At 32.2% G+C, this 144,179-nt stretch overlaps 1 protein-coding gene, 7 long non-coding RNA genes and 1 pseudogene across 11 annotated transcripts in view; 3 read left to right on the forward strand and 6 right to left on the reverse strand.

The window, feature by feature from the left end:
* LOC136273380 (uncharacterized) overlaps positions 1-4,334 on the reverse strand; it is a 4,775-nt gene extending 441 nt beyond the window's left edge. Inside the window, exons 1-3 of the long non-coding RNA XR_010711574.1 lie at positions 4,259-4,334; positions 1,177-1,479; positions 468-596 (exon numbers count right to left, since the gene is read on the reverse strand). This is a non-coding gene — a long non-coding RNA (uncharacterized lncRNA). The remainder of the gene's footprint in view (positions 1-467; positions 597-1,176; positions 1,480-4,258) is intronic.
* An 11,815-nt stretch (positions 4,335-16,149) lies between these two features.
* On the reverse strand, positions 16,150-20,669 carry LOC105319257 (uncharacterized). The gene is made up of 3 exons (XR_010711579.1): positions 20,127-20,669; positions 16,481-16,654; positions 16,150-16,401 (listed from the first exon to the last, which is right to left on the reverse strand). It is a non-coding gene; the product is annotated as an uncharacterized lncRNA (long non-coding RNA).
* Positions 20,670-27,651: 6,982 nt separating this feature from the next.
* On the reverse strand, positions 27,652-31,663 carry LOC117687213 (uncharacterized). The gene is made up of 3 exons (XR_010711583.1): positions 31,341-31,663; positions 30,114-30,287; positions 27,652-29,282 (listed from the first exon to the last, which is right to left on the reverse strand). It is a non-coding gene; the product is annotated as an uncharacterized lncRNA (long non-coding RNA).
* A 4,227-nt stretch (positions 31,664-35,890) lies between these two features.
* LOC136275704 (uncharacterized) lies at positions 35,891-37,916 on the forward strand (annotated as a pseudogene).
* Positions 37,917-52,413: 14,497 nt separating this feature from the next.
* Positions 52,414-88,711, reverse strand: LOC105343453 (beta-1,4-N-acetylgalactosaminyltransferase bre-4). 4 transcript variants are annotated; one of them, XM_034464979.2, is made up of 7 exons: positions 88,574-88,711; positions 79,389-79,538; positions 76,363-76,595; positions 55,722-55,906; positions 55,337-55,459; positions 54,337-54,432; positions 52,414-52,702 (listed from the first exon to the last, which is right to left on the reverse strand). In XM_034464979.2, the coding sequence occupies exons 2-7, from the start codon at positions 79,519-79,521 to the stop codon at positions 52,582-52,584; spliced, it is 891 nt and encodes a 296-aa protein (XP_034320870.2). In that variant the 5' UTR covers positions 79,522-79,538; positions 88,574-88,711; the 3' UTR covers positions 52,414-52,581. The 4 variants fall into 4 exon arrangements, with proteins under 4 accessions (XP_034320870.2, XP_034320869.2, XP_034320872.2 ...); XM_034464978.2 differs by lacking the exon at positions 88,574-88,711 and adding an exon at positions 80,129-80,334; XM_034464981.2 differs by lacking the exons at positions 55,337-55,459; positions 88,574-88,711 and adding an exon at positions 80,129-80,336.
* On the forward strand, positions 69,438-71,893 carry LOC136276296 (uncharacterized). Its single transcript, XR_010714782.1, has 2 exons — positions 69,438-69,597; positions 70,000-71,893. It is a non-coding gene; the product is annotated as an uncharacterized lncRNA (long non-coding RNA).
* A 28,448-nt stretch (positions 88,712-117,159) lies between the features above and the next one.
* LOC136276300 (uncharacterized) lies at positions 117,160-134,856 on the reverse strand. The gene is made up of 3 exons (XR_010714791.1): positions 133,850-134,856; positions 119,111-119,204; positions 117,160-117,732 (listed from the first exon to the last, which is right to left on the reverse strand). It is a non-coding gene; the product is annotated as an uncharacterized lncRNA (long non-coding RNA).
* Positions 134,857-135,806: 950 nt separating this feature from the next.
* Positions 135,807-137,523, forward strand: LOC136276307 (uncharacterized). Its single transcript, XR_010714799.1, has 2 exons — positions 135,807-136,094; positions 136,771-137,523. It is a non-coding gene; the product is annotated as an uncharacterized lncRNA (long non-coding RNA).
* A 4,897-nt stretch (positions 137,524-142,420) lies between these two features.
* LOC109620024 (uncharacterized) overlaps positions 142,421-144,179 on the reverse strand; it is a 1,885-nt gene continuing 126 nt past the window's right edge. The window contains exon 2 of the long non-coding RNA XR_002200710.3: positions 142,421-143,651. This is a non-coding gene — a long non-coding RNA (uncharacterized lncRNA). The remainder of the gene's footprint in view (positions 143,652-144,179) is intronic.

Here is a 144,179-nt window from a genome sequence, read left to right on the forward strand (position 1 = left end):
CTTCATAGTCGTTACATGTTATAAAGTATATCTTCTTTTGAAGGAACTCTTTGTTTAAAGATATAGGAACAAGTTCAAATTTCAATGCTAAAATATTAAAGGTTTACTCTTCATCAAATAATAGTGTATGACCATAAGAATAGTAAGTAAAGTTTACAGGTACATCTGATGGTTAATCTGTTCACCATCCAACCACCTTAAAGAGGAGACAAACATGTCAGCATCAATGAAAACCAAGATGAGAAATATCTGATTAACTGAATCACTTCCACATTTTTAGTAACCCAAACTATGAACAAAAAATAAAATAAAAGAAATATATGCATGTACATTTTGAAGGGGAGACAAACATATCAGCACAATTAATACCTAGATGAGAAATATCTGATTAACTGAATCACTTACAAATTTTTAAGTAGCATAAACTATGAAAAAACAATTAAAATATAAAAAATATATGCATGTACATGTTGAAATATTCATCGATCCTGATATCGTAAACTTGGCTGGAGGAAGATCGCACAAACCCCAAACTTTTATTCTGACGTCCGCCTGCGCATGCGACGCTTGGAAGGGCCCGGTAAAAGCAGTGCCACCTATGCAATACATGTTGAAATATATTGTTATATATGATACTCAGTCTAGAGTAAACAGGCAAGACAAATAATATAATTACATATACTTTATGAATATCAACAAAAAGAAAGCTTTTTCATTGGTAATTTTTTTTTAAAAACATTTAACTAATATTAAAACTCTTTGCAGTGGAATCATTTTGATCGGTGTGAAGCTTATTTTTCGGGTCTTTTTATGTGTGTATAAAGAATGAGTATTGTTCTTTTGGGACCCATACTCATGACACAACGAACACATACGATAAATTATGATTTAAATTTCTACAAAAACGTAAGTACTTCGTAACAATTACATTGTCAAACAAAATCGATCGGAAAAAGTTGGTTCATAAAAGAGTTACAATTTCTAGAAGTCTCACTTAACACAGTGAAAAAGTATTTTATTCGTAAAGCAGTATCGTACCTGTATAAATGACCAATCAAATAAATGTGAAGGTTTATTGCCCTGGCAAGTGATTGTATAGAGCCAATCAGATCTCTCGTTATGTAGAATAATCATATTGAGGTATAATAACTATTTTTTATTAAAGTAGTATTTTACCTGTATAAATGACCAATCCTTTGTCTGACTGATTATTTTCGATGGGGACAAATATTTTTACATGGAACTCGTTGTAAATGTAGACCACGCCCCCATATACATTGTCGCTGTCGTCATCACGTTGTGCAGAACCGGAAGCTGGAAAAATGTACTCACTTCCGTTTTCGTGAACTTTGACCTGCACGTCGACTTTTGCCGGGATATGCCCAAGAGGGTGTGTTATTATAACGGGACTGGTCCCCTGGGCTTGAATGGGAATCCATGAACTGATGTACAGGGAATTAACTTCAGTAGCGAGAACAACTATGAAATCAATCATATGTTAGATTAACCATTAAAAGCATTTGATTTATTTTAGTCATGAAGTCATAAACAGAATTGAATATCTGGTTATGATTAAAAAATTATCTGATGATTTTAAAACCACTTGGTCCGAGTTTTTGTTTATTACAATTTCATTTTTATGGTCATACAGTCACAGAAAGTTATGGGAATTATGAAGTCTCACCAATTTTTAACAGCAGAATCGGGCTTCTTTAAAAAAAACTAATAATGATAATAATAATGATAAAAAACATTTAAAGACTATAAAGATAACTTCTCATGGAAATTAAAAAAACAAACAAACCAACAACAACACTGTAAATCATTGCATTGTTAAAGAAAGAATTGTTTTGTTTGGTCCTGCGGTTGCGATTTTTATTCAGCAAATCGTATTAGATCATATTCCACATCTTAGATATCGATTGTAATAACAAATTTCGGAAAGATATCTGAACAAACGTACACATTTTTCATATTGATTTGCTGAAACAATTTTAAAAGCACATTTACTCTATTTTCGGAAGTCCAAAAATTGTCTTATAATATCATATTCGCCTCGACATCAAGGAGAATCCTTTTAGGGACAAAATCGTCTGTTATGTAAGGTTTTTTGGCATGCAGATTTTGAACATCGTTTTCCAAAAGAAATATAACACTTAAATGATCTGGAAATGACTTTCAATTATTGTGTTTTCACTTTACAAACCTATTTTACAACAAAAGTAAAATATTATAAATAAAAATTTGAATAAAAAAAATTATCTTAAGGATATCAAACATAACAACGATCATTTTAGACCAAAGTCAGTAACATGGCCTTACACCATTGCACCATTACGAAGATCGTTTACAGTTTAAGCCTTCTCCAGAAAAGGTCAGATAAGAAACCGGAGAGGGCTGATGATTAATTATTGCAGCAGGAACACGGCAAGAAGCCGTTGCAAATAAAAGTAGAAAAAAATAATGTCCAGGAATATCGATTTTATAGCTTAAATGCCATTAAGTCGAACAGTGCTTGGAGATAGTGAGCTTCATGTAGCTTATACTTAAACTATTTGGCTAAAGGTTAATTAAATCGACGCATGTCTTTATAATGCACTAAGTCTAGGAATGAAATACGTTGAATTTTAATTAAAGACACCCCCCGCCCCACACTTATGCATGTTAAACAATTCAAAGGCATGAATTACTCAAAAGTAAACAGTAATTATAAATGTCAAATTAAAATAAATTGAACATTATTGATTTTTGTAAAACTGATAACAGGAAAGCTGCTCAAAAAAGTAAACCCCTATAATATAGGTTTTATACATCAAATATGAAGTGTATAACTGCAATATTAACATCTGATATTATAGCAGAATTTATTGCTTATTTGCAAGATATTTTCTCATTAAAGAGACAATCATTGCTTCATGTAAGTAGCTTTATCGAAAACCTTCTACAAGTATCCCTTTTAAAGAGATGATAAGCATTTAATATCATTGGTCACAGCTCTGTTGATGTAAAGCGAAAGCATTATTTTACATGCAATAAACATAATAAATAAGATACATCGCAACGTTTTGTTGATTTCCGAAATAACAAGGCATGAAGAAGATTTATTTCATTAGGTGAATTTTACTTCCGATTAATATTATTACGCATAATAATGTAAAATAAACGGTAATTTGAATCATAATATATGTAACTGTAATAATGTTTTACTTTCAACGCACACGCATTAGAATGACGGTTTTAGTCATCTCCATGTAACCAAATGATTTACATGAGGCTGTCATTGCATAGTAAATAAAGTAGTGCAAGGCGCAATGCGTGCGGAGATCGTAAAATTTGCCTGGTGCCTCAGGATCACAATAAACGCCATATTTGTGAAAGAGCATACATGATAATCGTTTCTTTTATGTTTGTACATTCTCTACTTAAAGGGTTGAACGTTCCTCTTGGCGGAAAAGCATTTTTTTAAGTTACATCTAAGATTAGGTTTAATATGTCCGTATAACATGTATGCATATATATATATATATGATGCATGGTTATGATAATGATCACGAAGCCATGCTCTTTCATATTTTTCAAAAATTATATTTTTCATTTTTATTTAAAGCCAATGTTCTGTCATAGTATTTGCTTCCTTTTTATATTTTTTTTATTTCTTTTATTTATTTATTTATTTTTGTTTTTCTGTATTGTTCTTTTGTCTTTATAAGTCAAGTACATTTGCTCATGATTTTCATATAACATTCATATTTTTACCTATTGTTAACGTGGCTTTTTTTAAATGCTTATAGAGGTCATTTATATTAACGATTGGCACTCCCCGTAAATCAGGTACATCGCTAAATGCCATGCATATGAGTATAAGAAGGCGTGCATCCAAAACCAGGCCGATTCAAATCAAAGCTAACTTCTTTAAAAAAAAAAAACGTTAATTGTTGTACACCCCAAGCATGATACATTCACAGTGTTTTCTAGACATATCAACTACTATTTTTTGCGGATCAGGGGTGGTTTTTTGTTGGTCTTTAACTAACCAAAAATGTGCTACAGATAAAATAATCATTTATCATAAGAATGTTTATTAACTTACGTCAGAAAAATAACTAAAAAATATTTTAAAAAATTATGCCAAACATCAAAATCTCCTTTAAATCATCTAAAGTTTTTTGTTTTTTTTTCAAACAAATATCCGACCTTTATTACAGAATACAGCAATATGGTGAAACAAATGTAAATCATTGATTGAAAAAAAACTTACCAAATGTAAAAACTCTATACCATTTAGGAGACATTCCAGTTTAATATGTAGTGGCAAAACAGTAAATGTGATTTTGAAATCAGTATGAATTTAAAAAGCTTTCAAAAAGAAGAATATCTGAGTATTTTCATTGGATAATTGATTGTAATACTAAATAGCCTAGCATATATTAATTAAAATCTATTGGGTTTTCCCCAGCAGTCAATTTGGGATCAAGGAAAAGGAAACAAAAGTTTAAAGTCATTTTTCATTTATTGTAAGAGGTTTGTAAGCATCAGTCATGACAAGTTCACTCAAACTTTGCAAGGCGTGCAAAAAAATTGCTTAAATTTATACGTAGGTGTTAAAACCGTTCTGTTTCAAACATAATTGCATTACTAAATTATTGAGGTGTAACCAGTAATGCAAATTACATTATATGACTTATTTATGTTTCCTGCGTTTTTATTTTTTTTTTAACTTTAGTTTATGTTAATTTTGCCAGTGGTAATATTTTTTTAAAATCATTTTTCATGTAAATTATAAAAGGGCGTCAAAGACGTTTTAAGAAGAACAAATTATACCACTGATTGTCAACATTCTGACCATCAGATGAAAACTGTGATAAATAAATAAAAGGGCTCCGACATACTCAAAAAACTACATTTTTCGATACAACTGATTGTCATTAACACTCGGTATGGGTTTGTTGAATTATTTTTCATAGTCATAAGAAGATATTCCCGATTTTTTCTTCGGTGGTAAATTCCTACCTCATCCCAGTCACGGAGGTCGCCATTTTCAAAATGGCGCCGGCTTTTACCTGACCCCAAAACGAAGTGAAAACGGAGTGGCGGGGGCGGGTACCAGACTATTCACTTCTCTGAAACCAAAGTGAAAGTAAGCAGCTCAAATCAAAAACTTGATATTTTTTGGATTTAGATCGAGTACAGGTAAAGAAATGTAGTTTTTGCAGTAATGTAGGGATAGTAGATTGTGGTCTTATCATTAACATAACTATATATTTCTAAATAATACATTCCTACACACAATAACTCATGTCGCGAGGGGATGCTCCGCTTAGCGGTGCCCTTGTTTTTTGGTTTTTTTTTTTAAACATCAAATGAATTTAAAACATTTAAATATTCCAGCACGGACAACCCATGAACCCTTGTAGCTACCATTGTTTTACCATAATGAAAATAAAATGATTGTTATTTTCTCGTGTAAAATAGATTGCCATTGAAAGAAAAGAATTTAGCAAATAACAAGTTTTGAAACTGAACTTTGCGGGACCTATTAAGTGTAATTAAATTAGTTTAAAATAAACAAAAGCAACAGGAAACATTCAAAGAAGTGAAATGTTTGTATGAAGATAGATAATTTTTATTTTCTTTTTTGTCATGTGAGTGAATTAATATCTGCTAGATTAGTTGCCGAATGTTTAACTTATGAAGATGTTAAATAACAAAAAAAAAATGAAAATCTTCCACTAGAGGGAATAAGGTGTCTGCATCCTCTGGAAAATTCAAATTATATTATCCACAGATATGACCCCCTTCTGGCTGGCAAAATCATCATCACCTTCCCTTATTTTTTTTTCGTATTTTTGTAAATACTAACCTTTTTTGACTATACGTTTAGTGTCAGTTAGTATTAAATGGTGTTTAAGATTAGTTAACAATATATTTGTCCTAAGGTAAAGTTAAATGTACATGCACCCGCAGTTGTTAAATTTTCTTACTCAGACTGATATCGACATGTTGTGAAAAAAAAATATTGGTCTTCAAATGCGGATTAATTTGTAACAGAATGATATAATATCCAGCTATAAATGGAAGTATGTGCTGCTCGATCAGGAAAATTGTACATTATATACTTCTTGCAGTAGTGAGTTATTTTTGTCTGTCCTATTTATAAATTTCTGTTTCTGTCTATGCATAATTTGATGCACTAGTGGCATGTTCTTAAAATTAATGTTTACCATGTAAACAGTTAAAGGTAGATGAAGTACACAAAACGCAAACGAACCCGGGATTGTCTTTTAATTTTGTTTTTCTGTTGCACATTCATACAACTCTAATTTTAGTAAATTGTACAAACAATTTAACATTTAATTTGACATCTGGTGGATATAATTTAAACTTTAAAGAGTAAACCGACGGTAGTATTCACACAGGTAGCTGAATGGCACATCTTGACCTCTATCCCTGCATACAAATGTGCTGAAGCCACGTGCTCGAATACGTGTTTCTTTTGGATAGTCACTCAGATCAAGAGGGCAAAATGTGTTAAAGTCAGCGGGGAATGGAGATTCATCGTGGAAAAATAAACCGTCTGCAGTATTCTCTCCTTGAATCCAAACATCTATATCTACACCATTGACAATAGGGACTGTGAAAAAAAACAAAAGATTTAAACTCATATCAAAGGTAAAAACTACATGTTTTTAAACCTTGAAGGTACACAGATTTTTGAAAAATAAGGATTCATTAATTTTTTTTCTTTTTAATTTTAAACCAGTTTAAATTTGAGCACAAATAGCTATATTCTAAAGAGACAAAAACATAATACTAAATGTAGCACAAGGTGTGTTCAATCTGAATCATACGTGTACCTAGGTAGTCCTCCATTATATCGTATTTCAGTTTACTATCAAGTTTGATCAGATCTCCTCCTTCAGCCTGACAATGCTCTACTGCTTTGAGATACGAAGCAGGTTTTAGGACGTACTTCAAACAAACTTGGGTATCTATATAGTTGTAAGTAGCATATCCTGTTGCGCACGCAGCTAAAATGACAAGTGAGAGTCAGCAAGACAATTCCTCTAATTAGGTCATTATTAGAACACAGTACCATGATACTTGTTTAAAGTGGGGTTTTTTTAAACCTAACATTTCAGTTGTCCGTATAGAAATAGGCATTGTTCACTTAAACAATACATTCGATATTTTGTTTTAAATAAAAATGCTCAAAACATCATTAAAACACGACAATTTATTTATTTTTGCTGCAGAGTCACAGAATACATCAATTATTTTTTTTAATGGTTCCATAGGTTACCATAATATAGTTTCATTTCAGTGAAAAATAAATAAATAGAGTTAAAAAAAGATATCCTGTATAAATATCAACACAAACATTTGTAATATCTTGATAGGTAACTTAGAAGAAGATTCAAATGGTAGGTTTGGGGCTATATTGCCAACAAGAGGCCCATGGGTCACATCGCTTAACTGAGGAACAATAGGTATAATAAAATCAGCTTAATGGAGTCATTATTAATACAAACTATGTGGACAAAGAACAATAATACATGTAGATCCTGTATAAATAAAATCCATTTTCCCCTGGATATTCTTATGTTTAGAATCATAAGTCCCTTTTCTAACAGGATGATGTTATAGTCAGATCATATGTTGAGTATTGCAGTTCTCAAAAAGATCCTTAACAATAGTTTATATATGGGATATAAACCTACATCAAACTCTGAACCTTCTTGTAAAGCCAAAGAATTGTCCTGGGGCCAAAGTCTTAACAATTATAAAGAATCATCTGGCTGATTAGTTTCTGAGAAGAAGATTTTTAAAGATTTACTCTATATATTCCTATGTCTAATTTCAACCCCCCATTGTGGCCCCACCCTACCCCAAGGGGTCATGATTTCGACAACTTTGTATCAACACTACCTGAGGATGCTTCCACACAAGTTTCAGCTTTCCTGGCTGATTATTGTCTGAGAAGAAGATTTTTAAAGATTTACTCTATATATTCCTATGTTTAACTTCAACCCCCCATTGTGGCCCCATCCTACCCCCGGGGGTCATGATTTTCACAACATTGTATCTACACTACCTTAGGATGCTTCCACACAAGTTTCAGCTTTCCTGATCTTATGGTTCATGAGAAGAAGATTTTTGAAAATTTACTCTGTATATTCCTATGTAAAAGTTCGACCCCCCCCCATTGTGGCCCCACCCTCTCCCCGGGGGTTATGATTTTCACAACTTTGAATTTACACTACCAGAGGATGCTTTCACACAAGTGTCAGCTTTCCTGGCTGATTAGTTTCTGAGAAGAAGATTTTTAAAGATTACCTCTATATATTCCTATGTTAAACTTCGACCCCCCATTGTGGCCCCACTCTACCCTCAGGGGTCATGATTTTCACAACTTTGAATCTACATTACCTGAGGATGCTTCCACACAAGTGTTAGCTTTCCTGGCTGATTAGTTTCAGAGAAGAAGATTTTTAAAGATTTACTCTATATATTCATGTGTTAAATTTCGACCCCCCCCCCCATTGTGGCCCCATCCTACCCCCCGGGGTCATGATTTTCACAACTTTGTATCAACACTACCCGAGGATGCTTCCACACAAGTATCAGGATTCCTGGCTGATTAGTTTCTGAGAAGAAGATTTTTAAAGATTTACTCTATATATTCCTATGTTAAACTTCGACCCCCCATTGTGGCCCCACACTACCCTCAGGGGTCATGATTTTCAGAACTTTGAATCTACATTACCTGAGGATGCTTCCACACAAGTGTTAGCTTTCTTGGCTGATTAGTTTCAGAGAAGAAGATTTTTAAAGATTTACTCTATATATTCATGTGTTAAATTTCGACCCCCCCCCCATTGTGGCCCCACCCTACCCCCCGGGGTCATGATTTTCACAACTTTGTATCAACACTACCCGAGGATGCTTTCACACAAGTGACAGCTTTCCTGGCTGATTAGTTTCTGAGAAGAAGATTTTTAAAGATTACCTCTATATATTCCTATGTTAAACTTCGACCCCCCATTGTGGCCCCACCCTACCCCCGGGGGTCTTGATTTTCACAAATTTGAATCTACACTACCTGAGGATGCTTTCACATAAGTTTCAGCTTTCCTGATCTTATGGTTCATGAGAAGAAGATTTTTGAAAATTTCTCGAAAATTTTCATAAATTCCTAATTATCTCCCTTTGCAAAAGGGCGTGGTCCTTAATTTTCACAACTTTGAATCCCCTTAGGATAAGGATGCTTTGTGCCAAGTTTGGTTAAAATTAGCCCAGTGGTTCTTGAGAAGATGTTGAAAATGTGAACAGTTTACAGACAGACGGACAGACAGACAGACGGACGGACGACAGACAAAATGTGATCAGAATAGCTCACTTGAGCTTTCAGCTCGGTGAGCTAAAAATTGCGACATTTGTGCTTTTCTTAAATGTTATATATGAAATTATAAAGCTTTCATTTTAAAACATTAAATTTTCAGAAAAATTGAATTTTAGGAAAAGTTAAGCTTCTCTGCTTTGTACTACCTTAATAACAAAATACATTTATGAAGTTTAGAACAAATTTATGTTATTCAAAACTAACATTGTTTATAAAGTGCGCATAATTATTTGATTTTAATCAATAACTTTCTGGGAGTGTATTGATAACCGACTTTTTTCCCGATGACTTCATAAATCGGAGATAAACTGATAAGCTAGGAACAATTTTTGAGATGAAGATATAGATTATCTGGACAATGATATACCAGAGGCTTTTAATGACTGGTTCGCGGCAATATTTATTCGTAAAGCTCTCAAAATTTCTCGCACGCGAACAAAGATTGGTTTGCAAGGTTTCCCTGACTTTTGAAAGTAAATATATTATATATATTTTTTTTCTTTCTTTTTTGTTGTTGTTGTTTTTTGTTTATTATAGTATTCTGAATTTAGTCTTAATTATGTTTATACATGCATCAAACGATTTCACTTTATGATATATTTTCTCTACATGTGTTTAACGCTGTGAATTTTTGCAGTATCCAATTTAGTTATCAAAAAAGCTTTTACTCTAAACATTATACGAATGTTTATACGTTCTACGTTTGGAATAAGAGCGCTCAAATCAAAACTTGTTTTTGATGCACATATATAACTTCATATTATTCTGAAATAACTTCTATTTCATAAAACATAGATACTTACGTTGAACGTAGGACCTCCAGTTTGGACCAGATATGTCACTTCCTGTCATGTCACTGCAACACATACAAGTTTTTGTGGATTCATCGTGGCTGATCATGACGATTCTATCCATTGAAATTACGCAAGTTCCTAGACATTGGCCCTTACTTCTTATATTATCAATTCTGTGACACGATTCTTTTGGATACTCGTTTGTTTTAATGCCATAAAAACTCTTGAAGACGCTTGATCCGCTGTGGATAGATTTTAAAACCAAACATATAAATAAATAAGTCTTTGGTATCATATTCTTTTCTATAAAGTAACGTCTAAAAAGATATACATGACCATATGAGGAGAACTGCATAAGCAAAAATGATTTAAATCTCTAGGCATACTTTTTATAGTTGTATGAGAAATCGTTAAAAACATCAACGTTGCTTAGAAAAAAAAAATCGGCAAACATCTCATCTAATAAGTTCTTGAAATGAAATATTTCTAGACACTATGTTGTTTGAATATTTCAATTTTATTGACTTTTTCTTTGACGAAGCAATATTTTTTTTTTATTTTACTTTTGTCATGTTCGTGGGAAATTTATAAGACTGGAAGATAAAATGGATATGAAAACAATCTTAAATACTTCTTTAAAAATTCTAAGAATTTTACAAAAACAAAATAAACATTGAAATGAGACTAAAGTCCTCTTGTGTTTCCTTACATGATATTAAAGCGAAATAATTACATATTAGATCCATTTTTAACACTATATTAACAAATTTAACCATACTTTTGTTAAATTCTGATAAGACTGTCTTCTTCGAGCCTGAGAGCATTGAAAGACATCTTTGAACAAAATTGCTGGATATAATGATGAACAAAGTGCCATTGATATTACTAATATATCAATTTTTTAGGTAAAATACCCAGCAATATTGTTTATTAAATACATTTTATGCTTTCTGCAATGTTTATTCATATAACTCGAACGATATTTTTTTCCACATACTACCCATAAAAAATAACTTACTTATGAATAGATATAAAACTGTCCGTGACTTAAGAAACAGCAAGTCGAGTACAAATTAATGCTGCATATATCTTTTCATCAATATTTACTAATTAATAGAAACATGACTAAGTTTATTTTATTATCAAAGTACTGACAGTACTGAAATTCGGTAGCATGACTGCAAGTTGTCAATTTTTTTTTCTTCAAAATAACCAATCAAAATTATTTGCATGGTGAAGAAGACACTCTACTTTCCAAAAAGTAAAGTGTTTGCAACCTCATGATATACATGTACAAAAGAAAATGTCATTTTTGTAAATGACTGCTTGTTTAGAACATGTTTACTAAATGTAGCAATTCGACTATGTGTGAACAATTGTAGCTAAATTATAAACCTTCAGAAACAGTATTTATGCATTTATAGCTTCTAGGTTTGATGTATTTTAAGCAAACTGATGAATGGAATTAAGATAACTTGTTTAGAGATATTGTTTGATAACTCCAGGGTCGAGACTAAAAGAATATAGTAGTAACAAAAAGGAAACAAGCTCTTACCTCAAGCTCACTATTACTTAACATTATTAAAATTTACGAATTAAGTCACAGTTCTTATCTTTTTTCAGGTAAGTATAGGTTAATAATGTTTTATTTTTAATTTTACCAAAAAGATGTTAGAACACTTTTCTTTACTAAAGTGCTAAAAAATAGAAAAATTCTAAAAGAGGGATATTATTTTGATTATAAATGCCTTTTTTTTCACATAAATGTCAACAGGTGTCCCATATCATCTTTATGATTCTCCTGTTCTAATGTGAAAAATCTGTTAAAGTAAAAACATTTTGAAATTACAGTGCATGTATATACACAATCAAAAAAGCAATTTCGTCATTCTTTCACTCTGTTACATGTGGGGCGCGCTGGTTCACGCTAATGGATACAAGGGAACTTATACACAGCAGCTCCGCTACCGGCTTACATAACATGTACTTAAAATTGATAAAATAGTTTTACTTATTTAAAGTTTTCTCTGTATATTTTTGCAACATTCCAAATTTTCATCGAATTTATCAAACTATTAGAGATAAACTATACTTAGTAATTAAAGCAGTTACTCTGGAGACCACGGGATATTTTATAAGGCATCCTCACTGATATTTCATGATACCATAAATTACATCTACGTCTGGTGTAGCACAAGGATAATCTTTGCGTTCATCAACAGAAAATACTATTCATTTTATTTCCAACAATGACTTAACCTATATTATTGATAAACTGCCGCTAGGATACATTTAGAAATACATAACCCAGTACCATAACAATAGAAGCAGGTTATTATAATAAATGACCACCGTCTAAAACTTCGATGTCATATGTTTACAAATAATCTAGTCGCATTCTATCCTTTCAAAGCAGCTAGTCTTCCTTTTTTCAAAGAGAATTATACGATCTGATGTTCTTAAAAATATCCAATACCAGCTCATCTTATATTCATAAACACATAAACACAGGTATAGGACCCCCCCCCCCCCGTCTGTAATTTAACACCATGTTTCAGACCCCGTTCTCTTCATTTGTAAAATGACTAATCAGGACAAGATTTATCGTTCGTTTCTCTCTTTTCTTTTGGAAATTAAAGTATATAGGCATTTTTCAGATCATCAAATTGATATTTATATACAGAAAAGGTAGTGATTTATACTTTCTAAAATTATTTTATTAAAACAACAAACGGGGGTCAAAAGGTGGGGGAAATAGAGGGGAGGGGGCGTTACTTGTGTTGCCGTTGTATGTCTGTCAGGAGTATATGTGTGTTAATATTATCTAGTTTTGATTTTGAAATGCGCAATAATGCTTAACATAATCAATTCATTAGTAAACAACTTTAAAAAATCAGCCATTTTATTAAACATGTTACTGTAACTCATTTATTAAATAAAAGAAAACCATTTCAATAAGATGTTTTGTCAATTGATTTATATTCAGAAACATATTTTAGAAAAACGCATGACAAAACACATTCATATAGTCATTTTTGCAAGCCAGGCAGTCCCTAAACCCACTCTAAATACGACCTAGTAAGTTCTCAGGCATCTTTCAAAAAACACTAACCGAACTACAAAACATCAAGATTTTGACATAAGTCAGGCGATTTTGCTTTTTTCCTACTTTTAAAATTCTCCAATTTTATTGCGTCACTTATCGAAAAAGTTATTGTACATGATGTGTTAAGAGGTTTAAATATTTTAATTTTAGCTCTATATGAGTGGCTTGATGTTTATATTTGAAGATAAAAGTATTTCAGTTTGCGTTTACTTTAAAAGATTCAATGATTTTGCTTTGTTTCCTACTTTTAAAATTCTCCAAGTTTATTGCGTCACTTATAAAAAAAATGTTATTGAACATTATGAATGAGGAGGTCTAAAAGTGTTTTAATTTTGTCTCTATATAAGAGACTTGAAGATTAATATTTGAAGATAAATATATTAAATTTTTCGTTTACTATAAAAGATTAATTTGCTTCTTTTTTGTGTTTTTTTTAATTTACTTCTTCTTTGTTTCAGACTCCAATGTTTGTATTTTCCCCTTAAAACCATATCCCATCTTCCATTAAAGGAAAAATAAATCAATCGCAGGCATTTTATACAAACAAGATAATTTTGTTGCAATTGTCGTCACATTTTAGACATTTTATTTGACTTAACATGCAAACACATTGTACCGTGAGAATAATTCTGTCGGTGATGAATTTTGGATATTTTAAGATGAGTTTTAAAGCAACGTTTGCATTAACGCCAAACGAAATAAAATAAATGCATTTTCTGTTGAATTGATTCACCGTCGCACCATTATAAAGTTCCGTACCAATCGAATGAAAGAGGTCTGGATGGTCGTGGCAACAATCAATCTTTATCGATCTTCTTTGTATAAAAATGTAGAAAATTATTTTAACCTTTATTCAATGGAATATATCTTTACTTGATAAGACTTTCTATGTTGAAACTCAGATCTGAATATTTCAGGTAGATCTGAAAATCTGAAAATTCATTACCCATTAGGCTTCCTAAAGAGAGGATCAATAAGGGGATTATTGATATCAATTGTTAATATTTCTATAGAGAAAAAAGCTGTGTTTTCTAATTTATGATTGATGACTAGGCAAAATTGTTCTTTGAAATAATATCAAGCACTCCTTCACCATTGGTATTTCCAGATATACAAAGGCCAAGTATTTTGTGTTTGTATAACGGAATGATGTTTCGACTTAAAGTAATGGAGCGTATACATCACGGAATAATGTAAAGATTTATTCACATCACGTTATAAAATTTAGACAAAACGTTATGATATTTTCGCATCAAGTAATGTAATTTTGACATTAAGTGATAACGTGTTAACAAAATGAAAGTATGTGTGTTAACACCATGTATTAATGCATTAACCCTTTATGATTCATTTAAACACCAATGGACTATGTGTAATCTCCCTGTGTAGATACTAAAAATTATTAGATGTCTTGGTACATGTATAAGAAATTTGTATTTCATCATTTAATTTTTAATCGTTACCTTTGCGATGAGGAACAACGGCAACCATACATGTACGTCATGACAACCAAAAACAACCCGCATTTGAAAGTCTCATAACGTGCATTTTTAGACACTAAAATGTCCAAATAAATAATGTTCTAAACACAGGAGCATAGGCTACATGTAAATGATAATTCAAGAACCCTTACAATAACGTAATTATAACTAAAAATTGGTGGGCCCCTCATGAGGCGTACATGAAGAGTTAAAATCATAACTTTATTAAAAACCACAGAAACTCTGTATGCATTCATTTAACAAGTATCATTTCATTTCATTTACTTATAATGCCGTCTAGAACGTCAAGTGTCGGGTCCTGATAAAATTTCAACACGTTTGGCTGAATAATGTCTTAGTTTCAGAATTTGTGCAGTTTCCTGTAACCTTAGAAAAACAACTCGCGGCATTCAAAGAATTTGAAGTTTGACGACAAAATGATTTAGGATAGTTTGCTGGGTTTTTTCCACCGTGCAAACTATAAAAAGGTCGCTGAAAGAATACTATTTGTAGATTAATTAAAGATATGGATTTTTTAAGCAATGTCGATCCTTTTTTTCTTTGCTTGAAAATCAAATTTTGCATTTGAACAGCATTACCTACCTTACCTATCTACAAAGACCAATAGTAGATTGGTATTTTTTTTAACTGTCGTGTAGTAAATACAAACTTGTTAATATTAACATGGCCATTATCTGTTTGACTTTTACCGCACGCAGGCGATAAAATGGATGCATATTAATATATATTTATAGCTACTTAAAAACAAAAAATCACATCCCTGTTTTTGCTGACTTACCCTAATGGGTAATGAACGACAAGTTGAGTTGACTGAATAACGATCCTTTCTTTAAATAGTTATCGACAACAGTGAGTTTGCGGGTCCATTTATGGCCGGGGTGGGGAATTTGTTAAGTGCATCGGTGTTTCGTCAGATTATTTTTTTTTTTAAAAGATCAAAGCAATTTGGCATTGATTACTGGCCAGTGAGATATGATTTATTTGTTATTAACAAATAATATATTTATCAATATAATATTAATTGCATGGAGTGAGATGTATTAAATCCACAGTAGTTTGTATCATCCATAGTCTTAATATTTACACATATTAGATATCTGTATCGATCGCGTAAGTTGCATGTTTGGTTTAAATAGTATCACATTGTTAAATTACGATTAGTGAAACTAGATTATTGTTTCTTGTGTTATTGGGACACATATAAAGTGTTGTGCCTTTTATAACGTCACGTAAATATGTAAACATTTAACTATATGAAAGCATGTATGAAATAAATACAATTCACTGTTTTTCGATATTTCCCCAAAGCAAAACAAATATACTTGTAAATCACGTGTAAATCACTTTATTAATATATAGTAAATTGGCGGTATTGTTCGCAGAGAAAACTATACCTACGGGTTGGCACCATGTCCCAGCAGGGAAATGTGCTGGACCCGTGCACTCGAAGATGTATTTCATTTACGTTGTTGTTCAAAGCGAGTGGACAGATCGCCTCAAAGTCTTCTGGCATCCTGGATCCGTCATGGAAGAACCACTCGTTCCCCACTTTTGTTCCTTGGATCCACACATCAATTGTGGAACCATTGGCTAAAGGAACTAAACATTGAAGGAATGGATATGTAAGATACCAAAAGTATATGTCTTGTTTGACCAAATCCATCACATCAATACTTACGTAGATAGTCCGTCACTATGTCGTGTTTCCGTTTACTATCGAGTCTGATGAGGTCCCCACCATCTGCTTGACAATATTCCGTAGCTTCCTGGTACGTAGAAGGGGTTGAAACATACTTCAGACAGATCTGGGTATTTGTATAGTTATATGTAAAGTACCCGTCTTTGCACAAAACTGAAACAATGAATGAAAGAAGTTTATATGTTTGTCATGTAACTAGACAATATTGACTTAGGAAGCATTTTTAAAAGGTGTCCATAGGTTTAAATTCATTGCACAGGATGTACTAACTATTACTGTTTATGTAACTTGAACAGATGAAGGAAAAGGGGTGAAAACACATAAACTAAGTTTTTAAAAGTCGTTCTCTGGTCTTATCATCACATGGTGCACTCGTCATCCTTTTGCTTTCTGTATAATTGATGCTTTTACTATATTAAGTACATTTCAAAGCAAAAATAAATAAATAAATAATAACATACAAATACAAATAAGAAACAAAGCAAAATATGAAAAGTATTTTGAAAATTAAATTGTAACTACGCCACATTATGACACTTTAGCAAAATCTATTGATTTCTATTATGATATATTTGTTGTTCAAAATTAAACAAACGCACGTTTTTCAAAAATGTGCCATTTTAAGGAAGGAGTCTTTTCTGGTTTTCGACTTGTCAAACGTAAATTTGATTAATTGTTCTTAAATCAAGATGAAAGGAAATTAAAATAGTATATTTTTCTTTCTTTTTTACTATTATACAACTTGGCATAGAAAAATGTAATCAATGTTTAGAATGGAACAAGGACTATATTTTTGACGTAATGTTGGCGTAGGAAAATATCACATGTTGCGCAATTCAGAATTGCTGCAGATTATATATATAATGAGTCTGTTTTAGCATTTTAAAAACAATAACAATAATGTTGGATTTTTTTTTTACTAATGTGAACTAATGATATGATACTTGGGTTTCAGAATATGTTTTTAAAATATGATTTGCCTATCAAATAACATTTTTATAAGCTTTTTAAAGCGCCCATTCTATACATTGATTTTTGTGAAAAAATCACTAAAATCAGTTTTTCTCTCTTATGAAATGGTCAATATATTAGATTTTCTGTCAATTTATATCTTTATATAAAGTCTTCATTATACACAAAAATTAGAAATATTTTATTATTGGAAGCATAAACAAATAATCAAAATTTCTTCAAAATTTAAGAAAATTAGAGGAAATGCGGGCTAAGCAATATCAATTTTAGTACAAATATTTATTCCAATTTAGTATTATAAGCTGATAGACACTCTCATGGTCTATGATTTCATTGAAGATTTGAATCTTCAAATCTTAAACAAATGTCTACAGAACTATAAACAGCTACACTTATTTTTATCATTCTTTACGTTGAGGAAAAAGGTAGTGACCTTGACCTGACCTTTATCCGAAAACAAAAAGGTCAAATTTAATTAAACTGATAGAATCATTAAGTAATATGATCCGTTTGACTGTGTCAAAATTTCATGCATTTCTTATTATAAGAAGTATGTTTGATAATGAAAAGACTCCTTCCTTAATACTTTGTTGACAAAATAATGACAATAACAAACAGTCACACATCTCAAAAATCCATAAAACGAAATACACATTCAAAGCAAGGTAACACGGACCTCTAAAAAGATAGTTAGGATCAGGTGCCTATGAAGAGTAAGCATCCACTGCTGACCGGTCACGCCCGTCGTGTGCTCTTTGTCGTAATCGGGAAAAAAAACGGATAAGTCCGTAGACAATTAGGCGATTAATTATGGTCTCACAATCACGTATGAAAAACGTCAGTAATGATGCGACCCAGTGGCAGATTGTATTAGCTGACAAGGTCGCTTAATCGACTATAGAACTTACGAAAAGAAGACTTCAAACCAGACTGTTGATAGTCCTATTTTATCAACCTGTTTTTCAGTAGCTTGCCTCGCCTTAGAACCTGTTCATATGAAGAGCAAGCCCTTGTGTATCGAATGAACCGAGAGACAAAAACCCCATAGGCAGATGATAACGGTATATTGCTACATAAGTAAGGACTATAGAAAAATTGAAGTCATCGCGTTTGTCATTAAGTTTTGTTGTTAGGTTACCATTCATGTCAAATGTCCATTTCCAGTAAAATATCCAAATATGAAACAGATGACACAGACTCTGTATGGTATCTTTTATTTCAAGTTCACTGGGATAGTTTGAGTCGACGTAAGTATAGAAATAACAATTGGTAATTGATAATATATCGTCGATATACCTGAATATGGAGTTGAAGGCCACAGCGAGTAATTTGTTTTTTAAAGTACAAACTTTTGAATAAATTCTGCTTTATAAGAATACAAAAATAGGTCTGCTATCAATTGGGCACAATTGATAACATAATATAAACAGTGCTGTTCGGGAGGGTAACAGTTGTCAACCGACGAGCGTGTAACAATTCGTTGTGTTACACGTTCACAGGCGTGTTGCTAACGCATAGGGTAATACATGTAGAACGAGTAATAAACTGCGTCTATCTAATCAGATTTCAGTATTTAACAAGAAAGTATAATAATGAATTTAGTTTAACAGTATTTTCAGTTTCAACCTATCAATGCGACATTAACAATACTAAGGACAATTTTTTTTGAAACGCCGCTTAATACTTATATGCATTACATTCGTCTCAAGGAAACTAACGACCAATGTTGCCCAAAAAAGCGAAATTTGTTTTGTTATCAAAAAATTATATGTTACCAAAATTCCGTTATTTTCTTAGCCAGATACTGAAATCATGATTTTAATTATAAGCTCAGTCCATTTTATAATATCAATATTATCCACCGGTGTTTAGTGATATTTTCCCCATACTCTCAATATCATTTCTCTGATATAAAATTTGGCAGACAAGCTTTCATTTCAATTATTGACTATTCGCATATAGACTACTATTATTAGTCATTTAGTGAATTTACAATATTAAGTCATATTGAAATTGTAATAACTTATGAAAATGTTGGCTAGAGTTGGGGGCAACACTAATGATATTTGCCGCTGAGGGAAAAATTATATAACTCCATAGGGAGTTATTTATATTTATGTAACACTCAAATATAGTCAACATTTTTTGTCATTTCAAACTATCAAACAGGTTTGGCAACAATTTGTCAGTACATAATTCACAAGATAAATTTTGCGCTCAGGGCATTTTTTAATATATCAACTTCATAAATAGTTTTAGAAGAGGAAATATTTCGAATGAACATATTTTTATAAAGAGTTATACTGTAATAATATACTACTGAAACTATCAAAATGCTGTAATATTACCTCTTGCTGTGCCACTACGTGACCATATCTACCTAGGAAAATCAGTAAAGATAAATGTTTTTTTTTAAAGGTAGGTTTAACGAGACCTATTATGAAATGCTATTAAAAAACATAATTTAAGTAAAATGTATAAGAGAAAAATGACATTGTATTAATTCTTTTAACACACAGGAGGCTAATGACACGATTTTGCCCAAATGTATTTTATTTATTTCATTTTTTGTTTTCTTTGTGCAAAAAAAACAAATGGTGTTCAGCCGTTCTTTTGACGCTTGTGTTCATTTTTTTCTTGTCTTTTCACTCACCTGGGACAAACGAGATCCACTGGGGACTTACAAGGTCATCTCCGCTTAAATCTGCACAACACATGCAAGTCTGTTGATCATTGCTGTAACTGAACATATAATGAATTCTTAAGGTCCCCAGGCATTTTTGAAAACAACTCGCTGCACTCGAAACGTTGTACGGAATCTCAGAACAAGTAGATTTAGGATAAGTCGCTGTTTTCTCACCGTACAAATTCACCCATTGCGTCGAGTCGCTTATCAAAAGATATATGAGAAAACACGTTCGAAAAAAGTTATGTAACATTTTACGAAGAGGCCTTGAAGAGTTGAATTAGGTTCCCTTGTAGTTGCCTGGTGATTTGTGTTTCACCAAGTCTCACGTGTTTACTTAAATAAATATGATTTGAAATCTGTGGGGTTTTTTTCTTTTTAAATGTATTTTTTTTATTTTTTGTGGTCTTAAGATTCTAATGTTTGTTTTTCCACCGTTTTACTCAATTACAAAGAAAATATGAAAAGCTCTTATAAAAAATCAATTGAATGTTATCAGACATTATGGCTCCTGCCATCAATATTACTGTTTTTATACAACATTTTTTGTAAAGAAGTTGAAGTGTTTTGATTTTAGCTTGAAAGATTAATTTGTTTCTTTTTTGTCTTTTAAAGGGGAATATTGATTTACTACTTCGCTTCAAACTCCAATGTTTATTTTTTCCGTAAAGAGCATATTCCATCCTCTTTAAAAGAAAAAAATCCATCTCAGGCATATTTTGTTTAAGAGTGCGACCGTTGGAGCGAGCGCAGAATGTGATCAAATAATGAATTATGATAAATCAATAACAATAAAAGTAGCAACGTAACGTAAATAAATTAAAACGAACCTATTTTTTTCAGTAAATCTTATTATTCATAATTTATAAGTTTTTTTCATTTATTTATAAGTAGAATTTATCTCAGATACAATGCTGTTGAATAATCAAGATATAAAGATTTAAACATAATGTTCATTGCAGTTAATTTCCTCTTTTCTTGCATCAGACATTTTTCTTAAACTTACATATAAAGAACTGACCTATCATAGATCGAGTTGCCCACCCCTTTCCCCACACACGACTTTAAAAAAAATATTTTTTGTTAATTTACGTATAAAAAAGTTGTTGATCATATAAGGAAAAAGGACCCCCCCCCCCCTTTTGAAAGCATGTAATAAATAGAAGTGTAAACAAAGGTACCATTGCGTAGCTAAAGAGCTAAAGGTATACTACGTATTCCCCATTCTTCATCCCGGAATTGAAGATTCGTGAAGGTTTTTTTAATGAGGCTGCCACGCCCCTTTTAAAACAAATTCCTTTAAATTACCGTTAATATGGTGAATAAATAGATGTGGGCATTCATCCAAATGAGAGCAAGTTACAACTGTTTCCTGTCTTTGAAGAATTGTCCCCATTCGTTAGCTCTGATTTTGAGAAGATTTTGGTTTTCATATTTCAGCAGATGTACAATAACTAGTTAGAGTAATTTCCCCTTATTGTGGGGTCAAAGTTCACATTGGTCAAATGTCGTCTGTCTCTTTAAAAACTACCCTGAAAAAAAATCGGCGAAATATACTGCTTTTTTATTTAAAAGAATGATGTTCTTGAAATTACATATTTTATCTCAAAAGTTTTACTTTTATTCCTGCGAGAAAGTGAGAACACCATTTTTGGAATTGCATTGTAGGTTGAAATTTACTGACGCCGAAAAACTTTTGTTGGATCAATGTGTAAGAAGTCCATTGTGCATTCATTTGAAAGGCCGATAACTAAGTCTTATGTTATTGAATTACGTTGTGTCAGTAGTATATTTACAATGCATGTACATTGTCATTGATGATTTTTATCTTCTTTTCGTGAGAGTGTGAAATGGGTAACCATATTTACAGGGAACTGTTTGTCCGATAAAAACATGGCATTACTGGTCCGAGTAACAGACGCCAAAAAATATCCGTTGAATCAATGCGCAACTGGTCCGAATTTTCTATTCACACACACCTTGCCGGTAGCGCTCGCTTCTCTCACGATTAGTTGAGATCATAGTTTACACATTTTATTAGACTTTACATCAAATAGTTTGTACTGTAAGAATGGTTTTATCCGTTATGGATTAAGAATATTTTAAGAGAAATAATGAAGCAACGTTTACACTTTCCCAAAACGAAATAAAATCAAAAGTTTTTTTCTGTTGAATTGAATAACAGTCACACAAATCAGTAATTGATTAAAGTTTTATTCCCTGTGCAAACAATTCTAAAAAAAAAAAAAAAAAAAAAAAAAAAAAAAAAAAAAAAAAAAAAATAACTGGATTTTTCTTTTTTATCTTTATTCCTTTAAGAAGAGGCAATTTGTAACTAAAAGATAAATATTCAAAATTAAGGTAATCCATCCAATCCATTTTAGGACCTAATAATTCCAACTTTGAATATCAGCCATCTATTAAATACTATTATATTAATTCAAGCATTTTAGAGTAGAAAAAAATTAAATGAGATAAACATTCAAAAATGTCATTAACTTAGCAGTAATTCATTAATGAAGATTGTATTTGAGGTCTATGGGGACAAGCACATTTAAAAAAAAACCACGAATATCAACTAATGTTCTGATGGAAAGATACATTTAATCGTTAGGAATACGGAAGCTATTTAAAACAAATTTTATACCGGAAAGATTTTTTAGAATTGAATTTAATAGATCAAAAGCAAATGGGGGCTACTTTTCCATATCAGAAAAAGGGTAATATATAAATAGTGCCTGTTTTGGAGGGTAACAGTTGAAATTGACACCCCGAGGAAACCATTGTCAACCGACGCGAAGCGGAGGTTGACAATGGTTTTCGAGGGGTGTCAATTTCAACTGTTATTCTCCCAAACAGGCATTATTTATTTTATTATACTGAATGTCTTAATATTAGAGAATTTGTTACTGCTAAATCCATTTTAAGAAATAGATAGACAAATTAGCCCATGATACAGTGTACTGTATTGGAGATTACAATTCTGAAAAGCTAACAATTTATCTTTTAAAAATACAAAAATATAGTGATATTAGGTTAACGAACACAGACTGAGTATTATGTAAAAAAAAAAAGCGTTATTTTGCAATTGTGTGACAAGGTATGGACACATTTTTACGAATTCACACATACATGTTTAAGTTTTTACACAAACATACATTGATAAAACATTTTTTTTTATATCGGATTAGTCTATACAAATTAAAAAAAACTATACTTGTTCCTTTAACAATTGCTAAAACAGTGTCAATGCAGGAAACGATTTCGTGAAAACGTGTGTAAATTGTCAAAGACACTGTATTGTCAATGTTATGTTTTATACTTGTATTAACACAATAGAATTCTTTATTGATTCATAGTGAAACGGAGATTCCTAGCAATGCATATTTCATATTCTACAATAGTTGCGTTTCTCTCTATATATGATCTTTTTAAATTTAAATCTCTGAAAATGCAAGCCAAATAAGAAGCGTTTACAAGTCAAAAATGTAGTTTAATATCAGAGAGACAAACACGAGCAGGGCGAGATTTTTACCTTAAATGTTCAGTAGAATCAACATATTGTTAATGCAAAGGTTCGATTAATATTCTCATGCAACCCTAGAAGACCAACAGGCGATGGTATTCACAAGAATAATTAAATTGACCGCCGTTAGAAGCATCAACACATTTAAAGGACGTGGACCCATATGCCCGGAGATGTACTTCTGATGAACCATTACTCATTTGGATGCGACAATATTCGGGTATTGGAGTTCCGTCATCAAACATCCAATGACCTCCGACCTTTTCCCCTTGAACCCAAACTTGAATGACTTCATTGTTGGCAATTGGTACTAAAATGAGAATAGTTTAAAATGTAATTCAAAATGTTATTTTCTTAAATGTTATCATTTCAATATTATCATTTTTTTAACAAGTGAGCTGTTGTTTATTTATTTATCTATTTATCTTGACACGATTAATTAGATTTTGTGAAGGAAAAACACATTTGTGATGGATTTTATTGCTTTATCAAATTATATATAATTTAAGGTGTTGTAAACAATGAAGAAGTAAGACGATTATATTTTTTGGAAAAAACTTAGTCTGCATTATAAATTAAGTTGGAATTCAATATTCATTTCTTTTTTTAATCGTATTTTTCTTCATAAGTTTAATTTGAATATCTTTCTTTTAATGATGATTATTAGCCAGCTTTCCAAAATGCCATCGTCATTTTGCCGATTCAAAATGTCAACAAAGACATACCATGAAAATCCTTGAATATATGGTATTTTCTCTGGGAATCAATCTTAATGAGGTCGCTACTTTCAGCGTGACAGTTGGCCTGAGCTGTTGAATACGAGGCAGGCACAGGGAAATACTTGAGACATATTTGGTAGGGCATCAAATAGTAAGCTGTATAGTCGTTATTACAGGGTACTACAAAACACAAAGCTAAGTTATCTCTTCATTATGCAGAATTTGATTTTTAACCGTGTAAATGATACAACACTTTTTGCTCGCTTGAATATAAACCTACTGATTAAAGCGCTAAAAAAATTTCAGGAAACTGATGTTTTGGTACATATGAGGGTTGTCAAATAATTGCGTAAACTGAGGGTAGTTTTTAAATTTTCTTCATTTAATTTCGTCAGGCAGCTGTATTTTGATCATTGATCCTTTGTCAAACAGTACCCTAAAATTTAAATCTAATATTATATTATAAGAGAAAAATATTAGAAATACGTCGTGTAAAAAATGAAACCATAAAAACAAAACAAAGTATCATTCGATATTCAATACGTTAGTTATTTGTTACTCATGTAGACAAAAATAAGATTCTAAATTTTTGATATATTTCTTTCTTAATATTAACACCGAAGAATATCAGAATGATGGATGTTTTATTTATACACGGAAAAACTGCGTCGTGAACACCTTTTGCTGAGGATTCGCTGTATTTATATTTTATAATAAAACAAATATTTTTCTTCAAGAATATTTCAAGGTATTTTTATACTTTACACGTTAAAGGTAAAAAGATTAACATTTGCTTAATTCAAGGAGTCTGAACTTTAATCACTTTAAAACAGATAATTATGTCATTTGATTAAAAAAAAACCAAATACTTACATGTATGTGGGACATATGACTTCCAATTTGGGCCAGTTATGTCACTCCCCATAATATCGCTGCAACACATACATGTTTTTGTAGATTCATCGTGGCTGATCATGACTAACATATCCATTGTGTTTAAGCACGTTCCTAGACATCGGAACTTCCTTTCTATACTAGAAATTTCGTGACACGAAGATTTTGGATACTCATTTATTTGAATGGCGAAATAATTATTGAATTCAGGTGCTTCATTGCAAATAATATTTACAACCAGCAATGAAGTGACATATGTCATCGGTAGCATCTTTATCTATAATGAACGATATATACAGAAATATATGTCTATATTATAAGCAATGTATTCCTTATAAATGATATGTCCAAGTACAAAATAAACGTATTAGGATGATTTATAGCTTTATGGGTAATCGTTTATAACAATAAAACTATGCAGAAAATACGTAATATCCATTAGCTAAGTACTTAAAGTATATATCTATAGAAACGATGCTATTTGATTTTCTCAATTTTATTGGCAGTTTCTTTGAAGAATCAATATTTCATTTTTTTTCTTTGTCATGTTCCTGGGAGATTTATAAGAATGAAAGATAAAATGGATATGAAAACAATCATGGATACTTCTCGGAAAATCTTTCCAAAGCAAAATAAATATTTGAAGAAGACCATTGTTTCTTACGTTGAATTACATAACATAAAAGTGAAAACATGTTGTGGTTCAATTCCTTTTAAATATATTTTTAACATTTTATCAACAGATTTAACGTAGCTCGCGGGTTTGCTGACGTCACAATAGGAATCGACGTAAAGAGTTGACCGTCAAAGTAAATTCATACATTTTTTTAATGACTATTGGGATGTTTAGAGGCATCAAAGGAAATATTTCAAAAAACTTAAATGCAGTTTATTACTGTTTATACAAACATTTATAATTATCAAGTGCTGAAAATTCAAAGACGTCACAATCATTGTTACATTTTGTTCTATAAAGTATGAGTGTGCGTTGGAACTCTTCCATTTAAAATCATGTTTAAAAAAAGATAACTAGATTAATTGAGCCTTATGCATTAACTTTGCTTTTTTTTACAATTATAGCTTCGGTAAATTTAACTACCAATCGAATTTTTAAAATTCTGTTCAGCTAATTATTTTATACAAATACAAACTGATGATGTCAGTAGTTGCCTGGCAATTTTTTTTGGTATTGATTGATAAAAACAAAAATAGCAATTTTCTGTATATTTACAGCCTTACATTAATTGCATTTGTGCATTTGATAACATTCACAATAATGTCTAATTAGTATTTACATGTTCTAAAATGTGTTAATCAGCTAGTCTTGTCAATAAATGCATTTCAATTTAATTTAGGGTTCTCAGACTAAGGAAATGCTGACGTCGAGCTAACGTTGTAATGAAAATATAAGGTTTTGAGAAATCTTTTCAATCTTTAAAGTTGTTTTGCCAAAAACTGGCCGAGAACATATAATGATTATTTTTTATGAATTGATTCATAATTATCTCCTCCGTTATTGTATTGAGTATAATTAATTTCGTCTGAATCGTTTAAAAGTTTGGAGCATAGTTTTGTAGTGCGTTTCTCGGGTAAGATGTGCATTTTACTATATATTTCATTGAAATGGCGTTGCTTGATTTTATCAACGACACTGTATTTGAAACACGATAACATTATTACCGCGCAGACAAATCTCAAATAAATTTTAGAAATAAAACTCTGAAACCTATGGATCACGTGGACAAGTTTTCAAGGTAGGTTTTCTCACAAGCAGGTAAACCCGCGAGCTACCTTAACCATTCTCATTATTGAACTCCAATTATACTGATTTCAGAAAGAAGGAAGAATGTTGAAGGAAAACTGTAAGTAATTTTGCTAGATACACTAATGGACAAAGTGTTTTATATGTTGCTATAATGTTTCGATGGGATAAAATTCACAGCAAGATTTTATTGATAAATATTTAGTACAACCAAACAACTAACCATCGGTATAAAATAAACCAATTAAGGAACGAAAGAAAACTGTCTTATTCCAAATAAGGAATCTACAACTATAAACATAATTAAATGTTTTTGAAAGAACATGTCCCTGAATGACGGAAATTACGAAACAGAAACGTGCTCCTAACTCCTTCACATGCATTGTTATTTTTTTTTACAACGCAATATATTAATACTCAAATAATGACAATGGGTTTTTTTCAGACTTACAATTTATTGACTATTGGGATAATGATAATTCTGAGATATATGTAAAACAACGATGTCAATATTTTCAATCATGTCTGAGCTGCAGTAAGCCTCATCCATCAGTATTGAGTGTGGGGGTCTTCTATTCTTAATCTGTTGCTAGGGATTGTTCATGTTCATCAGACAGAAGCCAAGTTCCTTGTTCAAGACCAGCATTATTGCAGTGGGTGTCATCCATCAGCAATATGCGTAGGGTCTTCTAATTATCAATCTGTTGCTAGGGATTGTTCATCTCCAAGATGCCCTTTATATAACATAAGCCAGATTCGTTCTCATAGAACAACGCACGTATCTGGCGAATTAATTTATTTGCACACACAATAGTTAATATCCATTGACATTTTCGTCTATTTTTTTTATTTCACAGTAAGCCGAGTGGCCACTAGTCCAAAGTAAGAGGAGAAAAACGAATAGATCAACTGCAATCTCGTTCCTGTGGTCGGTGGAATTATTAGCACTGGGTAAAATAATGGATCGGTTACCAATGTCTTCCTCTATAGATGGTCCTCTTTTCCAGACAAAAAAGCAGGTAATAAAATTGTCAGTATTTGTGAATGTTTTGGGGCAAATGTATCAAAATCAGAAAAAAAATTGTCAATGGAAATAGTTATTAAATTAGATAAACTGCGATCAAATCCGAACCCAATAGATGGTAAACAAACCCTTACAATATTAAATGGTTAAGTGGGCCAATGTATCAAAGCGGGCTTCAGTTAAGATTACAAATGTTGAGCAGCGAACTGACATAATTTTGGTTTTTCATCAATATGTGTTGCTGTAAACACTGATTAAAGTGCATCTCTGAAATAGATGCACACTATACGACTTTGGGCTACAAGGATTGCAGGAATAGGGTGGAAAATTACGCTAGATAATTAAGGGCAAAAATGGCGAAAAACCGCCTTGTGGTTCATGGGTAGACAAGAAGTATTATATAGTTCTATCGGCTACATCTACTCGTCCATGACAAAAGCCTTTCACAGGAGACGATTTCTGAAATGTTACGATTTTGATAATTATGGGATGTAAATAAAAACAAAGATGTCAATATTAAGATATATTTTTGAGCTGTAGTATAGGCCTAATCCATCAGTATTGTGTGTGGGGTTTTCTAGGGTAGAATTGATCAAATTCTAATCAGAACATGTATTTATTTCATTTATAGCTGATTATTTCTTTTTTATCTTATATAGTTTAATAACTAAAAATATCAGTTATTTCAAATACATATCAAATTACTGATATATTTACGTTTTGTTTATCATCAGTGCTCGTTTGTGCAAAAAAGAGACAATAGTCATGTTCAAATATCAATTAAATCAAACCATACGGAAAAGTCTGTTGTAGTTTTGACAAAGCCAAATAAACCTATACATGAAATAATTCAATTACATAAGAGTTTATAAACACAAAACTACTCTTAAACAAATGTTTGAAACGACATTAATTTTTCATATTAAATTTTTGTATTTTATACTTGATCAGTATATAGTAAACTGGCGATAATGTTCGCACATAAAACTATATTCCACAGACGGAATCATGTCCAAACAGGAAAATGTTGTTGATCCATGTGCTCGAAGATGTATTTCACTTATGGTGCTACTCAAAATGAGCGGACAGATCGCATTGAAATCGGTCGACATTTGGGCCCCGTCATTGAATAACCACTCGTCCCCTACTTTCGTTCCTTGGATCCACACATCAATTTTAGAACCGTTTGCAATAGGAACTAAAGATAGAAAACATATTTGCTTTACCACGTCACTTGTCCATTGTAAATGTCAATATTTAATTTATGTTGAATACTTTTTTTTGCATTTTTGGTGCAAACGTCGCCTGTATTGTTTTTTGTACAAGATGCCATTAGTTACCCAAGTGTAGTGAATAATTGATCCTATATTAATCAGTCAATCAGTGTAACAAATTACGACTGAAATTTCAAACTTTTTTATAATAATATAGATTTAATTTATTATACTATCCATTACCTACGAAAGTTTATTGTCAAACATTTAAACGTTGTGTCTTATAAGAGTAATAGTTATTTCCCTTTGTTCTAACAAAAGTACAAAGTAAAACATGAATTGTATTTTCTGCTTGCTATAATTTGTTTTGACCAATTAGATCATCAGATTAATAAATATCATCAGCAGTAAAAAAACATTTGTTATAAATGACCAAGCCAATTAAATCTTTGAATTTGTTTTGTTTACCAGTAACATTTTATGTTAATAAAACAAATTTTTATTTCCGATTAGCAGAATTTTAAAATAAACAACAATGGTGAACTAAATTTATTCATAAATAGATGAATGTAAAACAGATTTAGCATTTTTCTTAAGCAGCTGACTGATCACCCTTATAAATAAAGAAAACATTTCTATCCAGATGCTTAGACAATTTGTTAAATTTAGCAAAACAATACCATTATTTCTAACCGTACATTTCTGATAAAGTTATGTCCAAAAGAGGACAAAACTTCTTACCTTCATCGAAGTGATGCGTGCTACTTTGTCTCTATACTTAAATGACCATGATAATGATCACACCAAAAACCTACCTAAAATATCAGTGAGGATATCGTGTTTCAGTTTACTGTCGAGTCTGATGACGTCACTTCCCTCGGCTTGACAATGTTTTGTAGCTTCCGGATAGGAAGCAGGGGTTGGCACATACTTCAAACAGGTCTGGGTATTTGTATAGTTATATGTAACGTACCCATCTTTGCATGGAGCTAAAGTAATGAATTAAAGTAGTTAGGATCAATAATACGATTAATTGAATATGGCATAAGGTCAATCCCTAAAGAGTATCCGTTGTTTCAGAGTTAATAGACATCGTGCACTAACAATTCATATGGAATGAATTGAATGGTATGAAAAATGGGGGAAATTTTTTATGACTATTACTTCGCATAGCGTGGCGTTTGTTGTTCAAGTAATCATTATCGCCATTTTCTTCAATTTGCCATCTTTTAATAATATTTAAAATTCTTTTTTTTTTTAATTTCAATTTAACCCTATTTTTATTATATGAGAAAACAAATATAGGAAAATAAAATGAATCAATCGTAAACATCATTGTGGATATTTGTTGACAAAAATTGTAATATTTCAGAAAATTATGTATGCATTTTTCTTTAATGAAAAGGCAGTCTGGGTTTAAGAGAATTGCAAAGAACCGTCAATGGTTTATTACCTTGCATGCACATGGTGTTTTTGCCTTCGCCTTAAAAACGTGTACGATTCATGTACGAGACAATTGATATAAACAATTACATGCAGAAAACATAGATTTATCAAAAGAATAGCAAAGGACCGTCAATTGTTATTCATGCAAATAATGTTTTGCCGCGTGTAAGATTCATGTACGGAAGAATTGATATAAAAATTTACATGTGGAAAACTTAGATTTGTTTTCTTATTTGAACCTTTACAAAAGGTTAAAACAATTATTTCTGTGTGAACTTTGTATCAAATCATGAGGTCATATCTTTCACTTACATATATTACTGAACAAACGTATGTTTTGTCGACTGCAAATATTTTTTTTACAAAAAAATGAGGGGATGGATATAATTTGGAACAGTTGATACAATATCGATTTTATTATATCTAATATAGTTCTCAACTCAGCAATTGTTCAACTTGTTATAATTATATTTTATCAATCAATTAATTGATCAATCAAAGATTCAATCAATCAATAATCCAGTGAGTTAGATACACGGAGAGATCTTCAAAGTGTAACAATTACAAGATATATATTTTAACCATCTGTTACTCACCGGGGACGAAAGAAGTCCACAGTGGACTGACGAGGTCTTTTCCAGTCAAATCTTCACAACACAAGCACGTGCGTTGGTATTTGTTGTAACTGAACATATAGTGAATTCTTAGTGTTCCCAGGCATCTTTGGAAACAACTTGCCGCATTCAAAACGTCGTATGGAATCTCAGAACACGTGGCTTTAGGATAAGTCGCTGTTCTCTCACCGTGCAAACTCACCCATTGTGTTGAGTCACTAATCCACAAATTTACAGTCAAGAGCATTCGGACATATCTGTGTAACATTTTTTACAGAGAGGCCTCTAAGTGTGTTGAGTATTTTTTTTTTATCTATTTGATCACTTGTGTTGTCGCTTGAAAAATTTAATTTCATCAAATCTTTCGTGTTTACCTATAAGTAGAGATAGGTTTAAGGTCTTATTGCACTATCGACAAAATCGTTTTTATTTGTCTTTGCTAAAAGCTCTAATGTTTGTACTTTCACTGTTTTGCTTTTCTACATATACCAAGTCAAGGATCTAAAAAAGCTAAATACCTGGTAAATACGATGTATTTTTTACACACAGAGACCGTAATTTTTAGACACTTTATTTTAAATCACTTGCAAACATCTGATAAAATATGAACCGGTAAAATGAGTCCAGAGTGTTTTTTTGGACATTAAAAGTAGGCTAATACAGTAAAAGGTACACACAAGATAACAAATAAAACGAATGAACTTTCTGTGTGTTTGATCCATCATCACTTGATTAAAAAATGTTAGAATTTCCATAAGCAGCTATGTAGACTAAATTAGAGCTGAGGGGGCGTGGTGAACAGTTTCTATCAAATTACTGCTAGTTTTGGGAGTTTTTTTCCCAATTTGTTTCAAAGGTAAATACATCCAAATGGATGTACCACATTTAATATATATCGTTAACCATTAGTGCGATGAAATGATAGGCCTTGAAAAATATAAAAGGCTTTATACATGGAGTGTCCGAAACATAATGTCATTTAACCTTCTTAAGGTGAAAATTGGGTCTTATTGGAAGATCTATTGAAATCACAATGACACGCTTGACTGATCACAAAACCTTAGCGGTGTAACGGAAGAAAACGCAATGTTCACAGTTTCTATTACTTAGCTTCAGTGCCCATTGCGTATTCATTATACTTTACTCATAAAGACAAGACAAAATCACATAATGTACTTGAAAGTATGGCTTTCATGAAAGGTTAGTTCTTACTTTCTAGGCATTAAACTCGAAGATGCTCATCGTGGGGTCTGTGATATCAAAGGGAGTGCTCAAATGTATCAAAGGTTTGCTTGTAGCTAGGTGGGTAGCTATATTCAAATACACATTGGCATGTTGCATCAAAGCAACACAAAGCACGGTATTCAGGCAGCAATTTCCATATTCAGCATTTGCCAAACTATTGATACTTCTTAAAAGTGATCTTCAAAATATAAGGGATAGTATTGTTGTTGTCAGATGTTTATATAACAAAAAGACAGAGAAAATCCTGGAGAAAATATGAGATCATAAATACCTACTCTTAAGCAACATTTTATAACGTTCACAGATGTTTCAGTATCCTCTGGTTCAATTATCAAATAGTCACATTAAAAAACTTTATTAGATATTTTTAAGAATTCTTATATTTTGAATTTCTTTACAGTGCTTCACACTCAAATTTTCACGAGATTCTTTTCTTTAGTGAAGAAGTCATCAATATGCATATCTACGTAATTAAATGTAAACTTCTGTACTTCCAAAAAAAATTCTCCCCTACCAAATTTTTTTTCCCTCCAAATCATGAAATTCCTATTCCGTGCGGGGGGGGGGGGGGGGGGGGGGGGGGGGTAATATTCAATTTCACTACTCCATTATGATTCAGAATAGACCCCCCCCCCCCCTGATGCTACGTGCCTGTTAAGCGGGCGGGCGGCTGCCTTAAGGGTACCCTCATTGTACGGATAACTTCTCCTACAGTTTTCAAGATAGGAAGTTGTTCTTTTGCAGATTAATTGTGGTATATATATCAGAGGTGTGCATATTGCTAGGATTTTGATTTCTGATAATTAATGAAAAAAATACCAGCTTTTGAACTTAGTCATTTTTGGAAAAATATTGCATATAGGGTACCCTCAATGTACGGATAATTCCTCCTACAGTTTTCAAGATAGGAAGTTGATCTTTTGTAGATCAATTGCACATATATCTGAGCTGTACATATTGCTGGGATTTTGATTTCTGATAATTAATGAACTTAGTCAATTTTTGGCAAAATATTTCATATAGTGAATACTTTAAATGTTTAAAAAATAATAATTAATAATAAAGTATAATATTTTGTCAGGAGATATATGTCTTTGTTCGGCAGTATATAAAACGGTTACCTGCGATTTTGCTTTAAATTAAGCCCTTCAATATCACCAACCAACCCCCCCCCCCCCTTTTTCCAAGAAAAGAGAAGACGGAGTCATATATTCACCATTTAAGGCCAAAATTACAACTTCACAAGAATTTGTGTTATGATCATTCAGCATATAATTCAACCAATCTATTTTCTTCCAAATTATCATGTCTCAAGGATGTTCTTTCAATTAATATTATTATTTATATATTATAGAGCAACCTCTCTGTTATGGGTAAATTGCAGATTTTTGCCGATAGTTACCATGCAGGTGCTATCACCGATATTTCAAATCCATTGTATGTGTCAATGTATAAATTCATTATACAAAATACATTGCACATAAAGTTTATATGTTCTCTGTCTATATTGTACCTGTACTACAGTTTTAAGATTAGCACCTTCAAAGTACACAAATTTGTTACTTAAGTACACTTAAAAATACTGGAATATATATCTTTTTTAAAACTTTCTAAAAAAGTTCGTGAAAAGTTGAGAAACATGTTTTATGAAGATATTAGGTGTTTTAAATGTCTTTCCTTTATAGTTGCTTAAAGATTAATATTTAAGGATAAATATTTGTCCAGTTTTGCTTTCTCTTTAAAAGTTCAATTTGTTTTCATTTTATCCTCTAAAAGCAATATCGATTTACTTCTGCATTTACTCTTATGTTTGTATTTCGACCGTTAAGAACATACTTAAAGCACTTAAAAAAACCATACCATCTATTTAAGACAAACAATATACCTTTTAGTCAAATTGTTTTCATATTGTTAACTGTTTATATGATTTAACATGCCAACGTCATGTACCGTGAGAATTGGTCTGAAATTGAATTTTGGACATTTAAATCAGAAACAACGTTTTATTATCTTAAAAAGAAGAAAAAACGTAATATCATTAATTCTTTAAGGTTCGACACACTATGCTGTAGCATCTAAGTTGACTTGATGGTCGTAGGCATTCTATATTTTATCGATTACTTTTAATAATATAAACAGAATGATTTAAAACTGAATTAAATGGAACCATACTTTAATTAATAATAGTTTCTTCTAAAACCTGAAATGAAAGTGTTATAGATCTTAATGCTAATTTGTTAAGCATTATTAGAGTAGGATCAAACTAGATGATGATTAATAATTGACAGTGTATTATTAATTACTGGGATTTCGTTTTCAGAAAAACGAAGCTGTGTCTTCTGATTCATAATTGCTAAAAAAAACCCGATATTTTAGCGCTCTGTACTATTTTCGTTTAAAGAGATACATTAGTTAAACTGTTATATTATTTTACTGTTATTCAACATCGATACACTAATAACGAATTAATGTACAAGTGTGACGTATTATTTTGTACTTTAGAATACTCCCAGTTTTATGATTGAATAAGATGGTTTGGAAAAAGTAAGGGTGAATACGTATATGTTAAAAACATTGAGTGACGTAATGTTGCGCTTTCGAAATACCATTGTACTTGAGCAAGCCTGCGCTCGATGTTTCCGAGTCGAAAAACCATCGGAAAACACCCTTTTTTTGCTACAAAACATCAATTTATCAAAATAATGCAATCTTCATGACGTCATTTCTACATTATGACGTCACTGTGGTGATAACCTTTTACACCTTTATTTCCAATATGGTTTTAAATATCTTTCACCTAATTTTTAAAGCTCTTTCTAAAACTTTGATTTTGGGGGCAAAAAATGCATAAAACCGCACAAAGTCCTTTGCACCAATAGCTCACTACCGGAATTCAAAATTACCGCCCCTAATACAACTATTTCGCTAGATGGCGCCGCGCATGGAAGTTCCGGTTTAGTTTTCAAATGTAAGGAATGTCACGAATCGTCGAATGTGATCTCTGTTGAGTCTGTCGCATCGAAGGTAAGCTATTTTGAACTTTAATAAAGTGTTAAATAGTTTTATATAAAAAGAATTGTTCGTATGAATATAGTTTATGGTAAACTACGACCCTATGTTGAATAGACCTACTTAATTTTTAATTTTAAGTACGTAAATAAATCTCGTGCAGTAATGAGTCAATCTGATGATTCGCTTGCTACATGCTATTCCGTCACATAGTTTACTCCGATTTTAGTGGTACACGTATTTATACATCTAGATCAACTGTTGTTTGATTTTGCAGGATGAATGCCTCTGGTCGTAATGACTCGGATGGGGAAGATAGTGAGGTCTTTGCCACTTTAACCCAGTTTTCCCTTGATGAACTTATAAAATGGAAAAAGAAAGATTTACAGAGTTGGTTACCAAAAAAAAATATGAAGATTTCAGGATGTAGGTCTGTACTGGTACACAGAATATTGAGAAGCGTTAACTTTGATACCAGTGAGGTATCTTTAGAATTTGAAGATTCAGGTGATGAAATTTCATACACTGTGCCAGACTTTGACAGTATTTCAGGCCGGGAATACGTTACTTTTGAAAATTGTGTGAATATACGCCATGAAGATGTACTATATTATTTCATCTACACATAAATTCCAATCAGTGGAAAGACTAAATACTGTCACAGACAACTCAAAAAAGGCAAAAAAAATTTGCAATGAAAATTTCTTAGGAAATTTATTTGTCAGCAATACAAGTAGTCAGTTCTCTGCTATAAAGGCTCAATGCAAACCCAGCATGAAGACATTTGCAGTAAACAAAGATGCATATTATTTTATCAAGCTGGTATTATTGAAAGAAACAGCTTTTGTACACTCGGCAGTGTGTACTTGCAAAGCTGGATTGTCTGGGGTGTGCAGTCATGTTGGAGGGCTTCTTTGTACCCTTGTGAAAATAAAAGTTCATGTACTTCTCAGGTATGTCAGTGGCAGCGACCTAGAAAAATAACGAACCCATCTTCTCCCAAGAAATTAGAAGATTTGCAGTTTATCAAGACTGATGGTGTTGACAAAGAAATACCTCAGAAACCATATCCAGGTGTCTATCAAGCAAGTTCATGCAATGATCCTGATAAATTCTTAGTAGAAGTTTTGGATGGTCTAAAACAGCCTGACCTTCTAGTGTACTTTATCAAACTATGTCTGATGCTGTGAATATTAATGAAATCTTAAATAAGTATGAACCACAATTTATGTATATGGACAATATTGATTTGAAATCAAATGTATGTCAATCAGTATTTATTGATCACACCAATTCTTTACAATTAACTCATCAAGAAATAGATGATGTCTGTAAGGCAACTAAAGGACAGTCAAATAACAGAAACTGGATACTAGCAAGAACTTTTTTTTAACAGCATCAAATTTTGCCCTAATTTGTAAAAAAAGAGATACTAAACCCCCAGACAACCTCATCAAGCATTTACGTTCATACAGGTTACCACCAGCAACTGTCTCAAGCTTGCATCATGGACGAAAATATGAAGCGAAGGCCCGCAGATGCTATGCAGAACAACATCATAAAAAATGTGGAGGGAATGTTTCAATAAAGAATGTTGGTCTAATTATTTCCTCATAATTTCCTTTTCAATGGAGTCATATCATGTTCGAAATGCGGAGTAGGAATATTGGAAAAAAAGTGCCCGTATGGAAAAGGAACAGACAAGTGGAGAAATAAGGAACCTGAAGAATGTTCTTCGAATAAAAACTTCTTTGCGGAGCTTAGTGATACTGGAAAATTTTTGTTAAAAAAGAACACACGATTACTATTATCAGGTTATTGGACAGCTCGCTGTACTCGAGATTAAATGGGCAGATTTCACAATCTGGACGAAGAAAGGACTGTGAATTGAAAGAATTGATTTTGATACCCAGTTCTGGGAAACCCAATTTTTTTTCAAACTGAAATATTTCTATTCTCATTTCTTAACTGCAGAACTATTTACAGAGAGAGTTAAACGTGGATTGAAATTGTATAATTGAATGACATGTTAGTCTGTCCCAAGATATTTATGCTGCACATTTGGCCGATTTTTAATAAAATTGCACATACCTGTGAAAGAAATGCAACTGAAATCAATGAACGGGAAAATTTCCAAAATAAATTCATTTCACACATCATTTTTCCCTCGTAAAAATCTAAAAGAAGGTAAACAGATTTGTTATGGAGATTCATAATGGGGAATGTTGACATCTTTTCTTCATTCGGAAGTCACTTGGAATTCTTCGCACAATTTTTCAACGTTATCATCCGGGCTTAATTATGGCTGATTCAATACTTTCTACCGTATATTTAGCTGTGTTTTGAAACCTGACAAGCTAGAGGCGGTTTCAAATAGTAAATTTTGGGATTTTTTGATACCATTGATTGAACTTTGTCTGAATCAAGAGGTTTTTAATAAATATTGATTAATTTAACAAAATATGTGGCAAAAATATCTTGGGGCAGACTATAGATATGTACATGTAACCAAACACTGTAAAATTCAAACTCTAATGAAATGTCAAGTGGTGCAGCTGTAACATGACCATGTATTGCATAGTTTATAAATTATATGGAAAATGAAATAGTAAAGAGGTTTGTCCTTCAGGTTTTTGAAAGATTGTCATTACTATTATTTCAAGTGCCAACCTCCTTAAATGAATATGAAGTCATACTGTAGTGTAAACATCATTATCTTTAGTTAACAAATACCTATAATTTATTTTTCTCTGATTTATGATGTGAACCATAATCAAACAGTTGGTTCACATAACTTACAAAGTATATAACTATGCCACACATAAGAAGGCTGTTAACTGTCATGTGATAAGCAAATGGCTGTAAGAAGATAATAACTTTTCATAATTTGGAATTCTTATCTTGGACAAAGACAATGGAAAAAATAAGCTATATAGAATATGTACAACTAAGTTTATTAAATCAATCATCCATTATTAGAAAACGAGCTTGTTTGATTTGCATTTTTCAGAACAAATGAACAGAAAATCTATTGATGTGCAAAATTCACATCATACAATGCCCTGAATAATGATTCATAACAAAGGACCATGGACCTTGGTAATGACTATGATGATCATTATTTCAAACTGTTTTAGTAGAAATATGTTGTGTTATAAACAATATACATATTTTAAGTGACGTGCACACATTGGGTTTGTTCACATTTGCATGTTGGCGGGGGAACATGAGTCACACACATATCTAGTTTAAATGCCAAAAATCTGACTGCTTGATGTTCAGGTTTTTGAAGATTGCATTATTCATTTTCAACAAAACATAACATAATATACCAATACTACATAAGATTTAAGTGGGTTTTTTTAAAATTCAAATACAATAAATAAAGTTTTTGACAACTAATGGCTATTACAGAACTTAAATACATGAACCAACAATTTTCTTTAAAGTCACTCATATGACTTGATAAAAATGCATAAATAAATATGTCAGAATGAACCAGTACAGATTAGCTAATCCCATTTTAAATTCTGCAAAATGGAACAGATTCACTGATACCTTCATGATTATTTCAACAAAGGGTGGTTTAAATTAGTTATAGCAGTACATATAACAATCATTTGCTCTGCAAGATGTGCCTCAGTCAAAGGAAGTACATTCTGGACGATTTTGAAGTTTTTGATTTGTTCCATTTTCATTTCTACAACAATGCTAGGGGCTGCAATTTGTTGTGTCTTAAAAAATTCTTCCTGAGTCATTTGTGCATTTGAAGCAATAAAAGGGGGCATATTTAAACCAATGAGACCAGGCAGTAAGTCAACTATAGTGAATCCTTTATCTGCTAGTATAATGTCACAACTCTCAAGGAGTGGTAAAAAAAAGGTGACCATCTTTCTGAACAATATGTCTGTCTGATGCACAACCTCCCCAAACACGTGATATAAATGACACAAGACCATTTGGTGCAACATCGATCAAAACCTTAAAAGTATTGTGAGTTTTATATTCACTCCAAATCAAGTTTTGTCCAGTAAGACTACTAGGTTTTCCGCAAAAAAAAATTCTATAGCATCAATTACTATTCTACTATTGTCGGCAAATTTGCTAATATTTGTTCCCTAGTGGGCCAGGGAATAAGCCCTTTCATATGATCATACATAAAATTAATCCATGTGTTAATAATTCTTGATACCGACATTATTGAAATTCCAAAAAGATCTGCTAAAATTTCTTGTAATAAACCTAATCGGAATGGTAAACAAACTAAATAAAACTCATTAATTGGACGTAGTTCTCTTTTCCTTCCTGGTTTCGAAATAAATTCATTGACATGTCTTCTGTCTTCTATTTCTGTAGTTCTCTGTATGTCAATTTATCTGCCCCATGTTGTAACAATAAGTTAAAAATTAATGTAGGTCTGTTTTCCATAATGACCTGAAAAATGTTTAAGTTCTGTAACTTTTATTTGAAACATTACCACATATGTACCCCTCCCCCTTTGCCAGTGTTTGCATGATAAATTCTTAACTAGTTACACCCTTGAACGCGTTAAAAAGTTTGCATTACCAAAGAAATTCTTCAAAAGCTTTATTACATCATCAACCCGTTTTATCCAAGATCATCCCGCGATTTCGATTGTTGCCATTTTTGCTATGTCATTCTGCAAATAGCTGTTAACATGTATGCGTATATTTATATTTAGTATGGTATGAAGTTTTATTAGATTCATGTATCCAAAACTATATAAATAACACTTACCTCTTCGTCAATGGTAAGTCCTTAAACTTGTAATCGCTAAAATTAGATGAAGTTTGTTATGATCAAAGTGAAACCGGAACTACTTCGCTGCATATCGACGATATCGCCGCCTAGCGATTCAAGGGCATTCACTCGGGATAGCGGTGGTGAGCGATTAGCGGAATCGGAAAAATGTATAATAAAATTTGAATAAATTTTACAGTCATTAAACTAAACAATGAAAATTGACCAGGTCAATTTTTTTCAACACATGAAAGTGCACTGACGAACAGCAATTATACAAAATAATGACATCAAAAAGCCAAGCTTGTCATATATTATATCTATTAATTTGATAACGTGGTTGATCAACTTACAGACATATGCACTCAATGTATATTTAAATCAATCACCAGGAGTATTTTTCATTCCTCTGTAACTCCACACAACAGCAACATTTAAAGTGGCATAATCACGATTGTGGTCAAATTATATTTTTTGCTTTTTTATTTATCTACAATGCTTTAGAAAAAATGCATTTTTAATGATTAGCCGAATATGAGTGTCAGTCCAACCAGAAACTTTCTTTTCAACATTCAAAGTATTAATAAAAAAGACCTGATCCTTGTTTACATAACTAAGAATTACGAGCTCTATTTCCTGCTTATAACTCGACAACTGACACTCAAATATGTGTTACCCAGTAAAAAAAAAAAACCACGAAAACAAAGTTAAAGTACGAAACGCCTTTCAAACCTGCCTCTGCAGCAATAAACATTACCGCCTGGTCGCCCAATTATTTCACAGAAACAAAAATTTGTCGCATATTGCGAATACTTTCTCATCCCCATAGTGCAAAGACAATAAACTTACATCTAGGTTACTAGCGATTTTCTCAAGTTAAGATTATTTTCAACCTTCCAGCATACTAGGTGTTACTATTTTTTGGTGTAATTAGTTATTATATAAACATTAAAATCGGCAAACAATCACCACTGACAATAATTATACATGAACAAAAACGCTAGCAAACCACAGGGACTGTGATATTCTTTATCCAGTGAATAAATATCTTATCTTCATATTGAAATGCTTTTTGGGAAACAGTTGAGTTCAGTGAGTTCAGTGAAACAAATTACAAACAAATAACCGGATGCAAGAAGGGTGCAATGCCATCTTCCGACATTCCCGATTAAAGACTGAATCACACCAACTTTTTAACGTCGAAATTAAAATTCGCCGCTTAAATGAATGTTGCAGACACTTAAAAATCTTGTTTTTCATCTCAGAAAAAATCATTGACGTTAATGTTTACAGAGACATGCAATTTTAAAAACAAATGATCGATATCATTTAATATATTCATACATTTACAAATTTATTATTTACACAGAGGGGACGCACACACCTCATCACTTTTTAAAAGGCAAATGCATCAGGCATGCAAGAAAACCCAGAGATTCGTGAATTTTAAATGCGTACTATTTCAACAAATTTCAAGGCACATCTATCAAAAGAAGTTTACTCGTATACGGAAAAAGACCTACACTCCCCGAAATCAACAAGACTAATGTAATTAGTTATAACATAATTGAAATCCAAACAACGAGGTCAAAATAACGCATAATTTATTGTCTTAAAAAGAACATTCTCAAATACTTGAAGGTCATTAAAAATGATGCAATATCCAAAGTAATACATTTATTTACCGATGAATTTGCAGTGAACACAAGAGCATGAACGAAATGGTAAATTAAAATCACGTTCACAATTGCGTAAAACTCTTAACAGGTGGACCCTGACAAAATGTACCACAGAGGTAACCATTATAACTTTATTAAAAACCGCTGAATTCTGATCTTCAATGGGAAATGAAATATTTTTAAATAAATGGTTTTATGTAATTTTGTTCTCTAAAGTTCATTTTATGAGAATGTAAATATTTACGACTTTGTCGCAAGTTATTTTGTAAAATGCAGCCCAATGTCGTTATTACAAACATACGACAAGGGCTGGTTCGCGGCGAGAATTATTCGCGACGCCGAGGCTCTTGCGATCTTACACGAAAATTTCTCGCTGGCAAATAAGAGTTGGTATACTTATTAAAATGATACACCAAACTTCAAAAGTAAGAAAAAAATGAATTCTTCACCTATATATATTTACCTTTATGTTGGCTTCAACTTGCTAGCTATCAACTATAGAGTAAATGTAGGCCTCAAAGTAGCTGTGTGACTTACAATACCTTAAATCTATTGAGGGTAATCGTGTTCAAAAATCAAGACATGTAAACTTGTAAACCCGAATATGCAATCGTGTTGATGTGTGAGCCTGAGTATGAATGAGTGTAATTTTGATCGTATCACCTAAACAACTCAGGGATAAACACTTTAGAGTTGACCCCACAGGCCTTCAATCTAATTTTCCGTACAGATGCTAAATTGCAGCTGTAAAATGCTGTTTGTTATTTACATGTAACCTGCTACTATAATACACACTTTCCATCTGTTATCCCTGCATTTGTATTTCCGTTTTCTGAAATATCACGGCTGACATGTTACGAATTGACAAATGTAAAGTCTACAAGTTTGTCGAATTTTGACATGACCATATATGGAAACAGTGACGTCACTGATAGCTGCAGGTAAAGGCATGCCGTAATCGCCGGAATAGGGACGGAATAAATAAAAAAAATATATTAGGTAGGCCTATAATCATATTATCTCTGGATAACAACATTTCATAGAAAGTACCATTTTTCGGAAAATTAAATTATGAGATTGGTGTACATTTTATCAAGAGAATGTATAAAAGATGCGAGTGAAGAATGCGATCGGCTTCAGATATCCTCTTAGAACTGAAAACAAAATACATTTAATGACTTTGTTTGAATCCACATGGATAAAGATATATACGCAATTTTATTCATAGGCGTCGGAACCGGGGAAGGGGGAGCTGGGGGGGGGGGGGGGGGACTTAGCCCCCCCCCCCCCCCAACACACACATTTTTTTCGCAAAGTTAGACCTAACCATTAGGAATATAGCATCAGGGAGGGTTCAGCCCCCACCCCCACCCCCACTTTTTCCTCGCAACAAACAAAATTGTTCCTTAAAAGACCTTAAAGGGAATGAAATATTAATAGTGATAATGAAAATTGGAGTCATAGTAGGTTTCACCACCCCCCCCCCCCCCACCCCACCCCCAAGGATTAGGAATTTTATGATTTTGGGAAAAAATGGGCAGGTAAGATTGGAGTTAAAGGTATACCCTCCCCATGGATTAGGATTTTCATGATTTAGGGAATTCTTGTCAAGATTTCTAATGATTAGTTTAGCCCCCCCCCCTTTCAATTTGCTTCCGACGCCACTGTTATTAGGGTACATGCAACAAATTGTTAAAGTATAGGCTTCGGTTGAATTAAGAAAATATCTCCAAATGAATCTTTATCGCTACCACATATTTGTGACAAGATCCCCCCCTCCACCCCCGCAAAAAATTACACGGGGTTGGCCAGAGAGTTGCAAAGTTATCGATAAGAAAAGCAAACTATTTAAAGACATTGGTTTTGAGATTGTGATTAATATGAGACATAAGAAGCGACACCCTCTTTAAAAAAAATAAATAAAAATTTCAAAGATAAAGTTAACTGTCGTGAAATTAAAATGTGTATAAATTATTTTAAGAAATGTTTCTTTGCATTATCGGCAATATATAGGGAAAAAACCCTATCATGTAGGTAAAAATTGACATTTTTTTTAATTATTTCAAGCAATTATTACGGGATATGAGTATGACGTCCTGAATGTTGGTTCAATGCAGACTCACTTTGTGAATTTGGTTGATAAAAATTTTCTGGAGAGCTATTATGATACAGCTTTACAGCCACTTGTGAACTAGTTGCAGGTCTGTAGCTCCCGGTCTGAAAAAAATTCGGATGGACGACCTGGGAGCTATAGTGCCTCCCATAGTAAAAACTTTCACTTACACAACAAAAAAAAGTATAAATACATGTAAAGTAATATACATTTTTCCGCAAAAAAATACCTTCTTTTTTCGCAGTTCGTTTTTTCTAACTAATTCAGAAAAAATAAGGGTTAAGCTGTCAATATGACAGCAAACCGTGTTTTCGTATGTGTGAACAATATCCATAATCCATTTGTCAATCCTGAATTGCTAAATACTACCTATCTAAAGAAATGGGGCACTCTATATGCAATTTCAGCAGAAAGTTCAACAGCTGATATTTTTTCATAAATTATCAAAAATCAAAATCCTAGCAATATGCATACCTCTGATATATGTATAATTGATCTGCAAAAGAACAACTTCCTATCTTGAAAACTGCTCGAGGAGTTATCGGTACAATAAGGGTACATTTTTGACAGACACTCGTCCGCCCGCCATGTTTACTATTTCAATAATCGGAAACCTGGTTAAAAACTCTGTCTTAAAATTCTTAGAATTCAGAGGCAAATTGGAGTTAATGGGACCTCCCAGTGGTCTTCGAACCCCATGCCGCTCAAAATATTTTCACCCCCTTAAGAAATTTCTTGAGCCGTCTCATTTCTAGAAAAGAATACGCATTAACTTATATTCCAGTTTAAATTACATGTCTTTTTTTTTTTAGAGAAATAAAATATTAGGCATTTCCTTTTATGATACCATGATAATTATATTACGGAAATTAGCGCATTCGTCACATCGGCAACGATTTTTTTTCTACATGAACCTCTTCCTGTTTAGTCCAGTTTCAATCATACCTCAAATTATTTTCTAAAAATAATACCGGTGTTTTCGATAGAAAAGGTGTCGTTCATTCAAAGCTTATTGCAACAGTTTACCTGTATATTATGTTTAGTTTTTTCGTCCATTCTGGCGGTTACGAGATGCCTTTTCCCGCAGCAATGCAGTTGCCATATAAGGTCATGTCAAAATTCGACAAACTTGTAGACTTTACATTTGTCAATTTGTATCATGTCTGATGTGCTATTGCCAAGCCTGAAGTTACAAATGCAGAAACTACGGATTGAAAGTTGAAGGTTTAATTAACTAATGTAAACAATAAAGTTGCAAAATGTGCATCATGCGAAGGAACTGAGTCAAATCTTACACGTGTTTATGCCCGAGTTTTAAAAGTTACACATTTTCATACTCAGGATCACACATCAACACGATTGTGTATTCGGAATTACAAGTTTACATGTCTGGATTTTTGAACCTGATTACCCTCTATATAAATCCTCATGTGGTTAATCGGTGCATTTGTATCCTGTGAAATGTCGTGTTTCATTTTTCTTTTTACATGTTCCTTTTTCTTTACATCAGTTGTTAACATCTCTCACTTAATGCATGCAATACTGATTCCTTATTATCAAAAATGTTAACAAGAGCGATAGAGAGCAAAATCAATACCGGATATCTAAAACGTTATGTAAAAGGCAGCCAATATAATTGTGAAATCCTGATTGTGACCTAGAACCATACTCGGACTACTTAAATTCACATGGAAACAAATATAGACGATATGAAAATGTAGAAGGAAGGTCTCGAACGTCAGAGATATAGAAATTTTAATTAGGAAAAAACTAACACATTGTTAGAACAAAATTGATTTTTGAATATGCATGTTACTTCGTTTTGTTTGAAGAAAATATAAATACGGCCAAAACATGCCTTTAAGGTTTGTATTGGAACGCCCATAATCATATGTATTCTTGATTTCTCTTGTAAATCATTTTTTTTTATAAAATTGTTAGTGAATATTGATTGCTGTTTACATGCACGTACATGTTCTGAGTCAATTGAATCAACAACAACGTGTTTATATCATAAGAATCTTAGATGAGAGTGGGAGTAATAAACTTGATGATTATCTACCAGAAAGTATGTTCAAAACTTAAAATCAGATGGTGTTAACATACAACAGGACGACGTTGAAAATAGAGACAGTGTATTGTAAACCTCATTCTACATAAAATATGCAAATTACAACAACTTTAATATTGATTTTTTCGATACTTGTACATAAATACGCATTCAAATTATTTGATCCTGCTAGTAACCCACTTAATAAGTATGTGAACGTTCTGCAGCTTTTTCTATTTAAATTCAATTTTTCTTACAGACGTGATACGTTTATAGCCAGTTCGTTATATGATAATCAGCTAAGAATGCTTCAAACTATCGTTCATTATTAATTTATATTTACCGTCATTAACTAAAAAAAAATCAAGAATTCAAGAACAAAAAAGGTGTGATATATCAGTTTGAGTATTTTATATACTAGTATGCCTTTTAAAATTAAAAGCCCACACAAAAGATTACACTAAAGGTTACACTCGTATTGTGAGATATAATTACAAAGATCTTTTGCCAAAACATTTTATAAAATTCAATATATATTAAATTGATGTTGATCTACTTAAATGCTCCGATAAAATGTACATATTTTTTTTCAAATGGTAAATCGACGAGAGTATTCGCACAGGTAGCTGTAAAGATGATGTTGAGCTCTATCCCAGCATTCAAACGTGGTTGATCCATGTGCCCTAAATCGTATTTCATTTGGATCGGAATTCAATTCAACAGGACAGAAAGTTCCAGTTCCAAAGTCAGTAGGAAATGGAGATCCATCGTGGAAAATATAACCACCTGCATATTTTTCTCCTTGAATCCAAACATCAATTGTCGAACCATTAGCGATGGGAACTGGTAAAAGATAAAAAGAATGCCAGTAAGATACATTCGAGCACATACAGACAGAAAAAACGGCATTTTTTAGAACTTGAAGGTTGAACAATTTTTGTAAAAGATAAATAAACATATACTAACTTTTTCAGCCTTTACTACTGTACATCATAGGCACGACGAAAATGCTTTTTAAACATTTTTCTCAGAGATTAAAACAAAGAAGCATGCAAATAGTACATGCCGATTATGAGTTTTTTTCGGTTTAAAGTCTACCTAGATAGTCCGTCATGATATCGTGTTTCAGTTGACTATCGAGTCTGATGAGGTCTCCTCCCTCAGCTTCACAAAGCTCTGCTGCTTCTGGATAAGATGCTGGTACCGAAACGTACTTCAGACAAATCTGGATATCTGTATAGTTATACGTAGCATATCCTGTTGCGCACGCAGCTAAAACGATAAGTGAAAGTGGTTAGGATTATTTAAAATATGATAAAGTAATGTAACTAGACTTTAGAAACCGCCTCAATGTGAAATGTTGAAAGATTATTAATGTATTTAAATTTCATGAATTGCATATTGTTTTGATATATAATCCAGATTTGTTTGTACACATCAAATTCATTGTTTATTATGCTTCTGTCGCCCTATGCGTTAGCTTTTAGAAATATCTTCTTTTTATTCTTTATAAACTTGGTTGAAAACCCAACAGTGCATTTTTATTTATTTTTTGTAACATATAGCGATAATAACTTTAAACATTGACGAGCATAAAATTCAATAAAAAAATATAAATATATTTTTATTTTCTGAATGGGTTTTCGTGTTTGCTGAGTTTTTGGGCCAAAATAAAATTTCATGCAAAATAGTGTTTAATTTCCACGTTACTTTTTTTTAAAGTTTATTAACATACATAAAGTTTGGTATATAATAAGGTTGATTATAAACTACAGAGATATATATTTGCAACCACCAGGCTGTCATGAATGATGTGACTGGAATTTTCTAACTCAAATAAAGTTAGCTAACAATATTATTCAGCCGGTTTGAGTAATTATGAACATTGATGTTTTGTTACATATAATATGTTATTATACTTTCATGTTAAATACTGAAATCTGATTGGTTTAGGCACAGTTTTTAATTCGTTGTATTACTCTCAGCGTTAGCAACATACCTGGGAACGGGTAACACAATAAATTGTTACATGTGCGTAAATTATGCACGTACGGTTCGCCTTAGAATTCATATCACAATGTAAAAGCAGCAATGTATTCTTTAAAATTAAGATTTTCAGTATAATAAAATAAACAGTGCCTGTTTGGGGGACAACAGTTAAAATTGATGCCCCCTCGAAAACCTTTGTCAACCGACGCGAAGCAGAGGCTGACAATGGTTTTCTCCGGGATGCCAACATCAATTTCAATTTAATTAATATATTAATACCAGATATTCTAATGTCACTGAAAAAAAAATGTGAATTTTATCTCGTCATTTAAACACATTTTGTGTATTCAGTTGGTATTTATCCATTAGGCAGTAAATCTTATCTACCACAAGTCAAACAATTAAGAAATCTTAATTAGGTTTATATTGCCTAGATTAATCATCAAATCTGTTTTTGAGTGAGAATTATTTGTTAACATCGTCCATGGTTTACAAAGTTTCAAGTTCAGTTCATAATGATTAATATCCTATGTTACTGTTTTTTTTCCGTTAAACTTGGTAATGAGTTATTCTATCATAACCTGTTTAACATATTTAGACTATAAAAGGATACAGAACTTTATTGATTTGCGTTTGCTGTAGGTTTTACCGTTGTTTTTCTTACACAGAAATTTCAAAGTTATCAACTGTCTAAAAGCGAGATACTATACTCATACGAAGAATGCTGCTGGCAATTTTACGTGGATATTGAATTTATGCCTTTATATAGGAATTTATTTAAGGAATAAGGAATCGTTCTTTGAGTATAATGAGGTGATATTTTCAGTCGGGGCGTGGTCAAATTCCAAAAAAGCCAGAAGGCTTTATGATAGAAACGACCCTGCTCCGACCCAAATTATCACCTCATAATATTCAAAAAATGAATCCTTATTACTTAAATTTATATTATTTCCAATTGGTACTCTTTAAAAGAACATTATTTTAAAACCAATATTTTTTATACAGCACATGCTATGTATTACTACATGTACGCGGCGCAACCAATGTCGTTTTTCGGTTATGCTATAAGACACGCCCATTTTGTGTCACTCATGTTTTATGAAGTTATTGGGTTTTAGGATTCAAAATTGATTAGTAGTGTTATCACGGACAAGGACAGTTGAAAATGTAAGTATATATTTTGTCTGCAATTACATGCAATTGTTATTTTCATCCATTTCTTAAGTTAGCCGAATCTAATTTATACAAAATAGTGACATATATCTGCTTCACGATTTCATCGCTTTAAACCAACTTGTCTGCGTAAGGATAATAACTTTGACCTTAACAAAACAAAATTTAGTGTACTGTGTAGCATAATTGATAGTTATTTGATTATCTAAATTTAGTTGATAGGTCATTTCAATTTACTATTGATTTTGCTTGTAAATCTTCAGCTATAGATGCGGACTCCGCAGACTGCACCGGCTGATATAAAAAATATCAATTGTGAAAACTCTGCGTTTATTCAAGGATTGGCTGTTCTCTCTATGTACATTGTAACATGTTGCTGACAATTACGACAGGTTACGTTCATTTGCTCACTTTATCCAAATAAACGAGGAACGAAAATATTTATATAGAATGTTCTATAAAAATCTGAAGTTTCTGTTTCACAACAGGTTATAAAGTTTTATGTAGCTACATGTATCAATGCAGAATTAAACTTAGCGGAATGTGTATTGTATCAGTTTTCACTACCGTCATACATGTATGAAACACCAAAGAAAACAGTGCATTATTTATTTAGTCCAGAACAAGACACAAATCTTTCTAGTTAACCAGGATATACAGAGCAGCCCATTCGTTTTTATTGCAATTATATGTTCTTAATTCTGGAAGAGAGCATTTCCGTTATGGATGCCTTCGCTCACTGATTGCATTGATGCTATCACTAAATTAATCATCAGAGCTATCACAAAATCATCTTTACGCCATAAACTACAAATTAGTTGTTTTTAAAAAAAATCTTAACATTGTAGATTTACAGTTCGATTTTTTTCGCCAGTATCTCTATACAGAACTTTTATTCTAATTTAATATTCAGTAAAAGACGTTAATAGCAAACGAGCTTACAATGAATTGACGCTTAAAGCGAAGTGAGTTTCATTCCCCTTGACTTTATTACAAGTTGTAAACTTGACAGATATAACGAATCACGATTCTAATGAAGCAGAATCGTATGTCCCTGGTACTTCGTTATAAGCGTGGTTTACTGTACTCATTTATTTATTCTAAAAATTTGCGACGACTACCCGACCATCTTAAAGAGGCATGGTCACGATTTTGGTCATGTTTTATTTTCCTATTTCTATTGTTTTCACTGCTTTAGCAATGTATTTCTAATGATCAACCAAACTTTGAGAGTTTGTCAGTCGTAGAATTATAAGCAAGATAAAGAACTTGCAACGCTTTGCGATGTACATGTAAAGAAGGCTCGTGCCTTGGTTTCGTTTACTTTGGTTTAATATTCCGGTAGAAGTTCTGTTTCAAGCTCATTCTTTTCGATATACTTGATAATTTTGAACACAAATATAGAGTTCCTAGCGTTTGTCATATTCATTTTTTGTAGAATTTTGTAAATGTAAACAAAAGAATGACCTGGGCTTCGTTTTCATAAGGAATAACTGCAAGCTCTGTATCTTGCTTGACGACTAAATCTCAAGTTTTTGTGAACCAACAAAAATTCCTTACTGAGGCACTGTAAACTAAAAAAACGGAAAAATAATTTCGACAAAAATAATGATCATGCTCTAATAAGGACCATTGCCTGATATTTTTGTTTTAATAGTTTTGCGCAATACTTACGTGGAATAAATGATTCCCATTCATGATCTGTAATGTCGCTTCCAGTCAAATCAGGACAGCACAAGCATTTGCGTTGATTCTTGTTGACGCTAAACATATAAGTGGTAGCTATGGTATTCAAACATTTTACAGCGCACCTCTCAATACCTAAAATATTTGTGATTTCAACACAAGAAGATTTAGGAGACTCGTGTGTTTTTTCAACATAAAAACTCGCAATTTGGGCGGCGTTACTGGATAGAAAATTCATAAAAAGATAAAACATCATATGATGTGTTATCCGTGCCATGTTTCACGTACAGATTACAAACATAAAATGATTTGAATATTTCATAGATGTTCTTAAAACGACTTGAAAAGCTCGCACAACCAATTCACACTTAAAATAATCAATCTATTTGCTAATATTTAGAAGCAGGATTCGCCATTTCAAAGCATATTCTGATGCTTATTGATCAGTGCTTAAAGTGCTTAAACAGAGATTATACTTAATTGAATAAGAATGTTTACATTTCTTTAAAAAGGCTACAGTAGTCAAGTTTGTTAAATCAATCAACATTGTAGCTCGGTGAAATTTACAACAACTTGCCCTTTTAGCATTAGTGCAGACATGAAAATTGAATTTGTTTTGTTGTTTAAAGTGTGTTAAAGAACAGGAAAGGACCAGTGTAAGGCTTATAAGTAATTATGGCCTACTAATGTACCAATGACGTTCATGAAATATTGGATAATAATAGCAGCGGCATTTCTTTGATCTCGTTCATAACGGTAATAGTGTGTCTGGTGCTTATACTAGAATATGGTTTTTTTTTACTACCTATTTATACACACACAGCATTTGTTTTCGAAATGCCAATTTTTTTCAAATCGATTTCAAAAGATAAAACTCTTTTTTGTTATTGATAGATACCATTGTTCTGCCTTTTCTTCCCAACAAAAATTGGTATTCAATCTTTCTTTTTTTTTCAGATATTAACTTTATACCATTCAATTTATTAATTGAAAAGTGTATCTTTCGTTGCAAAGGTACTCCATCCAGTAAGATATAAAACTTTTTTTTACAACAGCAGATTAACTTCCTTACAAGTATGACCATACCCACATTTAAATACAAATTATAATTTACAACTTTCTCTTTCTGATTTTCAGTATTGACAATTTTTCAAGATGAACGTGAAATATTTATTAATTAATCTTATAATTTATGTTCTGTTATATTTTATCCTCTTGGTCTTTAATCAAAGAATGCAGTGTTCAAAACCTTTTATAATAAGAGTGCATTATCAATCATGTAACTACTTGACCTTAAAAACGGAGCACAACAACATTCGCACAGCTGCATTTAGATATGAACATCATTGGTGATTTTTTGTCAATATTTTCATATATACCAACAACCAGATAATTATAAAACAGTACATGTATGAATGAATTCACTGCAAATCAAGAATTTACATAAGAAAGACCATTTAATTTGTTCTCAAGATTATCACAAAATGAGTTCATGAAATTGTTTGCAAGTTGTAACTTTCAGGTCCTCACTAATATCCTTGTATAAAGTTGATGGTTCTCTCGTGTAGGTGGAATGTAGGTCAAGGTTGAAAGTCCATCCACCTTAAACCGCCATGGACTATCCATCAACATTTGATATCTACAAAAAAGACAAAAGTAGTGTTACAGCACACTATGGAAAATAATGCACTTTTTATTTTCAATTTTGTTGCACCTGGGTCCAAGTCTACACACTTTAAAAAATTAAAGTACTGAAGAACTGACGGGAGTTGATTTTGTCGATGTTTATTTATTTTAAAATCGATGATATGTTATTTTGCATGACAAGTACGTGTAGTTTCTAATTTGAATTACGCACATTTTTATAATATGGATTTCTCACTTTTTCGACAAGAATATCGAGAAACCCCCCTCTGAATCATGTTATAAAATATTTAAAGATAAAATTAATTCAATCAAACTATGTATCAGTAATAAAAATATTTCTCGAAAATTGTATGGATCCAAGCAATATTGAACTTTAGTCTCGTTCAACCAAACGCTCGGCTGACACCGTAAATCTCCGACAAGGATTCACGGAGACAGACGAGCGTCGAGTTGAACGAGACTATATTGAACTCTGGCGTAGGAATACATACGACTACAAAATATATTTAAATTGTTCGTACCATTTATAATCTGACTATTTCAAGGTATTTATAAATAAGTTTCCTTGAAAAACAACGCTTTAGAATACATTACATCGAATTTATCAAATATTTTCAAGAACTACGTCTTGTCAGCAGCAATGATTTGTGCTGAGGTCCAAACACTGTTTCACTTTCGGTTTGTCTGAGTAACTGCATAGGAGAGTTGATTAAAATCAACTCCCAAAAATCAAAGTGTGTTGATAAAGCTGACATAGACGCACACGTTAAAAAGAATTGTTTTCGCCTTAGATGGAGAAATGCAATTGCCAATTCATGTTTGACAATTAGTATTTGGTGGCATTTGTAGGTGCCAGCTCTCTGTTGTTACTTAATTTGTTGTACATTCTTTAAAAAATATGTGTTTTCTCTGTAAATTTAGGAGATCGGAATGGATAAGTCGATTTTGTATTGTAAGAATAGGTTTAGGTCTGAAATTTTGGGGTTTTATTTATTGAGTTGTCTTTCAATATTTTCTTTATTTTTAATAAATGACATATTCCAAATCTATATAGGTGATAATTTGATTTTTACTCAGCTATAACTTACCTGTGGTAAGTTTGTGCAGCATGAGAAAACGTAAATACAAATTGCATGTGCATGGTTTGGTCGAATACCAATACGACAATTTGAAATACAGTTATTAATTTGCTAAGCCTTGTTTAAATCGCTGAAATGTATTAAGCATATAAACCAAAGATAACTTGATTAACAGTTTCTGATTGAAATTATCTCTAAAACACATACGTTCACAATTCTATCACAACTCTATTATTTTGTCCTTTACTCCCTTAAAAGCCGTAATTAATGGGTAGATGTATCAGCGTTTGGTCATTTGTCATACTTCCAGCTAATGAAATCGAAACATATACATGAACTTTGCGATTTTTGAATATTTTTAAAGTGCATTTCGTGTCACCATAACAAAAACAAGCTACCATATCTTCAAAGCGTTGCTTGAAAAAAAAAAATGGAAAGTGAGTTGCAACAATGAAGAAAATCGAGACAGCAAAAAAAAAAGAGTACATCGAAATAATGAACATTTAACTGTACTCTGTACCTAATAAAATACGACGAAATAACATACCTTGCTGTGTTAACCGGTGTTCTTTTGTGTTTAAGCATAGTGTATCTTGCAACATTATTTCGGAATCGAAATATGGACAGTTTGTTCATTATTATTCTACAAAATAAATAAACAAGCTTATTTTTGTCTTAAAATGTTTATGAATGGTTAAGATCATCACAGAGATCACTTAAGGATTTGTGGTCTTACTTTCAAGTCTTTAGGTTTTTTCTAAAGAATTTTTTAAATCTTCACACACATACACTTAACCAAAATTTAAAACAAATTTTACGGCGCTACGGTGTATTAAATATTAACTTTCTGCCTTGATCTGCAAGATGCACATAAATCGCTTTCCCTTGTTTAATTTATTTTTTCGGAATAAACCATTGCATCAAAAACAAATTTAAACTACGTAAAATAAATTAAAATTATCATAAAAAGTTCACAATTTCTTCAAGATCAACTAATTGGCATTGACCTTTTGCACTGATAAAACGCTATTTTAAGTCATGAATGATTCAACAAGCAACGACAATATTTAAACGTTTCAATTTTTATTCAAATTATTTAGTCTTGTCAGAAAAAGATTGCATGGGTCTTTTATGTAATGTTTGGAATAGGTCATGAAAAACACCAATTTGAGGCAAAAGTTGGAGTTCACGTGTTCTTGACTTTATGAAATATAAGCTAAATATGTCAAAATATGTCGATAGTAAAATTGAAAAAATTGCTCAATTTTTTTTCGGAACAACATGATGATATCCCATTGCAATTTTTTTTTTAATTTAGTTTATTTATTATTCTTAGATATGAATTAACAAATAGAATTAATATATAATGCATAATTTTAGATTAGGGCTAACCAATACGACTTCCTTAAAACTGAGGAACGAACCTCTTTAATGAGACTGAAAAGGGCAGAAAATGCTAAAAACTACTGTATCATTTCCCTTCATTTAAATCGTCTTATGGTACCTTAATTATGATTATGTTGTCTATATGTTAATAAAAATAACACCTATAACTCATATCATCATCTTCTCCGCCCCAGTTCACAAATAGATTTGACCATCCATTAACTTTTTCGAAGTCCTCCTTTTTCCACATGGATACTCCACCAATTAACTTTCTATCGGGAAGTCTGTGGAGAAATTCAAAAAGAACGTGTTTCAACACACAAGCATTTTTTAAGCTCTTCGTCTGTGTGTGTACTTTTATCTTTTTTAAATTGGTTCTCCGCCAGGTTATAGTGAAATCACTGAACAGGAACACTGATTCAGATAACCATTAAATCAAAATAGCTATGGAGTATTGCTTTTTTTCTACCTGAGGTAAATTTGTACAAAATAATCATTTTTATGGAAGGAGAAATTTCAAATTTCATAATTGCCTTCATTTTTTACCTGTAGTTGAATGAATCGATCGCTCTTGAAAGATGCATCGGACTTCTTACGCAATTATACATAATCTGGTCATTTTCTGGGATCAGGTCAACGTCATGAAAAACAAAACAGGTGTGATTGTCGGTCTCTGCCTCACTGAACGCAATGTTGTAGAGCATCCCCTTGTTGAAAGGTTTTGTGTCAGCCTTAAAAAAATTATACACCACTGAGATAAACATTTTCAGAAAAAAATAAAAATCAAAGTCCTGAAAGTACTGTTAGACGGTGGCGTCGTTTGAAAGTGGCAAATTACATGTAACAATGAGTGATGTATGATAATTATTGTTGTCGAAAATCCACAACCAGTATCTCATACATGTACTTATACTTAACGCTTACTCGCACGACTGGTCGTGAGTTCCCTACATGGATAATTCTGTAGAAATCCTAGCTTTGATCTCAATCCACACCTTAAAAATGCTGTGTCTCTTGGCCGTCATCTTTTGGGGAAAACAGTAGCTTTTATAGAGTAGAAGTTCGTATCTATATTTTGTATTTATCTGTTTGTATCTATATCAGTTGACATTATAAACCCGTTTCGGTAATACTATGTATTTTGATTGCCCCAGAATGACTTATTAAATATGTGGGTTGCCACCACATATTGAATGAATAAATCAAATCCAAAGCGGTTTCATTACAGTACGCCCAAATATTTGATTGTTTGAAGAGGGGGAATTTTGGTTTTTTCCCTTTTGACCGTTGGGTTGACTCTGCAAAGGGGAACAACTTTTAAAAAGTGTGGATTGGACTATTGTGCTTTAAATATATTGTAGATTTCTCAAGTAACGAGAACAAATTAAGCTTTGGTATGATAAAATACTTATCAGGTTTTTACTAACTATTTGAGCATACATGTAGTATATTTATTGTCCCTCTCGACAGCATTTTTCCTCAATTTCTTCACGGGGGAAAAAGTTGCAGTCTTGTGGGCCATCACACTTGCCTTTGTCCTCATAGTCAGTTAAAGGTGTAAAGAGAACGGAATGGGTTTACAAGAACCTGTTTGATAAAACTGGTATTGCTTTTGGAATGCACGTCATCATGAAACAGAAGAGTCAATCAATATTTTATCCTCCACTTAAGTGGATTATTTCCATTTGCTCACAACGAAAGTGAATGAAAATAAAAAATATCATACAATATTCAGTTGCGGCAGTTTCATTAATCAACGTTTTAAACATTTCTTCAATTGTATTTAACTATAGATTTATTCAAATCATTTGAATGAATTCGGGAAAGTCACATGTATATTTTATTGCTTCTCAGTGTACTTAAACTTTAACACGCATAAATTACTTGCTACATTAAACTTTTCTGGTAAACGTACAACAAATATTGATTAATTATACAAAATAAGCTTTTAAAAACACCAAAACAAACACAATTCAAGTTAAACGCACGTTTTTCTGACCGTACAGCTGTGTATATATAAAGAAGATGGGGAATAAGATAGTGCAACTGTCCATTTGGTTTAGTCGTAAAATACAATTTCAAATTTAGCATTTTTTTAATTAAATATATTTGATATGTTATAATACAAGTTTACAAAATGGTAATTTCTAATTATATTCAGTCTGAAATATTTCAAAAATACGATAAGAAAAAAATAATAGATCCTTAAGATTTGGTGTCGAACCCACAACCTAAAAACCCAAGATCTATAAAGTTTCCTAATGTCTGGTGCTCTAACCACTAAGCCATTTCATTCACAACAAAGTGAGTTGTTTAAGTGCTATATAAGACATTACATGTAGCCACGAATTTACGGACTTGTATTATTTTTCTAAAACGTTCAATTGTTGAGCTACAAAATGACATTCTACTATAGTGGGTCATCTCTCCACATTTTTGTTGAATAAAATCAGTTTAAATTCCATTAAACCACATTTAGACTGTGACAAAAATATGAAGCTCAGACCCAGTCTATGAAAGAAAAGGCATCGAAGTTATAAAAATTACACTATTTGGAGGTTTTAACACGCATACGCCAGTTTAAATCAATATATTTACATTTTCCAGTGTCTTTGCCTGTGATAACACTACGTATCGATTTTGTACTATAAAACCCATAACTTCAAATGACGCCAAATTGAGGCGCCAGCGGGGTTTGCATATATATATTTAAATATTTCATCGTACAATGGCACAACATTATATAAATATAAGTTATAAGGAATCATTCTTTGAATATTAGTAGGTGATAATTTCGGTCGGGGCGTGATCAAATCTATCATAAAGCCCTTCGGCCTTTATTGGATTTGATCACACCCCGACCAAAATTATCACCTCATAATACTCAAAGAATGATTCCTTATATTTTGCAAGTATTTAAAATATTTAAAGGTTACAACCCGATGTTACGTTAAATATACATTGTTTTTAATTTTTTTTTTTAAAGTATCGGATTTAGTAATATTTTAATTTTGCCGTATCTAATCATTCCTCATATGGGCATTTTACACGTCTTATTCACCCACCATTTTTGATTTTATTCTTTGCATGTACTAGACAATAGATCTAGGTTTCGCAAACCCCGGCAATATTTTCGGAAAGCTATATATAGTTCCGTAGCTCAGCAGAATTCTACAGTCATCAATGAAGCACATTTATTTGCCTTCATGTTTCATTATTTATCGCAAATATAGCATGGATATATACGCTACGGCTGATGTAGCGTTGCGTTAAGTGATGACACTTTCTAACCGGTGTGTATTTCAATTGCGAGTAGCAACAAACTGGCGCATTTATATAGGCCCGCCTATTTGTAAATGCATGTCGACAAAATGATGCTAACACTTGGAAACAAATGTCAAAGAAAGTTCATAATAGAGTTGTATTCGCGAGATGAAAATTATTTGAGAACAAACAGGGCAATGTTTACGTACATAATGTAAAATAATGTTATCTGTTAGTGAAAAAAATGCCCCTAAAACCAAAGAAAGGATTCTCTAATGCATTTAGCAGGGACGGGCGCATATGAATAAAAGTCACTATTTGTAATTCGCTCATCGAATTGCGTTATTCTGTTCATTGTGAAAAAATTCGACAGAAACTGTTTAGGTAACAAAATTATTATCTCTTATCTCTTACATTACCGTTCACAATGTACCATAAATGTATATGGAATATCGCATGAGTTGAACCGATTCTTTTTTCGCACAAAAAAGCTAGCGTTTGCTGCAAATTAGAGATACACAAGCTGACACGCCGTGAAATCCGTAAGACGTTTTACAGCATATGTAAAAAAAAATCTGAACTGAAAATCTTTGAAACATCGTAAAATGTAGTTTATATACATGTAAAACGGCGACTCGATTTGCACGTGAATTCTACAATCCGACGTCGATTAGCGTGTTTGAGAGAAAGTCAGCAGCAAGTAAAGCGTGAACATCAGCAGTAAATATTGTCTGGTGAATATTGAGGTGCCTGTAATAAAATTAATGTTTCTACAGACTGAGTGAGGAACAAAGTAAGGTACATTGTAAATGACAGGTCAGTCCAAAATTAAACACATTTGTATCGTAAATTAAAAGTTTTTTGTGTGTTTGAAAACACATGCACACTTGTAGAAGAAAGTGTACCATCGATCGGTTGAAGTTCAATAAAATGTAATTTATGTGATATTCATTGTCAGTATCTGTTGTGAATTCTTTGGAATAAGCTACAACAAAATAAATATACTGACTCAACTAAAACTTATGCGTTGAAAATGACTGAATTTATCGGTGAAGCATATAATTGCTGAAATATGAAATGACAAACCAGCTTGAGTAGTGTGTTTCTGACAATTAATTGTTTACATCATACATTTCATACATTATTTAAATGTATGTACAAAATAATTAGCAGCTATATTGCTTAAAATATCTGATAAGATGAAAATTAATTCTCATACTGAAATCGACACGTAGGTAAAACATTGCCTGTAACACTGCATACATGTACCTAACAGAGTTATCGTTCCCTATCCGCTAGGGTCCCCGTGAGAAATACTCTTCCGGTCAGGACCGTAGCAATAGACTGTGGCTATTTATAGCCACCGTCTAAAAATTATTTCCGCACGTGCATTGCGCCTACAGCTTAATGTCTGCATCAAATCGTAGACATTACTGCTCTATATATCTTGGTAGAAAAAGTTAATACTAAGAAGAACTAAGAAGAACACTTGTTAGTCATTACATTAGTTTTCCTTGAGTGCATTATTTTTAAAGTATAATTATGTTTTATCTGTAGGATGATATAATGTCCAGTAGAACAGAAAAAGGCGTTTAGTACAGAGAGTGTTTAATTTGGAATCTTTTTTTAGAAACGTTACCAATGCACTGTTTGTTTGTTTTAAGTTTTTGATTTCTTTTATTCTTTAAATAAAAAATAATAATAAGCTTTGTAAATTTACATGGACATACAAAAAATTACCCAATATTAGTTTAATGCGAGTAGTGCTTAAAACATATATGTCTTATATGTGTGAAATTTAGCAGAACTCGAATATAATCAATAGTAAGAACGAGATAGTGTGTATCAATTCAGTTTTAATTAGTTTTGCACCAAGAAAAAAATTCCTTGTTAACTGTATATTTTTGTTAAAAACATTTTAGAAACAATTTTGTTGCGTGAAATACTATTTACAAAGATGCATAGTTGCGATGCAATCAATTGTTTGTAAAAATGAGTATATTCCATTTCATTTTATACCAAATTTTTTTTAGATATCAAACACGATTAATATTGCAAAAATACTTACACATTCTTTGATAGCAATAAGTCATTGTACAATTTCCTTTTAAAAATCTAGATAACATTTAAACTTTATATAAGTTGTTGATTTTATTATAAGTCAAATGTAATGAAAAGGTGTTCTCTGTAAAACTAACTTATGTATTCTATATTTAAAAATAAATTATATTTGTTATACTATATGCATTAATTCTTTGTCATGTTTCAATCTTTATTATTTAACAATATATTTTTAGTGATTAGAATATACGCATATCACCAGTTTAAATACGGTGTATGAAAAAGACGAGACTGAACTAAAAATATCAATATCCATTTTTAATGTTAGTAAAATGCTGCCTAAACAAATGACAATAAAAAACTGTCAACCATCCCAAAAATCCATAAAACGAAATACAAATTCAAAGCAGAAGAACACAGACCTTTCAAAAGATAGAGGTAGGATCAGGTGCCTAGGAGGAGTGAGCATCCTCTGCTGACCAGTCACGCGGAAAAGGCCGTAGACAACTAGGTGATTAATTATGGTCTAACAATTAGTATGAAAAACGTCAGTCAACATTTGACCCAGTGGAAGATTGTATTTGCTGACAAGATCGTTTTATCGACCATAGAACTTACGAAAAGCTGTATTCAAACGAGACTGTTGATAGTCCTGTTTTATCAACTTGTTTGTCAGTAGCATGCCTCGCCTTAAAAACTGTCCATACGAAGAGCATGCCCTTATGTATAGAATTAACTGAGAGTCAAAAACACTATATGCAGGTGATAAAGGTATATTGCTACATAAGTAAGGAAAGGTGACTATGGAAGAATTGAGGTTACCGCGATAGGTTATTACAATGTCCATTTCCAGTAAACATATCCAAATATGAAACAGATGACGCAGACTCTATGGTTTCGTTTATTTCAAGTTCACTGGGATATATCAATTCGACATAAGTATGGAAATAACAATTGTTAATTGATAATACGTCGTTGATATACCTGAATGTTGAGTTGAAGGCCACAGCGAGTGATTTATTTGTTTCACGTAAAAGTTTTTGAATAAATTCCTCTTCATAAGAATACAAAAATAGGTTTGCTAACACTATGGTACAATTGGTACCCATTGGAATTCCAACAGATTGTTGGAAGACTTGATTTCCAAAAACTACATAGATATTGTCTATCAGAAACTCAAGCATCTTTTTAATACCAACTTCAGAGTACTTGTGTTTGCAATCAGAATGGTTTTTACTAAAATAATACTTTAGATTTTCACTGACAAGGTAAGCATGTTTACGACTTTCATTTTTATTGGAGATACAACCGTCGATAATATCAAAAAGCCTAGATTTTAATTTGTCATGGGGAATGGTTGTATAAAGCGTTGACAAATCGTCGTTTTTAAGCTATTGACTTCGGTTTTTGTGATTTTGTGACCTCGAAGTTTCTAATAATTCCTTAGAGTTTTTTAGTATCCACATTTATTTAATCAAAATGTCTGGATTTTTTAAATACTTTTATGATTAATTTAGATGTTTTCTACATTTACATTCACAAATTATTCATAAAAAGGTTAAACAACAAAAGAAAATCCAATTTAACTTGTGGGGTTTTTTCCTTCTAAAAGTGCAGGCAGTTGTATAGAGAGGTGATGCTGATAAGACACAAGCGAAACACATTTTATTTGTAAAAAATACAGCATTTTATCGCCTTTTCTTTTGCATAATTCAACATGAATTACGATTTCATCCAACCGTGAATAAAAGTTGCATATCACATTTGTAAAACAGACGCATGGGCTTTACTGTTGAACTTTTATATTTAAAACGGCATTTATTAAGAAAATGTTTAAATCGAAACAAGTGATTAAAACTAAAAGAAGTTATCTTGTATCTTTTATTATTTCAGTCTTTAACTGTTCGCATTTTCTACTCTCTCTCTCTCTCTCTCTCTCTCTCTCTCTCTCTCTCTATCGGCCAATCGATTGATCGACGACTTAATGGCATCAAACATCTCTTGTAATTATCGAATTTTGTCACGTTTAAGTTCACTTTCAGTCATCTTTAGCCTGATTTAATGGCGGAGATCCATCCTTTAACGATCTTTTATTTGAATTATGATTTTAAGAATAACTTATAATCACCTCTAAGAAATCTAATATGTTTGAGATAAAAGCAAAATCTTGCAGCTTTATTTCAAAATTGTGTTTTAAAACAAAAAGATATTATAAAACTAGATTTTAAATCAAAAAAAAAAAATTTGGGTAATTTTATTATTTACATCTTTTATTTTGAATTGGATTTTTACCTTTGATAACATTTGAAATTTTTCTTTGCAACGAGTCATTCAAATTTAGCAAATTTGGTTATGCATCCATATGATCTGACATATTTGAATTCAATTTGAAATTTTACCTTAGACGGATACAGACAATTCAAACTTTACACTGAAACACTATGTTACCTCCATATTTTTAAATAAAGTAACGTTTTGACACTCCATAAGATAGTTCATATTGCTACGTCTGCATTTCTCTGAAACATTTTTTTTTTAAAAATCTGTTCGAAACTCTACTTCAGTGAGGAATTTTAAATATGTGTATCTTTTAACAGAGCTAATAATAAACCAATTCACTCCTTAATACATTGTAACAGTGACAATGTCATGTATATAACCAAGTACTAGTATTTTTAATGTGCTTGTACTTTTTATGTGTGTGTGTTTATATTAAGATGCTAATATTTTTAAGGCGCTAAAGCCCGGTAGGGCTTGAAAAATGAGATTAAAAAAGCATTCACTGGATGAAAAATCAAGTTTCAGCAAAACTGAAACTATATGGAAACCTTGCTGAAACTTGAAGTTGAAGTTTCATGTATAGTTTCCGCAATGCGGAAACCATTATATCGATTCAGCAAGTATCCGTTAGATTTCAGTCAGCAGAAACTTTAGTCTAAGATTCCTGATGGTTTCCGCAATGCGGAAACTAAATTTGAATCGTGTGAAAAGTTGTGTAAATTATTATGGAAATATCAATCAGTTTCAGAACATTTCCGCTAGGTTTCAGTATGCTGAAACTTTAAGTTAAGATTCCTGATGGTTTCCGCAATGCGGAAACTAAATTTGAATCATGTGAAAAGTTGTGTAAATTATTATGGAAATATCAATCAGTTTCAGAACATTTCCGCTAGGTTTCAGTATGCTGAAACTTTAAGTTAAGATTCCAAATGGTTTACGCATTGCTGAAACTATTACTAAAATTGATTTTCAACAGGTTTAAGTTGAAGTCTAGCCTAATGATAATGAATCCATATAGTAAGGTTTCAGCGCGACTGAAACTATATGTATACATGTAACTATCTTCAAATGTGCCAAATAAGGCGATTAAGAACCTTACTAAGTAATTAATTGAATTTGAAAAGAAAAACTGATGTCTGATCTTGTTTAATGCATATGATGAAATCATTAATCTTAGGTACTCGGGCACGTGTATACATGTGTATACATTCTTTGTCCAGGTGACCTCCTCTGTGATTTTCCTGTATATTCTGTGTGGATTGCAAGGTTTTTTCTGTCAGGAGTGAACAAAAGACTGTTACATAACATATATACACAGTACGAAGCGTGAGTTTATATCTGGAGCCCGGCGGGAATTTTTTTTCAATTTTTGTGTACCTGAGTTAGTAAAACTGATAAGTAAATTATAATTATTTAGTAAAAGAATCTAGCTAGTTGTATATCGCAAACAGTGTATGAAGAAGTATTTTACTTAATACACTCAATAAATTAATATACCTATTTTGTAAGACTCCTTCTTAAATCATTTAGTTATCATTTGAATGAACCTTGCGGTACAGTAACTAATTAAGCAAACAAATTAAGGTAAAGTCGTTGTAAATTTTTACAAATCGTACAAAATATTCGTACAACCTGAAGTTTAGAGCTAATTCATTTCTTTTTTAATACCACGCCAACAGATGTACACAGGAATTATTTTTTACAAATTCTACAGTTGATAATAACAAGTAAAACCCACTTGGAGTTTGAGTCTAATATAATAATTGTTTAATTATTTACATGCATTTCAGACTTTACTACATGTATGACTGTATCATGATTCACTGGCGTCGGAAGCAAATTGAAAGTGGGGGGGGGCTAGACTAATCCTCAGAAATATTGAGGAAAAACCCAAAAAAAAAACCTAATTCCCAAAATCATGAAAATCCTTTAGGTTATCCGGTGGGGGGGGGGGGGTATACCTATACTATATTCTTCCGAAAAAAAATTTCCCTACCCAATTTTTTTCCCCCAAATCATGAAATTCCTAATCCGTGTCGGGGGGGGGGGGCTAGTATATCTATTACTCCAACTTCGCAATCTTTCAAGGTAAATTTAGGAACAATTACATTTCTGGCGAGAAAAAGTAGGGGGGGGGGGGGCTATGTGCTTATTGGTAAGTCTAACTTTGCACTAAGCCCCCCCCCCCCCTAGCCCCCCCCCCCCCCCCGGTTCGACGCCTATGTGATTCGTGCATTTCTATACTTTGTATTTACTTTCTGTACTGTAAACACAGATATTGATACATGTTTATGAAACATGCACATGTTTCTGTTATAAGATATAATAAGCATTATTCATAATTTTACTGAAGTTATACGTTATATTACAAAATCAGTTTAAAATCCAGCACTAGCCATGTGGTGCACGTGATTTTAATCCCATTTTTAAAATTTGACATTCGTATACATTCGTTTACATTTGATGTAGAAAGTATACCAAATAATTAAAATTTTATTTTGTTTATATATCAGTCCGACGTGTATGTCTTACTTCCCGGCTTGTTTAACGCGTTTGTATTTTAATTTCATAAGTATTCTTAACATACTGTTCATCGTATGACCAATCAGTGCACATGTGTAACTGTAAAATAATTGCCATCAATTCATCGTAGTTGTAAATTCACCGTAAGGGAGGAAAAACTGTTAACCGGACCCGGTTAATTGATCGGCATCTAATTATATTTGTGATTTCTGTGTGTTCATGCAGAACCTGCTCTGTGATGAACATAATATTTTCACACCTCTATATTTTGAATAAGAATATGACCGTGCTTAGAATCGCGGTGAAAATTGGACAAGTCAAGACTAACTTGTCAGTAAACTATATATGGCTCTATTATAATCATCAGTACATGTAAATAAAATATAGTTAAAGACAAAATCTGATACATATGTGTCATTAAAACATGTTTAATTTCATTAGACATTTGTAAACAAACGGTCGGCCATTTTTTTTTGGTTAATCACGTGTTACAAATACAATTGTAACAAACACACGCCAATGCTTTGTCGTATTTAACCAGGAAATACTGACTCCGACAAGTCTTATCTAAAATAAATATATATGTAAAAAGTATACTATTCGGTAAAAAATGATAATTTTGATTAAACATTATTCATTTTAAACTATCCCAAGATGCACTTTTCCAAGATTTAGGGGGTTCTGATTGGTCAGTATTGGCGCACTTTATGATTCCGAGCGAAGGTTAAAATGGACAAGAAGGTGCTGTTGTCAAATGGAGAATTGAGAAGCATTAATAGCCTCTACAACAAGGAGATAATGCAGGAACGACGAAATCATGTCAAGGTAACTTAATTCACAATATAGATACTCCCAATAACATTTTCAAGGCTCTAATTTATCTCTCATTTGTAAACGAGATCTCGCGCCATCAAATCAAGATGGCGTCATTTTTTCAAACTTGGTTCGGCGTTTTAATTTTTATTACCGTATCTCTTTTAAATATACGTTTTGACCAAGTTAACCATTAACCAACTTTATATGCATGATAATCATGATTATCCAGGGTATACACATATCTAATTATATAAACGTCCCTAATATATAAAGAAAAAAGAATGCTGAAATCGTGCAGTCATCTCTAAATAATCACCTGTATCATAAAAACCATTGATTATATTTCCATTCGGTCAAGATTTTTTTCATCCTTGGGTATACACCTTTCAGACAATATATAGTTTTATATATCAAACTGGATTTAAATGATCAAAACCTTGACCGGAATGAAAATTTTTCACTCAAAATTTACAAATTTTATTAGATGCACTCAGGTATCGCTCAGGTAAAGAAGCCGTACTACAAGAAGGTGTGAACAACACAAGTAATAAAAACATTGGGAGTTTATTAAAACAACAAATTTCAATAGAACAACAAATTTAATCACGACAATGGTCAATACATAGCCAATCTGTACAATCATTATTTACATCTGCACATTTTGAATGTTTCCAAACATTACAAAGCTTTTTCCCTAATTTAAAGCCTACCATTTCATCCACCCAATCTGGAAATCCACAAGAACAACAGCAATGAATTGTTAAAACTTGTGTTTTAAAACTGTAATGTCAGGAGTTTGTGATGAATTTTGCGGAAATTGCGTAAATAAATCATTTTCTAAACATTCTACAAGATGGCTCCTAATACTTTCTGATTTAAAAGAGGTTTTAGTTTGAAATGAATTATCGGGATTAAAACAAAATTCTACAAGGTTAGCAATTGCAAATAATCCACAATCAAAGCCATTTTCTTGTTGTTGAGAATCTAAAATCTTAATAGGAATAGAAGTCTTATTACGCCAATAAATAAGAGAGAGTTGAATTTCAAGAGATGGAGTGTTTACTGTTTGGTTCTTGCTCTTGTTAAGACTATCTAAAATACAAATTTCGTTATTGTTATTTTGAAAAGATGTTACCCAATGACTTCTACCCGTATGATGTATCTGAACTGAAGGTGGTTGAGTATGTTCAAATTTTTTATCGCATTTCCATGATTTAGTTTGTTCGTCAAATAGTGGTGCAAGATTTGTGCAAGATTTGTTAACTGTAACCCATGTATATGTTCAAACTGCTTTTTGATTATATCTAATGAATAATTCACAATATCGGAACACAGCCACCCTGTTGGATCTAAAATATTTTTCTTGTGCGAAACATTAAGCCCAGAAACCCATTTTTCGTCTTGAATAACCTTATCGGAACACTCTTTACATTCTAATTTGAATATTTTTAACGGGAATGTCGTCGCAAACATCATCTTGTTCTAACGCGGCGGCGTCGGAATCCGGAGCTGGTATAACTTCCTTGTCGCAATCATTCGGTCGCGGTTTTTTCCTACCGGATTTTTTATCGTTATCGTTACGTTTCAAACTACTCTTAGACAATAAAACTAAATTATAAATTTCGTCTTTTGTCAACTTCTTTGCACTTTTAACACTAGTTTAAATGTTTTTCACTTGTTTGACGTCGCGAGCGTTCATCACCCCGATGTATTCACCACTTTGAACTCTTTTAGCGGCATTTAATTTATCGAATATCTGTGATGGCGACATACCGATTTCGGAATCCTTTTTAATTATCCTTCAATTCTATATATCACAGCTTCCATGGACAAGCTTCTATGTATTTAGCTCTTGTACATTTTTACTCCCTTTGATGTAAACAATTAAAATCATCATCCGATCCTAATTATCACGGCTTACACGGACAAGCAGTTTTTACATATAATTATATATTTAGTTTCGATACATTCTAAATCACTTTAATGTAAACAATTAAATCATCATCACGGCTTTGGTACTGTTCTACTTACTGTGATAAAAGCATCGTTGATGTTTATTTTTAATAAATAATATAATAACTTTTTTAATAAAAGAATAAATAACCAATAACAATTTCTTTATCTTAATTTCGCGTATAAATTGTTTCTTTTTAAAATGATGTTTAAAAAGCAGATGTAAGATTATCTACGTATACGAGTTCATGTAGTACATATTATATAAATAGTGCCTGTTTGGGAGGGTAACAGTTGAAATTGACACCCCGAGAAAACCATTGTCAACCGACGCGAAGCGGAGGTTGACAATGGTTTTCGAGGGGTGTCAATTTCAACTGTTATCCTCCCAAACAGGCACTATTTATTTTGTTATACTGAATGTCTTTTTTAAAATTTTTAAGAAAATTTTACTGCTTTTATATAGGAATAACGTGAATTCTACAGCGAACCGTACGCGCATAATTTTCGCGCATGTAACATTTTTTAATGTTACCCGTTGCCAAGTGCGTTGCTAACGCTGAGGGTAATAGTAAATATTATTAACTGCGTCTTAACCAATCAGATTTCAGTATTTAACATGAAAGTATAACAAATGTTTTTATTACATGTGTTGTTCACACCTTCCTGTAGTACGGCTTCTTTACCTGAGCGCATTAATAAAATTTGTAAATTTTGAGTGTAAAACTTTCCATTCCGGTCAAGGTTTTGAGCATTTAAATCTAGTTTGATATATTAAACTATATATTATCTGAAAGGTGTATACCCAAGGATGAAAAAAATCTTGACCGAATGGAAATATAATCAATGGTTTTTATGATACTGGTGATTATTTATAGAGATGACTGCACGATTACAGCATTCTTTTTTAACGAAAAATTTCCATTCCGGTCAAGGTTTTGCATACTAAATCTAAAGATATCGATTTAATTTTTTTTACATTTTATAGGCCTGGTCGTTGTGATTAAAAAAATCGTTTCCGAATGAAAAAATATTAAAAACTTTTGGAGATATTAGGTGTTTTATGAAGTCGACTTCGTCATTCCGGCAGCTAATTTTTGCGACCATAGCTCATTCCGGTCAAGGTTTTATGTATCAAACATGTACCTATCAAATAAGTTTTTACATATTTCGATAGCCCTCTATCCACAGATCAAAAAACTGAAAACCGAATGGTGATAGCTCATACCTAACACAAGTTATCGACCTTTTTATACATGTCACTACGTCTATTCCGTCGCCATTCCGGCGAATAGACCTGCCCATATGAATGCTTGGTTGGTAAACAAGACAAACAATGAATCTTTCGCACATTATACAATTTACAAACTCTAAATGTAACGAAAAAAAATTATTAATTAAATCCGGAAAATGAAATCTTTCACGTTTTTCTTTTTCAGCATTGACAGCATACAAAGTCAGTGTTTCCGGTGATTAGTTGCTCCTCTGTTGAATGTTTTGACCAGCTGGACGATGTGAACGCAAGGTATTGCTTTGAAATTGATTATTTTCACCATTAACTTATACATGTGTTGGATGTTTATAATTTACTGAAGTAATTTTTGGGAAATCCAGGTCTAAGTTCTTGAAAAGGAGGTTGATGGGGGGGGGGGGGGGGGGTGGTGAAGCACACTTATTGTTGATAAGTTTTTCCATTGTTCAACAAACAATAATTGAATCAAAATGAAAATAACATAGCTTCAAACTTAAAATGAAACATTTTAGACCAGATACTACTGTAGCCATTATATGACATAGTTTAAACAGCAACTGACAACAGCATAGTAGCTTCTGTATTCAGAATTTTATTCAGAATGCTTTTATTACATGTTAGGCTGAATGTTTATTGTTTAAAAATCTAAATGAAACTTTATTATTCTTGTTTAAGATAAATAGAACAGACATAAAGTACAGCCCAGTGAAAGGAACAAGTTCATCGCAAGAAGAAGAATTTTAATGCTACCACTGTCCAGAACTACTAAGTCTGCTGTAACCATGATGTGATCATATGAGTGCTTCACCGGTCTGGACAATGCTCGAAAATCCCCCAAAAAGGCCTATTTCCATAAACTACGACTCGGGTTACATCAACAACAGCCAAGGACACTCCTTATTGATTCGAATGGACACATCTCTACGACCCGACTAAACCTCTGCAGAACAAGACTTTTTAACTGTAAAGTATTCTCATTTCAAAAAACCTATAAACTATAAAAGTACTTTTTTTATATGATCAAATACCAGTATATTACAATGTCTGTCTGTAAGCTAGAATCTTAGGAAATCACATGGTTTTGACTTATTACATAATTGATTAGATATTAACTTTCATTTTCTTAAATAATTTGTTATATTTGCAAATATTGCATAAAATATTAGACTCCATGTAACATTTATCCTCATACCTCCAAGTTGATAAGTGTTAACTACTTTTTTTTCCATTTTCTTTGTTTAAACATTTATTGATAACTTAGTTTTTATTTGCAGCAATATATGAAAAATTAAGAAACCAATCTTAAATGTAAAAACACTGCATTAGGAGATGAATGCATGGGTCATAGAAATGATAAAATACACCAAACAATATTCAATTATGTCGTATATGAAAATATATAAAGACAACAAATACCCCATGTATTACAATTTTTATTACTTGGATGGAAAGTTGTTTCCATGTGGGTTTTATTTTAATCTGTGTTATGTAACTAATATTGGAATTAGCTTTTATATCATAAGTAAAATGCTGGTATTGATGAGAATTGTAAGGTGAATGATCTGTGTGATACTTTGTATTTTATACATTCATGCTGCAAAAAGCAAGTACATGTACATGTAGTAATACTTGTCATATATAAACAATGTATATTTTACTTCATGTCTTGGATTTAAAAATATTAATGTAGGTAAAGTAGTGAAATGTAGGAAGGTAAACCGTGTGTAAAGAAGAATATTCATCAGGAATGAAGTGTGTTGCAATCAGCATAATTAATTAAATGTGTACATCATATTTTTGCACATGATTTGACAGACTGCTCCATTGTTAGCTTTTTATTGGCCAACAAGCTTTTCATATCTCCCTCTGGGTCATCTATTAAATACTGACAGGCTTATGATATTAAAATCTGATCAGTTGGTACATCATGGGTGGAAATGAAAAGTTCACTTTGGACTTAATGGATTATCAAAAAAATGATATCAAATCCTGTTCTATTGTAAAACATTAGATTATATTACTAACAAAGAAAAGGTTTATCCCAACTTGTAAGTGGGTCACTTTGACCTCATTTTGGAATTTATTGACATATTCAAATCAAATCTGGGTCATACCTCTATAGTCAACTACTATCTTGTAGTGTATTTTTTTTTTTAAAAGATGGATACTATAGACTTTTCAAAAATATTTTATGGTGTACATATTCATTGTAGTTCAAAACAAATTGAGACAAGTGTATCATGTTCATGTAACAGTGAAGTTTTCTTTGTTTATTCATGTACGTGCAGTTATTTTGTAAATTGCATTCATATTTTTAAAAAAGTAAGATCTTTGTTTCATTTTTAAAGGGAGATTTGATAGGCATTTAATCGAGATGAAAAAAAATACAAATGTAAAGATTTCTATGGGAATTTTTTTCTTGTGCAATTTTATCATTTTTTAGATAAAAGTCCCTAATAAGGGAATTGCCATATGGATGTTTTTCCATTATTGTATCTTGGCTGTATTTTATTTATTATTGGAAACAATTTCAGAGTTTTGAACAAAATAAATTTGGAACTGTTTTAAATTGTTTTGTTTTTACATAAAGTAGAAACCTTGCTCAGCTTTTGTGAAAGCAAAAATATAAAAAGTTTCAGTAAGTTTCAGTTGCGGAAACCCTTTGTAAACAATATGTATCCCAATTGTATATGGAGGTTGAAACTATGCAGAAACTTCAAGTTTCAGTAAGTTTCCGTCGCGGAAACCATTTGTAAACAATATGTATCCCAAACGTATATGGAGATTGAAACTATGCAGAAACTTCAAGTTTCAGTAAGTTTCCGTTGCGGAAACCATTTGGATTCATGGACAGCCTAAGTTTCAGCACTGCGGAAACTTAATGAAACTTGAAGTTTCCGTGCTGAAACCTGTCAGAAACTGAAAGTAACCTTAAGTTTCCGCAGAGTTTCCAAAGGGTTTCCTCAGCGCTGAAACCAGATATTTCATCCAGTGATTGTGATTTTGCATGGTTTTCTTAGTTTATCTTTTTTCTCACAAATATTTTGTTAAGACATGTAGAAGAAAAAAATATATATTTACAAGATCTTTTCTTTGACACCTAGAAAAAGGGGCTGGCCCCTCAAATTAGGGGCCTAGAACCCTTTAAAGTTTTCACTTTATAACTCAAAAGCGGTTAAGATTTCGATATGGCTGTCGCTGCAAAAGTTGTTCATTATGATCTTATTAATGTCGTTACAATAATATTTTGTTCGGGTATTGCGTAATATGAGTGTAAAAAGCCAGACTTGTTACCATGTATTTGTGTTTCATTTGGCAAATAAACGGGGAATTTGTGCGTATAACTGACATAAAGGGTACCAGTTTACATACGGAAAGTGTTTAAACATTCCGGTTATTTTCTAGTGAAACACATTATGGATAAAAGAACTGTTTCTATGCAATGCATTTGAGTCGCATTTAAAATCAAGCTGTATTCCGAGCTGTGTATGTGAACAATTACGTATCTGATCCCTTGCCCACAGCCGAGGAAATAGATCGCGGCTGGACTAGCGAGCGGTCTGTCGTTATCTTATACACAAGATTTGCGTCTTGCTGTAATGCACACATAGTTTTTTTTATGTAGCTGCAAACACAAAACTTGCGATTTTAATGATTTGAATAGTAAATTAAAAAGATTATACCTTTACCTACTACCATCGACAGTGTACTAGCTTGCATTCGGAAAGTGTTTAAACGGTTTAAATTTTTTTAGGGAAACACGTTATGGGTAAAAGAATTGCTTCTATGCAATGTATTTGAGTCGCATTTAATTGCTTCTATGCAATGTATTTGAGTCGCATTTAAAATCTAGCTAGCTGTACTCCGAGCTTCAGGTATGTAAACAATTATACGTATCCGATCCCTTGCCCGCGGCCGAGGAAATAAGTCGCGACTTGACTAGCGAGCGGTCTACCGTTATCCAATACACAAGATACCATATGCGCCTTGCTGTAATGCACACACGGCCGGGTTTATTTATGTAGCTGCAAACAGAAAGAATTCAGATTTTAACGATATTAAAGAGTAATTGAGAAAAAAGATTATACCATTACCTACGAAATATTGCTGTTTTGGTCTCGTATTTAAAAAAAATAGATAGTATGACTGTCATTGAAAAAAGGCGTTCTTTGTTATCTTGTCTATGTCATGAAATAGTTTTAGTGTTGGAAAATAAAATTCAGTTATCAAACTGCAAACATTTCAAACCCACCACGTTTAGTGTACATTTTCATAACACGGGCCGAGGAGATGCATGCTGCGCTAGTGGACAGCCGATTCGCTGTAGGACACATGCTTCTCGTGTTTTCATTTCAATGCTCACTATTCGTTGTTCATTTTCAATTATATTGGTTAATGATGCATCAAACCATTGATTTAAATCAGAGTTCGTGAAATAAAGGAAAAAACTGTCATCAATGAATATAATACGTTTTACAGTTGTACGATTTGAAATGTACATAAATTCACTTGTGTCTATTTGTGACATTTTGCTGCTGAGAATTAAATGCATTACACTACCAATTTCAACAAAATATAGGCGATATTCACATAAGTAAGTATCTGTAATCTATGATAATGTGATACTTCATTTGGCTAACAAAATATTAGAATTTTTTATGAGTAATGAGAGAGAGAGAGAGAGAGAGAGAGAGAGAGAGAGAGAGAGAGAGAGAGAGAGTTAAGCAGGGTGCAGTAAGTAAAAGTTGAAATATATTTAAAAAGCGTTCGAGATAAGGTAGCTTAAGTAGGTCAATGTTACATGCTTGCGGTAGGTGCGGGCATGATAAAACTAACCATTTTTAAACAATTTGAAGTTTTATTTACATTCAGGCCGTAAAAAAATAAGGATCACACTATTCGCATAACCTCTTCTCAATGGTGGTCTGATTCATTAAGAAGCATACTCATTGCTGATTTTATTCATTTATTAATTAATTTTTTTTTTATTCTGAAAGAATATGTGAGTTTTAAAAAGTTTATGTACATGTACATTCATTGTAAAAGTTTTGATTGTATTCGGACAGTTGAAGATCGAGTAGCGAACACATGGTTAAAAATACTACTTAGTAGTAGATTAATTGTCTAATACAAATCGAATTGGCTTTAAAATTTGCATATTCAAGCACACTTAAATATTTAATACATAAATTATATATATATATTAATAAAAACGTCTGTATGCTGTATTATGTATTTGCTGTCTGATTAGGACTGTTCTTCCCCAAAAAGAAGCGCTCGGCGATCGCGTAAAAAACGTTCTGTAAAGTACAATACCTGATTGGAGTACATGCTTATATATATATTTTTAAAAATGTTTACGTTTAACTAAGCGAAATTGTAGATGTCATGGAGTCAATAGGCAAATCAAATTCGCCAATCAGGCAATAGCGGTTATCTAATGCCTATGATTGATAATTTTACAAGGTAAATTAATACATGTAAATATGAATTTTAAAGCACTCCCTGCTCCCCTGTTAAAAGCTCCCGTTACCTGCATTCTTTAATTAACGATTTTTGTGCACACGTTTATTCGGAAATGGCTCAAATGTTGTTACACGGGTCCGATAAAAAGATGAAAGGTTGACCCCTAAGATTTCTTTCCCAAATATTTCAAGAACGATCTCAAATTTCAAACACTGGTTGAATAACATATGAATTATTTTGTACAAATTTTATGTGCATGAATGACAATGTTCCTGTAACTTGATAAAAAATGACACTTTTTGAAATCTAAAAGTTTCTGAATTCATCATTAAAATTAATAATGTTAGACGGCCCATGCAGCACGTTTTTCTAGTCGAGTCTTATGTTCAACAGCGCATCGATTGTGAATATTTCAGCGGGGTTTACAGCGGGGTGAAACGATCACGAATTTTGACAAATTTTGCTACAAAGAGTTTAAATGAGATGGATTCAAAACACAGGTGCGATTGTATCTTGTAGGAGATGTTTGGGGCCTGATTTGAAATAACGTTTCGAGGTATAATAAGTTGAGAAATTTCTTTAAGCTGCAAGATCCGATTTGTCGGCCATTACAGTATCAAATAATTTTCCTTGCAAACCAAATGAATGATCTTACAAAGTTATAGACATATTTACACGGAATTGCTATCCTTTCAACGTTAGAAATATTCAAAGTAAATAAAAAATAATTTTTGGGCATACAAAAAAACCCAAAATACAACATTAGAATGTTTTAAAAAAAAAGGTAACCGATGGGTTTCATCCTCCGAATGATTGGGTTTGTTCATCCTGCATGTTTTGCAATGAATATAAACAACGTAACATCAAAACTATTAATGAACAAATGTACACTGCTTTATATTTTTGTTTAAATAGTCATGCTGTATATTTTATATGTTATAATAGATTATATAAAAAAGACAGATGTCAAAGTCGTAATACAATCATATTAGCTTCGACGAAAGGGACCAGTTTAAACACGAGGCGAAATAACGCAAAACCCTTTTGTGTCGATTATTTTGTGAATTACAGCAAAACTTGTCTAATCCGGCGGAGGGTGGTTTTGAAAAAAAAATCTTGGTATTTTTTCATTCTATCGATTGAACATCGTCTGAATCAAGAGATATTTACAAATATCGAATAATTTAAGAAAATTTGTGGCAAAAATATATTGGGACAGACTTTAGGTATAATACGTTTATATATCCTAACAATATAATGATTTTCGCATGCGTTACCTATCTAGGGATATTAGGGTCTAGAGGTAAAAAAGTTTAATCTTTTCTATTTCAGTTGGAAGATATGCAAGTATTTAAAAAAGCAACGTAAGAGAACTTATAAAAAGCATTACAGGAAAGCATTAGTACCTCACTCCTATTTCCATATCATGTTTTGTTGTCGAAAATTAAAGTCGATGACGTCATTTCACCTTGTAAAAATCGGACGGAAGACCTCCTCGTTGCTCGCAACGAGATCGTGTCTAGTTATTAGTATTATTAGAAAGAAGAGTAAATAAAGATAAACTAATATTACCTGCTCAATAACATAAATTCTATACTCTAATCCCTGCCGATAAAGTAGTGGATGTAAATTGCTAAGCAGAATACGCAGTTGTTTTTCTCTATCCCGATACGGTATCAGTATGGCAACTCTTTCTTTTGACCGGCAGCCATAAGGCAAGGAGTAACCTCCATTCCATAGCCATGTAAATCTCGAGACCATGTCCTTTTCATTTGTGTCATTGAAGTTCGGAATAGGATACAAGACTGCAAGAAACATCATGTCATTTTCAAAGCATTCTGCTATATTCCTTTGCAGTATACTGCCTTCATTCCATTATGTAAATTTATAGAGCACTTTGTGCTCAATTTAACTGTTATATAAGGACCCTTTTGGAAATAAGCCTTTAACAAGGCTTTCATTGGCTATCTTTATCTAATAATTATCATTTGTATGATAGTAAACGATATAAAAAAAAACCCTGAACAAATTGATTCTTATGAAGTTGCATAGTACTGTGAAATTGTCTGGGTTTTTTATTTGATATATTGGATGTGTGTAATCATTGCATTTTCTGACATATTTAACTGAATAGAATGAAATAGGTTATACACGTAGGGACATGTCTCTTTGACGATTTCCTATTTGTTAATTATTTTTTAATTTTTAATGGTTTTATTAACACTTTTGTATTGTGTCTTAGGCATGGTCTTTATATATTATTTTTAAATGTCTTTGTAGAACTAAATAATTTGCTATATTCGACCCTTGATTCGTAATGAAACGAAATGATATTCGTCGCTTTGTCTACAATTCAATCTATTTTCACTTTTTCAGGTTAGGGTTTATTATGGATTCATTGCTTTTTACACTAAGCTACGTTGGTGTCTTTCTGGTAAGTCAGTCGAAATTCATAATATCGTACAACTTTACCATACACGTCATTGATTCTGTCTTTCCTATGTTTGCATTTGTATGTGTGTTATATCCCAATATACAAATAAGTTGGGGTTTTTTCAATGAGTTAATGAACGTAATTTAATTGTTTCATTCAATCATTTAAGACATAGAGTTGTTTACCCAGTGTTATTGACTCACAAATTAGGAAAGAGGTTTACTAATAATCTGTCGTGGTATAGAAATTGGAATCAAAAATAAATACGCAAATGCATGCTTTGTTTGTTTGTTTTTTTGGTTTTTTTTTTTGTTTTTTTTTTTTTTTTTTTTGCATTTGTTAAACCAAAATTGGTCGATCTTCAGTACCTGTCCGAAGCATGATAACATGTAACTCGCCCTACAATGTTCGTTATGATGTTAATAAGGCACCCCGCTTTATTGCGCACCCCATTTGGAAATTTCTTTACATCAAAACTAAAATTGAATCAACAAAGTCCATTTACTTGTGTAACCAAAGATGTCCAATGCATGATGAACTTGTTCTATACTTTTCGCCATGATATTAGTAAGTCAACACGCGTTCTTGGTTACCCTTTTCCTGAAAGGTATGTCCATTAAAACTAAAATTGTGCTTAGAAAAAATGAACAGGCTTCATTGATTTAACATTATTCAAACATTAACTTTTATATGTACCCTGAATTTGTTACAATAAATGTATGCACTCTTAAAGAAATCATTTAAAATCATTTCATTCCAAGTAGATATAATTATGCAAACTTTCAGTGACTTGGATCCACAAGAGCGTGTCCACCATCTTACTTTCATTTTTAACCGGGTTTTCCAACTGAAAAATCCGGTTATTAAAATGATGAAAATGGCGGGCGGACGGCTGCCAAAAGGGTACCCTCGTTGTAAGGTTAACTCCTCCTACAGTTTTCACGATAGGAAGTTCTTCTTTGGCAGATCAATTGTACATATATTAAAAGTGTGCATTTTGCTAGGATTTTGAAATCTGATTATTTATGAAAAAATACCAGCATTTGAACTTAGTCATTTATTAGGCAAAATATTGCATAAAGCGTACTCCATTTCAGTGGTTACGGTTGGTAGTGTTGATCAATTCAGGGTTGGCATGGATGATAGATACAGTTCACATAAAAGAAAACCCGGTTTGCTGTCACATTGACAGCTTTTCACTTGTTGTTATTTTGGGCTGTTTTATAAAAATTGAAATTAGGTTTCTCATTAATATTACTATAATTTCTTATCAGATAAATTTGAACAATACTTTACAGATATCATCCTACACGTGTTGAAACACAAAAAAACGCAAACAGATGCTCTGATGCAGGCATTTTGAATTTTATTGGCAAAATATCTTCATTTAAAAGTTAAGAAGTTCAAGTTTAAAATAAAACTTAAACGCTTGGATTATTTCTTTTCTTAATAACACTTCACAGCCCCAGTTATCATATTTAAAACCAAGGCAAATCTAGTGGTTGATTTGTTGACCAGCCTCGCTGACGTGACCCTATAGTGTAAACTTACGGTAAATCTGTAATGCATTTTTTGGCATTTCTTACACAAGGGCATAAATAGAATTTAACTGAGATGTCTAGGTATAAAAATTGTTCTACCACAAATCATTGCTTTTATCAATTACTTGGTATTTGAATTCAAGAAAATCCAAATTTATAAGAATCCCTTTTGTTTTAATACTCGTCAAACACATACACAAACCAATTTTAAATTATTGTTATTTAGAGGGTTTCTAGGAGTAAAACGCATTGAGGGGTAAATGCAAAGATGGCAAAATTGATATATGATATGGTTCAGTGTTTTAGGTACAAACGCTTTTACTTCAAAGTGCAAAACAAACTTTGAAAATATTTTTTTCATTGTAAATCGACCTTTAAAACGTATGCGTAATCAAACACAGCAATATTACGCACATTAAAAAAAAATCTGCATAAAATCTCGGAGATAGCTTTTTTACGCATTTTGAGTATGAAAAGAAAAAGAAAACACAATTTGAAACGAAATTCTGTGCATTCATACCTAATGCATAGTGTTTAATTTTTTTTTCTTTTTTAATTTTAGAAAGTAAGAATTCACTTCCATGTACATGTTGTATATTAATTTAAAGAATGACAATTCTCACCTGAACCTTGATGATATGTTTGACACATCAGATTTTCTTTCGGTCTAGCCAGGAGGAGAACCATGGTATATCCAAGGATGTAAAAAATTGCTACAGTAGACACTAATCTTCTAATGACCGTAACTTCTCTCATTTTTGTTTCAACATCCGCTAAATAAAAGAAAAAAAAAACACTTGAGAAACCTCAACATTTTAATAGGTCTTTGAAGATTCATGACAATAAAATGTTTCTTATTAAAGAGTATAAAGTCATGAGAGCAATGTTTTTTTTTAAAAGATAATAACCTACAGGTATTAAGTCATGAGACAAAAAGTCTCAGAAAGGGAAGCAGTAATGATATGAAATTGTGAAATAAAAATCTGTTAAGCTGCAAGTAAAGTTATTGCCTTAGTGACATGTATATAATTCAATAAAGGTGTATAAAACAGCCTAGCATGGATCAATCTAATATAATATTTCCTGTATGAAATTATTGTTAGATAGGATGATGTATAATTTTATATCATTATAACTATTTTGTTCATTAAATTAACTGCAAGAATTTTTACTGATTTTCAAAACTTCCTTTCATATATCTAAAAACACATCTAATATTTTTCTATAGTCGATCACACAACATAACTGTGATATTTTGGTATCTTTAGAACTTTTGTAGAATTTTTAATGACCTTATCTCGCAGCATTAAAATAAGTCGGATTTTAATGAAACATTCAACAATATAGATATGTATAACCTTACCTTAAATCAAAATAAACTATCCGCCATTTTTTTTAGAATCTTATTATTAAACGATCAAAGTTATCACCATGACGGGTTGAGTAAAAATCAATTCTTTCATGTTTACGATGTTGACACATTTTTACAAGTACATTTTGGAGTTATATAGCATCTTCGCTAGACAAGCGTTTTCGACACACTTCCCTCACAAAAAAAACCCTTGGTAAATCTCCTAACATTTACTTGGTGACAAGCTCTTTTTTAATGATTGGCTGCATCTTGCGAATAGACCATCCAATCGCAACGTTCAAAACATGTGTTTTGTAAATATGTCGAGTCTGTAGCGTAAACAACATGTATGGTAAAACGTTCGGTGCTTTGAACAAGTTGGCATAAGGGTTCGATCACAGTGTCTCTTGTACGATGGTTTAACCAAATCGCTTATGGTTTTTGCTTTAGAAGTTAGATAAACTGGTCTTTGTTTTTGGAGGGTGTATTATTGTACCTGCAATATCAACGACGACGGTTTCAGTTTTTTATGACATGAATGTTTTCATATATCAGCGAATATTTAGTTCCGGTATCCCAACGAACATTACTAACAAATAAATAGAAAATGTATTGCTTTCTCTCGAATACACAAGGTTATGTTTTATTTCGTTTGAAATAATACATAATTTCATTTTAGAGATCCGCTAGTCGATACGTTGTCAAGATAATGCTTATTCCGAAGAGTGTATATAACCTGTTCTTTCATTGGATGAAAATGTGACACGTTTACGTGCAGCGAAGTGGATGAATAGGTTCATAAAAGGAGAGAGTACGTGCTGAAAAGACTCTTATAGCACTAAAATTGGCTTTGATTTGAATTGTTTTAAGGTGGTATTGGTCACTTCCTGTTGTGACGTATTGTTTATTGAAATAAAAATTAAAATAAAGTGTAATTACATAAGTAGTTTTGTTCCCAATATTGTCACCCAACAGCGTAGCGCAGTGGGTCAGAGAGTTATACGAAGCAGTCATGAGTTCGAGTCCCACTAAATGTTTTACAATTTTTACCTCTCCAAATATTATTAAAAGCTATTTTTTGGTTCAATATTGTAAAAATTGTACTTTAATCCACATTAATATCAATAAATGGCCCATATCACCTCAAGGATTGTATAAAGCTGACCAGGAAAATCCATGCTATTTATAAATATTTTGTTCTTCAATATGCTGTTTTTGATTTGTCCTGTAAGAATTGTTGTTTATTGTATACACGAATCAACATATTACAGTATAAGTATGCAAACATTGTAAAAATTGCAAAAAATTTAAGGAGGCTGGGTAGTTTAATGAACCACCAAACCTGTCCTAAACTTTGAAATAAATGTAAGATGTAAGAAATATAAAATGCCATAAGCTGAAATAAAATCCAAACATTTTGAGTTTAAATTGTTAACCTTTTTTAATATCTTTGTACGGAGTTTTTATGTATAGGAAGTAAATATATTCTAACCAAGGCCACGGCAGTCCAGTTATCCTAATAGAACAACGGCACACGGGAAGGTGGTATCCGTACTATTTTGCGCAGATAGTGCTTCCTTACTTTGCAGGCACATCAAACACGTGTGTCGTTCATACAGAGTGCATAACGTCTGCATCATTTTGGAAACCCATGCGGCACCACACCCAACGCAGTAGCTAAATGTTAGTGAATCCAAGGAAGCAACAACGTAACATCATTTCCATCGGATTCCGCGAAAATGCTCCGTTTCTACAATCCATAGGATCAAAGACATTGCTCTATCTGCCACAGTATGTTGTTTCCGCTGGTACGATGTTTTACATTACTTACACAGAAAAACGGTCTACAATTATCGAGGATTATTAGGTATATGTGGCTGGATTTCGGTCTGTTTTGCTTCGTTGTTCATTGGATATTCCTTGCTAGTGCAGTGGTTGTCATATTGTTTTCTTTTTGTTTACATGTATTTTCGTCCAAGGTTTGAGTGTATGAAATACCTGAATGCGGTGAAGCATGAATAGTGCTCTCGGCCTTACATTTATATGGGGGAATGGGGTTTTCTTTTATTGTTAATATGCAAAGTAACTTACATAAACAGAATTTAAGGGTTAAAAGGATTAAGTTTACTCAGAACGAAAAAAAATCCACTTATGATAATAAAAAACCATCTATTGTGTGTTATAGACCTTTCATGGAAGTGTTATTTTTCACTTTAAAAAAGTTCGTTAATGACCCAATACTAAGTATATTAAACGTATTCTGTTGACATAAAATTTATATGAGGTCAATGATCACAATTTTGAGATATGGTGTCTTTTTTCGTTTTTAGACATTTTTCAAAATTTTTGTAGTGTGTGCCTTATAATCATCTAAATGAAAAAGCGAGATAAATCCAACAGAAAATATGTAAAATTATGTTCTCTAATAAATACAATCCTAACCTTTAATAGTATAGTACTACCAAAAATATATCAGAGAATAACAAGATATTGTAATTGAAAATTTAGTTCGAATTTCCTCTGTTTTGCAAAACATCTATTTTGTTTTAGCCTAATTCCATTTAAAAAGTGAAAATATAGAATGTTGTGTCAATAATACATGTAATTCATTTAATGAATATTTTTTTGTTTTTTAAACTTTATAACAATCCGAATTTGATAACTCAAAACTTGAGTAAACAACGTCCTCAAGTAAGAATTTGTGTAGCTTAAACTCACAGGGAATTAATAAAACATACGGAATACATATCAGCACTTGTGTTTTAATGTAATCCTCGAATGCGGAGGATGATTTTAGAATCACAAAATTCGACTCTTATATTCAATTTACCTATTAAAACATGCAGTAAAGCAAACAAACGAAAACAAACTAGTGTTTGAATGTAAAAGCTAGCGAAATAAAAAAAAAAACATCTGAAGCTACAATAATTAATATTGCCTTTGCACCATGTATACAATAACGAATTAAATGAAAATCTGACTAAGGTTTATTGAATCAAATATAGCCTTTCCTGTAAAGGCATTTAGATATTTGTAAGGTTCGCTATTATACAATCTGTATAACACAATATTTTGCTTATCAAACGTACTGTACCAATTGTTCTTGTACTGATTTTCAAATCTTATTTCCACTTAAATAACTTTAGATACCACCGATATATATCGTATTAAAGGTGTTACGTTTATACCATCTTCAGGAGTTTTAGAAAACATCTAAAAGAATCCACTCTGTAAGACATATACATATACAGTCAGTTCAAGCATATCTTTTTCAACATACTCCATAGCATAGCATAGCATCAATATCTCATAGCATAGCATTGGAATATCATACCATAACATTGGAATCTCATAGCATAGCATTGGAATATCATACCTTAGCACTGGAATCTCATATCATAGCATACAATCTCATAATATCGATTTCGTCATATCATACCATTGCATACCAAAGCATAGCATACAACATTTTAAAAAGAATATAGTCGCATATAAGATTAGTGGTAAACTTTGGCTTCTTGTCTTTTTACTGCGAAATCTGTGGAAGTATTTTGTGTATGGATGGAGTTTTGTTCAAATCTCATAGCATACCATGCATAGCGTACCATAACATTAAGTCGTTCATTTCAATTTCTCAAAGCATAGCATGCAAAACTCATAGCATTGCATTGAAATTTCATAGCATATCATTAAAATCGCATATCATAGCATAGCATAAAATTGTAAAAGATATGCATGAAATGACTGTAGCGATATTTAAATCGGTAAAATTTTAACAATACATTAGACATTAAAGTTATGTATCCACTTACGTTTTGGCGCAAACAAACTTATATAGGTAAAGTTAACTACTAGTAACTGGCCACTAGTAACTGGCTACGAGATGAAGTAAAAGTTGGCTACAAGTAACTGGCTACTAGTGACTGGCTAAGAGATAAAAGAAATCTTGGTTACTAGTTACTGTCCAATTGACAAAAACATACCTGCAATTTCTTACCTGTATTGTTATTATGTACATTGCACTATATCATCTACATGATATATTATCTTTTGTGATACCTTCAGCTACAAAATTCCTTTCAAATATCTTATTTCTAACATCTTTGTCAAACATTCCAAATAGATGCATGATAGAAAACATATATCTATAAGTAATGTTAATATCAATATTTGACACGGTTGTTTACATGATTATACTCTAATAGTACTCATATTCCTCTCGTTATCCCTCATGATCTTATCAGTAATATGTGCATTTCAATTCGTTTAAATAATCTCTGTTTTAGAAAATACTATCGATTTGACTCAAATACTGTACATATAATTGGAAAATGTCAACAAGTGTTATAAGTTTTAACAATCTACATGTACCAGGTCATAAACATGTTATTTCCACAAATTTTCTCAGATATCTTTCTTAATCTCGTCAGCTGCCAGTGCATTTCAAATAGCTCTTTTTTTAAAGATAATTTTGTCCATGTAACTCAAAAAGCCTTTCATTTAGATTGAAGACATCTACACGTAGTGTCAATATCACCATTTTATTAGGCCATCCACATGAGATAACGAGAGGCATATGAGTACTTTTAGGGTATACTCATGTAAATGAACTTAAAAGCACTATTTTCATATAAAAATGCACCATCTTCATATTAAAAAAGCACCATCTTTATAAAAAAAAGGGCAGCATTTACATATAACAATGCACCATCGTCATTCAATAAAGCACCATCTTCACATGAAATAACCACAGCATAATATAATAAAGCGCCAACTTCACATGAAATAGCCATATAAGGCAGCTATGGCGTTCCATATAGCAGAGTATTTCTAGTCAAGTAATATTTGAAACAGCAATGAAGTTTACAAACTAACATTAAAAAGAATTATATTTTAAATAATGATATTAAATTTATTTATAAAATACAGACAAACTAAACAACGCTATATATTGCGTAAAAAATGAACTTCACAGAATTCAAAACAGAATTTTTCTCCTTTTCTATAGGTATAACATTTTGCCTATAAACGACAGCATGCCTGCACCAGAATAACTACTTACACCTGCAGTATCTCAACATATGTTGGAAAATATCCGTAAACTACAACTAAATTATACCTTACACTGTAATATAAATTAAAAACCTGTTGTTGTTTTTTTTTTTTCGATAAACCAGCTCGATATGATAAAGGTAAGAGTAAAAGGGTGAAAACATTTAGGCGGGTCCAAGTCAACGTTAGTTTGTATAAAAAAAAATGCAAGCAATTAAATTACAAAGAATTATTAAATGAAGTATAAAATACATTTAGCGAGAACTTGTTTGAAGTATATATATATATATATTCAGAAATTCAGATTTAATATGTTTTGAGAAAGTAAAAAAAAAACTGATTTGTTTCTTGAAAGCGCGATCTTAGTTTTGGAAAAATCAAACTTTTTCAGAAACGGAGTATCAAATTTTTTAAACAATAATATTTATCATCATATCCCACCCCTTCGAAAGCCACGCGGTTTTTTTCATTCCATTTTTATACATATCTCGAGGATGAGCATACGATGGATTAAAATGATCATTTCTTTAAAAAAAAATTAAATCCCTTTTATATCAGAAACTAACAGAAGGAAACCGTTAACATTCACTTCGGTATTGCTTTGCAATAGCCGAAAACCGATTACATGTATACTCTGTCCCAAGTGTTTGCGCCAATCCCTTTTCACTTGATATTTTGAAAATCAAAAATACCTTTGAGCTCGAACTATGTTCCTCCACTTAGATGAAAAATGTCCAGATTACTTGTTTTTAAACGCCCATTTTACCGCTTCAGGCTTCAATACACAACACAAAAAAGAAAGTCCACGGGGATTTTGCATAGCATCAGCCATGAAATAGCCCAAATGATAACGTTTAAAAATTGTGCAAGGTATTCCGAGTGAGTTCCGATTTGTGAAAAGATGTTGGAATTTTCCTACCATTAATCTCCGTAAGAAATTTGTTTTCGTTCCTTAACAGTATGAATGAAAAATGATCATATCTTGGATATTTTTACCTTTTATCAATGTCAACTGTATTTACTTTACAGGTATGTTTTATTTTAAATAAAAATCATCGATAAGTGATGGAAGCAATAACTTGGGACAGACTAAAGAACCCAATGTGTTAAAATTATCATCTGCCGTTCAGTAAATTAAACAATTCGTTGCATTAATGTTCGGGAGATATGAAGATTAAATTACCAAGAATAATCATTTTTCCCTTGAGAATATGATTTTCCCTGGGGGTATAGATCTTCATATCTCCATCACAAGCATTCAATAAATGTATAAATTGATAGTACTGTACACATCAGTAGATTAAATGTTTACGTGCAAACTCTTGTCAAAGTTAATAGTCTGGATTTGGCTGATGCATATTTAGTTGGGCAGTTTCGCTTATGCCTAGTAGAAACATCCCATATAAGCCTTAATACGTCTGTTCTTGAGTTTTGCAGGAATATCCATAAATACACATAAGAAATATAGAATCGCTAGGCTTACAGAAAAATATTTCTATATTATTTCCAAATGCAAATATAACGTGAAAGGGGCATACAAACTGACAAATCTTTACACAGTTACAAATTGTTTGCAAATCCCCACAACAAACGTCAAAACATTAGCGGTGATCATGGTTTTGAGTCTCGTATCTCGAATCTCGTATTAACATGCATTTTGTTGCTTTCCTTGTTTTCAAATAATCGCCAATCAATCCTTTTTTAAAACAATCCCAAAGTGGTACACCAGCTGTGTTTAATGTGTCTATCGCCTTCATTCAGTCAATTCATTTTTAAACTTGTCGTCTGATACGCTAAGTTTTTTCCCCCAGAAACAGCCGAACGAAATTATTAAAAATTCAGAATTAAACTGATTACGATTTTGCATTTATTTAATAAAGTATATTTTTAAAATTTGGATTATTGTTACAATTGTACTTTAGGATAAACGTAAGCGATTGAAGATACCTTTGTTACATAATTTGGCGATTTTAAATGAAAAAATTAAACTTTGGGACTTGTTCCGGAAATGTCAAATGTTTATGTTTCACCATCAGCACAACCAACGCGATTTACGAAATACATATTTTTCGACTAGTCGTTGCAATAGCTTTGATATAGACAAGTATTTTTTATCGCGTTGCCTGTGCACATATCAAAATATTTACAATGTGTATATGTGTGTACAAATTCGTATTTTTATGCCAAAAAGCGAAATCCGGGTTAAGTTTGGAATTTATAATTCTGATATGTGTCGCTTTGCAACTTTTACCACTGAGCTACGAGGATATACAACGCAATGGAACTATATAAATGCAGTCTGATTTTTTACGTAATAAGGAAGAATATGTTGCAGAGATATAATATAAAATAATTATTTGAAATACAAAATTGTACAGGAAATTAAAAATGGTGGTTTTAAAGATAACAAATAAATCATATTTCCTGTTGATGTAGTTTTCAGCTTTATTAATAAGCTATGATTTATCATTTCATCCTAAAATTTGAATACTACTTCCTCTGTCATTTGCATGCCACACTTCATAATGCGTTTAAATTATAAGGAACGTTTTTAAACGTGAATTTTTGGTCATAAAATATTAAGGATTGCGTTTTTGCAGGATTTGAGAATGAAAAAAATATATTTGTTTCAAATCCAATGCCTGAATTAAAAAAAATAATATGATCAAACATTGTATTGTTTTAAACAAATTATCACTGATATCAATCTTGTAATTATTATTATAACAGAGGTTGATGTACACTAAAAAGGAGACATTTCGGTCTGATTATATGATTTCTTTTTTCGCTTTTCATTTCTTGGATAGCAATATTCATACATAAATGCAAATGTTTTGTTGTATCATTTTACATGTTTGTGGATGTTTTTCCTCGAGTAGAATATAAGATCGCTGGCTGACATACAACGGGAAAATCTTAAAGATGTTCAACATGTTTCCGAAAAGCATATTTCCAAAAAGAAAAACGAAGGATCATTGACCGTCTATCGTTTAGACAATCAATGCTTTAGATTTCGTATTGTTTTTTTGTTGTGTTTTTTGTAATATTCAATCAAAAATAGATAAAATTAAGAACACTATCAAATGCATTTCGTAAAAAAAATCCGATTTTAAAGTTTAAATGATTTATAGAACTATGTAAGAAGTTTTCATCATTTGCATCTCGCGCTAATTTGTTTCTTCAAAAATATCTTTGTTTGACATGTAGTTCTTTTAAGTTAAAAACGGAATGTTCATTTCCACAGAACATGCTTATTACTAACTTTGCATTGTATTTTATCAAGAAATAAAATCAAAACGCTATTAAATATTATCAGCTAAACCTCATTGTCAATACAATTTTTTAAATCATGAAATTGTCTTTTTAACTTAACAGTGACTAATGATACAAATTAAAAAAACTAACCTTTAAACGTTGGTATATATTCTATAAAGATGCAGTTCCAGACAAAATAGAGACTTCAATAGTTTTCGATTTATTTCCTCTTCGTTAAAACGTGATGTGAACTCGCTCGCTTATTATCATTAATTACTTCAACATTATTTTTCACGATTTTCATTGTTAATTTATTTAAAAATTCACCAATATATACAAGGAAGACTTATGGAATTATAAAAACAACCATACGTCATTTTATAACTATCATGGTGATCAGTTGAAGTTCCACTAACCCACAGTTGTATAAACATCAAAAATTACAAATCGTTATAGTTTGATATAGAATTGAATAATGCTGTGTATAGCAAATTTTGCTTATCGTTTAGTTATTTTTAGACAATAATGTGCATTGACCGTATTGCTTTCGGTATCATCATTTGCTTACAATTCAGAAAAGATTTTACGGACCTGAAAACGATTCATTTAGGAACTTGAGCATTGTTGCAACCACTATTCAACTAAAACCATCATTGCAAAAAAATATTATTTTAATAGTGGTTGGGGACGTATTTCCTTAGAAGAATCACTTTGCAACCACTATTGAAATACAACTACTATTGAAGTTACTATTATTTCAATAGTGGTTGGGGATGTATTTCATTATATGAATAACTTTACAGACACCCTTGAAGTACAACTACTATACTATTAATTTTTTTTTTAATCGTTGATGGGAATGAATTTCTATAGATAATATTTAAAGCAATATGAGCTGCAATTTTCATGTTGTTGTTTTTTTTACGAATATCTTATTTTCTACTAAAATGACAAAAAATATCATGGTTTTTGAATTTCTGTTTGCCATATTTTTATGGGAAAACCCGTTGGGAAGCCTTTATTGGAGCAAAATTGAATTATTGTCGTCCTTTACAAAAATTGATCTGCAATATATTCCTTAGAAGATATTTCTTTCTACTGACAAAAAATAATGTTTTATTCAAGTCTAATTTATCATAAAAGTTTAGGCTATATGCAAACTCATCATACCAGCAGGTTTTTGCGGCAAAATAACATTCTACATGATACAGCTCATACTGCTTTAAATAGTTTACTTTTTAATTACTTTTGTAACACATTTGGAAAGAAAAAAGTTGTAAATAATTTTTGCAAACTTATTTAAAATTCAAGAAACACTTTATCTAACGTATAATGTCAAATACACAATTAAGGTACTAAAGACTTGCATATTCTATGGTAATAATAATCGAGACTATGAAATTAATGTATAATGTACTTAATTTAGAATTATCACTGTTGTACAGAAAAACCAATTCTCGCTGATTAACATAGAGAATTGTTTTAATTTTTTTTCTTTACCTTCTCTTTTTTTTTATACCCCCGCTCCGAAGGAGAGGGGGTATACTGTTTTACCCTTGTGTGTCTGTCTGTCCGTCCGTCCGTCCGTCCGTCCGTCTGTCTGTCTGTCTGTCCGTCTGTCTGTCCGTCCGTAACAAAAATTTCTGTCGCATTTATCTCAGCAACTATTTATCGCAGATGCTTGAAATTTTAACACAGTGTTTGTTAAGGCATGCCATATCGTGGGATATATTTTTGTACCAATCGGACGTCAACTTCCTGTTAAATGACGACTTTGCTTATTTTTTAACCAAAATTCTCAAACAAATTTTCGTCAAAGATTTCTCAGCAACTGTTTATCGCAGATGCTTGAAATTTTTACACAGTATTTGTATAGGCATGCTATATCGTGGGATGTATTTTTGTACCAATCAAATGTCAACTTCCTGTTAAATGACGACTTCGTTTATTTTTTGCCAAAATTTTCAAACAAATTTCCGTCAAAGAATTCTCAGCAGCTATTTATCGCAGATGCTTGAAATTTTAACACACTATTTGTTTAGGCATGCCATATTGTGGGATATATTTTTGTATCAATCGGACGTCAACTTCCTGTTAAATGACGACTTTGCTTATTTTTTAACCAAAATTTTCAAACAAATTTTCGTCAAAGATTTCTCAGCAACTATTTATCGCAGATGCTTGAAATTTTTACACAATATTTGTATAGGCATGCCATATCGTGGGATATATTTCTGTACCAATCGGGTGTCAACTTCCTGTTAAATGACGACTTTGTTTATTTTTAGCAAACATTTTCAAACAAATTTTCATCAAAGATTTCTCAGCAGCTATTTTTCGCAGATGCTTGAAATTTTAACACACTATTTGTTTTGGCATGCCATATCATGGGATATATTTTTGTATCTATCGGACGTCAACATCCTGTTAAATAATGACTTTGTTTATTTTTTGCCAAAATTTTCAAACAAATTTTTTGTCAAAGATTTCTCTGCAGCTATTTATCGCAGATGCTTGAAATTTTTACACAGTGTTTGTTAAGGCATGCCATATTGTGGGATATATTTCTCTACCAATCGGACGTCATCTTCCTGTTAAATGACGACTTTGTTTATTTTTAGCCAAAATTTTCAAACAAATTTTCGTCAAAGATTTCTCAGCAGCTATTTTTCGCAGATGCTTGAAATTTTAACACACTATTTGTTTTGGCATGCCATATCGTGGGATATATTTTTGTATCTATCGGACGTCAACATCCTGTTAAATAATGACTTTGTTTATTTTTTGCCAAAATTTTCAAACAAATTTTCGTCAAAGATTTCTCTGCAGCTATTTATCGGAGATGCTTGAAATTTTTACACAGTGTTTGTTAAGGCATGCCATATTGTGGGATATATTTCTGTACCAATCGGACATCATCTTCCTGTTAAATGAGTACTTTGTTTATTTTAGCCAAAATTTTCAAACAAATTTTCCTCAAAGATTTCTCAGCAGCTGTTTATCGCAGATGCTTGAAATTTTAACACACTATTTGTTTAGGCATGCCATATTGTTGTATATATTTCTGTACCAATCGGATGCCAGCTTTCTGTTAAATGTCGACTTTGCTTATTTTGCATATTCACATCAGAGCGGGGGTATCACTAGTGAGCATTGGCTCACAGATATCTTGTTTTTTTTTGATATAGCATGTTCTATGAAAATTGTAAATTATTCGTACAAAAGTGAACACCTTGTGAATTGCCAGAACTTCTATACAAAGCCCTGTATATCAAACAATCATTTCTCGATAAATATTATTAAAAATATCACTATTGTACGAAAGTCGAGAAGGATCATTCGAGATTCAAGATTCAAAATACGAGATTCGAAATACGAGATTCAAGATTCGAAATTCGAGATTCAATATCTAAATTAACCAATCAAATCATGGATCTGAAACCTGTATCCTAGCAACATCAAACTGTTCTAAATAAAGATCATTCGTACATGCTCTTTCCTACAAATAAATGTCTTAGTAGCTCTTATGTAATGGTTATAAAATGGTTTAAATTAACATTGATGAATTAACCCCACACAATATAAACAATTAAATTAGTGATAACACTGTTGGCTTTGCGAATCTTTGTGATTGTGTTTGTCCTGTATGTATTTTCCCTCCGAACTATTTCAACCCGTAGTGTATTCGCCCCAACTGTGTAATAATCGACATGTCAAAATATAGGTTATGATAAAGTTTTAAACCATAGAAGATATAATGATTTACAACCTCAACGACACTTGAACAATCCAGATAGGAATAGTGTATTGTAGGGTATCAATGTCATTGTCGATATGAGAGAGAGAGAGAGAGAGAGAGAGAGAGAGAGATTTGTAGTGTCATATTCAATTTTGATTTAGAATTTGAAATTGATTTGATTTGATACAAGCATATATGGACAATTAAGCCTCTCAAAGGAGGAAAGAGAGGAGGTAGCTAGGATAGGGCAGACCAACTAGCAAGCTTTAATTTGAACGGTGTTAGCGCACCTGGGATTCACATCGACTCTCTCTCTCTCTCTCTCTCTCTCTCTCTCTCTCTCTCTTTCATCACCTAGCATTTCCTTTTCCGTGGAGGGGTTTGGGGTAATTGTGATGTCTTACATTAGCTAGCGAAAATGATAAAAAAAAAAAACCATGACTTTTCTTTAAATTGTGTGCGGATGTTGTACTCAATAGTCTGTTTTCAGTATATAAATTTCGGGGGGGGGGGGGGGGGGGGCTATATAGTCCTAATTTAATTTGTCAGTTATTATGTCCCCACTTCGTCCTCTCTTCGTTTCCAGCATTTTTTGATTTGGCTCGGCAAATTAATTTCAAACTTTCTGTGTAGCTCCATAACGATGCACTATAGATAAATTATGAGTAGTTTTACATTTGATCAACAGGTATATATATACTTGATTAAATTTGACTCTTATAATCGGATTTAAGTATGAGTAGTTTTACTTTTGATAAACAGGTATATATATATATACTTGATTAAATTTGAATCTTATAATCGGATTTAATGTTCCAATAAATATAGTGTAGGAAAGAGTAGACGGGACTTTTTTGCGCATATCCTACTGTACCATTCATTCAACACAGGTATTAGCACTCATCGAGTTCGACTTTCATTTTTTTATCCACTGGTTTTAAAGCTATTAATTTTTGAAAATATTTAGAATTTACGGCCTGATTATATATAAATTAGTGCTGCGTTGGTGCATCTACTAGTATTTACCCAAATGGACCAAAATATACCCAAATGAATCTAAAAAATTTGACAAAATTACTTTTAAACGACTCATTTTTCAATTCTAATCGGGTATGTCCTTTAGAAAAATCTTGAACCACACACATGTTTAGCAAATAAAACGACAACTGTTTCATTTTTTTTATGGGGAGGGGGTGGTGCCGCTAAAAGACATGTATTGTTTGTGGCAGTTGGGCTATACTCTCATTTGTTATAATAAGTAATACTACATATTGATATAAAATGAAAGTTTCCAATTACACGGTACATAGCTTCTATCATGCATTTTGACCCGCGCGATAGTTTAAACAGTTTTCAAAGCATTTAATGTTATTCAACCGATCATTTTTGGAAATAATTTTTCTGGATCCCCGCCTGATACGTCCGCCTCCATGTACATTAGAATTACATATACGTTGACTATATGTAAACATTATCTTAATCGGCTATGTTATGTGAGGATAACATTTTTTATCAATGTATTTGCAGGATAGGTAACAAATAACAGCCTATTTGTTGATTTCCGCACTGGTTATTTGAGATTATTTGCCGCCATCTTCTATGCATTCCCCACACCACACACAGTTTCTTTACGTGGTGTTCTGTGTGTATGGCGACAAGTTGGTAAATTTGCACTTCTCGCCCTTTGTAGCTTAACCCTTAATACATTTTATCTGGCTAAGTGTAATGTAGTATTATATTTAAAAGTACACACATCTTTGCAGTGCTTATTTACATCTTTAGAGAGTTACTTACATACAAAGTAAACTTTTGTATGATTTATATGCAATTATTGTCAATTTTGGTGCGTGAGGGGGGGGGGGGGGTAGGAAACTACAGAGAAACTCAACTTGGGTGTGATACATATGCCTGTCTTTACCTTCTACTCTTTCTTGTTGATATATCAATGAATGAATTATCACGAACTTCAACAACAGATTTTGAAAAATTCATGCACAATCAAATTTTTAAAAGTTTACTGTTCTCTGCACAAGAAATCGGCAATGTGAAAAAATTGGCACCTATTAACCCTACCTTTCATTGTGCAGAATATGTATCCTTCTATATTGAAAACAATGCCAAAAGTAAGACTCATAATAAGTTGTTTACTCAAGAAAAGGGGGGGAAATTGTATTAAATAATAATTCCGTATGATGCGATAATATTTCAATGATTAGTTTATGGTCATAGTACTAGTGTATGCCTGTATACATCAAAAACAATAAGTAATGCTTATATTTATTGGTGAAACCTGGACTGATTATTTATATTTTGATTTAAACATATTTTAGTTACTATATAATCTTCATGCGCGGAGGAGGTCTATAAAGGAGGGGGTCAGGGGGTCTGGACTTTTCTCGGGAAAATTGAAGCTTATTTAATTTACATAGTAAAATTATTGAAAATTGGCCTAGGACCCCCCTACCGAAAAAATTGGCTCCGCTTATGAAGGTCTCTACCATAACCGCATTTTTACACAAAAAGGGTGAATAAAGCCGGGGTTTAAACTATTGGTGGTGAAATACCCCAGGGTTCAAACGCATCAGGTGGAAATGCACCAGGGCAAACAAAATCACTTAGATCTGCGAAACACACTGCATTATTACTAGTCTACTTGAACATTCTGTGTAAAAATAAATACAAACAATTATTAAGTTAGCTAGGGAGAAGTGAACATAGCATTTATTTGTATATTAGAGCTTGGACTAATGATCTTTATTTAGGCTAGGATACGTGTTTTCAGATCCTTGATTTGATTGGTTAATTAGATATTGAATCTCGAATTTCGAATCTTGAATCTCGTATTTCGAATCTCGTATTTTGAATCTCGTATCTCGAATGATCCTTCTCGGCTTTCGTACTATTGAGATTAATGGAATCATTCATTATTACGAGTGTGGGATAGTGAAATTCCACCGAGGGGACAAGATTCACGGTTATTAAAATATGTCATAATATCATTCAATTTGAAGTGCTTAGTTTTTTATTTCAAAAATAGATGTTCACTTTTCTCACCATTTATTCAAGAGACCATGGACATAAAATGCATTTTTAGGTTTATTCAACATATATGAGAGTACACACTCAAAGTTGTTCAAACAACAGAATGAGTTCTTCGAAATTTCAATGATATTATGGAAATGATAACAATCTATTTGTCTTAAAAAAGACGTCAATACCCTTGATAAAGACGTATAAATTGTGATTTTTACTGACCATGAATTGAACGACATTAATGATAACAAAAAATACTACTTTTGAGTTACAAAATAGGATTTTTAAGTGAAACATCTTTATCAAAAATGATCTGGCGTTATTATAACGTTGCTAACCTATTTAACATATATTAAAAAGATATCAGGCAAACCATGATTCTATTTGAAAATTTAAAATTTTCATTTTGATAAACTGATCGATAAAAGTGGAATAATGATTTCTCTATTAACAAAGCATATTTGATGTTTCCTAAGAATATTAATAGAAGTGGCATTTTTCCTTCAATGCCCAAAAAATCGTGCATTTTACAACTCCATGCCAAAGGCTCCAAACTAGATTTTGATTGTATTTTGATCGTTTTTCACACAGACCTTTACGGTTGTGAATTATGGAACAATATATCTACCAACGATTTTCAACGAATTAATGATTTTCAAAATTTTGTCTGCAAAAATGCACAAAATCTTCCGACCAAAACAGGATCCGATATCTGTGAAAGTGTTTTCAACGTTCTACCTATAAAATCGGAACTATATATACGCAAACTTCTATTTTTAGGATGAATCTGTCTCATGGATCACTCGTCTCTTTCAAAGATATTTTCAACAAGCTTATTTTCATTCCTGGAGAACATTTCCAATAAACAGCGAGGATTCATTCCGGATGTCATCAATGTTTTGTCTGATTACAGTCTTACTGAATACCTATAAACGTGGCTTCATGAATACTCATTTACACCAATACATACTTGCAAAAAGATAGTGAGATCTGCTGTATTCAGGCTACAGAAAACGAACCGCAACATCAGAATGATAAATGACAATGATTTTTACCGCTTCAAATCCATAATTTTAAACCAAAACCCAAGTTTCATCTGGTCCATTCCGCCCAACTCATATGAAATCTTTCTTTTTAAATTTATCTGCAAGCTCACAGACTCCCTTTATCTGCAGACTATGCGACACCGTATTTTTAGACATTTTTTAACATATTGCTTGTTCTTGCCCTTCGATCGGTGACTTACGTTCATATTGGTGGGATCAGATCACCAATTTCTTCTATGTTCACCTCTCCGCAGACCGTTGTGCTATGGCAGACGATTTTTATGGCCAAATACATTGCATCAATGACTTTTTTAATAGCAAATCGCAATTCTTACACTTTCAAGTGTTTTTGTGATAACATTATCAATCAATTTGAACCCTTAAACCCAATAACGTCAGAAAACATGAGTGACGCAAAATGGATGTGTCTTATAGCATGCCCGAAAAACAGTATTGGCTGCGCCGCGTAATAATAAATAGCACGTGCTATTTATTAAAAAAAGTGGCTCAAAACAATGTTGTTTTAAAACTAAAATACAACTTCGAAATAATACAAATATAAGTAATAAGGAATCATTTTTTGAATAATATGAGGTGATAAGCTAGTCGGACTTTATTGGATTTGACCACGCCCAGAGCGAAATTATCACTTTATTATAATTAAAGAATGATTCCTTAACTAATGGTGAAAAATATATAAAAATAAGTTATAAGAAATCATTCTTTAAATATTCTGAGGTGATCAAATTCGGTCGGGGATTATCAAATCTGTGATTTGGTACTCTTACGATCACCTCAAAATACTCAAAAACGATTCCATTTTCCTTCAAAAAATTTTTTATAAGGAAGAAAACCAAAGAATACAGGAAATGAAGCTTGAATTTGGCATCAATTTTCTATTCAATCTAGATGAAATAGATGAAAGTCCTTCTTGTTAGTCGGAAACTTTGTGACAAAAACATTTGAAAAGATACAGTGAGATAAGAATACATTTAAACTGATGAGGTTGAATTTTAAAATGGCTATCCTCCATAAGCCTGATTTTAAAAAAGATGTCATTTACATTGTATATAATGATATTTATTTATTAAACATTTTCAGTAAATACATGAAATGAAAAGTCTTTAATGCTGTTGGACATTTTATCCATTTTTTCCAAGCTTTGTTAGCATTTATTACAGGGTTATAAACTATCTTTTTAGATTAATGTTCGAGAAACTTTAAAAAGTTCTACACAATTACAATTGTTTATTTATTTTATTAACTACAGGTTAATCATCGCATTAACGACATTCAACTAAAAATTAAAAAAAAACCAAAAAACAGGAGATATGCACAGAATATCTTACATTGGGTCTGATCGGTACTGTACAAGTGGTTACTTAACTTGATTACAAAAATATATTTCAGTTTTGTAAACGCATATGAAATTTTTTTTGCTAATTTCACTAATTATTTTTAGAGGAATTTTTAGAAATGATGCATCCCGTTTGGCCTCGTATGGCACATTATAACCCTGATATTATATTTGATAAACTTGTGCTCAAGGAGAGGGGGGGGCTTGGAAATCTTCAATGCTAAGCTACAGACATCTATGGATATATGAGATACAAATAATAATAACTGACCCGGGCGGGTTTTTATTTTGTTTCAGACAAAGTAATGTGATATTGTCCTTCACCTTGTCTTTCGTGCCCCTCGTTGAGTGCAGTATATACCTAGGTGGGACTTTCTTTTCTTGTGCGAGATGAAGGAGAATAGTAAAACAGGTCATGAACAACTAACGATACGGTATATGGGTTTTGTTTTACATAATCTGATATAGTATTATGCACATCTCAACACCAACTCCCTATATTGGAGGAATGTCGGTGAAACTGCCTGGTTATAAGACTACTTGACAAGAAATACAATAAAACTAGAGCCGAACTCTCTGCAACGCAACGATTAAGGTCTCTCATTGCAGCATTGCATGACGTATTACAAAATTAATTATCTGGCCATGATCCTATGTTAGATGTATACATGTAAGCCTTTACTATAAGAGACAATTGCTTTCAGTATACGTTAGAGTTTGTTCCATTATGATGTGTTTGTGAAATATATTTGCTCACAAACATAGTCAAGTGGTGTTTACATTAAAGTGATCTATTGTCGAAATTATAAGATGGGATATTTACGTATTTTTTTAAATTCAATAAGACGCCTAACACTTTAATCTTGGTCTAGAGATCCTACTTTTATGACTTAGATAGATGTTTGTCTGTTTAAGGATTGTCTGGGCCTTAAAAAGTAAAATTTCAATCGATTTATTTGTTTTCGTGGCAATAATACTCTTGAGCTATGCTAATTGACCTACAACTTCTGAATAAAACAACTTGGAAATCTTTTATGCAAAAAATTATTATTTTTTTTGTTTTTATATCCTTTCTGGATTGTTAAATATCTTTTTATAGTAAACAAATTAGATAAGCATTTCCTTTAATGGCTCGTTTTCAGTTTTGCGTTTAAGTGATTGCTTGATTGAGTAAAACAACCGCAACTTCTCGGGGAATTTTCGCCAAGCAGAAAAACACCCTCAAATATAATACTTAGACGTCTATGAAAACCCATATGTTGATAAAACCAAATATACAACAGAGAAACATATATTTGAGGTGTTGTCCTGGGCTCCGGCCAGAAAAAAAGCGATTGATAAACAGAAATCTCAGCTCAGTCATCGCACAGATTTGAAACAAACAATCTTTAGGTAAACGGCATGCTCGATCATGTAAACACTTCCCTTTAACCGTTCGAATCTCATCAAAACTTGATTCAAAATGTTCATGTACATTACCATAACTGAATTATTAAAAGAAAATTTGAAGGATTGAAATGAAAATACAACAAAAACATGTGATCTTGCACTAATCAAGATTTTTTCCCAGGAGGGGGTAAGAGGATATTTAAGTTTTCTTAGAGGGTCCATTGCATATTTTCAGTTATTTTACTTTCAATTCAGAGGGGGTTCTCCGACCCACTCTCCCTTCCCCCAAAAGATCCGCGAATGTTTATGATCGTATTTAGCTTGTATTTACAGTGAATCAAGCAACTTAAAAAAGTAGTTAATTACAACTTATTATTTTATAAAATCAAAAAACAAAAAAAAACAAAAAATTCCACAAAAAACAGGATAAATCTCTGCCATTCAGTCAACTTAATGATAATTGAATGGTCTGAAAAGGTGACTGAATGGCATAGTTATGCCATTCAGTCACTCTTCAGTTAACTTTCAGTCATATTTCAGTTTACAGAATGGCAGATATTTATCCTGTGGAAATCAATTGAATTCTTTTGCAAATGAGTGAAAATCTGTCCAAAGTCATTTGTGTTTGGAGATAATGGTCAGTTAGGGGTTCTACATTTTGCTATCACCTATCGTGTAAATTGTAACAAGGGTTTTATCCTAAACTACAGAAAAAAACGTCTGCTTCATGTTTTAATGTATTCATTTTTTTGTATTTTAATGCTCTAGTACTAAAATGTACAAAAAAGAGTTATCGATATTTTTATTTTGGTGTATAGAAGGCTGAACCCCCGCCCCCTTTACACATTTAGAGAAAAAGTATATGTTGTAATGCATGGAACACATTAAAGCGGAAATTCTAAAACATGTTGAACATGCAGTCATTCATAATTTTAAAAAAAATTGAATATGCAACGATAAAAACGGCAATGTCGCATACGCACGACGAATTAGTAGTCTGTTGGTTTTCGTGGTTAATTTTCTTAATTTTATCAAGGTCAGATGTGTATGTTAAATTGATTAGTTTGTTGAAAAAGAATATACATTTTTTTTCTGGTTTTGTTTAGTTTTGTTTTTGGTTTGTTTTTGGTTTGTTTTGTTTTGTTTTGTTTTCGGGGTTTTTTTTTCGTTTTTTTTTTCTTTAATGAAGGCCAGACTTTATATTGATGGCTGATTATCAAAGATTCAAACCCAACAAAATGTATCAAGCAGTTCGAATGGGCAAGTCATATATTCCTTTGTGCTTTTAACAATTAAAAGACCGACTTTAAGAACTGCACTCATACGACTAGTACACGTGTTCATATATAAAGAGACATTATTTTTGTTTTTATTTTTCAAAGGAATGGATTCCAAAATAAAGAATCCCAATAATAAAGGATGACTGAATCTTGTTGAAGACGTCGACGCAATTTCGAAAAAAAAAATAGAACAAACACATGGGTTAAGTTGTACTAACACTTTTTCTAACTTATCGCCCCTGTTACTAGCAAGCAGAAAACAAAAAGGTAAATTATCTTCTCGTTAAAAGCGACCATAACAAATCTTTAACTATAATGTTAGACATATAAAGTACATAAAAGCATAGATTTTATGACACTATGCCATTTCCTCACGCAGTGCTGCAAGAATAAGTTCCGAAACATCCCCATTCACACACAAATATTCCAGACCTGAAGGTTGCGAACGGAGGTAGTCTGTTATAGCTGAATGGGTTTAAGCACGGCGTACAATCATCTTTACAGGTCACTCGGTACATATTCCACGGGCAGACAACTCTTCCGTCACAGCGACAGAAACACTCTCGCGTGCGACAAGAAGAGTGTTGGACTTCAAAACGACTAAGGGTTTCGTGTAACTGACCTTTGTATTCACACATTTGGCATCTTTTGGAAGCGGCAGTTGTTGGCATGGGAATATTCATGAGAAACACAAGGAACATAGTTCTGTAAAAATCCTGCAAATACAATTAGAATAAAAAGAAAGATATAATGAATGACGTTGTAGAATATTAGTACGCCTTACATGAATACCATTTTCTGAAAATTCAATAGAAAGGCGTCCATAATGAATTTCTCGCGGATACAGAAAGCATAGTTTAGGGTAATGGTCCATACCCCATTAGATAATAAAACGCGTACAGAATTTTTTTGATATTTTTCAAATATGTATCTGAGAATATGTTCTTATCAAGTTTTACCCTGTTTGATGGTCCATCGGTATTATAAAAGCTTGGGCCGTTCCTAAGAATAGAACGATTGCGGAAAATGGCGCTTTTTCTCACATTAAGAATATAAGCCAAACCCTTAAATTTGACTTTCACAAAATCATTTTTGACTTATATGTAATAGGGGTCATATTTTCATATATATTTATTTGTCAAATACCTAGAACGTTATTACTTCCATTTCAATTTTTACTGTTTTCCAAAAAGAGTTATATCTCTTTGATTATTAAGTACCTGTGGATCGATGTCTAAAAATATAAGGAGTTTTCTGATCACGTGATTTAAATAATAGTATTACGTATTTACCCAGAAATAACACCTGGTCACACCAGTTTATTTTATTTTGCGCCATTTTTTGGTATAGTGTTCACCGCAGCGAGTGTGCGTTTTGTTGCTTAAATGTACATCTTTCATTGATATTTATTCTGATCACCGGCTGTGGGTTTTCATTTCACAAATGGGTATTTATGTTTCTATGATCATTTTTACATTATTTAATTAAGATTAAAGTTTAAAGATATGTAAAACTATAATAAGTGTAATTTAGATTTGTTTGATTTAAAACTCCAATTCATTCATTACCTAATTATATATGCATATATTGTAAATCGATTATAGAATTTATATACGGATTATTGCCAAATATTTATAATTGCTTATATTTGTTTTGAGGACCTGTTTTCTTCTTGAATAAATCAACGAACCCAGCAGTGCACTTCGTTTGTTTATACATATACAAGTGACCCTTTTTACCAAAAAAATTGTATCACTCAGTTTATTGGGCAGGTCATACATTCCTCTATGGTTTCAAAAGTCAAAAGACCGATTTTAAGAACTACAATAATTCGACTAGTACACGTTTTGATGTCCATTCAAACATTGGTTTATTCGTTTTGTTTTTTGTGGGTTTTTTTGTTTTGTTTTGTGGGTTTTTTTTGTTTTGTTTTGGTTTTTTTGTTAATTATAAAGTAAAGGATTCTAAAATGAAGAATCCCATAAATAAAAGAATGACTGAATCTTTTTGACGTCGACGCAATTTCGAAAAGAAATATAACAAACACATTGGTTAAGTTGGACTAACAATTTTTTTAACTTATAGCCCCTGTAACTAGCAAACAGAAAGCAGAAAGCAAAGTAATAATCATTTTCTCGCTGCAAAAAACCATCTTGCGACCATAACAAATCTTTAACATAATGTTAAGCGTATAAAGTATACAAAGCATAGATTTTTAAGACACTATGTCAATTCTTCACGAAGTGCTGCAAGAATAATTTCCGAAACAACTGCATTCACACGCAAATATTCCAGACCTGAAGGTTGCGTAAGGGGGTATCCCGTTGAAAGGGAATGGATTCAAGCACGATATACAGTCATCTTTATAGGTCACTCCGTACAGATTCATCGGACAGACGACAATTCCGTCAAAGCGACAGAAACACAGTTTCATGAGACAAGAAGACAAGAAGAAACTTCAAAACAAGTGAAGGTTTCGCCTGACTTACCATTGCATTCACATGTTCGGCATCTTATGGCAGCGGTGGCTCATGGATTGGGGCAATTCATGAGGAGCACAAGAAGCATAATACTGTAAAAATCCAGCAAATTCAATTAAAATAAAAAGGGAAATATAAAATTCGAGGAAAATCGTTCGACCATCAAGGACGAATATTGGCAAAATTATTCATTAGAAATAACAATTAATGTCATTTTATCATTTCTTATCATCTAAGTCCTTTAGTGATAATATTTGTGTGACAAAATATGTTTTATTTATGGGGGCAAATCGTGTTTTTCTCTCATGTAGTATTTGCGAGTTGTAAAATTCCAAGATGGCGCCCGGTGTCGCGTAAACATTTTTGAATGAAATTGAACTGTAGGTCAAAGTTTAGGTGCATAAACAGGGTCATACAAAATCGAAAGTTGTATCCAATAAAATTTTATAATTTTTAATTATCAAATTTGTATGTAAGTAAAATACTTACCGATAACTTTTTATGCAGGATTGCAAGAACTTTGGTGCATTGTATGTTTCGTAAGAAAAGGACTAGAGTCAACTTTCAACTCTGGCTTTTCGGAAGACCTTACATTATTTCGCCACCTGTGACCTCAATTGGGGGGGGGGTCACATGATGGGGCCACATGATGCAAACTGAATACGCATTGAATTTTCATTAGTATCTAGAAAGCCGCATTTCAGTTGACGTGGACCCCCTGATCAAGGTTAGGCGCGGTGAAGTAGAAACAATTGTCGATATTTACCCCTGTGTATTGACTTTATTGCTTTAAAACACACTTTTACCAACAAATAAACTTTAAAATATGCACATAAATCAAAAAAATAACTCATTGTTATTCAAAAAAGGTATAAGTTTTATTCAGAATTATTAAAGGAAAACGATATTTTGAAAATATTAAACTGAGGTGATGTTACTTTTTGCCAGATTCTTAATGAATTTGGTGATCGACGCGGGTTTTCTGTTATCAAATGCTAATTGTATACTTAGAGCTATTCATTAGGTTAGGACTATTCATTTGCTTAGCCAATGTCCATTAAAATTATTCATTAATATTTATAATTATGCCAGTGCCAAGGTGGCATTTTTGACCCGCTAAAGATGCAGTTTCGGAATAATTCATATATACCAAATGATACACCATTGTCTAGAGAGTATATAACCACTTTTGTATTTAGTGTGTTTCACCTGACAGGTGAGATATTTAACTTTAAAAATCAATATCCCATAGGAAAATTTTAATTCTCTTAAGAATTGATTTTCTTATAGGAAATATTGACAATCCTATAGGAATTTTTAAAAGTCCTATAGAAATTATATTTCCTAAAGGAGAATGGTGTTTCCTGTAGGAAATTTGATTCAGACATGTAGTTTTCTTATAGGACATTAAGTTTTCCTTTCGGATTTTTTCAAATCCTATCGGAATTGAAATTCCTAAAGGAAGTTCTTGTAGTCCGATATAAAACTTCAAATTACCTAAAGGAATATTGTTTTTTCTATGGGAAAAATTATTTTCCTATAGGAATTTATTTTTGAAAGGTAAATTTCTCACCTGACAGGTAAGATACAATGATGACAAAGGTGGTTGTTAATTCTTTTAGCTATGGTCTATCATATGGCATATTTGAATATTTTGATATATGCAGCTTAGACGGGTGAAAAAATGCCACCTTGGCACTGGCATAGTTATCCGGCACACTGTTAAAAGCTAAAGAACATTGTTATGCAAAGAGCACAACAATCACAGAAAATCCTAAAATATTGTTAACCTCTGTACACAAACATGTATGCTTATAGCTAAGGTATATCCGTTTTATAGAATTAGACATATAGTTTTGAGACCTGATCAAATTAGAAAATTAGTTTAAAAGCAAAGGTTTTGCTCATAACATTCTGTATTTCCGATAGTTAATAGATGTTTGGTTATGGTATATATGTGTAAAATTTCTATTGACTTGTTTGATACCTGTTTAGGTATCTAAACAATGCCACTGTCAATGTTTCAAGCAAATTAAGCCATTCTTTAATGATACACAAACAATATACCATTGAAAAGAGCCCATTCAAAGCTTTAACACTTTATTTCACGAGGATTTCTTAAGTTTAACAATTTTTTTGGGATTGTATAGTTATGAAATTTCGATTGTTTTCTGGATTTTTGTGCTATGATAAAGACAAAGCTCAGGATACTTGGCGGCGGACCCGGTAAATACTAAAAATTGAGTAATTTTATTTTATTTTCTTTTCCTCTCAGAATTACATAAAACTTGGTTCTCTGACTGAAAAAGGTTCCAGTCTTTTTTTTTTATTCTGATATTGTTTTTTCTCCATTTCTATGCATTCAAAAAGAAAAAGGTCAAAATATTCTTGAGGTAACAAACATTCATGCAAAATTTATTTTCAATGGATCAAAATTTCATCATGATAATAAAATAGAAAATGCAACATAATCTAACATTGTGACAATATTTGATAGATGAATATAATTTTCAGCACTATTTAATCAAAGTTATAAATTTCGTGAAATTTGATAAAATTATTCACGAAGTAGACATCAAAATCTACATGATCAGGATCATGCAATCAACTAAGATAATCACTATTCATAGCAAAATCATTTCATTACAAAACATCTGGCATGTCACCTAAATAGATACCTAGAGAAAAACTGTCTTGTTTATTTTAACTTTACAAAATGCCCATTGATGAATGTCAGCTGTTCTTTTGATTTCAAAAAGTAGTGAATTCTGGTTTACAATTTAAAATCCGTCGTCCAAGGATTTTGAAATCTGTAGTAGGTGAGATATACGTTCCATGCCAAAATGCAAACTCCAACAGAAGCCTATTGGTTTTCTCACAAGGGGCAACATATTTCTTTTAAGTCCTGTTTTTCAAATGTATAATTTTTCACAGAATGGACCAAGAAAATCCGTTTCGTTTGACAGGGAATCATCATAAAGCATGACCACACCAATTAGTATGTGGACACATCTAAAATTTGAAGAAATAATAAATCAACAAAAAACATCAAAGGTTGGGAAAAAAATGTTCCACAATGTAAAAAAGTAATAATAATTATTATTATAAATAAATGAATGGCATAATAGCACCGACGAGTGTAGGTCCAGGAAACATTTACCCCTTTACATGTTCCCTGTACATCCAAAGTTCATCAAAATGTCAAGTGGAAAAAAATAATTCATGATTTTATTTTAGTTATTAACAGCAATAAGCATTAAATGATAAAACAATCAAGATGTAAAGTTACAACGTTTTGAAAATCCGTGGATATTTGATCGACCATCAAGGATGAAAATTGGCAAAATTATTCATTAAAAATAATAAAGTTATTTATCATTCTTAATCATCTATATACTTTAGTGATAATAACTGTGTGACAAAATATCCTTAATTTGAATGCAAATAGTGTTTGTATCAGATGTAGTATTTGCAAGTTGTAAAATTCCAAGATGGCGCCCGGTGACTATTGAATTTTAATGAATGAAATTGAACTATAGGTCAAAGTGCAGGTGCATAAACAGGGTGAAACTGGATAGTGTATGATACCTACGAAGTTATCGTTGAAACCATAAAATGCCTCTAAATTGTCTCAGAATTTACAAAATCCCAGTCTGCTGAGATAAACGCCATAACTTAGTATTTGGCTGTCTGTAAAACCTCTTTACTTCCAAAATGAAATATGATGTTGCACGCAAGAATCACGAGGAAAATGGTTGGAACAAATGGTTCTTCGTCGATATTCATCTAGTGCAATAACTCTAGTTTCCTCCCTCGGAAAATAACTGAGTACAGTGACCTTTTTAATTAAAACGATTCATCAATTGTGTCACAAATGTAAATAATCTCGTGAAAATCACATTAATGCTCGGATGAATTTAAATCTTTTCTACTTTGACAGTACAATTACATACCGAAGTTGCTGTTGGCGGACGGCAGCAATTATCAAACTCAAATGCCTGTAACATGAAATTAGTATATTATTAATTCCATAAAGTTTTACATCCAAAATTCCGGAAATACCAAACACCGAAGAGCTATGTACATGTAGGCGTGTTCCGATATACGAGTCCAGTCTGTTTACTTGAGAGATGCCCACAAATAGTTGCTGTCACGGAATTAATCACAGTTGCATAAATGATTAATAATCACAATTAAGTCATTTTTTTTGTTATATGCATCACATGTTTCCAGTTTAAATGTCAGTTGCTAAAAAGTCTTCTTTTTTTATCAAAAGGGAAATGTTTACAAACAGTCCGAGTGTAATGGCGGACGGCCCATTTTGATCGAGTAAACTTTCCCAAGAGACACTATCGCAATTATTTTAGGTAGACGACTAAATAATGCAATTTACCGGTGTAGAACGACGGAATAACCTCAAAGAATGAAATAGTAGTCTTGCAGAATGCAGGAAAATATTTGTCGTCGATAAACAGTAGAAAACCCCTTTACGGACAGCAAGCTTTCACTATGACTCGATCTCAGGAAAAAGTGCACATGCGCATTACTATTGTATGTAAATTACCAGATAAAATATCACCAATTGGGGTGAAATCCCCACATTAACCAACGAGCAATATGCATTAATCATTTACTGTACATAAATTGTTAAGTTTGGGGGGGGGGGGTGGGGGAGGGGAGAAGTGGTTGAACAACGTAAAACTATGTTTTCTCAGAAATACGCCAGCGATGGCTTTATGCACCATATCATTTGCTTGAGTATACGTCAAAATGCATGTTTGAATTTCAACTTGACGTTTGACAATTGAATACACAATGCAAAAAAATGTTGTACCATCATTAATGTATGTTGTACGTTATTGTGAGCATGTAAGTTGTGTCGCTAGCCTCTTGTTTATCGCCTAAATTTAGTATTTTGTCATCTTTACTAACAATGCAAAAAGTAGACTATTGAAAATTTTATCAGGTAGACAAAAGCCAAAAAAAGGATACACTTTTATTGTTCACGCAAGCTTTTTAACACCTGTGACATACACGACATATATCAATTAGATCCACATTCATTCTCAATAATACTATATAAATATTGTCCAACTTAACACAGCTATATTATCCACATTGGAGAATTCAAGATGCATTCATTTTTGTTAGCGATTGGTATCCTTTGTGTCCATTGTGCACAAACGTGCAAACACAGTGGCTACACAAACGTGGCTTACATGAAAAAGGTTACTTTAAGTTCTTATCATAGCAAGAGTCAATATCCAGGATCAAACGCTGTTAATGGCAAATTAAACGACGTCACTGCATCAGATTGGGAAGCTTCCCCATGGCTGAGGATAGACCTTGGGAAAAGCTTCAAAATACAGAAAATAGAAGTAATTGACAGAACGGGATGTTGTGGTAAGAATAACTATGAATATAAGAAATAATATTTTTTCATCAATTTTGATTAAAATTTCGAGTTCCAATTCTATTTCTCTTCTCTGTCTGTCTTTTTTCATAGTATATACTCAATCTTTTGTTACCACCGAAAAACGTATTGTTTTTTAAGGACTCATTACTTCCTGGAATTAAAATTTACGTTTCTTTGGTGGACACAGACCTTTTATAAGTAAAAAAAAACATGAATTTGCAAGAAAGTTCAAGTTATGAATAAATTTATATTAATATTAATACAAATGTGTAACACATACCGCAGTAATTTCATTAGGCCCAGTAATTTGCTTTCATCATTGGTTACATATCGCTATATGCTGATTAGTAAAAATTTGATTTAGTTCTTGTTTAACTTTTTGTCAATTCTTATAATATTTTTACGTAACATTTTGACATATATGAAACAAGAGGCATATTGCTTTGTTTAAGTCAATGATAAATATCATGCAGGTAGTATCAAAACGAAAGCTATTGAATCATTTCGTGATAATTATATTGTTACTGCATACTATGCACTTATTTTTAATGGCATTTTATGAAGATATATATATATATATATCCTGAACAGTCTTAATAGCAGATATCAAGACCATTAATGATTGCAATTTATGTATAACTGTTCCCTTGTTTTCTTTCAGAGGGTCGCCTACACGATGTTGAGTTTATAGTTTGGAGTTGTCCAGATCACATGAATTCATGTAGACGATACATTGGGCCTGCAAAGAATGGCGAAAGGATCGCAGTGTTTTGTCCAAAAAACACAGTTGGGCAATTCGTACAGCTACAAATTGTGAAGGGAGAAAAAAACGAAATAAGCCCTGCAGAAGTCCGTGTCTGGGGAAAACCCAACAACTAAAGGGTGAAATTATCGAAATATAAATCCATGTATGGAAATCATTTTATCAATTTATATATTAACATTAAGATATAAACGTTTCAAATAAAATATAAAAAAAGAAATAAAATGTGGGATTTCTTTGTTAAAATTATATAATAGCAAATCAGTTTTATTTCAACATTTTTTTATAAGTTGATATACTATTACTAATAAGTTTTATGTAAACGTTATTGACTAGTTTGTTTACATGATGTCAATTATAAATAGATTTTTCATAATAGTTCAAGTAACCTTGCTTTTAAACCACGAATCATAAGTGACTTGCATCGTTTTCAAACTTGCTCGATTGTCCTATGCATTTTTAGACCACTTTATCTTCTAGAAAAAAAAACACAACTAGAAATTAAAGTTATGCGAAATTTTCAAATTTAAACGTTGACATTATTTTCATTTCTCTATACTTAGCGGCTAAACGTGTCATCTATAAAAACTCCAGGGACTTGTTCCAAACCGCATATATTGTATAATGTACATGAAAATTTTTTTTTTAATCTGTACATTGTTTATTATAGCCTTTATGCAAGAAATGATTTTTTTTCCATTTTCAATTCTTTCTGGATTGTTCCATACCTTTTTATACTAAAAAAGAACACGATCAGGATTTCCTTAAACGTTCCGTTTTGCGTTTTAGCGATTGATTGATTGATTGATTGAAACAACTGCAACTTCTCGGGAATTTTCGACATGCAGAAAAACAACCTCAAATATAATACTTAACCGTCTATAATAACCCATTTTTGAAAAAACAAAAATAAACCACAGTGGGACATATGTTCGAGGTGTTGTCTGAGCTCTGACCAGAAAATATGCGATTGATAAACGGAAATCTCAGCTCAGTCATCGCACAGATTTGAAACAAACACTCTTGGGGTTAATGGCATGCTCCTTCATGTGTACACTTTTCTTTTACCGTCCGAATCTCAACATAGCGTGTTTCAAAATGTACATGTACATTACCATATCTAAATCATCAAAAAATTCGAAGGAATGAAAGAAAATACAACAAAAACATGTGACAATGCGCGGATCAAGGTTTTTTTTCCCAAGAGGGGGTACATGTACGAGGGTATGATAAATGACATTAACAAACTGTCAACCATCTCAAAATTCCATAAAGCGAAGTACGAATTTAAAGAAGAGCAACAAGGACATTTAAAAAGATAGAGGTTGGATCAGGTGCCTAGGAGGAGTAAGCATCCTCTGCCGACCGGTCGCACCCAGCGTGTGCTTATCGTCATGAAAAACGGAAGACACCATAGTCAGTCCGATGTATAAATATTAGTCTAACAAGTATGAAAAACATCACTCAGCATGTGTCCTAACGAAACATTGTACTTGCTGACAAGGCCATTGTAACGACCATAGAAATTGTGTAAAGATTATTTCAATTAATATTTAAGTTTTCTTAAAGGGTCCATTGCATATTTTCAGTATTTAATATATGTAAATTAAAAAAAAAAATGTAAAGGGGGTTCCCTGACCCACCCTTTCCTCCTCTTAAAGATCCGCGCATGATCATGATGAACATGATCATATTGACCTTGCATTTACAGCGAGTCAAGCCCTTTTTATACCCGCACTTTCTAAAGAAAGTTAGGGTATATTGTTGTTACCCTGTTCCGTCCGTCCGTCCGTCCTTCCATCTGTCACGTTTTACTTTCTCAAACTGCCCTTACATCTAATAAACCAGCAAACTGAACTCCTGGAGTTTGATTTGGGGTATCATGTTGTTTTGTAAAAAGGTTTCAAAAATACTCTGTTAGTCCTGGGGGTCAAATAATTGGTAAAAAATGACGTTTTTTCACAAAAAACCTTCTTCCTCGAACTCCTCCTATATTTTCAACAGTAGACAAATCATCTTTTGGAATATGTTTTAGGGTATCCTATAGATGCGCAATAAGGTTTTGGAATTTTCAATTTTGTCCTGGGGGTGGCTGAAAAATGACGTTTTTTACAAAAAAACTGGTTAAAAAACGTCTTTTTTTTTGGCAGTAGCCAAATGATTTTCTAGAATATGATTGGGGGTGTCATATTGAGTCCTGATCAGGTTCCAATTTTTTTTTTATTAAGGGGGTCACTGGGCAACAAAAAATGATGTTTTTTTGCAAAAAAAATATGGTTCCTAGAACTCCTCTTACAAACTTTTGGAGTATTTACGTCATCCCTTGGGATATAATTGGGGCTGTCCTATAGATGTGCAATAAGGTTTTAAAAATTTAAATTTCATCCAGGGAGTCAAATAGTAGCAGAAAATTGACGTTTATCACTAAAAAAAAAACATTGATCCAAGAGCTCCTTTTATGATTTAATGGATAGACAATCATATCTTGGGATATGATAGGGACTGTTCTACCCTATATATTGCCAGTAACAGCCAATAGATGATTATGAAAACCCTATATTACTATCTTTGTCCGTTTTCAAGTTACCATTTACAATAGAGTCTACAATTCTTCCAACAAGGTTCAATGTTAGACCCCACACCCTTTTGACACCCCCTCCCCCCTCCCCCGGAAAGTGGTTGTCTAACCCAAAATGAGAAAAATCAAACCAGGGTGCACAACTAGATATGCAGGCCTATCATATCCTAGAGTTTTTTACAATTCTGTTCAGCCATCTCTGAGAAACAAGTTCAGAGCAGGAAAGAAGAAAAAGAAGATGAAGAATAATACATGTATTAAGAACCGTACAAAAACAATAATAAGTCTCCAAATTTCATTCGGGAGACTTAATAATAAAGATTAAATAGAGATAGGATCATCAAACATCAACAGTTTAAAGATAATTTACAATTTCTGATTCTAAGGGGGTCAGGATGACCCCTTAGGGTCATGACTTACATGCCATAATGATCTGTCATGCACCTGCATGACCTAAGGAGGAATAATATCTTTGGATTAAGGTGGGGATCTCAATGGTTTTTATGATATTTAATAATTTCAGGAAGAGCACTTGGGATCATGACCTACATACCATCTTAAATGCCTTGAACAAAGAAACAATAATATAATATGTACTTGATATATGATTCAATTTAAGAACCCAGATATAGATCAGTCATCTGTTTTGTAATACTTCCTATGTATATATACATGTATATGTATTAGTTTGTGTTTTGTTCTATACTATTCATGTTCATGACTGTAGTATGGCTTAGTCTTATTTTAAATTTCATCAAAAAATTGTCAAATGTATGACTTGGAACCCCCACTCCCAAACAAACTCAAATATAAACTGTCCCCCCCCCCCTGTCGAATGATCTGTTCAAATCAAAATATAATTTGGGTGTCTAAAAACTTTTATAAACTGGTAAAAAATGTTATTCTTAAAAAAAATTATATTACACCTTGCATAATTGACAAATGATCTATTTAGATATGATCAGAGGTCATATTTTTACCTTGGGATCTATAAGTAGTATTAATTGACAAGTTAAAATTAATAACAATAAATGATTCAAATTATAAATGTTTATTCTCCACATTCACCCCCCCCCCCCCCCATCTAACCTGGTTATAAAGATTCAGTCTTCTTAATACATTCTTACATGTTTACAGTAGCAAATTTTAAATCATTTCTTGATTGCTTTTTCTCTCGTGATTGACACATTAACATTTTGGAAATTGCTTAATTCAATTTTTAAGATTTATAAACAAAATGTTATATGTATCACTTCCATGTGTATTCGCCTATTTGGGGCAATTGTAAAGTCTCCTAAACAAAGCAGTGACATCATTAGGCTAGGAATTACCCACATGGATCAAACACTACTGTATAACATATGAATAAGATAAAATGCATTATTATTTCTAGTTCTAAAATGTCAGGGTGTCTCCAAGGGGGCATAATCTATATACAATTTTACGCGCAATGACACAAAGAGCAAAAATAAATTATATGGTTTAGGGATGAGGATCTCAGATCTCAGAAGTTAACAAAATATTACAGTGTATCATATTATTTCCTATTTTATAAAGGCAGGGGGGGGGATTCAAGACAACACCTGGGGGTCATTAATGTACTTTACACCATTTGATGCTTCATAATGACATTAGAAGATATTTTGTATTTTCCTGTTTTGTGGGGTCAGAACAGTCCCATAAGGTCATGACCTACATTGTATTTGATGCATTATAATACATTAAGAAAGAAATACGCCTTCCTTCCTATTATAACTCATATAAAAATGATAAGTGTCTACACCTACTTACATGTAATACACAAATTTAATAAGAAATTGTATATACAGGATCAATATGGGGTCAACTCAATAGTGCATGCAGTCTGACAAATGAATAAAAATAACTTTTGCAACTAAAATGACAGGAACTTTACAAATGCGATAGGATAGGTAACGATGATAAGCTTATTTAAATATTAAAAGATGATGATACAGTATGCTGTCAAAGGGAGATCACATTTAGAAAGTGAAAGTAGAACTTATATATGTATGCTGGCATCTCATTATATTGTGCTACTGCTACTACATGTATTATGCTTACCTAAACTGGTCAACATCATAATGATAATCCAATTAAAACACAATAATGAATTCCTTTTGCTGATCTTAACTAATCCTTTTTTGCATACGGAAAACACAGACATGTATGTTTGGGTGTTGCTAAAACGCGTAACGGAAAACGGAACGGAAAGCGGAACGGAATGGAAAATATCATCACGTTTATCGCATAAAAAGAATTACAGTCAAGTCGTACCCAACCCGACTCGCACCCAAACCAACTCGTACTCAAATGGTCTCAAACTCAAATAAATAAAAAACATAACATATGAATGAAAACTATTGTATTTTATTTTCTTAGTATATATATTTTTTCCCCGTGGGTACGAGTTGACTAGTGAAGTCGTACTCAAATATTTGGGTACGAGTGAACCACATAGTTTTGGGTACGACCTGACCATTTGAGTACGAGTTGGTTTGGGTGCGAGTCGGGTTGGGTACGACTTGACTTGATTCACATAAAAAGGGTATAGACTGGCCAGAAACGATTTACTTTGTATCTTTTATTTATATCTAATGAATGATTATCAACATGTTCTTATCTTATTAATATTCATATGAATGCCTATCAATTTTAGCATTGTATTCATTCGGCTTTAGTTGAGTACGAAACGGAAAAATCAAATGTATACGAATTGTGAAACATTAATATGATTAAACGAGCAAATTAGCTATAACTTTTTACTTATTTTTCTTACATGGTATTGCTGGCATATCAGCGTAACGTACGCAGTTAGTGAAAGCGTTTTATGCATGTTTTGAGTATTTTTATATTTCAAATATGATGTACATGTATATACTTACATCAAAATTGAATTTTCGGTGTTCTAGACGATCTTTTATCATACAGACTATACAGTATAATTGAGATGGAAGAAAAACAAACGTAGGACTGACGACATTAAAAATTAAAATACAGTAAACATTAAAATACCCGGTAATTTGTGAAACTAATAATTTGTGAAACTAGTATTTTTAGCAATGCAATTTTGTTTATACGTTTGCATTACTAAGCAGTTGTTTATTCCAGCAGCTATATACATATGATCCGAATAGAGGGCTCTAGACGTTGCCTGGTTTGATTTTCCGATTATATATTGGGACTATAGTCTGTCGATCCCAAAATATTCATGCAGCACATTTGGACGATATATAATGGAAAATGTTGACATCTTTTCTCCATTTGGAAGTCACTCAGAAGACCTTGCACAATTTTTCAACACTATCATCCGGGTCTGGTTGAAATGCAAAACCCCGTAGATTTTTTTTATTTTTAGCCCTGTATTTATACGCTGATAAGCTAAAAAGGACGTTTTAAAGAAAGAATAATGAGAATGTTTAATGCTTCTAAAAGAGAATCGCTTGAACCCTGAGGTATATATAAATATACAGCAAAAAGTGAATCGAGGATATTTTGGGACAGAATATAGTGGTCAATGCATGTACTGTTAATTTTGAGGAAATAAATATTCTTGAATAAATAATCTAATATTGCTAATCTTTCAAAAAAAATTAAAAAGGTACATAAAGTATATCGTTTTAGCATGATTAACAAATCTATGAGGTAAATAACATTAGATAAGATTTTCCGTTTTCCCTTCCGTTCCGTTTTCCCTTCCGCGTTTTAGCAACACCCATGTATGTATACACGTGAACCCATCTAATGGAAGAGCTGGGTAAAACTAGTACCCGCTAATGAGACATGCAGACCTGTATTGTGTACGTAACTTCAGACAAAGATCATTCATTTGTAACATGCATGTATTTTTATGACCTATTCTTCAAATCCACTTGCACTATTTTATTAGGTAAATAACAGCTTTAAGGTGGTGCAGGACACCTGCATATTGTGATATACATGTATACTTTTTATTGAGATAAACAATAAAGTATATTAAATATTAACCCCCCAAATAATGTTACCTAACATTGAAGCGCAATGGGTTAGAGCGTTTACATGTCTGTAAGAGCATTGGGGTCCAAGGTGTATTTTTGGTAATTTTACAATTGATATAAATAATTTTCATGGGGGGGGGGGGGGTTCTGGACCCCTCACTCCCACCCCTTCTCTAAATCTGTGCACACGATGATGTTCGTGTAGGCACATAGAAGCAAATCTAAAACCGGCAACCGCCACGGAGAGGGGGCATAATTTAATTTTTAATTTTGTTTGTAATAATTATATAGACCATTATACTTTCTATGTCATAATATGTTAAGATTATTGATTAACTGAAAATTCACTGCAAACAGTTCTACCCCAAATTGCACATAAAGTGCTGCTCATGTCACGATGTGTATTATCATATGGGAAGGGATCTCATCCTTCAGTTATGAAAATTATAAATTTTAATTGTATTACCGGAGCTTGCATGTAGCCTTCATTTTTAATTAAACTGGTACAAAACAGTGTTACTTAGGGGCATACACATGGTGCGGGTATTACTGTCTAATGACAGCATCTAGTTTAAAATAGAAGTTAATTACAATTTATTAATTTATCAAAAAAATCAACATAAATCTCAAAAAATCAATTAATTATTCTATGCAAATGAATATATATTTTGTGGTGGGAGATAATGGTCAGTTAGGGGTTCTATATTATGCCAGCACCTATCGTGTATATTGTAACATTGGACTTTATTCTAAGCAATGAAGGCATATGCTTCATTTTTTAGTGAATTCATTTTCTTTGTATTTTAATGTTCTATTAAAAAGTGTAAAAAAGGAGTTATCGATATTTTTATTTCGTTGTATAAAGGGCTGAACTTGCGCCCCCTTTTACAAATTTCGAGTAAAAGTATATGTTGTAATGCAGAGAAACAAAAATTAAAGCGGAAATTGTAATACATGTTGAATATGCATGAATATTTGATTTTTTTAAACTAACAAATAATGTAAAAATAGTCTATTCATAATTTTTTAAAATATGAATATGCAACGATAAAAACAGCAATGTCGCATACGAAGGGCGAATTAGTAGTCTGATCGGTTTGGGATTAATTTTTTTAATTTATTCAAGGTCAGATGTGTATGTTGACTTGTTTAGTTTGTTGAAAAAGAGTTTACATTTTTTTTCTTTTTTTTCTCTTTTTGTTTTTGTTTTTGTTTGTTTTTTTTAAATAAAGGCCAGAGTTCTAATGGGCAATTCATATATTATATATCCATTAATTCCACTTGGTCACATGCTAACTGACGTTTTTCGTACTAATTGTTAGACCATAATTAATCACCTTATTGTCTACGGACTTTTCCGATTTTTTCCCGATTACGACAAAGAGCACACGGCGGGTGTGACCGGTCAGCAGAGGATGCTCACTCCTCCTAGGCACCTGATCCTAACTCTATCTATTTGGGGGTCCGTGTTGTCCTGCTTTGAATTGGTATCTTGTTTTATGGATTTTTGAGATGGTTCACGGTTGGTAATTGTCACTTTGTCATTCCTCTATAGTTTTAACATTTTAAAGATCGATTTTAAGAACTACAGCTAACAACTAGTACATGTGTTGATATATAAAGATACATTGTTTTTGTTTTTATTTTTACAAAGAAATGGATTTCAAAATAAAGAATCCCATAGATAAAAGAATGACTGAATGACGCAATTTCGAGAAGAAAAATAACAAACACATGGGTTAAGTTGTACTAACACTTTTTCTAACTCGTCGCCCCTGTTACTAGAAAGCAGACAGCAAAGTACTAATTATCTTCTCGTTGAAAACGACCATAACAATCTATTTTAGACATTTAAAGTACACAAAAGCATAGATTTTTATGACACTATGCAAATTCCTCACGCAGTGCTGCAAGAATAAATTCCGAAACATCCGCATTCACACAAAAATAAATGGAGGTAGCCTGTATAACCTGAATGGGTTCAAGCACGTCAAACAATCATCTTTACGGGTCACTCGGTACAGATTCATCAGGCAGACGACAGTTCCGTCACAGCGACAGAAACACACTCTCGCGTGCGACAAGAAGAAAGTTGGACTTCAAAACGACTGAGGGTTTGGTGTAACTGACCTTTGTATTCACACATTTGGCAGTTTTTGTTCTTTTTTGCAGCGGCTGTTGTTGGCATAAGAATATTCATGAGGAACACAAGGAACATAGTTCTGTAAAAATCCTGAAAATATATTTAGAATAAAAAGAAAAATACAATGAATGACGTTGAAAAATGTTTGTACGCCTTACATAAATCCCATTTTCTAAAAATTCAATAGAAAGCCGTCCATAATGAATTTCTCGCGGATACAAAAAGCATAGTTTCAGGTAATGGCCCATACCCCATTGGATAAATATAACGCGTACAGAATTTTTTCATATTTTTCAAACATGTATCGGAGGGTATGTTCTTATTAAATATTACCCTGTTGGCTTGTCCATCGGTAGTATAAAAGATTGGGCCGTTCCTAAGAATAGAACGATTGCGGAAAATTGCGCTCTTTCATACATTATGAATATAAGCCTAAGCCTGAAATTTGACTTTCACAAAATCATTTTTTGACTTATATCCTATGTAAAAAAAAAATTAGGAATTATTATTTCAAAACAAAAATAATTACAAAAAATATTGTATCACTCAGTTTATTGGGCAGGTCATATATTCCTCTATGGTTTCAAAAGTCATAAGATCGATTTTAAGAACTACAATCATACGACTATAAAGGCAACTTCGCCACATATGATTCTCACATGATTACACTTATGTTATACATATGATCATCATATGAAGGAATTTTCATATGTGAATCATATGTATATTGTTACATATGACCCACATATGAATGTTCATATGATTCTCATATGCTCTGCCACATATGATATTCACATAATTCGATATACATATGATAATCATATGATAATCATATGATAATCATATGAAAAGAGATACATATGAGAATCATATGTGGCAAAATTGCCTATGAAGTACACGTGTTGATGTACATTGAAACATCTTTCTTTTCTTTTTTATAAAGGAAAAGATTCCAAAATGAAGAATCCCATAAATAAAAAAATTACTGAATGTCGACGTCGACGCAATTTCGAAAAGAAATATAACAATTACATTGGTTAAGTTGGACTAACACTTTTTTTTAACTTATAACCCCTGTAACTAGCAAACAGAAAGCAGAAAGCAAAGTGTTAATTATCTACTCCCTGAAAAAACCATCTTGCGACCATAACAAGTCTTTAACATAATGTTAAACGTATAAAGTATACAAAGCATATATTTTTATGACAATATGCCAATTCCTCACGCAGTGCTGCAAGAATAAGTTTCGAAACAACTGCATTCACACGCACATATATCCCAGACCTGAAGGTTGCGTAAGGGGGTAGCCTGTTGAAAGGGAATGGATTCAAGCACGCCATACAATCATCTTTATAGGTCACTCGGTACATATTCATCGGGCAGACGACAATGCCGTCAAAGCAACAGAAACACAGTCGTATGCGACACGAAGAAACTTCAAAACAAGTGAAGGTTACGCCTGACTTACCATTTCATTCACATGTTCGGCATCTTATTGTAGCGGTGGTTGTTGGATTGGGACAATTCATGAGGAGCACAAGAAGCTCAATACTGTATAAATCCTGCAAATTCAATTAAAATATAAAGGGAAATATGATATAAAATGCAAGGAAAATCGTTCGACCATCAAGGACGAATATTGGCAAAATTATTTATTAGCAGTAACAAATAATGTTATTTTATGATTTCTAATCATCTATATCCTTTAGTGTGTTAACTGTGTTACAAAATATGCTTTATTTATGGGCAAATCGTGTTTTTAACACATGTAGTATTTGCGAGTTGTAAAATTCCAAGATGGTGTCCGGTGTCGCGTTAATATTTATGAATGAAATTGAACTGGAGGTCAAAGTGCAGGTGCATAAACAGGGTCATACAAAATCGAAAGTTGTATCAAATTAAATTTTAGATTGTTTACTTCTCAAATTTATATGTTAATAAAATACAAAATTCAAGCTATCACATGATCAAAGCTAAAGAGCATCGTTATGCTAAGAGCACAAAAATCACAGACAAATCCTAAATATTGTTAACAAATGTTTGCTTATGGTATATGTGTTAAATTTCTATTGACTTGTTTGATACCTGTTTAGGTATCTTAACAATGCCACTGCCAATGTTTCAAGCAAACCAAGCCATTTTTTAATGATACACAAACTATATTCCATTGGAAGGGCCCATTCAATGCTTTACAACACTTTATTTCAGGAGGCTATCTTTATTAAAACAAAACTTATGGCACTTTGAAGTTATGGAATTTCGATTGTTTTCTGGATTTTTCTGCTAAGATAAAGATAAAGCCCATGATGCCTGGCGGCGGACCCGGTAAATACTAAAAATTGAGTAATTTTGATTTAAATTGGGGTTTTTTGTCAGAATTTCATAAAACTTTTTCTGACTGAAAAAAAAGTTCCAGTCTTTTTTAATTCTGATATTGTTTTTCCTCCATTTCTATGCATTCATGAAAAAAAGACAAAATATTCTTGAGGTTACAAACATTCATGCAAAATCTATTTTCAATGGATCAAATGCTAGCATGATAATAAAACAAAAAATGCAACATAATCTAACTTTGTGACGAAATTTGATACATTAATATAATTTTCAGCATTATTTAATCAAAGTTATAAATTTTGTGAAATTTGATTAAATTACACACGAAGTAGACATTAAAATCTACATGATCATGATCATGCAAACAACTAAGATAATCACTAGTCATAGCAAAATCATTTCATTACAAACATCTGGCCTGTCGCATTAATAGATACCTAGAGAAAAACTGTCTTGTTTATTTTAACTTTACAAAATACCCATTGATGAATGTCAGCTGTTCTTTTGATTTCAAAAAATAGTGAAGTCTGGTTTACAATTTAAAATCCGTCGTCCAAGGATTTTAAAATCTGTAGTAGGTGAGATATACGTTCCATGCCAAAATGCAAACTCCAACAGAAGCTTATTGGTTTTCTAACACTGTACAACAGTGTTCTTTCAAGTCCTGTTTTTCAAATGTATAATTTTTCACAAAATGGACCAAGAAAATCCGTTTCGTTTGACAGGGAATCATCAAAAAGCATGACCACACCAATAAGTATGTGGACACATCTAACATTTTAAGAAATAAAAAATCAACACCAAAGGTTGGGAAAAAAATGTTCCAAAATGTTAATAGTAATAATAACTAGACCTGTTTTTGTCTCCAACAAAAAAGAAGGGCTTTTCGACAGCCCTTTAAATCCCTTGTTTAAATTTTTAATATTTTTTCTCAAAATCTGTATATTATTAAATGAGACTAAATATCAGGAACATATATCCAGACGTTAACATTTAAGAAATAAAATGCCCAAAGAAAGACAACTCCAGAATTTTATATCAAACTACATCGTTTGTTTCTAAAAGAAAAGTTCTAAAAATTCATATGTAAGAAAGAACTCAACTATGATTCATGACTTTTGGTAGGCCAATAGCTCTAATGCCAATCATTCGTTAAGCAAAGCGAGATAACTCTTGAAAATTAATTTTTTTTGAATTGTGATAAAGTTATCATTTTCAGGCCCTTAAAACCCTTATAAGGAGACAAAAAGTGCCCCCTCGGACCATATTTTTTAAATTGTACTCTTTATTGTAAACAATAAACTGAAAAGATTTCTAAATTCGGATGAAAGGTAAAAAAGTTACGGCTAAAGGGCTGTTTTGAACGTTGGCCCCTGCAGATCCCTTATTTTTTCGAATTTTCCACCCAAAACCTTTTCCGGTCTGCGCATTATATGTGTCATTACACAGATAAAAAATTGTAATATTTAACTGAAGACTTTTTGAGAAAACGAATGACGCGTGATTTTAGTTTAACATTAAAACTCCCATAGTCGAGTTTCATCGACCTATAAAACCGGAAGTAGTAAACAGATTTTAATGAAACTCGGAATGTATATTAATTACTTCTATCTTAATAATGTTCACGCATCAAATAAATTTTTAAAGGTCATTTGAATGTTTTCGTTTTTTCATCCCCCCTTTTTTAAATTTGTGGGCTTTATATTTCAAAAACGGTAAGATAAAGATACTTGTCAACGCTTACAATTTTGTATAGCTAGACAAGATAGATCTAATTGTAAAATTTGAACGTTCAAACTTAAAAAATAAACAAAATATTGGGATTTTTTAATTTTTAGAATTGTCTCTGTAGGTTCCGGAAGTACCGGAACCGGAAGTTCAAAACCTTACATTCCATACTTTGAAAGGATGGCTTTATAACAGTTGCATTATTGATTCAATATATCTGACAGCTTTTAAAAAATCGCTGTCAGAAAACTGTCTAGTATAATAATAAAAAAAGACGAAAACAATAGGTCTTTTCGACCGAAAGTCGAAAAGCCCTAATTAGGGCTTTTCGACTTTCGGTCGAAAAGACCTATTGTTTTCGTTCTGTTTTATTAGGGCTTTTCGACTTTCGGTCGAAAAGACCTATTGTTATTCTTCTGTTTTATTATTATTTTTTATTTCTCGACAAACTTTCGTCAGCGATTTTTTAAAAACGGAAAGGAATATTGAAACAATTATGCAATGGACTAATAGCATTTCTAAATGGCACGCGTATGTCCCTTTTTGGACTTCCGGTTCCGGTACTTCCGGTTTACACAACAAAATACAAGAAATAAAAAGAATCAATATATTGTTTTTATTTCTTAAGGAATTTCGTTGTAATTTTAGAGTTAGATCAATCACGTCGAGTTGTTTCAAAAGTTTAGTGGAGGCGAGTTTCTATCTCTTATCAGTTTTGAGATTTTAGACCTCTAACTTGAGAAAAGGGGGAATGACAAAACAAAAAATTCAGAAAAAGCATAGGAATGCTATAAAACGGATAGATATTGTTTAAATAGAAGTAATTAAGATATATTCCAAGTTTCATTGAATAGTGTTGAGTACTTCCGGTTTTATGAGCCGATGAAAATTGTCAATGGGAGTTTCTATGTTAAATTGAATTCACGCGTGTAACGTTTTCTCAAAAAGTTATCAAGTAAATATTTTTGTATTTGATATTTGCAATAAGGGACCTAATGCGCAGACCGGAAAAGGTCCTGGAAAAGAAATTCTGAAAAATAAGGGATCGGTAGGGGTCAGTATTAAAAACAGCCCTTTAGCTGTATCTTTTTAATTATTCATCCGATTTTCAAAATCTTTTCGGTTAATAGTTCAGAATAAAGAGTTCAATTTAAACATTATGGTCCGAGGGGCCACTTTTTGACTCCTTATAGGGGTTTGAAGGGCCTAAAGATCACAACTTGTTTAAATTTCAAATTTTTTTTGGAAGAGTTATCTCGCTTTGCTCTAAGAATGTAGAGCATAAATACTCTAGGCATACCATGTTTTGTGTCCTAGGAATGAATACTTACTTTAATATGATTTTTTGAAAATATTCCTTTGAAAATTAGAAGTGTAGCTACCTGTAAAATTCTGGAGTTATCTTTCTTTTCGCACTACTCGTAAGTTACTATCTAAGCAACTGGGGATACCAAGGCGTTTAGAACACTTGGATATAAATTAGAGAATAATTTTTTTGAACATTTAATTAAAGAGGGATAATGGGGCTGTCGAAAAGCCCTTACTTTTTGTTGAAGACAAAAAAAGTTCTAGTTATTATTATTCTTCTCGACAAAGTTTCGTCATGGATTTTTTGAAAACGGAATAGAAAAATCAAAATTTAATGTTAGCTTCTTTTAGCAATTGTTAAGTTCTCCCGTATGTCCTTTTTTGGACTTCCGGTCTATATACTTCCGGTTTACACATGCAAAAAACAAAATACTAAAAGGACCTTTGTATCTTTTTTATTTTTTGATAATTAACTAAGAAATTTTGGATTTAGGTACTTCCTAGTATGATATACAAAATCGTAAGCAACAACTTTTTTCTATCTCTTGCTGTTTTTGAGATATTAGACTTCAAACTATGAAAAAAGGGGGGATGTAAAAACTGAAAATTGAAATAACCACCAAATGTTTTAAATGAGGAATGGAAAATGTTAAAACTGTCATAATAATCATACAATTAAAGTTTCGTTTGAAACCATTGAGAACTTCCGGTTTTACAAGTTGATAAAAAATCGTCTATGGGTGTTTTAATGTTAAACTGAATTCATGCGTGCCACTTTTTCTCAAACAGTTTTCAAGTAAATATTTCCACATTTAATATTCATATTGAGGGACCTAATTTGCAGACTTGAAAATATTTTGAGATAAAATTTTTGAAAGATAAGGGATCTAGAGGGGTCAAAGCTAAAAACAACGCTTTAGCTGTATCTTTTTTATTTTTCATCCGATTTTTAAAATCTTTTCGGTTTTAAGTTTTGAGTAAAGAGTACAATTTAAAAAGTATGGTCCGTAGGGCCATTTTTTGACTTCTTATAGGAGTATTAAGGGTGTGAATATTGCAACTTTCTAAAAGTTGAAAAAGTGATTTAGAAAGAGTTATCTCGCTTTGCTCAATGAACGTAGAACATTAATACTCTAGTCATACCACGTTTCTATTTGAGAAAGGAATGCTTACTTTTTTATGGTTTTTTGGAAATATTCTTTTAGAAATTAAAAGTATATTTACTTTTAAAGTGTTGAAGTTATCTTTTTTTGACATTGCATTATTTATAAGGTTATATTTCTAATAGGCAACTGATTAAACCTAGGCGGTTAAGAATTTTAAATAAAAAATAGATACGATTTTACCTGACATTTACAATCAAAAAAGGGAAAGGGGATGTCGAAAAGCCCTTACTTTTTGTTGAAGACAAAAAAAGTTCTAGTAATAATAATAATTGTTATACTTTCATGTTAAATACTGAAATCTGATTGGTTAAGACGCAGTTAATAATATATACTATTACCCTCAGCGTTAGCAACGCACTTGGCAACGGGTAACATTAAAAAATGTTACATGCGCGAAAATTATGCGCGTACGGTTCGCTGTAGAATTCACGTTATTCCTATATAAAATCAGTAAAATTTTCTTAAAAATTTTAAAAAAGACATTCAGTATAACAAAATAAATAGTGCCTGTTTGGGAGGATAACAGTTGAAATTGACACCCCTCGAATACCATTGTCAACCTCCGCTTCGCGTCGGTTGACAATGGTTTTCTCGGGGTGTCAATTTCAACTGTTACCCTCCCAAACAGGCACTATTTATATACTAGAACTTTTTTTGTCTTCAACAAAAAGTAAGGGCTTTTCGACAGCCCCAGTTTCCCTTTTTTATTTAAAGTGTCAAAAAAAATCTCTAATCTATTTTCAAATTGGTATAACCAGTTGCTTAGATAGGAATTTATTAGAACTGCAGTGTGAAAAGAAAGATAACTCCAGAATTTAGCAAATAGCTACACCTGTAATTTTCAGAAGAATATTTTCAAAAAATCATTCCAAAGTAAATATTCATTCCTTGGACGCAAAACTTGGTATGCTAAGAGTATTTGTGCTATACATTTTTAGAGCAAAGCGAGATAACTCTTCCGAGAAATAAATTTGAAATTTAAACAAGTTGTGATCTTTAGGCCCTTCAAACCCCTATAAGGAGTCAAAAAGTGGCCCCTCGGACCATAAATTTTAAATTGTTCTCTTAATTCTGAACTATAAACCGAAACGATTTTGAAAATTGGATGAATAATAAAAAAGATACAGCTAAAGGGCTGTTTTGAATACTGACCCCTACAGATCCCTTATTTTTCAAAAGTTCTTTTCCAAGATCTTTTCCGGTCTGCGCATTAGGTCCTTCATTGCAAATATCAAATATGAAAATATTTGCTTCATAACTGTTTGAGAAACCGTTACACGCGTGAATTCAATTTAACATAGAAACTCCCGTTGGCAATTTTCATCGACTCATAAAACCGGAAGTACTCAATACTATTCAATGGAACTTTGAATTTATGTTGATTACATCTATCTTAATAATATTCAGGCGTCAAATAAATTTTTAAAGGTCATTTGAATTTTTTTGTTTTTTCATCCCCCCTTTTCTAAAGTTTAGGACTTAATATCTCAAAAACAGTGAGAGATAGAAAGGTGTCTACACTTACAATTTTGTACAACTATATATGATAAAGGTAATTCTAAAATTTGAATCCTCTACATTAAAAAATAAACAAAGAATTGAGTTTCAAACAATTTTTGCAATTTTCCTTGTAAAAACCGGAAGTACCGGAACCGGAAACTCAAAATAGGACATTTTATAGACTGATACATTTGCTGTAAGATCAATGTATACTTGTATCACTATTCCTTCCAGTTTTCAAAAAATCGCTGACAGAAATCTGTCGCAAATAATAATAATAAAACTAGAACTTTTTTTTGTCTTCAACAAAAAGTAAGGGCTTTTCGACAGCCCCATTATCCCCTTTTAATTAAATGTTCCAAAAAAATTTTCTCTAGTTTATTTCCAAGTGTTCTAAACGCCTTGGTATCCCAAGTTGCTTAGATAGCAACTTATGAGTAGTGCAATGTGAAAAGAAAGATAACTCCAGAACTTTACAGGTAGCTATATTTCTAATTTCCAGAAAAATATTTTCAAAAAATCATATTGAAGTAAGTATTCATTCCCCGGACACCAAATTTGGTATGCCTACAGTATTAATGCTCCTTATTCTTACAACAAAGCGAAACAACTCTTTCTAAAAAAAAATTGCAATTTGAACAAGTTCTGATCTTTAGGTCCTTCAAACCCCTTTAAGGACTCAAAAAGTTGCCCCTCGGACCATAAATTTTAAATTGTACTCTTTATTCTAATCAATAAACTGAAAAGATTTTTAAAATCGGATGAAAGGTAAAAAAGTTACAGCTAAAAGGCTGTTTTGCACGTTGGCCCCTGCAGATCCCTAATTTTTTCGAGTTGTCTACCCAAAACTTTTTCAGGTCTGCAGATTGTGTGTGTCATTATAAAGATGAAATATTGTAGCAATTACTTGAAAACCTTTTGAGAAAACGAACCACGCGTGATTTTTGTTTAACATTGAAACTCCCGTAGGTGATTTTCATTGACCTATAAAACCGGAAGTAGTCAATTTATTTTATTGAAACTTAGAATATATGTTAATTACATCTATGTTAAAAATATTTAGGCGTTAAATAATTTTTTAAAGGTCATTTAAATTTTTTTGCTTTCTCATCCCCCCTTTTCTAAAGTTTAGGACTTTATATCTCAAAAACGGTAAGATATAGAAAGTTGTCTACGCTGACAACTTTGTACAGAAAGACAAGATGCATCTAATTCTAAAAGTTGAACATTCTAATATAAAAACTAAACAAAGTATTGCGTTTTAATCAATTTTAACATTTTTCCTTGTAAAAACCGGAAGTACCGGAACCGGAAGTTAAAAACCTTACATTCAATAGATTTATAGATTTGCGGTAAGACCGTCACAAAACTGTATCAATATATCTTCCAGTTTTAAAAAAATCGCTGACAGAAATCTGTCGAGAAAAATAATAATAATAATAATAACTAGAACTTTTTTTGTCTTCAACAAAAAGTAAGGGCTTTTCGACAGCCCCATTAGCCCTTTTTAATTAAATGTTAAAAAAAAAAATTATTCTCTAATTTATTTCCAAGTGTTCTAAACGCCTTGGTATCTCCAGTTGCTTAGATAGGAACTTATGAGTAGTGCAATGTGAAAAGAAAGATAACTCCAGAACTTTACAGGTAGCTACACTTCTAATTTCCAGAGGAATATTTTCAAAAAATCATATTGAAGAAAGTATTCATTCCTGGGACACAAAACTTGGTATGCCTATAGTACTTATGCTCTACATTCTTACAGCAAAGCGAGATAACTCTTACTAAAAAACATTTTGAAATTTAAACGAGTGATGATCTTTGTGCCTTCCAAACCCCTATAAGGAGTAAAAAAGTGGCCCCTCGGACCATAATTTTAAGATTGTACTTTTAATTCCTAACCTTAAACTGAAAAGATTTTTAAAATTGGAAGACGAATAAAAAAGTTACAGCTAAAGTGCTGTGTTGTACGTTGGCCCCTGCAGATCCCTAATTTTCTCAAATTGTCTACCCAAAAACTTTTCCGGTTTGCGCATTATGTGTACCATTATACATCTGAAATATCGTAATGTTAACTTGAAAACTTTTTGAGAAAACGAACGACGCGTGATTTTTGTTTAACATTGAAACTCCCATAGGTGATTTTCATCGACCTATAAAACCGGAAGTAGTCTATATATGTCAATGAAACTCGGAATGTACGTTTATTACTTCTATCGTAACAAGAGTAAGGTATAATTTAAATTTTTAAAGGTCATTTGAATTTTTTTGTTTTTCATCCCCCCCTTTTGTAAAGTTTAGGATTTAATATCTCAAAAACGGTAAGATATAGAAAGTTGTCTACGCTTACAATTTTGTACAACAAGACAAGATGTATCTAATTCCAAAAGCTGAACGTTCTAATTCAAAAACTAAACAAAATATTGCGTTTCGTTCAATTTTTACAATTTTCCTTATATAAACCGGAAGTACCGTAACCGGAAGTTCAAAACCTTACTTTCCATAGATTGATATATTTGCTGTAAGACCGTTGCATAATTGTATCTCTATACCTTCCAGTTTTATAGAAATCGTTGACAAAAAACTGTCGAGAAAATAATAATAATAAAACTAGAACTTTTTTTGTCTTCAACAAAAAGTAAGGGCTTTTCGACAGCCCCATTATCCCTTTTTAATTAAATGTTCAAAAAGAAATTATTATCTGATTTATTTCCAAGTGTTCTAAACGCCTTGGTATCCCCTGTTGCTTAGATAGGAACTTATGATTAGTGCAATGTGAAAAGAAGGATAACTCCAGAACTTTACAGGTAGCTACACATCTAATTTCCAGAGGAATATTTTCAAAAAATCATATTGAAGTAAGTATTCATTCATCGGACAAAAAACTTAGTATGCTTATAGTATTTGTGCTCTACATTCTTTCAGCAAAGCGAGGTAACTCTTACTAAAAAACATTTTGAAATTAAAACAAGTGATGATCTTTGGGCCTTCCAAACCCCTATAAGGAGTCAAAAAGCGGCCCCTCGGACCATAATTTTAAGATTGTACTCTTTATTCCTAACAATAAACTGAAAAGATTTTTAAAATCGGAATAACAAAAAAAAAGTTACAGCTAAAGTGCTGTTTTGAACGTTGGCCCCTGCAGATCCCTAATTTTCTCAAATTGTCTACCCAAAAACTTTTCCGGTCTGCGCATTGTGTGTACCATTATACATCTAAAATATTGTAATGTTAACTTGAAAACTTTTTGAGAAAACGAACGACGCGTGATTTTTGTTTAACATTGAAACTCCCGTAGGTGATTTTCATCGACCTATAAAACCGGAAGTAGTCAATATATGTCAATGAAACTCGGAATGTACGTTTATTACTTCTATCTTAACAATGGTAAGGTATAATTTAAATTTTTAAAGGTCATTTGAAATTTTTAGTTTTTCATCCCCCCTTTTCTAAAGTTTAGGATTTAATATCTCAAAAACGGTAAGATATAGAAAGTTGTCTACGCTTACAAATTTGTACAACAAGACAAGATGTATCTAATTCCAAAAGCTGAACGTTCTAATTAAAACACTTAACAAAATATTGCGTATTGTTCAATTTTTACAATTTTCCTAATATAAACCGGAAGTACCGGAACCGGAAGTTCAAAACCTTACTTTCCATAGATTGATATATTTGCTGTAAGACCGTTGCATAATTGTATCTATATACCTTCCAGTTTTATAGAAATCGTTGACAAAAAACTGTCGAGAAAAATAATAATAATAAAAAAAGACAAAAACAATAGGTCTTTTCGACCGAAAGTCGAAAAGCCCTAAAAAGACAAAAACAATAGGTCTTTTCGACCGAAAGTCGAAAAGCCCTAATAAAAAAAGACAAAAACAATAGGTCTTTTCGACCGAAAGTCGAAAAGCCCTAAAAAGACAAAAACAATAGGTCTTTTCGACCGAAAGTCGAAAAGCCCTAATGACTATCATAATTATTATAAATAAATAAATGGCATAATAGCCCCGACGAGTGTAGGTCTATGAAACATTTCCCCTTTTACCTGTTCCATGAACATCCAAAATTCATCAAAACATCGAATGAAATAAAATATTTCATGATTTTATTTTAGTTCGTAACAGCATTAGTCATTAAATAATATAACAATCGAGATGTAATGTTACAACGTTTTGGAAATCCGAAAAAATTCGATCGACCATCAAAGACGAAGATTGGCAAAATTATTCATTAAAAATAAGACATAAAGTTATTTATCATTTTTAATCCTCTGTGTCCTTTAGTAATAATAATTGTGTGACAAAATATGCTTAATTTGAAGGCAAAATACTGTTAGTATCAGATGTAGTATTTGCGAGTTGTAAAATTATAAGATTGCACCCGGTGACGCGTGAATTTTTATGAATGAAATTCAACTGTAGGTCAAAGTGCAGGTGCATTGACAGGGTCGTACAGAATCGAAAGTATATCATGTAAAACTTTAGAACTTTTACTTATCAGATACATGTATATATGTAAGTAAGACACTTACCGAAAGCTTTTTATACAGGACTGCAATACTTCGGTGCATTTTTTCTTTTGTAATAATAATAGAGTCAACTTTAATTTTTTGGCTTGCAAGAAAATCTAACTTGCGATTGGTTGGAAATCTTTATGCAGATTTATTACTTTTGGATATCCGCATTTTAGTTTACATGAACCCCCTGATTGAGGTTAGGCGCGGCGAAGTAAACGCATCGCATTTGTCAATATTTACCCTTGTGTATTGACTTTATCGCTTCAAAACTAACTTTTACAAACAAAAAATCTTTATAGTATGCACATAAATTCATTCTTTTTCAAGCAATGTAGGTTTCATTTAGAATTATTAATGGAAATCGGTCTCTTGAAAACATTTGATAAGGTAATGCTACATTTTGATTGATTTTTAATGAATTCAGCGATCGACACCGGTTTCTATTGTAACCATAATGACCTGCAGCAGCTCTGCCACAGATCACTGTAAAAATAAGCAAAAACTTATAAATAAGTACATGTATTATGAAACACATATATACGGCATCTATTATAAAATTTATGCTCAGCAAATATATATAAAAGTGTCTGAAAAAATAAGGCAAATATCAATAAATGTGATGAAGTTATATGTTTACCAGTCAAAGTAAAGTTTTAGCATCGGTAAAAGGTACATATAGAAGCTTCTGTCTTCTAAACTGGATAGTGTATGATATCTACGGTGTTATCGTTAAAGCCATAAAATGCCTCTTTGTGTCTCAGGATTTACAAAAGCCCAATCTGTTGAGATAAATGCCATCACTCAGTATTTGATTCTACATGTAGCTGTCTGTAAAACCTCTTAAGTTCCAAAACCAAAAAAAATGTTGAGCACAATCATCACGAAAGAAACGGTTGGCACCAACGGTCCTTCGTTGATATTCATCTAGTGCAATATGTCTAGTTTCCTCCCTTGGTAAATAACTGAGTACAGTGACCTTTTGTTAATTAAAACGATTCCTCAACTGTGTCACAAATGTAAATAATCTCGTGAAAATCACATTAATGCTCGGATGAATCTAAATCTTTTCTACTTTGACAGTACAATTACATACCGAAGTTGTTTTTGGCGGACGGCAGCAATTATCAAACTCAAATGCCTGTAACTTGACATTAGTATATTATTAATTCCATAACGTTTTACATCCCAAATTCCGGAAATACCGAACACTGAAGAGCTATGTACATGTAGGCGTGTTCCGATATACGAGCTGAGTCTGTTTACTTGAGAGATGCCCACACATAGTTGCCGTCACGCAATTAATCACAGTTACATAAATGATTAATGATCACAATTAAGTCAATGTTTTTTGTTATATGCATCACATGTTTCCAGTTAAAATGTCAGTTGCTAAAAGGTCTTCTTCTTTTTTATCAGAAGGGAAATGTTTACAAACAGTCCGAGTGTAATGGCGAACGGCCCAGGTTTTTCGACTAAACTGTCCCAAGTGACGCTATCGCAATTATTTTAGATAGAGGACTAAATAATGCAATTTACAGGTATAAAACGACGGAATTAATCTCAAAGAATGAAATGGTAATCTTGCAGGATGCAAGAAAATATTTTTTTGTCGATAAACAGTAGAAAACCCTAAACAGACAGCAGGCTTTCACTATGACTCGACTTCAGGAAAAGGTGCACATGCGCATTAGTAATGTATGCAAATTACTAGATAAAATATCACCAATTTGGGTGAAATCCCCACATTAACCAACTAGCAACATGCATAAATCATCCACTGTACATTGTTGAGGGTTTTTGTTTGGGGGGGGGGGGTGCACAACGTAAAACTATGTCTTTCTCAGAAATACGCCAGCGATGGCTTTATGCAACATATCATTTGTTTGAGTATACGTCAAAATGCATGTTTGATTTTCAACTTGACGTTTGACAATTGAATAAATAATGCAAAAAAAATGTTGTACCATCATTAATCTAGTTATACTTTATTTTGAGCATGTAAGTTGTGTCGCTGGCCTCTTGTTTATCGCCTAATTTAGCACTTTGTCATTTTCACAAACAATGCAAAAAGTAGACTACTGAAAATTTAGACTATACTTTCCAGTGAAATAAGGAAACTTTGGACACTTTTGTAAATGCGTCTTTATTTTGGAGGGTGACAAAACATGTAAGACGTCTGACGATAGAGGAATCAATAGACGTACGACGATTTACTACAAAAAATAGGGAAAAAATATTGTAAATAAACTAATTCAAAAACACACACATACTAATTCATCCTAGCAAATATATGTTGACAATGATGAAATGTATGACTATCAGATATATCAGTATAATTTAATTCTGGTTGTAGCCTAGCCTCTGATTGGTTAAAATCCAAAAAGAAGCACAGGTTAAATCTGTATAACCTGGTTCAGTATGGGGATACACCCCCCTGACAACCAGCTGACGGGACTACTTTTCTGGTTTCTAATGTTTTTTTTACAAAAATAAAATAAAATTATTATTAAATCATATTAAATACATAAAAAATGAAATGTTTTGAAAAAATAACTTTGTTTCATTTTTGTTTGCATTATTTATTAAATTGAGTAAATAATCAATAATAAGCAAGGGAGTATATTTTGGGGTAATGATGATGCATGTCGTCTGCTAGTTGTAAACAAACAAAATGGATGCAGATTTCAACCTTAGATACAATTTTGAGCAACACTTGGAAAATTCTAATGAGGATCCACCTGAAATGATTTAGAGATTCTTGAATCTCTTTTTGCTGAAGAAATGACTGTAGAGGAGGTTACAGAGGTAGTTCTGCAAGATGCATGTGCATCTGTGTCTACCAGAGATGCTGAGAGAGAGATGCAGCAAACTTTTTCAAGAGAAAGGGAGGAGAATTTCTGTGCTCCTCAACTTAAAATGTTTAAAATTGTTTCTGATGAAGAATTGCAGGAGTTAAAGGAGAGGAGACATTCCCTATCTACACTAAAGGCTACAAAATGGGGAGTGAAGACTTTCCAAGGTATACTTTGTACTTATTTTAACAGTTTTAAAAATCATGAAAATCTAAACTAAAAAAGCGCCCTTTTTTTAATATCTAAAAAGAAAAAATCAACTCACAATAAATGATAGACCCCAATCAGGAATTGCACCTGAATCCCTCATACATAAGCATGAGTGCTTTTCTAATTAAGCTATTGAGGTATTCAAAACAGTTTATCATTATTGATTGTTGATTTTTATTCCCCTAAAACCCTTTTTCCTAAACCCCTTTTTTCTTGCAGAATGGTCCCTTGAAACCTATGGGGAAATGCTGGACTTCAATAACATTAATCCTGAGGAACTTGCAAATAAACTTGGCAAGTTCTATGCTGAGCCCCCCCCCCCCCCCCCAAAACCGGACCAAAAACGTTCTGAAAAAATGAAGGAACAAGCTTCAGAATATCACAAAAATTCCTTCAAGTCCATTCGATCTGCCCTAAATCGGCATATTCAAAACTTAGGGAGAGATTTTGATATTGTTCGAGACCGCCAATTTAAAACGTGCAATAGTATTTTGGATGGTAAATTAAAAAAAAATGTTCAAGAGGGTTTGGCACGACCTACAAAACACAAAGAAATAATTCCAGAAGCTGACCTAGAAAGAATTTCAGCTTACCTCTATGAATCCCTGAATCATGTGTCTTTGCGCTTTCGGATCTGGTTTATTTTGTCCATGCAGTTTGTAAGTCGTGGTCTCGAGTTCCATGAACAGTTGAAATTAAATTCTTTGGTCGTTTCCTCTGATGAAAATGGTTGTGAGTATGTCACTCTTTCCCATGCGACAAAAGAAAAAACTGGCAGGGCGGCATAGATTCGACAGAAAATTCTAGAGAAATCAGAATGTATTCGGTTCCTTCAGCAGGTGATAAATGCCAAGTCAAATCTCTCCGGCTGTACATGTCCAAAATTCAACATGACGCCACCAGTTTATTTAACAGATGTTTAAAACCTGCACTCAAAGATCCTAACGAACACGAATTTTGGTACACAAACATTCCACTGAAACATTACCAATTCACACGTTTCATGGCTGAAATTTCAAAGAATGCGAAGTGCACTAAAACTTACACTGCTCACTGTCTTCGGGCCACGGCTATCCAGGGAATGAGCGACGCTGGATTCGAGATCCGCCACATAATGCATATGAGCGGACACAAAAATGAAGCCTCTGTCCGAAGCTATAGCCGCGACTGCTCAACTGCGCAGAAAAAATCCATGAGCGATGCTCTCTGTAATATAATGAATCCCGCTTTAAAAGTACACAATGCTCAACCGAGTCGTTCAGACGTACCGTTCGCCACTGCAAGTAATTTCAACGTGCCATCTTTATCCAGCCATTCTGTTCTTCCATCTCGCATTCAACCGTCTGCCGATCTTCAGATAGAGTCATCTGTATCCATGCAGTGCTCGCAATTCCAGTCTTCTGGGTTCATGGCAAATTCCACATTTAATAACTGCACCTTTAACTTCAAACCGTAACTCACCCACATGTTTGAAAAAAACAAAATGGCTGCTCTAAGCCTATGTATCAGTGTATCAGTTTCTAGATCCCCTCACTTCCGTTGCTACGGTTGTATTATTGAGCGGTATAATTTAAACTAATAAAATGCATTAAAATTTTATATAAAGTTGTTTGTTGATTTAAAATTAAATTATAAGGAATGTCTCTAATTCTTGGCCAAGTTATCCGAGGATAACCTGGTTGGGGTCAGTTTCCGCTGTTTTATAATCCGCTTCGCGGATTATAAAGCGTAAACTGACCCCAACCAGGTTATCCTCGGATAACTTGGCCAAGAATTAGAGTCGTTCCTTAAATAACCTAATTCAATTAATCACAATGAGATGTGCATCTAGATATATAAATATGAAATGCCCAAAAAAAGTTTGGCGACAGAAAAATGTAAACAAAGAGGCATAACTAAATGATATTATACATATATATTGCAAATTGAGTTACCTACCGTAATATATCAATTATAAACCTAACATAATCCAGCGAAGTTGCACACATGCCTCATAATTACATACAAGTACCCCCATATAGCTTTATCAATGTATCATTAATAATGGCCTTGAAATATCCATGCATATGCATAAATAGTAACTAAATTATACCTACACTAAAGTATGAACATTATCAAATGTACTATAATATAATTCTACAGCACAATGTACATATGCATTGGAAAACATTCTACATGTAACAATATACATATTATAACACTCACCAATTAAGTAGTTTCCTCCAGTGAAAAGTACATTCAGTACAAAATGATCGTAGACATGAGCCCGCCTGACATAAGTTCACGGGCTCTACACACAAAAATATTGAGCTCAAAAACTGATGACGTCACATCATAAGTATGACTACCTGCAGTACCAGCATAGATATGACTAATTGCAGTATTGGCGGTAACATAGACAAAGTCCAAAAGAAATTGATACACTTTTATTGTTCACGCAAGCTTTTTTACACCTGTGACATGCACGACATATATCAATTAGATCATCTTTCATTCTCAATAATACTATGTAAATATCGTCCAACGTAACACGACTATTATATCCACTAATTGGAGAAGTCAAGATGCATTCATTTTTGTTAGCGATTGGTCTCCTTAGTGTTAGTTACGCACAAAAATGGTGCAAACACGGTGGCTACACAAACGTGGCTTACATGAAAAAGGTTACTTTAAGTTCTTATCATAACAAGAGCAGCTACCCATGATCAAACGCTGTTAATGGCAAATTAAACGACATCACTACATCAGATTGGGAAGTGTCCCCATGGCTGAGGATAGACCTTGGAAAAAACTTCAAAATACTGAAAATAGAAGTATTTGCTAGAGGTGGAGATGTTGGTAAGTATAAGTATAAATATATCAAACACTATTTTTTTTTATCAATTTTAATTAAAAAATTCCATTTCCAGTTCTATTTACATGTATCTTATCTGTCCGCCTTTTTCCCTTGCACTCAATCTTTTGTTACCACCGAAAACGCATTGGGTTTTTTTAAAGACTCATTACTTCCTGGAATTAAAATTTACGTTTTATTGGTAGATACATACTTTTATAACTAAAACAAAACTGAATTTGCAACAAAGTTCAAGTTATGAATAAATTTATATTAATATTAATAAGAATATGTAACACAAAATTTTATTTAGCCGAGTAATTGGCTTTAATCAATTAGTAACATATTGCTACATGCTGATAAGTAAAAGTTTGTCTTAGTACTTATTTAATTATTTTGTCATTTCCTAAAATATTTTTATGTAACATTTTGAAATATATGAAACATTTGGCATATTGCTTAGTCAATGATAAATATCATGCAGGTAGTATCAAAACGAAAGCTATTGAATCATTTTGTGATTAGTATATTGTTACTGTATACTATCTGTAAAAAATATGCATTTAAAATACACTTATTAAAAATGGAATTTAATGAAGATACATATATAAATTGAACAGCACGTATCAAGACCATTAAGGATTGCAATTTATGTATAACTGTTCCCTTATTTTCTTTCAGCGGGTCGCCTACACGATGTTGAGTTTACAGTTTGGAGCTGTCCAAATCGCTTGCATTCATGTGGACGATACATTGGGCCTGCCAAGACTGGCGAGAGGATCGTAGTTTTTTGTTCCAAAAACACAGTGGGGCAATTCGTACAGCTACAAATTGTAGAGGGAGAAAAAAACGAAATAAGCCCGATGGAAGTCCGTGTCTGGGGAAAACCGACAACTAAAGAGTGATATTATCGAAATATAAATTCATATATGGAAATCACTTTATCAATTTATAAATTCATATATGGATATCAAGATATACACGTTTCAAATAAAATCTAAAAAAAAATGTGGGATTTCTTTGTTAGAATTATATCAAGGCAAATCAGTTTTATTTCAACATTTTTTATAAGTTGATATACTATTACACGAATCTGGTTTACATAAACGTTATTGACTAGTTTTTTACATGATGTCAATTACTAATAGATTTTTTTTTATTTGTTGATGTAACCTAATGCTCTTCAACCACGTATCATAAGTGACTTGCATCGTTTTCAAACTTGCTGAAAGACTCAATAGTCCAATGCATTCTTAGACCACTTTATCTTCTCAGGAAAGAAAACTAACTATTAAAGATATACAAAGTCTAAAAACTCCATAGACTTGTTCAAAACCGCATATATTGTATAATGTACGCGAAAATGGTTGATTTTATTTGTACATTGTATATTATTGCATTTTTATGGCCAATTAAAAAACTTCTATGACGTCACCCATTGTATTTAGTCAACTTTAATTTTCACTGTTCAATCTGCAGTTGTTGGATATATAAATATCCAAATGATGGGCAGTTGGATGTTTTTAATATCCAACCGTCAATCATTTGGATATTAAAATATCCAACAGTGCATAAAACAAAGAAAAATGACAAAATGTTGAAACATGTGTTTCTAACATAAATCCAAATTTATAAAACAGAATCTTGTCATCCGTACATGTATATCCGATAAGCCACGAATAAAATTTCTGCAGAGATATATCTCTTTCTTAATTTTGAAAACACTTCCATAAACACTTTTAGACTTCATCTTTGAACCCTGAACCATATCACTCCTTTTCATTATGACTTCATAAGACTCCTATCAAATTTTTAGATAAATTATCGTCTGTTAATTGACGTCAAAATTCTGATATTTCCTTTCACCTTGCAAGTCTAAAATATCATTCAAACGGTATCCGTGTCTTTCCCGGAACTGTGGACCTCTATATATATTGTACAAGTGTGTACTTTGCGTTCACTAGTCCATGAATAAAATGGTGTGTTTGGTTAGGCTATTGTGTATGGTACTGCTGTATCACAGTTGGATAATTGAATAGGTCAATGCTTCTTAGAGGCTCAATGGGGTTAACTTTTTAAGTAAGATAAATAACTCGATAGTGTTGAATAGTTTAGAGAAAACATCCCCTCCTTGGGCCTTCGGCCCTCGGAAGGGATGTTTTCTCTGAACTATTCAACACCATCTCGTTATTTATCCATTACATACATTTCATCAATGACTATAATTTCAATCGTACATGTACTAATGCTAAAAAATATATATAGATAAGTAATATGGAATCATTCTTTGAAAATTTCAGGAGATCAAATTCGGTCGGGGATGGATGATCAAATCTATCATTAGGCCCTTCGGATATTTTTTTTGGACTTTATTACATAGACCGTGTTTGATCACTTATAACACTCAAAAAAGATTTCTTTTTCATCAATAAATCGTAAATAACAATATTCAACTTCTGATTGACAAAGAAAACAGTTAAACGGAAATTCTCTTAATGAAAGAAAACCAAAGAATACAATAAATGCTGCTTGAAATTGGCATCCATTTTCTATTCAATCTTTACATGGAAGTCCTTCTTGTTAGTCGATATCTTTGTGACAAGAACATTTAAAAAATTCAGAGAGATCGGAATACATTAACTGATACATTACATTTACTGATGGAGGCTGAGTTTAAAATGGCTATCCTCCATCAGTCTGATTTTAAAAAAGACATGTGATTACTAATTATAACTATATAATGAGAATTACATATTAAACATTTTCGGTAAATGAAATTAAAAAGTTTATAATACTGCTGGACCACTTATCCAATTTTTTTTTTCAAATCATTGTTAGCATTTAGTTTTAGGGTAATAACTATCTTTTTAGTATAATGTCCGAGAAACTTTCAGGAGGTCTAAACAATAACAATTGGTTCTTTATTTAATTTACTATACATGGAGGCTAATCATCGCATGAACGACATAACCCCGAAAAATCTAAAAAAAAAAAATAAATGGACATATGCACATAGAAATGTCTATTTTGTAACAAGCGATTTCCAGGTGGTAAACCGGATCGCAAAAACATGTTTCAGTTAGGTAAACGCAATGGTTTTTTTTATTATCTTCACTTGTTATTTTTCAGAGACATTTAAAGAGCTGGCGCATTGCGATTGGTCCTGTATGATACCTTATTACCCGCATATTAACCTCTTATTTCAAATACATCCAACACAAGCTGAACAAACCTTCAAATACATTTAAAGGTATTGCGTGGTAAGACTTATGTCAAAGATATTTTTGTCGTTTGTCACTTGCCATTACTAGCTGAATACAAACTCAAGACAGTTTAAACCCTTACTGCAGATTTGATACCATTATGGTAAGGAGCTGGGGTACTTGAAAAATCTTCACTGTTATGCTACAGACATCTATGGATATGTAGGGGTATAAATATAAGTAACTGAACCGAGTGGGGGTTTTTTTCGGATAAATAAATATATAAATATAAAATTTTCCTTTACCTTGTCCTCCGTGTCCCTCGTTGAATGCAATACATACCTGGATGGGACTTTATCTGCCTGTGCGAGATAAAGGAGAGTAGTAGAACTATTCATGACAAGTAGTGAACAACTAACATTACGGTATATGGGTTTTGTTTTACATAATCTGATAAGACTGATATAGTATCATGCACATCTCAACACTTACTCCCATATATTATAGGATGGTCGATGAATCTACCTGGTTATAAGATTACTTGACCAACACACAATAAAACTAGAGCCGAACTCGTTGAAACGCTTAATGTCTTTCGTAGCAGCATGTCGTGACGTATTACAAAATTGATTATCTGGTCATGATCCTCTGTTAGATGCATATATGTAGGCCCTTACTATAAGAGACAATTGCTTTCAGTATACGTTAGAGTTTGTTTCATGATGTGACATACATTTGCTCACAAAGCTAGCCAATTGGTGTATACATTAAAGTGATATATTGTCGAAATTATAAAATGGGATATTTATGTATTTATTAACCTTATATCACGTCTTACACTTTAATTTCGGATTAGGTGTAAACATGTACAAGGCCATGGGTCTAGAGATCCTAGCTCTAATGGCTTAGATAGATGTTTGTCTGTTTAAAGATTGTCTGGGCCTAAAAATGCAAAATTTCAATCGATTTATTTATGTTTTCGTGTCGATAATACTCTTGAGCTATGCTAATTTGCCTACAACTTTTGAATAAAACAACTTGGGAATCTTTTATGCAAGAAATGATGTTTTTTATATTCATATCCTTTCTGGGTTGTTAAACATCTTTTTATAGTAAACAAATTAGATCAGTATTTCCTTAAATGGCTCGTGTTCAGTTTTGCGTTTAAGTGATTACTTGATTGATTTAAACAACCTCAACTTCTCGGGGAATTTTCGCCAAGCAGAAAAACAACCTCAAATATAATACTTGGACGTCTATGAAAACCCAAATGTTGAGAAAACCAAATATACAACAGAGAAACATATATTTGAGGTGAGAAAAATTGCGATTGATAAACAGAATCTCAGCTCAGTCATCGCACAGATTGGAAACAAACAATCTTTAGGTAAATGGCATGCTCGATCATGTAAACACTTCCCTTTAACCGTTCGAATCTCATCAAAACTTGATTCAAAATGTACATGTACATGACCATAACTAAATTATTCAAAGAAATTTTGAAGGAATGAAATGAAAATACAACAAAAACATGTGATCATGCACTGATCAAATTTTTTCCCCAGGAGGGGGTATGAGGATATTTAAGTTTTCTTAGAGGGTCCATTGCATTGTTTCAGTAATTTTACTGTATTAAAAACAAAAATTCAGAGGGGGTTCTCCGACCCACTCTCTCTTCCCCCTAAAGATCCACGGATGTTTATGATCGTATTTAGCTTGTATTTACAGTGAATCAAGCAACTTAAAAAAGTAGTTAATTACAACTTATTATTTTATAAAAACAAAAAACAAAAAATTCCACAAAACACAGGATAAATCTCTGCCATTCAGTCAACTTTATGATAATTGAATGGTTTGAAAAGGTGACTGAATGGCATACAAGGGTTGTCCCAAAATAGCGTAGACAAGTGGCGTTATTCAGTTAATCGAAGACACAGGATGATGACATTTGTGCCACAAAGGGTTCAAGAAATTTGCATTCAAATAATGTTTTAAAATGAAATATTGTTTGAGATTAAATTAGTGAAATGAAAGCATGTTAGATCAGAAATTCGACATGCGGCGCAATGTCAAAAACAAAAAGTTAAAATCAACATAATGAAATGAAAATTGCGAGGAAAAGTACTTTTTGAATGAAAAAATTCAAATAAACATACATAGATATTTCTGTTTTGGCCATAACAAAACTTTTAAATATTTTATAGCGAGTTTTGTGACAAGTTGAAAAGTTAACTCGTAATAAAATGACGATGTCAGCGTTTAAGGCGGTGCAGCAGTAACTGATACAATTTTGTAAAGACCATGAAATAACTCCTAAGCGGCTTTGGAAGTAAATGAAATTAACAAAATCGATTAGAAATGCGTTTTGTGAATAAGTAGTTAAACAACATTGAAAATATTTGAATAAGTATGATGACAATAGGTGAAAAAAAGAAAACCCGAACGATATCAATGGACGTCAAAATGCAGAACGACACATTTCGTTAAGACGACAACAGGTAATACAGGGCAAGTTTGGAGCCGACAGATCGTTTTTACTTAGAAAATATTTTAAATAAGACAAAACTAGAAATACAATAAAAGAGTCATGTTTAATGTGCACTCAGGGTACATGTTCTAAGATATTTTCGGTAATAAAACGTAAATGTTATCGTAAACAATGTGGAGGGTTTAGCAACAACTTAAAATGGAAATTTTCGACGTCGCACAGTGCGCCGCCTGACAAAACTTGTTGTCACTAATCATTATTTTCTCGAGAAGTAAATAAAGTACAGATTTGTATTTTTCAGTATTGTTTGCCAAAGGGTCATTGAAGAAAACATAGAAGTCAAATGAAATTGCTGTGAACAAATTATGAATTATGTGTCCTGTCTACATTATTTTGGGACAACCCTCGTAGTTATGCCATTCAGTCACTCTTCAGTTACCTTTCAGTCATCTTTCAGTTGACGGAATGGCAGAGATTTATCCTGTGAAAATCAATTGGATTTTTTTGCAAATGAGTGAAAATCTGTTCAAAGTCATTTGTGTTTAGAGATAATGGTCAGTTAGGGGTTCTACATTATTTTATCACCTATTGTGTAAATTGTAACAAGGGTTTTATCCTAAACTATAGAAAGAACGTCTGCTTCATGTTTTAATGTATTTATTTTTTGTATTTTAATGCTCTAGTACTAAAATGTACAAAAAGGAGTTATCGATATTTTTATTTCGGTGTATAGAGGGCTAATCCCCTGCCCCTTTACACATCTAGAGAAAAAGTACATGTTGTAATGCATGGAAACACATTAAAGCGGAAATTCTAAAACATGTGGAACATGCAGTAATTCAAAATTTAAAAAAAAATTGAATATGCAACGATAAAAACGGCAATGTCGCATACGCAGGACGAATTAGTAGTCTGTTGGTTTTGTGGTTATTTTTCTTAATTTTATCAAGGTCAGATGTGTATGTTGACTTGTTTAGTTTGTTGAAAAAGAATATACATTTTTTTTTTGCTTGTTGTTTTCTTTGGGGTTTTTTTTGTTATTGTTTTTTTTTCAGGTTTTTTTTTTCGTTTTTTAGACTTTATTTTGATGGCTGATTATCAAAGATTCAAAGCTAAAAAAAATTGGATCAAGCAGTTCGAATGGGCAAGTCATATATTCCTTTATAGTTTTAACAATCAAAAGGTAGATTTTAAGAATCACAATCATACATTTAGTACATGTGTTGATATACATGTATATAGGGACTTTGTTTTTGTTTTTATTTTTCAAAGGAATGGAATCCCATAGATAAAAGAATGACTGAATTTAGTTGAAGACGTCGACGCAGTTTCGAAAAGAAATATAACAAACACATGGGTAAACTTGTACTAACACTTTTTCTAACTTATCGCCCCTGTTACTAGCAAGCAGAAAGCAATTAAATAATTATCTTTTCGTTGAAAGCGACCATAACAAATTTTTAACTCTAATGTTAGGCATGTAAAGTACACAAAAAGTTAGATTTCTATGACACTCTGTCAATTCCTCACGCAGTGCTGCAAGAATAAGTTCCGAAACATCCGCATTCACACACAAATATTCCAGACCTGAAAGTTGCGAAGGGAGGTAATCTGTTAAAACTGAATGGGTTCAAGCACGGCATACAATCATCTTTACAGGTCACTCGGTACAGATTCCACGGGCAGGTAACTCTTCCGTCACAGCGACAAAAACACTCTCGCGTGCGACAAGAAGAGAGTTGGACTTCAAAACGACTGAGGGCTTCGTGTAACTGACCCTTATATTCACACATTCGGCATCTTTTGGAAGCGGCAGTTGCTGGCATGGGAATATTCATGAGGAACACAAGGAACATAGCTCTGTAAAAATCCTTCAAATACAATTAGAATAAAAAGAAAAATACAATGAATGACGATTTAAAATGTTAGTACGCCTTACATGAATTCCATTTTCTGAAAATTCAATAGAAAGGCGTCCATAATGAATTTCTCGTGGATACAGAAAGCATAGTTTAATAATATATGTATGAATTTTATTCTCATCTTTTTTTTCTTTCTTTTTTTTGATGCTCGGGATAAAAAGTAAAGTTTAGCTTTTTATCTACACATTGAATTTGTGTGTGACGCTTTTTCTTTCCTGATTCACTGTTTACTATACAAAGAGTTAAGTAATACTTACATTAATGCTAAAGCAGCGTTCATTTTGCTATTCGTTACATGGATATACATGTATAACACATGTAATCTACTCATAAATGTTTGATTTCTTTTTTCTTTTTTCAATTATTCCGTATACACAGCAAAAATGAATATGTTTTTGCACTACCCCTTTTTAACCATAATATGTAAAGCGAAATTCATGTGAAATTATAACGTGTAGTCAATACAAGTATATACGT

This window comes from Magallana gigas, chromosome 1 (genome assembly GCF_963853765.1).
Source record: "Magallana gigas chromosome 1, xbMagGiga1.1, whole genome shotgun sequence".
Taxonomy (NCBI): domain Eukaryota; kingdom Metazoa; phylum Mollusca; class Bivalvia; order Ostreida; family Ostreidae; genus Magallana; species Magallana gigas.

Bases quoted from the DNA above. Each gene is read 5' to 3' on its own strand.
- LOC105343453 (XM_034464979.2), bottom strand. From the start codon at position 79,521: ATGAGAGAAGTTACGGTCATTAGAAGATTAGTGTCTACTGTAGCAATT. The intron at 54,433-55,336 runs GTGTTATTTTTA...TTTATTTTGTAG, and splicing joins GATGATGATATGAGTTATAG to AATAATAATGAACAAACTGT. The intron at 52,703-54,336 runs GTATGTTATTTC...TCTTTTTTGTAG, and splicing joins ACACCGGTTAACACAGCAAG to ATATCAAATGTTGATGGATA.